The 110,000-nt window shown below is 40.1% G+C and overlaps 2 long non-coding RNA genes across 4 annotated transcripts; one reads left to right on the plus strand and one right to left on the minus strand.

The window, feature by feature from the left end:
• The first annotated feature begins 11,126 nt into the window (after window positions 1-11,126).
• On the plus strand, window positions 11,127-52,905 carry LOC137630080 (uncharacterized). 2 transcript variants are annotated; one of them, XR_011041640.1, is made up of 3 exons: window positions 11,127-11,253; window positions 40,392-40,504; window positions 51,981-52,905. It is a non-coding gene; the product is annotated as an uncharacterized lncRNA (long non-coding RNA). The 2 variants fall into 2 exon arrangements; XR_011041641.1 differs by lacking the exon at window positions 51,981-52,905 and adding an exon at window positions 40,798-41,544.
• Window positions 51,731-83,207, minus strand: LOC137630079 (uncharacterized). 2 transcript variants are annotated; one of them, XR_011041639.1, is made up of 4 exons: window positions 83,042-83,207; window positions 63,425-63,502; window positions 62,798-62,887; window positions 51,731-51,853 (listed from the first exon to the last, which is right to left on the minus strand). It is a non-coding gene; the product is annotated as an uncharacterized lncRNA (long non-coding RNA). The 2 variants fall into 2 exon arrangements; XR_011041638.1 differs by having other exon boundaries at window positions 63,382-63,502.
• Window positions 83,208-110,000: the final 26,793 nt, after the last annotated feature.

The raw sequence follows: 110,000 nt of genomic DNA on the forward strand, positions 1-110,000 counted from the left end.
GTTGAATCTGCAATGCTTCATGCAAGCTAGTATTTGGATTTCATACGCAAATTTACATCTATACAATGAAATGGTTTCGTATATATATTGGTGAAATTTCGAGCTCATTATTCGATGATTTGGTTTATTCAGACGTAAGCATCGTTAAATAGATAAGCAAAGAAGGTCAGAAATATTCCTACCTGGTTTTATATTGTTTTTTACCGTTTTGATTTTCATAACTTTCCATTATATATTGTTTTAGCAAATACCTAAATACGTTATTTTGAAATTATGTGGAATTTAAAGAACTACCAATAAATCATACATTAAATAAAAAATTATAATAATTCTCAGTCGAAGATGGTATAAAATCTTGCTTATTTTCGTAATACATCTGTTTTAAGGCTTCTTTATTCACTTCGTTTGAGCAGTATAAGATTTTGCATAACAGGAAATACTCTTATGAAGTGCAATATTGCGAAATGAAACTGGCCGTTGCCTTTGCAACAAGAAATATGTAATATTTTTCTATAGGATTGTATCACTCAAATGGAAGACGAGTCCTTTAACTAGAAATGTGGAAAGTCTTCGGTCGTCCCTGGCTAAAAATGCGATATTTTTACGCAAAGTTGTGCGTTGGATATCAACTGTATCATATTTTGTTATTCGTAGATATGTCTTCTTGTTATTCACAGAATGAACTTTCTCGTTATTCATAAGGTATTCATTTTTTATAGTTTTTCACTAGAGATCTTTTGTTATATTGCCACCACACCTTCGACCTCCGGAAAGTAAAAAAAATGCTATATATTATGTAACATAACTACTAATTAATTCCTCTTCATATTCACTATGCCCAGCTTATCGAGAGAGAGAGAGAGAGAGAGAGAGAGAGAGAGAGAGAGAGAGAGAGAGAGAGAGAGAGAGAGAGAGAGAGAGAGAGAGAGAGTCCTTTATAAGCATAATCAATCTGGCTTTTCATTGAAAACTAGAGTTCTCTCGAAATGTCTGACGTGAAACGAGTGTGAAATCTCGAGTAGCGTCAACTAATTTTAGAATCAAAAGATATTATTCCGACCAGAAATTTACGCTTCTTGAGTGGCTAAGATCAGAGCTCTCTCTCTCTCTCTCTCTCTCTCTCTCTCTCTCTCTCTCTCTCTCTCTCTCTCTCTCTCTCTCTCTCTCTCTCTCTCTCTCTCCTCTCTCTCCTCAATCTTTGGATTCCATATAAAATTTACGTCAATACAATGGAACGGGTTTCGTATAATGGTGAAATTTCGAGCTCATTATTCAGTGATTTGGTTTATTCAGACGTAAGCATCATTAAACAAATAACGTAAAGAAGGGCAGAAATATTTCTACCTGGTTTTATATTGTTTTTGACCATTTTGATTTTCAAGGATAGTTTTCATAACCTTCAATTATATTCTTTTATCAAATACCTAAATACTTTATTTTTTTATTACTATGGGGTGGGTGGGTTTAAAGAACTTCTTACAAATCATATATCAAATGAAAAATAATAATAATTCTCAGTTGAAGATGGTATAAAATCTTGCTTTTTTTTTCGTAATACATATGTTTTAGGCTTCTTTATTCACTTCGTTTGAGCAGTATAAGATTTTGCATAACAGGAACTACCCTTATGAAGTGCAATATTGCGAAATGAAACACGCCGTTGCCTTTGCAACCAGAAATATGTAATATTTTTCTATAGAATTGTATCACTCCAATGGAGGACGAGTCCTTTTCCTAGAAATGTGGAAGGAGTCTTCGGTCGTCCCTGGCTAAAAATGCGATATTTTTACGCAAAGTTGTGCGATGGATATCAACTGTATCATATTTTGTTATTCCTAGGATATGTCTTCTTGTTATTCACAGAATGAATCTTCTCGTCATTCATAAGGTAGCCATTTTTTACCGTTTTTCACTAGAGATCATTTATTATATTGCCACCACACCTTCGACCTCTGTAAAGAAAAAAAAAGAAAAAGCCATATATTATGTAACATAACTACTAATTAATTCCTCTTCATATTCACTAAGTCCGGCTTATCTAGAGAGAGAGAGAGAGAGAGAGAGAGAGAGAGAGAGAGAGAGAGAGAGAGAGAGAGAGAGAGAGAGAGAGAGAGAGAGAGAGAGTGTGTGTCCTTTATAAGCATAATCAATCTGGCTTTTCATTGAAAACTAGAGTTCTCTCGAAATGTCTGACGTGAAACGAGTGTGAAATCTCGAGTAGCGTCAACTAATTTTAGAATCAAAAGATATTATTCCGACCAGAAATTTACGCTTCTCGAGTCGCTGAGATCAGAGCTTTTTATCCAAACTCTCTCTCTCTCTCTCTCTCTCTCTCTCTCTCTCTCTCTCTCTCTCTCTCTCTCTCTCTCTCGTTTTTGTAAGTAGGAGGCATTATTTGTTAGCTTCATATTTCATGCATCGTGATTACGTCGATATAGGGTGAATTGTGTAAAATCTTTCATAGGTGTATCTTAGAGAGCACACACACATTATATATATATATATATATATATATATATATATATATATATATATATATATATATATATATATATATATAATATATATATATATATATATATATATATATATATATATATATATATATATATATATATATATATGTGTGTGTGTGTATATATATATATATATATATATTATATATATATATATACACACATATATATGTGTGTGCATTTGTATGTATGTATGTTAGTATGTAGATATACTGTACACCCTTTTTTTCTTAAAGATAAGTACTCCTGAATATATCAACCTTTCAGTACTTGGGAACTGTTGGGAAGGGAGTTTAGCTCCATTACCTTCCACCTTTGGAAGCGCCCTTCCACACTTGACTTACTACCTTGGCAATAATACGCTGTTTAAGAAAACAGGGACACAATGGCTATTTAGAAAAAACCTAAAAGTATTCCTTAGGGTTTCTCTCTGATACGTGTGTATGGATACAGGCTCATACGTAAGTGCTCATTGGTGAACTTGGAAAACAAGGTTCCCTGGCTAGAAGGTTCTTGGTCGATAAAAGTCTCGTACCATATTCAAGATTGTTATGCATTCAATTCAAAAACAATTATTATAAAAATAAAAACGGGTAAAAACAAGCTCTTGTAATGATTTACACGCAAAACCAAGCTAAACTGCATTTTTTAGGCCGTAATACTTACCAAAAATTAATATGGTTTATATCAAATCCTTAGCCATTTGTTCTCCTTTCATTTTATAATTTTAAATGAAATCCTTCCGTTTATTATAATTTTTTTTTTCGTAGACGAGGAAATGGATAAAGCTAAATTTAATACTTAGGAAAATGTCAGCTCTTAATCATCAACCGTGTTCAGGATTTATGTTGAGAAACGAATTCATTGCAATTTTAAGATGTTTAAAGTGTTGCCTATAGAATAAAAAAAAAAAAAAACATGTAGCTATAGTCCCGAAAGAGATCGCCAGCTAGATTTCCAAACTCTATTACTGGATATCATAAATTCCTTTAAAATAAGGAAAATTTCAGCTCTTAATCACCAACCGTGTTTAGGATTTATGTTGATAAACGAATTCATTGCAATTTTAAGATGCATAAAGTGTTGCCTATAGAATAATAATGAAAAAAACATGTGGCTATAGTCCCGAAAGAGATCGCCAGCTAGATTTCCAAACTCTATTACTGGAGATCATAAATTCCTTTATAGCCGAGAGCGCTCTCTCAGGTATTCCCCCTGGCGATCAAAGTGACGAGCCGTAACATGTTAAAGTGGCGTCTTAGAGGCCAAGTGGAGTGGGAGATTTGGGACAAGTGTCTCCCATGATGCTATTTATGGAAATACTCCGGGGCTTATCTGTGATCTTATTCTTTTTCACCTTTGATTCATGAGCTTGCCTGATCAAATTTATCTCTCGTATTTATATATATGGCTAAAGACATGTCTGAGGCATTTGTCCTGCAGTGAACTAGAAATGGTTGCATTTGTTATATATATGTATATATATATATATATATATATATATATAGTATTATATATATATATATATATATATATATGTATTTATATTTGTGTGTGTGACTAAATATATGCCTGAGGCCTTTGTCCTGCAGTGGACTAGAAATGGCTGCATTTGGTTTTATATATATATATATATATATATATATATATATATATATATATTGTGTATGTGTGTGTGTGTGTGTGTGTGGCGATGTATGTACTTGTGTGTAATGAAAACTAAAAATATTAGCCACTTCATACACCTACACAGAAACCTCATACACAGTTACACATCAAGAAATACCTGCTTACACATGGCAGCTTCCACAATCATCTATCTTGTATGGATGACACTTAATTAAGGTAGAGCCCCTTCTTTCCGGTATATGTTCCACACTATTTAATCAACCCTTTCTATATCTCCCTAGGTCTCCCTTCCTTCTTCCCTCTAAGCAATTCCCACCAACCTCCATTGCTCCATTTCCTCGTGATACAACTATCTCAAAATCTCTGATCCATCATTTCACTGACAATGATAACGTTTCTTTAAAGATCCCCATATTTCTCCCACATTCTTTTCTTCTTTATCCCAAAAGCTTCAATCAGAATCAAAATCTATGCGACACTTGTTTTCCATAAAAGAGAATCGATTCGACTTACTTTATGCATTTCATATTTGGATTCTATAGAAATTTTGTCTCTTTCAAATCTTCTGCACGCCCTCTCTTACTTTATATTCTTCACCTATTATATTGAATTGTTATTTATCATCCTGCTTTATGGTCACATTCTCCCCCACCATAATTAACATTCTTTTCACCATCTTCTCGGTTTCTATTTAATTTCATCAAGTCTTTTGTATTCGTTACTATTCTCAGTTTTCTCCTTTACAAAACAAAAATATTTCTACTTGGTTCTACAGCTTCTCTTCGGTATCTTCAATCAGTATTGATCTGATCCTAACTCATTTTCTCATCCCACATTATTCTTTTCTGTGGCATAAACATCAATGGAAACGTATCGAGTTACCACACCCTTGTCTTACATCAGATTTTAAACCAAGTCAGTTACTCCTTCGTTTACATATTCTCACGTGTACTTCACTTCCATCAAACAAAGTTTTGATGGTTTCTAACATTTCATCCTTTGATGCCATACATCCTTAGTACCCTCATTATTTCCTCACTTTAAATTCTATCTTAATTACGCTTATTAATAACCTCATGTATGGTTCATGCAGCTTTTCCTTTCACTTTCAAACTTCTCACGTAACTGTTCCATAAGAAACACTTATAGACAAACTCTTCAATGTCCTAACTCACTTTCTTATCAAATTACTTTCGCAGTCAGAATACTGCCACATACCTTCCTCCATGGAATATTAAGTAACAATTTGCCCCAGAGATCTTTATAGTCCCGTGTATAACCTGCTCTTATATGAAATGAGACATTCATTCATTTCAAGCATTCCTTTGGAACTTTCTCTCATCCGGACATAAATTATTAACCCTGGTCAGCTATCCAAACACACCATCACGGTATCTCACTTTTAAATCCTAATACTTCTATGTCTCCATTCCTTACATCTACAACAATCACTGCCACAGCCATTCTCAGCCATGCGCTATTCATCTTTGTCCCCTATGTATCCTCCATATTAAAAAAAAAATCTTCAAAGTATTCACTCCCTCGACAATATAGTAGACATTTTCAAGGAAGTTGTGCTGTAATAAAGGAAAATATTTGGCATTCGATGATGTTTGCATCCCTTTCCATGTCACGATCATATATATATATATATATATATATATATATATATATATATATATATATATATATATATATATATATAGCGTATGTGTGTATGTATGTAACCTATGTGTTTATGTATGTATAAATGCATATATGTATAAAGAAAGAGGTGTTGCTTAACAAAAGACTCCACGAAATATTTGTTCAACCAAAATGAATTCTTGTCATTAGCAAAAGCAAACCAAGAAAATGGCAAAGACGCTAATAAAAAGTAGTTTTTGAGCTCTGTTGGAAATGTCTTCCGTTATAATGAACTGCTGAGACCTGGAAGAAAGAAACTAGGGACAAACTGCTGCTTCTCAGCTAAATATTGTGAGTTCAGAAGTGGTGAAGTTTCTCAAATTTCGTTTAAATAATACATTTTTGTTTATTCATTTGACTTTTTTTGTCTCACATGGCACGTTTGTTAGTTTCTGATAAGTAAAATGCGTATATTTTAATGTATTATTATTATTATTATTATTATTATTATTATTATTATTAGCCAAGCTACAACCCTAGCTGGAAAAGCAAGATGCTATAATCCCAAGGAAATGAATAAATGATGAGAACAAATAAACAATAAATCATTCTGAAAACAGTAACAACGTTAAAACAGATATGTCATATATAAACTATAAAAAGACTCATGTCAGCCTGGTCAAAATAAAAATAGCTTTATGAAGATAAATATCTAATATTTATTCATCTTCTGGTAAGTATTTACCGATTTCAAGAAGTGATGCTTTTTCATTTATCGTGATGCGATGACAATTCTGTTTATTCATCATCATCATCATCTCCTCCTATGCCTATTGACGCAAAGGGCCTCGGTTAGATTTCGCCCGTCGTCCCTATCTTGAGCTTTTAATTCAATACTTCTCCATTCATCATCTCCTACTTCGCTCTTCATAATCCTCAGCCATGTAGGTCTGGTTCTTCCAACTCTTATAGTGCCTTGTGGAGCCCAGCTGAACGTTTGGTGAACTAATTTCCCTTGGGGAGTGCGAAGAGCATGCCCAAACCATCTCCATCTATCCCTCATCATGATCTCATCTACATATGGCACTCGAGTAACCTCTTTTATAGTTTCATTTCTAATCCTGTCCTGCCATTTAACTAATATTATTCTTGCGATAATTTGAGAATATTAGTAATTTAATAATAATTAATAATAATAGTTAATGATAATAATTATTGATAATAATGATAATAATAGTTTTATGAGCATAAGATGAGATCTTTCACATATAATTCTTGATGAAAATTAGATTACAGCGTACATTTATTTATAAATGTTCGCAATACATTATAGGCTACAAATGATAACTGTAAGCCACTTAATAACAGAAAGGTCATGAAAGTCGTGGAAGATTAAAAGACCAAACCATAATTGAAATTATTAAAACGAAATCAAAACGTGTAATGGGGGCACCCCCTCCCCCCTAATTTTCATATTACAGATGTTGGAAATTACTTAAGTATTTTCATACAAACGTGTTTTAAAGTTAAACCTTGCGAAATGGTAGATCTGCCATGTTCACCATGAACATCTTGTTACTTTTGAACAACAAGACATAGTTAATAAATTTGTAAACAAAGTGCCAGGCACACGGATAAATATTTCTGGCAATTTTTATTCCACCTTTATTATTTGGCTGTATCCTGAGTTAAGCACTCTTTTTTTTATCAATTGGAAAAATTCTTTAAACCTCGAAGGGATATTAAAAAATACTGTAAATGACCTCCATGCACCTCTATCCTTCGTCGATACTTCTCACCCTACTATGTTTTTGTTTGCAAAATCTTCGTTTCATATATTCAACAATCAATTCGTTCAGCATTACCCCATTGCTATACTTTCTCTTGTTTTTTATTCAGTAATACTGTCACAAGTAGTACAATTTCATTCTTGTCATTCCCGTATTTATTATTTCTTCTGCTACCAGATTTTAACCTAACCTAAATATTAAACCCCACATTAGAATTGTCGGCTTTCATTGTTGTTAGATGCCATTATCATGAACGCTCAATGGAGTCCTTTAAATCTTATAATAGACTGCACCATAGAATAATAAATTAAATTTTATCCTTATTACTTAAACTGTTAATTGAAAAGTTTCTAATTTAGATTCTGAGCGCATAGTTGAGTGGAACTACTGTATATATTAAGGATGTCATAGAAGATTCGTACCGAATTTTATCCAGTCTGCAAATTGTGGACTTGTCCCTTTCTCTTAATATCATCCATATATCTATATTCATGAGGAATTAGAAGACACAAAATCAGTTAATTTCTTTTAAAGATTTTGCCCCTAGGTCCCCCCCAGCTTCATTGACATGCTCCGTTTGCCAATATCAACAGTGTAATTTTAAAAATGGCCACATCTCTTACTTTTAGAGCACAGATGAAGCACTTGCTTAGGCGATTCCTGCTGGAGCCTTTCGTTCCTGGCTACGAGTCCTGCCTTTTAAGGTAATCTGTCAAGTTCAGCTTTCATCTCTATCTGAAATATATATATATATATATATATATATATATATATATATATATATATATATATATATATATATATATATATATATATATATGTGTGTGTGTGTGTGTGTGTGTGTATCATCAGCTGCTGCTATTACACTGCAAGACAAAAGCATCAGACGCCCTTCGACGCATGCCTGTTCATTATCTGTCTATGGCTCTATGCCAATACCCGGAAATTTTCTTAGCTTGTCAGTCCATCGTCTTCTCTTCCTTCCCCTACTTCGTTTGCAATCCCCAGGTCTAGGGGCGTATTCTGTTATTCTGCTCATCTGTCTAGTATCTGTCATTCTCATTATGTGTCCTGCCCATGTCCATTTCTTTCTTTTACGTGTTGTTAGAATATCCTCTACCCTAATTTGTTCTCGTATTCATTGTCTTCTTTTTTTCTGTCTCTTAAGTGTTATTCCCATCATTATTCTTTCCTTAAATCTTTAAGTTTTAACTAGATTAGTAAGGCTTCAAGTTTCTGAAGAACCATCTAATTAAATATTTTTCTTTTTAGAGATAGTGGCATATATATATATATATATATATATATATATATATATATATATATATATATATATATATATTTATATATATATATATATATATATATATATATATATCATCATCATCATCATCTTCTACGGCTATTGACGCATAGTGTCTCATTTAGATTTCGCCATTCGTCTCTATCTTGAACTTTTAATTCAGTATTTCTCCATTCATCATTTACTTCAGGTTTCATAGTCTTCATCCATGTAGGCGCGTGTCTTCCAACTCATCTAGTGCCTTGTGTATGTGTGCGTTGTCCATATTGTTTCTCCCACACACACGAGTTGGGAGATTTCTTACTTATTCGATAGCCATGTGTACCTAATTTGAATACAACTGTTTTATCATTATATCATTTCAGAGTTGCGTCAATACATATACAACACATTCTCAAAGGTTGGAATTATAGAAATGTGTTTATTATAGGATTTGAAACTTTAATTGGCCGGTTTGGGTGTCGTGATAACGGAACATTTTGGTTGGTTACTAATTGGGATGTTAATTCAAATGGGTCTTGCTACACTCATCGGTCTAAAGGAGAGAGGGGAGTTACTGTATCTCACTATCATCTAGCATCATGCCATTGCAGAGACACGATTTCCTCAAGCTGTAAATTCTATGGTTGTAGGGTTAAATGGAGCTGTCTATAATTAGAATAAAATTCCCAACAAAATATTCCTTTTCATGTTCTTTGATTGACATGGAGATAAAAATGATCTCTAATCGAAGCAAATTGGATTCAGAGAGAGAGAGAGAGAGAGAGAGAGAGAGAGAGAGAGAGAGAGAGAGAGAGAGAGAGAGAGAGAGAGAGAGAGAATATCTCACCAGAAGAAGTAATCTCTCTTGTTAGGAGAAAAGAGGAAATGAAAAGACGATACGAATTTATCTTTTTAATCTTAGAATAGACTCCATTCGAGTAAAGGAAAGATCTTTTGATCAATAGAAAAATAAGATAGAAATCAGTGAGAGGTTTAAGGGTATACCTCGATGTGTTTAAAAAGAAATGAGGGGAGACAACAGAAAAGATTTTTTTTTTTAATAAGGAAGTGTTGAAATATTTTCATTTCTACAATTCACATAGAAAAAAACATAACCTTTTGTGCTCTTGCTAAGTGTTCAAATAATCCCTTACTCATATACAGTATGAGATAAACCCTTGGAAAAAAATACCATGGGTATTAAAGAGATGATTCCCGAAGACCTCGCAATACTCACTAGTTGCCAACTCATAGGCCTATGCTGCCATATGGCTAAGTGATGGCGGTTCACTGTCAATAATTCCTGGTACTTTGACAATTAACAGATAATCAATTCTAGCATATTACTTTTGTTTATTTCTGGATATTTGACTTATTAAAGGTCTTTTATATTCCCAAATATAAATCTATACCCTTCATAATTGCATTAATATGGAAAAGCGTGTTATTTATGGTTATGCAATAGTTGAATAACTATTCACTATGCATAGTTTTTATCGCATGTATAGTATAGGCATCATTAAGCCTGATAAAAATATTTTGTGGCAGATTTCCAAGAAAAAAAAAACTCAATTTCAGTTAGAATGCATGTTTTAGTTAACTGATCAATCGTGTCTTTTAAACCAAATATGTTTGATGACAAGTATCGAATCTCCAATGTGTTAAATGTGCACAAACGTAGGCCTATATATTGAAAATCTGAATGCAAGTAGCCTAACGGTGCCGTTTAAAATAGGACATGCGTTTTTCATAACGCATTAACAATTTCAGTAGTCTATCATGTTACCAACTTTTTATTTTTTTGTACATTTACTGTCATGGTGGGTAGGTTTGACAATTGAAGTAAACTACGCAGCCTGTGGATGTGTCTTCCGGAGGACTTTGACTAATAAATTTTGTGGGTCCTACTGTGTCCTTATTGTAAGGTTGGCCCTCAATCAAGAGTTGTAATAGTTTGCCCATTAATCCCTCCGTTTTCTTTTATTTCGGCAATATGACGTCACCGCCCTCGACTCCCAAAGTGCACTGCGCATGGTCAGACTTCTCTTAATGAGAATTGGGATTAAAACTTGATTTTACGAGATTTCTACGGAAGGTGAACAGAATTCTCTTTTATTAAATTTTGGGGTTATTACAATAATCGTTTTCATCCTGTTAAAAATCACATAACGTCATCTCTATTGGTCAAACCTCAGCTCTATTCTTCTACCGAACTCTGTCATTCGGTTGCTGGATAGCAGTTGTCATTTGTCACCGGCTACTTAAGTTCACGGATTGCAGTTGTAATCAACTTCAACGTGTCACTGGTTACCAACCAACTTACCAAGGCGGCAAGTTACAATACATTGGTTGTCAACTTGTCACTATGAAGTGATTGAAGTCTATGGACTGTGATAGAGGATCGATGGTGAGTTGATGGCAATAGGCAAGTCATTCCTGCCTTCGTTGTGTACAGTGTGCACTACAGTATATGCAATTCAAGTATTCCTCTTCGGTGTTAATAGAAGTTTGCTTCCCTTACTTCTTGGGTAATAGTATTAAATATTTCAACTATCCAGTCGCCCAGTAGCTAATCCATGTGTTTTAGTAACTGACATTTTATGTGTTTTATAAATTTCGGACTACCAGGGGTGTGCAAACGACTGGGTTACATGGGCCACAACACCTTGTATAACAATTAAGGGTCTCTGCCGGAAACGGATTTTTGTGTTATAGAAGCCTTGGAGGTAATGTATTTTTCATTGACTGAAACGGCAGATATACAGTTTATAAGTATGCAAATAAAATATGATATGTCTAGGTGTTGCATTCGTGATGAAGGAGAGGGGGGGGGGGGTGTTTGATGTAAACCTTTACTTAACCTGATTCAAGAAAGTCAGGTCTTTGGAAATCCAACCTAACCTAACCCAACGAGGTGCAACAGGTCTGTTTTTTTTATATCTATCTGTGGAGGGATTCACTTTACCTGCATAATGCCTCATACTTAACCTGATCTAGAGTATAAAAATCTGCAGAGATTGGTAATTGTATGATTATTTAATTTCTTGCCAACACATGATTCACTACTAGAAATTGTAAAATGTTGGTCTGTTTGGTGTATTTCATTTGGAATTAAGAGGGAAAAGCAAATATTAAATTGGTAAATATATTCTTTAATATCTAGCAAAATGCATGAATCATATATTTTTCCCTATCATTATCCTGTGTTTTTAAATATAAAACTTACCCGCTGGTTATATAATGGCTAAAGTCCCTGACGCCTCGGCAGGAAATTCAAAATCTCGTGCGCGGCTTAGCGCAGATATGCCATGTGTACGCCAGCGCCCTCGCGGTGCTACAGGTAGAACTATACTCAACTAATTCAGATTTTTCCTGCCGGCCATAGCTGGCTGTTCTGTTGGAAAATCTCTCGTTTTCTTACTCTGGACGTTTTTTGGTGATGTATTAACGTTTTTGAGTTTTGGCTTTCACATATTTGTTTTATTTGATCTGTGATCACGTATTTATAACTTGAAGGTAGGGTTAGAAGGTTTTTCAACCTATTTTAAACCTCATGAAAGCATAAGGGCGAAATGTAAACATTTCGTCCATTGATGACATCACAGCCTCTTCCGTAGGCTAAAAGTCTGTCGTGCTTTTTACAAAGAATATAAGTGAATATGCTTTTGAAGTATTAAGTTATAAATTAGATTAAAAGAATTATTTTGAGAAAATTTTATCCTTTTAATATTTTTCTTTAGATAATCTTCGATCTGTTTGCAAAGATTAACTAGCGTTCAGTTTATTTTTGTTACGCAGTAGTCAGTATTGTTACGATATTACAATATATTGTAGCGATTTTATGAATAGTACATTCTTCTTACTTCTCAAGAGTTTTAAGTTGTACTATATAAAAGGAACATTTTATTTTGCAATTAATTGGTCCTTTCAGTATTTTTTCCTTAGTCAGAGATCAAAGGAAGTTACAGTTCAGTTTATTTTATACAATGCAGTATTGTTTACAATCGATGGAGCGCACGATTCTATGTATCGTTGTTGCCTTGGTGGTTTTTGGAATACTAAAATTGTTCGTATATTATTTATAGATGTCCCAATGGTACGAGTGATGATTCGTCTTTTATTGGAACTTCTTAATTTGAGTTTATTTTAATTTATAAATATTATATCTACAGTATTAAGGTAATATTTGATATTTAATATTTTGTTACATTAATATGGGATTCGGTACATTTGCATTCCCATTCAAACAGTATAAACAGTGACAAAATTATAAGTCTCTCTACGCAGTTCATTTCGTTTGAGAGAGCGTATACTTTGGTTTTCAGGTAATTATGAAACTATCTTTGTGCCAAAGAGTATAGTGCAAATTTTTTAGTGATAAATTGTGCAGTGAATTTTATTCAGTGGAGAGTGCTTCTATTCGGACCTGTCGTTATCCTAGCCTTAGACCTCTGTCGAGCTCCTGGACCCAGGGGCGAAGTTAAGTCGAACGACGAAAGGAATCGAGAGGGTAACCAGGCATTTCAGTCTTTTAAGACCCGAACTGAAGTCCTCTCGAGCGTTTTCTGTCGATCACCAGAGCGCTCACCCTCACTATAGATAAAGCGAGGTATTAGTGTTTTCAAAGGCGCTAAGCTGAAAACAAAGTTAGAGTCGTTCTGCGTGTGTTACCTTTCATTCGGCGCGGACGCAGTGCCGCCACCTCCACCTGATGGGTGTCGTTTATGCAGTCTTTTCAGCCTGCCGTTAACAGTGCGGTTGGTGCCGCCACCGCCACCTGATGGGTGTCGTTTATGAAGTCTTTTCAGCCTGCCGTTAACAGTGCGGTTGGGTGTCTCGATTCCGGTCTTTGACACTTCAGCATCAGTATGGAGGCTTCAGCGCCAGTGCGGACGCTTCAGCATCAGTGTGGACGCTTCGCAACCTATGACAATAGACTTTGATGTCTAACTGACCATGACCGTCTAGTGTTGAGTTATTGTTGCTCCAGGCGCTATATTAAGAAATAAATCTTAACTAGAAAGATATATTTTTGGACCAAGGCCTGCTGGGCTAACTCTTGGTTGGGAGAACTAGAATTAAAACCTCTAAGTATTGAGGTCTGAATTCAGAATCACAAGGAGTGGATTCCTAAGAATCAAGACTTCTCTTCCTAGGATAGATTGTAAAAGGAAGGGAATAACTTTCAGAAACTCATGAGAATTTTTCTAAAGTTTCCCTCAAATTTTTTTTTTTACCTGCTACTCTTCGTTCCGACTTCAGAGTTTTCGCTAGTTGAGTTGATGGTGTCGCTATTTATTTTATTTTACTTTTGTTACTAGCCAGCTACAACCCTAGTTGGGAAAGCAAGATACTTTAACCCAAAGGGCTCCTTTAGGGAACAATGGCCCAGTAAATTAATGGTAAAATAAATAAATAAATTAACATTAAATCATTCTGAGAAAAATAACGAACCTTACTGTAGAAATTGATGCAGTGCTTGCAGCTGCTACAACAGAAAGGACATTAAGGCCTTTATGAGAATAGAACGTAAAAGTATATCTCCCACCACGGGCAGATTTTTTATGATTTATTGTATTATGTTTTTAAACCCCTCTTGTTAGTGACTCGTAAACATAGCGCAGTGCTCTGGAGGAGGTGTTTGTTCGTGTTCACCTTGCTCCTAGTCCTGTACCTCATCCTTACGTTCCAACCCTTGGGAGAAGGAAAGTCGGTAGGCTGAGGTACTTCGCGGACCTAGTGCATTAAACGTTTGTTCCTCCGAGCGATATTGTTGATGCAGTACAAGATGTTCCTTCTCCACTTTGGAATGATGAAGTAATGCTCTTTTCTTCGTCTACGATTGTCGAGCTATGACATCACAACCATGTGACATAGTATCTTGAATAGAGCGAAGTTGGAATGTCTTGAAGCAATCAGTTCGTCATCGCTATGGTATTATGGATCTTGTAACTGTTTTCTGCGTATTAGAATGCAGTTCCCTGACAAGAATGAGGTTCTATGTTTTCCCTGTCTACCAGACTAGGAAGTTACTCGTCATGTATGCACGCGAACAGAACTTACCCTCGCAGCAGGTGCGTTTTGATGCTTAAACAGGAAGCAATTGAGTGTGTTTTTTCTTCCACGAGAGAAGCGAAAGTCAGATAAGTCACATACAATCCTAGCTCTTCCTCTGGAATCTGACGCACTTTCAGGGAGGAAAGACTTTGTCCTCATCGAAGGACGCAAAACCTAGACTTGGTAGTCACCAATCAATATGTCCAAGACCTTTCAGGTGTCGTACGTTTTCTAATAACTTATCCTGCAGTAACTAATGTTCGCCAGAAGTTTTTTCTTTTCGGAAGAAGGCGACGTGTCGGCACCAGAATCGTGTAAAACACATCGTTCTAAGGGGGAAAAGGTGCTCAGTTTGCTTCTGTTCACACTTCTTCTCCTCCCCCAGTTTGGGGAAATGTCTATCACTTTCTTCTGAGGTCTAGCGACTACTGTTGACGGTATCTCACAGCATTGGATACGTTCAAGGCGCGCTTGAAATGTCATAGGGACAGTCTCGGGTCGCTCACAGGACTGCGGTTGATGTTCTCTCCTGGCCTTCGCCCACGCTTGAGTTGGCGCACTCGATACCTTGTGAGTGTAGATTTGGTCTGAACTAAAAGAGATCTATTCCATCTGTGTTTAGCGTTTACGATTCTCGGGGTGGGGAAAAATTTTTCTCCTAAAAGAGTCTAAGGACTACCATAGATCAAAGAAATGGTTTTCCGATTAGTGTCAGAAGGCATAATTCTCCTATGCTTAGTAACGCTTCCTCGCAGAGATATGCTCGTGTTACGAGAAGCGTTAGAGCGGGTGCTTGTAGCAGTCTGGTCTCTCTCTTACGGCAGATGTCACGCAGACACAGACGCAAGTTCTGGTCTCTCCCTCACGCAGTCACAGACGCAGACGCCAGTCTAGTCTTATGTTGGACACTGACAGTCAAAGTTGATCCTTTCATTTTCGCGGTCTGCGGGACGCGCGACTATCACTCATGCGGACGCATGCTACACGCGGACTACTCTAGGCAAACTGTTACGTCTTTCCGTCAATGACCGGACGCTATGCTGTCGCCTCCACGCAGCACACTGTAGATTTACAACAAGTGGAATACACACAGAGTGCTGTATCCACACGACAAGGTGAATGCATACAGCACGCTGACACCTTACGGCAATGCAAGCACATGCAACATTATGGTCGAATGCTAGACGCATACAGTCAGTCTTTTTTCTCACAGAAGTAAAAACGGACTATGGTCTCTCCTTCGCGTCTCTTTGGCCTCGCAGCTAACGCTCCCTCGTGTCAAGCTTTGGCTTTAAGTTTGTTGAACACTCACTGATTACACACGATCAGGTCTTAACCTCACAGCATGAGGTTCACGTTGTTGATGCTTCTTTTTCAACAAGCCTAGCTTTAATATCGGTTTCTTACGACCGATATGGACGCATTTTGGGAGGCGGTTCTAGATCCTGATTCTCTCTCACGACATGTTGAGTGTAGGCAGCATGCCGGAATCATACTGGACTCATGCTGGGACCATGCTGGAAGCATGTCATTAGTCTTTTTTCCCGTGTCAGGATCACAAACGCTTTATTTTAAACCATCAAGCTTTAGATCTAGCTGCCTCCAGTATTTCGGAAAACCCCTACGATCTATAGGGTTGTTCGAAGGAGACAGCTGAGGCTATCGCTTATACAAAGGACATTTGCCTCAAGGTTTTCCAACCCAATTAGGGTTTGTTCCGTAACTGGAATACAAACCACGCTATTTAAAGTGGGTAATTACTTTCGGTGTAGCTGAAAAGACGAGCCATAAAAATTTAACGAGGGATTACTACCCCACCGCTAGTTAGGGGGGGTTAGGGAGGGTAGTTAGCTACCCTCCCCCCTCACACACCTGTGTTGTAAGCTCACTTTGCTTACGGCTCGGGTGCTAGACGGACATGTCCGCTGTCACCCTCGCCTACACGACAGCCATCTCTTTTCTAGAGTGTTGTGAAGTTGGCTTCTACATTGCGGAAGTGCCCTGTGTTACCTGACCGCCCTTGTGGGACCTTCATGTCTTCTATCGAAACGGATCCACGCACCTTGTGCCCTTATTGTAGGGGCCAGCGGTGTGAAAGTGATAACGTATGTATGGAATGTAGGGAGTGGCCTACCTCCCAGTGGGAGAGGTTTTCTCGGCGCCGGAAGAAGAAGTCCAAACGGGATATTTCTCCTTCAAAGGTTTCTTTGAAGAAGGAAAATCCTAAGGACTCTTCTTCCGTAGCCCAAACCTCCTGCGAAGCTCCCATTCGGTCGGCCTCCGGCCTCTCGCGAGAGGCCGTCGAGTGGTAGCGTAGGCCGTACTGTTGTTGACCGATCTCGGGGTTTGGGAGAGGGAGTTGCCTCCCATAGCGAGGCAGCTCCTCCTCCTCCCCCGGGGGAGGATTTAATTATTTCTCCTGATTTGAATTATGATGATCTTTTGCAGCTTTGGGCTTCCTTGGGGCTTCAGGGTTTGCCCTCCAAGGAAGGCCTGTTTGACATGATCAGGTTGGGAGCAGCTGTCAAACTGTCACCGGCGGTAGCAGAGGTTGACCCTCTGTCTATTGTTGAGGCTGTTGTGGCAGACGTTTCCAGTGAGAGTGTTCAAACCCCTGCTCCAGTTGTAGCTGAAGGCTTAGCTCCCCCCTCCGAACATCCTTTAAGGGAGGAACTAAGTTCAACAATCTCTCCTGTGGGTGATTCCCCCCCCCCCCCCCGGGGGGGGGGGGGGTGTTCACTGACAGAGACTCCTCTTGGGAGGACTGCCGGTGGTTTGCCTGCTGCTCCCAGAAGACGTATCCGACGTAAGGCTCGCCATCCTCTTCGTCGCCGAGGTCTTCCTTCTCCTCACAAGGGTGTTAGAAGGCGCCTCTTTGGATCTTCATCCTCGCAGTCCCCCGCAGAGGAACCTCGTCCTTCAGCTACCGTTCCTGCTACTTCTTTGGACCTGGACCTCTCCGCAGATCGTTCGCGATCTCCTACGCCTGCCAGACCTGCTGACCTGCCTTACACCTTTCCTGGCTGCTGACGCGCTGTGGGCGCCCACCCATCCCGTTTTCAAACGGGCACCGGTCCCTTCGGGGCAAAAGGGGCTTTCACACATTGTGTGTAAGTCCCTTAAGCGCCAGGTTTCCCCTGTGCGCCAACGTTCGCCTGCTCGCCAGTGCACTACTGTGCGCAAGCGCCCTCCAGTTGCTGTCTCATCTCGCCAGCGCTCTCCTGCATGCCCACGATCTCCTGTTCGTCCTGCAGTTCCAGCGACTACGCGCCCACGATCTCCTGCTCGCCACCGGACCTCTGCACGCCCTCGGCCTGATACACGCCATGGACGCCCTCGGTCTCCTGCTCGTCAGCGATCTACTGTGCGCCAGCGCTCTCCTGCTCGCCAGTGCTCTCCTGCTCCCCAACGCTTGCCTGCTCGCCTTCGATCTTCGGATCAGGGCTCCAAAGAGAAGTCTTCTTCCTCCCTCTCTTGCTCGCCAGCGCTCTCCTCCACGATCGCTAACTCGCCATCAGACCTCACCTGCTCGCCATCCCTAGCCTACGCGCCATCGCGCGCCCACTGCCAGAACTTCTGTTCCTGATGAGAGCCCTCCTGCGTGCCCGCACGCTAGGGATATTCGCCCTGCACGCACGCGCCCTACGGCTTCGCCCTTACGGGCCCTTCAACATCCTGTGGCTGCACTCCATCCGAGGTCTCCGGAACACGCGCCAACGCGCCCCGTCACCTACACCCCCTGACACATACGCGCCCTGTCGCCTGCGTGCCCACGAGCTCCTTCTCCTGCGCGCCATCGTTCGCCCACGCACGAACTCTCCTACGCGCCAACGCTCGCTTGCGATGCCCAGCGCGACCCACAGCGCGTTCCCACTCAGGATCCTGCAGTACGACGCGCAGTCAGGTCATATTCATCCCCCCCCCTCCCCCCCCCCCATAAGCGCAGGACAGCGCGGTCAACGGAGGGAAGAAAATCTCCGGACAGGTCCAGGAACTTTTCTTCTACAACTTCTTTCTTTCAGGCAGACCTTGTTGTAGTTTCCACTCCTAGGGATCTTATGACCCCCTTCCCTCCAGAGGGTGCCTCAGACAGCGCTGCTATCAGTCGGCTGCCCTGGTTTGGGACCTTGATCAGACCGGTTGCGCAGGCTTTCAAACGTGCTTTCTCTGAACTAGGCCTCAAATCAGCGGCTATCTCGGCCCCCCTTAAGAGGAAGAGAGGAGTGGACGACGTGGTTACTTCTCCAAGGGCGAAACTGGTTCCTCGGAAGCTGTCGAGGAAGGCTCCCTCCCCTCCCCAGACTTTCCCTCCATCCCCTGTGGATGAGGGTTTTCTGTCCTCAGGGTATTCTCGTGAGGTGAAGCGTTCTCTCATCGCACCAATGGGAGAAACCCACCTCGCGCCGAGAAGTCTCCTCGGGTGGAGGCGGAGAAGAGCCCCCCACCATCTTTGTTGGAATCCTGCATCCCTTCCAGGAGGGAGTCGAAGGACTCCAAGACGGTTCCGAAATCTTCTTAGAGGATCAGACCAGAACCAGCCAAGCCCGCGAAGAACGTCCACGAGTCCCCCAAGAAGAGCCTTTGGGGACTGGAGACCTTGCTGCTAGTCCATCAGGAGGAGAGCCACAGGAGTCGGAGCATGCCTTTTGGCAAGTTTTGACTGATGAGGAACCTTAACGGATTTTCGGATCCGGAGATTCCTCCTCGAGAAGGCAAGGACACGGTTCTGGACCGAGTCTTTGGTACTCAAAAGCCTCCTAAAACCAGCTTTGCCCTGGTCCCAGGGGGTCAAGAGTGCCAGAGATAAGGTCAAGAGCCAACTCTCCTAGCTAGCCTCCTCCAGCCGTTCGAGCGCCGGAAACAAACTCCTCCCACCTCCTCGTGTCCACCAGAGGAGGTACTTTGAAATTGTCGAGGAGTCCTGTTTAGCTCTTCCCCTCCACTACTCTGTGGAAGAGCTCTCCAGGGGAGTCCCTCTCGAGAGAGACTCCAACCGGCCAGTGTCGTTCTCGGCCTCGGAGATTCTCTGCCAGGAGAAGGTAGAGAAGTGTGCCATGCAGGCCCCTTCGTGGCTGGATATCTGGCTAGGATCTCTTGGCATCCTGATACGATCCGAAGACTTGTCTAAGGAGAGTACCAGGAAGGCCTTGGAGACCTTCCTTCTTTCAGGCACTCGTACCATCGAGTTTCTGGCCAACCAAGTCTCGAAATTGTGGGCTAACATTATCCTGAAATGCCGTGATACGGTGTCTGAAAGATTCAACTCGAAGATCCCGAACACCGAGGTCAGTAAGCTCAGACATTCCTCCCTTTAGGGGAGTAGTCTGTTTGAGCCGAAAGATGTAGAGCAGGCGGCTGAGAGGTGGAGGAAGTCCAACCAGGACTCCTTCCTCCAGAGGGCTTTAACATCAAAGCCCTATAAGCCTCCAGCACCTCAATAACCTCGCCCTGCAAAGACGACAAAGCCGGCAGTAGCAGCAAAGGTAGCGGTGTCCAAACAGCCCTTTCCCGTCAAGGACAGGAGAGGCAAGAAGTCCTCCAGGGGAGGCAAAAATGCTAGGGGGAGTGGCCGAGTCCGCAAATGCCAGGATTGGCAGTCTCCCCGCATGTCCACCAGTGGGGGGATGCCTTCAAAGTATCGCGAACAGGTGGCAGGAACTCGTGGCCGATTCCTGGATGATCTCCGAGATCAGCCAAAGATATCGCGTCCCGTTCATAACATCTCTTCCTCCCCTGACAGCGAATCCAGTGTCGTTGAGCTCTCTTGCCATGGGATCGACAAGAGGGCAAGCCCTTTGGGCAGAAGTCGAGACCATGTTGAAGAAGGACGCTCTCCAAAAGGTCGTCGACGGGTCCCCAGGCTTCTACAGTCGACTCTTTCTTGTAAAGAAGGCGTCTGGAGGCTGGAGACTGGTCATCGACCTCTCGGCTCTAAACAGGTTTGTCAAGCAGACCCCGTTCAGCATGGAGACGGCAGACACGGTCAGACTCGCAGTGAGACCGCAAGACTTCATGTGCACACTGGATCTGAAGGACTCGTACTTCCCGATCCCAATCCATCCGTCTTCAAGGAAGTGCCTAAGATTCAGCTTAGACAACAAGATCTACCAGTTCAAGGTGCTGTGTTTCGGTCTCTCAACAGCACCTCAGGTTTTCACCAGTGTGTTCAACCTGATATCTTCGTGGGCACACAAGATTGGCATCCGTCTCCTCCGTTATCTGGACGACTGTCTGATCTTAGCAGACTCGGAGTCAACCCTTCTTCGTCACCGAGACAAACTTCTGGGGATTTGCCAAGATCTAGGGATCATGGTAAATCCCGAGAAGTCTTCTCTGCTTCCTTCCCAAACACTGGTATATCTAGGCATGATATTGGACACCAATCTCCTCAAAGCCTTCCCATCAGACGACAGGATAGCAAGGCTGAGGAAGGTCGCAAGTCCTTTCCTCAGACGAGACGAACTCCCAGCCCAATCGTGGTTACGTCTCCGCGGCCATCTCTCTTCCTTGGTTCGTCTAGTTCCCAACGGTCGTCTCAGAATGAGATCCCTGCAGTGGCGACAAGTCCCGGTGGAGTCAAGGACACGATTCCCAGGACGTCTTGATCCCTATGGGTCTCGCGGAACGGACGGCCCTTCAGCTGTGGGTGGCAGACGAGAACCTACGAAAGGGAGTGGATCTTCTCGTCCTCCCCCTGGATTTGATGCCGTTTTCGGACGCCTCAAAGAAAGGGGGGGGGGGGGGAGCCCACGTTCTGAACCACAGGACCTCAGGCCTGTGATCAGAATCAGAAAAGTGCCTCCATATAAATCTGCTAGAAATGAAGCTGTTTTTCTGGCCCTTCAACAGTTCCAACAGCACCTGGCGGATCACTCTGTGGTGGTGATGAGCGACAACACCACAGTACTGGCTTACATCAACAAGCAGGGAGGTACCTTTTCAGAACAGCTATCCCATCTAGCAGTAGAGATACTGAGATGGACCGAACTCCACTCTATTTCACTTTTGGCTCGCTTCATTCCGGGCAAAAGAAATGTGCTTGCCGACAGTCTGAGCAGAGCGTCTCAGATAGTGAGTACCGAGTGGTCTTTGGATTGTCAAGTAGCCAACAAAGTCCTGACTTTGTGGGGTTCCCAGATTGTGGATCTGTTCACGACAGCGTTGAACTTCAAACTGCCGCTGTACTGTTCCCCAGTCCCGGACCCCAAGGCGCTCTGGCAAGATTCTTTCCAACAACGGTGGGATAACGTCGACGTATACGCCTTTCCCCCGTTCTGTCTGATGAGGAGGGTACTCAACAAGACCAGACTATCGGTCAACCTCTCGATGACTCTCATGACTCCGCTGTGGCATCAAGCAGAATGGTTCACGGAGCTTCTGAGGGAACTCCCTCCATGACACGAGCTACTCAAACAACCACACGCCAACATCTTTCACCAAGCCGTAGCTTCGCTTCGGCATTACGCCTGGAGACTATCCAACATCTCGCAGAGAGAGGATTTTCGCAACAAGTTGCGGAAAGGATGTCTGGACACCTGCGAAAGTCATCCGCAGGGGTGTACCAGGCAAAGTGGAGAGTTTTCTGTGGTTGGTGTCGTGGAAGGGGTATCTCTCCACCCGATGCCACTATTCCAGCAATAGCGGAGTTCTTCGTGTATTTGCGAGAAGAAATGCGCCTTTCAGTCTCGGCAGTGAAAGGCTATCGCTCAGCCTTAAGTCCAGCCTTCAGGCTCAAAGGAGTGGACATTTCTTCTTCGCTAGAACATTCCCTACTCATACGTAGTTATGAACTTACCTGCCCTCAGTCGGAAGCGAGACCTCCTCCATGGAACGTGGTTCGAGTTCTCAGGTCTCTTAAGAGACCTCCTTACGAACCATTACGCCAGGCTTCTGATCGCCACCTGACTTGGAAGACTGTGTTCCTACTAGCTTTGGCGTCAGCCAAGCGAGTTAGCGAACTTCATGGTCTCTCGAATGACATTGCCCATTCAAGGGGATGGGGGGAGGTAACGTTCAGCTTCGTCCCTGAGTTTATTGCTAAGACTCAGAATCCAGGTGTGCCGGACCCTCGCTTCGACTCCTTCCGGATTTAGAGTCTTCGTTCCGAAACAGATGACCCAGACCATCTCCTACTGTGCCCAGTAAGGAGTCTGAGGCTATACCTGAAGAGAACAGCTGCAGTTCGTCCCCAAGTGCGGGCTTTGTTTGTCAGCACTGGGAGATCGAAGAGGAGGGTTACCAAGAAAATCATCTCAGCATGGATTCGAAAGGCAATTCATCTGTCTCTGAATCCTGACCCTCCTCCATCACGTCGTCCTAGAGCTCATGATGTCAGGGGAGTAGCTACCTCCCTGGCCTTCAAGAAAAACTTCTCAGTGACGCAGGTTCTACAAGCAGGGGTGTAGAAGTGTCAAACGACCTTCACAGCCCACTACCTGCAAGATGTGACCCACAGGAGGCTCTATACGTTCTCTGTCGGTCCTGTGGTGGCTGCACAACAGCTGGTTTAAACCTCAGGCCCCTTAATGGACAAGTAGCAGAGGGTTGAGGGCATTGTTACCCGGTTTTAGTCTGCATGAATGAAAAGGTATGCCTGGCCCTTATTCTTTTCTTCATCCTCCCCTCTCTTGGGGAAAGCAGCATCCTGTGTTCTCTGCACAGCTGACCTCAAACCACTGCAGGTAAACCATGTTCCCTTGTGTTCCTAGTATTAAGTTAATACTGTCACGTCCCCATACCCTGACTAGATGGTATTGGGAGAGTCCTAGCCTAAAGTTTCCATCTAAAGAACTTCAGGTCAACTTCCTAGGACAAGTCACACTTTTCTCCTTCACACACAGCTTATGTAGGCTGCAGCCCTTGCATAGCAAGGTGCGAGCGAGGTGCAGGGACTCTTTATTGTTGAGTGCTGACACACTCAGATAATGAGTCCCTGGGCAAAGCCAAAAGTCAGTATGGCTGGGACTTATTCCACCCTTCCTAAGGGTTAAGTCACCCACTTTAAATAGTGTGGTTTGTATTCCAGTTACGGAACAAATGACAAATTCGTAGATAATTTGTATTTTTCCTAACTATACAAACCTTAGCTATTTAATCAAACTTGCCCGCCAGCCCTGTCCCCTATGAAGTCCTAGCTCTAAGCAAAGTGAGCTTACAACACAGGTGTGTGAGGGGGGAGGGTAGCTAACTACCCTCCCTACCCCCTACCCTCCCTACCCCCCGCTAACTAGCGGTGGGGTAGTAATCCCTCGTTAAATTTTTATGGCTCGTCCTTTCAGCTTCGCCGAAAGTAATTACCCACTTTAAATAGCTAAGGTTTGTATAGTTAGGAAAAATACAAATTATCTACGAATTTGTCATGTTTTATGGAGTGGTGTAGAGCTAAAGCCTATTTCTTCTTAGACCTTGGAAGAAAACACATTTTTTCTTCCTCGACCATCAAAGGGTACAGGAGTATGCGGGCAGCTGTCTTCAGACGCAGAAGATTGGATCTATCAAATAGAGACCTTATATATCTTCTCGGATCATTTGAGATGACTTAGAGGCGTCAGCAAGATGCGCCAGCCTGAAATTTAGGGTTCGTTTCTGGAGTTTCGCGGTAGTGACAGATCTGAGCCTTTACACTTGGTTTCATTTTAAGGCCTAACTTTGGAGACTTTCTGAGTAAGTCTACCATAGTTGAGGTCAGTGAAATTCCCTCTTTTTAGCAAGAACATGGATTTCACAATGGTTAAGCCATAGGTACCTTGCAATCTGGATTCTTGGTCATTAACAAACATCCTTCTCATCCATAGCCTAAATCTTTCGGGATCACTATCATCTCGAATTTGGTTTGTGATGGGCTGTGAAGAGTTTTTTGCCCGATTAAAACGATGAAGTTTTATCGGGACAGGAACAAAGAAATTAAGAGTATTCATGACTCTTGGGTGCACGGTCAAGAAGCCTGCGCTATCTATGTCTAAAACACTATCATCTCGTATAGACTTTAATTACTGTACAAAGGTTCTTTCACACGGTTGGGTGACAGATCATAAGATGTCGAAGAGTAAAGACTCACGAAGTTAGAGCTGTAGAAACTTCGGTAACTTTTAAACTAAACTGTTCTCTGCAAAGCATTGCGTATACAGCCTTGTGAAGGGGTAATCCTGTATTCGCCTTACATTACTTTTACCGTATCCAGTCTCTTTATGAAGACGTCTACGTTTTGGGATCACTCGTAACAACGAGTGCAGTAGTAGGTGAAACATCCTCCACTACATTTCCCTAAATTCCTAGTATCCCTTTTCTTCTCTTGGAACTGTTGTATATATTTTTTATGATTGTACGTGAAGATTGGTCAGCAATCTTCCGCAATCTTTGACCTAGTCAGGTGGTCTTTTTGTTCCCAGAGAGCGCCCGGAACAAGGGTATTAGTTGAGGTCCTGTCATGTTATAGGTGGTGGTACCGTTTGACAGCTCCTAGAGATCATCAGCCCCGAGTGGATCACTGGATCTCCTAAGGATAGCAGACAAAATGAGGCAGAGCATTACTGTCAGCTTACTTATCAGGTGAGAACCGCTTAAGTTGTTTATGTAACTCTTAAGTGAATTTCTAATTATGCAGCTGTCTCTGACCCGCCACCAATGGGTGTCAATCAGCTATTATATAACCAGCGGGTAAGTTTTATATTTAATAATGATATTTTCATAATAAAATAAATTTTTGAATATACTTACCCGCTGGTTATATAAGTTTTAGACCCACCCTCCTCCCCTCTAGAGACATTGGGGCATGGAAAATCTGAATTAGTTGAGCATAGTTCTACCTGTAGTACCGCGAGGGCGCTGGGGTACGCCTGGCATATCTGCGCTAAGCCGCGCACGAGATTTGAATTTCCTGCCGAGGCGTCAGGGACTTTAGCCATTATATAACCAGCGGGTAATTATATTCAAAAATTTATTTTAGTATGTAAATATCATTTTATCTTTCTGACCATGGATATTTGGACAAACGACCCATTCATAAGTTTTCGTAACCCGCCCCCTCTTTCCATAGAATAACAATTTTGGAGATGCAGAGGATCCCCGTAGAAACTATGTTTTGGGGTCAGTTTTTATAAAATGATAGCAGGTTATATGTACTGTACTTTTTCATTTTTATTATGCTTCGTATATCACTTTCTTCTTAAGGCCAAAATATGACCCTATGGCAAAAATAGTCATATGTTGTCACGTGGAACGTATTAATGGTGTTGAGTCGGGTATTACTTTATATAATGTACAGATACAAAATGTTGTAAACGCGTAAAAATGGAAACATTGCTATGTCTGACAACTTTGTCTGAAGCTCTGTTACCTTTGCCGCTTCAAGTCAACCCTTTATTACTTGAATGGTTGTTAACAGTATGATAAAATACGGTATCTGTCACTATTAAAGATGAAATAAGAAATAGCTAAAGTATCTTAATAATAACTTGATACCAAGATTATAATATAATAAAACTCACTATGATGCATCTCAAACATCTTCCTATTTGGTTTGGCTAGAAGAATACCTACTGCCTGTGAGCCTTAAGGCCTATCCTCACCATCTGTTATGCCTGACAGGCAAGCCATGATACTAATCCCATTGGGTAGTGAGAATGAGGATTTAATAAACTTCAGAAATGGGAAATTTACCGGCAAGGATCTGCCAACAACAGTGCAACCAGATGGTGTGTAACCCATAATCTCTACTCATTCAGCTGGCAGAGACTGGTAGGCAAAGAGAACACAGCGAACAAGTACATAATATAATAATTTCCCTACGATGCCCCCTTACAGACACCTTTTGTTCCAACACTAATACAAACCCTTGTTATGTATAGGGATATTACTTTCAGCGAAGCCTGTCTAGTGATTTGGAACGAATATTTCAAACATAATCCTTTAGTAATTTGCTTCTTTTCTCTCTATAAGTTTGAGAACGTGTTGGATCAATGTTGTGGTTCTTTGGTCAATTCCTTAGATCCTCTCCTCTGCCCTTCATTCTTGCATTGGGAAACATAACCCTGTGGGGTTATTCCCTTATTCTTTTCCTCTTTGAGGGGATTGAATTCAGCTCTTGCTTATGTTATGGCGATAGCAACTTAGTGGCAGTGATTCTTCCGACCAGTAAAGTTAAGTAATATTGGTTCTGGTCAGTACTTTACTTGGGTGGGTACCGCCTAGGAACACCTGATGCAGCCTACGCTCCCTCAGAACTTGTGCAAACAACTTTAGCCTTCCATCCACAGGATCTTCCTCCGGAGAGGCATATGCAACCAACCCTTAGCTTGACCTCAGTCTTGTTAGTCAACTCTGACAATGACACTCGCCCGTAGCTTGAGTTTGCCCATCGGCTGATGTTCACTTCTAGCAGTAACTCTTTTTCTTGTCCTCTGGTTAGGTTTGCCCCGTAGAGGGTAATCCGATCTTACTATTTCAGAGTAGGCCTATTCATCTCTTTTCGACAAGGACAGAGAATCTGCAGCTCAGCTACAAGAGCACACACACTTCTCTTCCACCCGCCTGTTGAGGTGTGAGAGTGGTTCTCTCTATAACTTATGCTACCCGAACATCCTGTCGGACGCCCAGATTCGTGCGTTACATCTTTTTGGCAGAACTACTGGTTTCATCAAGGTACCTCCGAGCTCCTACAGTCAGTTCTGCCTATAGAAGTCTCCAGTTTTGTCCTCTCCTCCTGGAACAAGTTAGTTCATCAAACTCTGTTCGGCGAGAAGACGACATATTGTACAGTCAAACAAGCAGTTAGTCCACAGGACTTCCTGTACAGTACACATTTGACCACTAGGATTCGTACTACTAGATTCCAGAACATCCGTCGTCAAGGAAGTATCGATCATAAAGACATGCTAAGGTGCGGTGCCTTGGTTTCGACAGGACCTCAAGTTTTCATGAGAGTTTTTATTATGGTGTCGACCTGGTCCGTCAGGATCGACTTCATTCACTGAAAACTTCAGGATAACTGGCTGATCCAAACAGACTTGATGGCTGACCTTCGTTACCACCGAGACAACTTCTCGAGTTTACAGCGATCTGAGGATTGAAGTAAATTTCCAGAGATATCCCGGCTTCCTGATCAGAGACGGGTACCCTTTGATAAGTTCTACATCAACTTACAGAAGGTTTTCTGTATATCGATAGGGTCCAAGGCAGAAGATGATGGTAATCTCTTCCTTCTACAAGACGCACTTTTAGTGGTTACATATCATAGATCTCGGTTTCACTTAGTTCATTAAGCCCGTTTGGACTCCTTCGAATCCAACCTCTTCAGGGGCTGCCAGATACCAGGTGTTTCACCACGAGGGGTCTCCCTTTTCTCTGCTTTCTTTGGGACCCTGGGCAGGAGACAGACCTGAGAAGACAGTTGACAAATAAGAATCGCTGCCGAGGAGTCGACCTCTTCAGCCCTTCACCGGATTTGACACTCCCTTTAGATGCATCAAAGGAGAGTTTGCCACATGCTGTGCCACTCGGCCTCCGGGCTCTGGTCAGAGTCCGACCGGTACCATTATTTAAATCTCCTAAAGATGAGGACAGCCTTCTTAATGGACAAGGGGTAATCCCCTTCAAGGGGGGGGGGGGGGGACGCTCGGATTCGAGCTTCAGCTACGTTTTTCAGGCAACTTGATGGAAAAACAGTGTGTGGCCAGGAGGTTCACCTCCAGGTGTTGGAACATTCCATTCTTAGGGAGAGTACCACCAACAACCTCTGCCCTATGGAGAGAATTGACAACTGTATCAGTAGTTGTTGGTTGTTTTTTCCCATCTGCGAGAACGGCTTCCTTCACCCACCAGTTGTCTCCCCTTTGGGGGATTCCTCCAGCGGGAGCTAGATTCATCCACTCCCCTTCCGAGGGAGAGTCCCTCCTCCAGCCAGTGTTCAGCAATCTTCCTGCTTGCAGTAAGAGTCGCTGATAGCAGCAGCAGGTGGTGGTTGCCTATTCCCATCCACAAGAAACTTTCTTCACCTGTATGGTCTTCCCTTCGGGGGATTCCTCTGGTGGCAATTGAATTCATCCATTCCCCGTCATTGCTCTTTGGAGCAGGCCGTGTCGTTGACAGTCTCGTCTTGCCCATTAAACTTTTCTCTCTAGCAAGACTTCTCGCCCAGCAGACTCGTCTGCAACTCCCAACGGAAATCCTTAGAGAACTTTCTCTGCGACACGATCTACTCTAACAGCCACATGTGAACATCGTTCACAAAGCTATATCTTCGCTGTTACTTCACATCTGGAGACTATTCAGCTCCTCCTCTCTCTGAGAATCCTTTCCGCAACCAAGTTGCGAAGAGGTCTGGATACCTGCGTAGATCTTCAGCTTCGGTCTACGAGGCCAAATGGACTGTACTGTAGTTGATATCGTGAAAGGGGGATCTCTCCCCTCGATGCCACTATTCCAGCAATAGTGGAATTCCTCATTTTACTTTCGCGAGGAAAGTTTCTCTCGGTCTCGGTGATGAAAGGCTACCGCTTGTCTTTGAACCTCATCTTCAGACGGAAAGGAATTAACCTTTCCTGTACGTCAGCCTTGCCTCTCTTCATACGGAAAGGAATTAACCTTTCCTCTACATCTGCATTGCCTCTCTTCATACGGAATTTTGAGCTTACCTGCCCTCAGTCGGAAGGGAGACCATCTCCATGGTGCATGGGTCGCGTCTTGTCTGTCCCCAAAGGGTGCCTTCTATGACTCAGGACTCCAGGCAAGTAGATCTTAACCTGATCTTGATAACAGGTCTCCCGCTCGTGATGCTTGATCCAAGAGAGTCTGTCGGCGAACTCCATGGGCCGCCCTCAATGTGTCTCATTCACAGTGATGGGTCATGTAATACTTGACTTTGTTCTTGTCAGCTCAGATCCCAGAATTCGAGCCCTTCAGATTGGGAGTCCTTTGTAGCATGACCAATGATCCAGATCAATGCCTACTATGCCAGGGAGAAATTGGAGGTGCTACCTGAAGGAGACTATAGGAGCTCTCCCTAGAGTCGCAGCACTCTTTGTCAGCTCCGGGAAAGTCAAGATAAGGATTGCTTAGAACACGTTCTCAGCTTTGAGTCATGAGGTCATAGACCGAGCGTTGAATCCCAATCCTTCTCATAAAGAAGACAAGAGAGCTTATAACATTAAGGGCAGGAGTAAGCCCTAGCAATTTATGAAAACTACTGTGATGTACACCTTGTCAGGGGGTGTGCTGAAGCATCAAATGACCTTCACCGCCCACTTCCTGCAAGACATGACCCATAGGGACTTGGAGACGTTCTCCATTGACCTTGTGGTGGCTACGTAATAAATTATTTCACCTCAACCTCCTTGATGGACAAGTAGCAGATGAAGTAGGGTTGAGTTTAACCATGGATAAGTCTGGGATGGACGACTGGCTCTTTCTTTCATCTTCCAACCTGTGGGGTAACAGCACATATGGTACTCTGCAAAGCTTGTCCCTGCTGTCTGCAGGTAGAACCTTTCCCTTTTTGTAAACTGGTATAGATAGATACTGTGTACTTGTTACGTCCCTTTGCCTCCTGGCAAGATGGGATTGTGTAACGTCTATGGTTGATTTTAAGATTCCCAAGTTTCTGAGAATTCTTACCCAGACTAGACACGTTGCTAGTATCACACACATTGCTCAGGGGGCTGACCGTGCTTTGCACGAATTGTTTAGTGAGGTGTCAGGGTTACTATGTTACTTGCAGAGCATGTACAGGAAAACCCCAGGTCCAAGACCAGCCAGTTGGTTCGGACTTCCACCCTCCCAAGGAATAAGTCAATCCCTATAAATAGCAAAGGTTTGTGTTAGTGTTGGAACAAATGACAAATTTTAAAGTAATTTGTATTTTTCCTAGTGATGAAAACCTGTAGCTATTTATACATATTGGCCCACCGTCACCTGTCCCCCGATAAGTCCTACCTGCAATAAAAAGTGACGATATAACACAGGTGTGTGTGTGTGTACCAGCGTGGTAGCTGGCTACCCCCCTTCCCTGCATCCAGCAGGAGGTTGGTTATATTGCGCTAAAAGTCTTATGGCTAGACTTCCAGCTTCGCGGAAAGTGATATCCCTATAAATAGCTACAGGTTTGTATCATTAGGAAAAATTCTAATCACTTTCAAATTTGTCATATTTTATAAAATTTCTTTAGCAACAATTCAAAATGTGAAATTATTTCTGCCAACCTTATTTTTATAAAATTTGTTTGTGTCATGAAACCCATTATGATATTTACGGTTTTTCTAACTCATATCCTAACACAAGGGTGCCGTCATATTCATTTTAATATGAATTTACAAAAATCAATTAATCCTAATTTGAACGATAAATCAAACCAACAAAGGTAAGGAGAGAGAAGAATTCTAGCCTACCAGTAATTAGGAGACTAAACTAATTCTTCAAACTACTAATGTTGGCAATGGGCGAAATTCTTTAAAAATTCTGAATTATAGGCATGCTTGGGAAACAATATAGTGAGGATTTTGGTAAGAAAATTAACAGGCAAAGTTATGAGTATGCCTCGAATTCAATGGGTTTTTAATTAGTAATCCTTCAGAATAGTTTATAAACAATTCAGAAACTTTATTTCTACCATCATCTCTTATGTGCTATCTTAATATAGTGTCACTATCCCTAAGGAAAGAAAGGTCACCAAAACATAATTGATGGTTCTAAACATCATCCCTCACAGCCTCTGACTCGCTTGAGTTTGCTAGTAGAGAGTTTCTGGTGTTTCATTCAAGCTCACTCACAGGCATCTGGCTGTTCATTTATGTCTGTCGATTCTTCGCTTTTGACGTACTTTCTTGCTTGCCACTCACCCTCCTAGTGTGTTAGTGTTACTGGATTTGGTATCACTTGCTTGTCTGTTGCGCATACCCAACAGTATGGACAGGTCTTTAGTTGTTTAAATGTTCTTGTGGTATATGAGCATTTTGAACTTATGTTGTTTGAGGACGTGTAAAGAGCATCCTGATGAAAAGTATGCTTCATTGACATAACTCATTGGGGTTTAATCAATTCTAAGTAACTTTATACCATGCTCAACATTAAAATTCAGTGAGAAGGTGATGCTACTAATACCGTTGCCACCAAAGAAATAACTTGATAAAGCACAAATTCCTCCAGAACTCCTCTTCAATGCCAACAAAACAGTTAGTTTTTAAGCAAATGCCTGATCGCTCCTTTATTTCAAACGAATAAAATACTGCCAGGGTACAATGTAGCCAATGATATGTTAATATTAATGTTAGGGGGTAACATAATTGGTGATTTCAAGCTGAAATAGCCTTGCCATTTATCCCTGGGCACTAGAGAAGATGCAGTTTTTGAGGACTAATTCAGTTGCCATTTTATACCAGTAGCCAAGAATTAATGCAAGAAGAAATTTCTCCTTTAAGGTTATGTTGAACTTGTGTGGGATGGACATCCCACACATCTGGATCTCATCCCCCCCCCCCCCCACCGAAAAAGGTCTCTTTCAACCTATGAACCAAGCAGTGCTATTTTTAACATACCTTACACCAGGCAGATAATGCTAGCATAAACATTCAGAAATATGGAAGGGCTACAGTATTTATCAGGCAGTGTCAAATATTGGTTCTTTAAAGACAAAAGTGAGTCAAACCACAATGAATGATGTATGGAAGAAACTGTGCCCTCAATTTGTTCATGTACAGTAAGGAACTTGATACATAGCTAAAAGAAAATTTTGACAAGTTAACTGAGGCCCAAAAGCAAACCACTGACCAACGAAGAATTTGTTGCAGTCAAAGGAACAACTGAAAAGTGAAGAAAGTTTCTCTGATCTACATCCAAGGAACTCCAGGCTTAAAGAAATGAAGCTTGTTTTTATAATCTATCAAAGTCTTGTATCTTCTCTACGAGCTGATGAAGCCGATGCACATCTGTGCGATGTTCCTCACAGTGGAGTTGCCAGCCCGGTATATTCTGGGCAAGAGGAATATACTAGCACACACACATGGTTACTAGGGCCAGGTTGTTGGGTTGGAGTGGTCCCTACATTATTGTATAGCAGACTGGAATGGGATTTTGCATGATCTTTTATGCTTGAATTGGTCACAATTATATAGTAATGTAGATCGTGTTGTCCCTTTGTATGAGAATATAGGCAACATAATTGATAAGCGTATCCCTTCTCGTGTGCTAAGGACAAACCGTGGTTCAATGATGATTGTAGACGTGCTTATTTGGAGAAGCAAGAGGCCTATCATCTTTGGAAGGGTAACAGATCAGATTTTACCTGGAATAACTATACTCGGCTTTGAGCTTTTGCTCAGAGTTTATGCCTCAACTGAAAAGGAGTACAATTTAACCATAAAAGAAACCCTTTCTGGTACAACTCAGGAACATAAATGGTGGTCTACCCTTAAATCTGCATTCTTTGGTGTAGATGCAACAGCTCCTCCTTTACTTGAACCAGATGGCTCAGTCACTCACTGAACATAGGAAAAGGCAACCCTTTTGGCTGATGTTTTTGACAGTAAACAGAGTAATGAAAAACTTGAACTTCCTCATTCATGTTTTCCTGAGGCTAAACTTAACTAGTTTAGCTTTTCGAACTCAGAAAATTAAAGCTCTGTTGATGGACCTTGATGCTTATGGAGGTGTAGACCCAAATGGTATTTTTCCTTTGTTTTTTTTATAAAGACAGCAGATTTCTTAGCTCCAAAGTTATGTTATTTTGCGCAAGTTGGCAAGAAGAGGAGCTTTTAGCACTTGTTGGAGAATTGGTAATGTTACTTCTCTATGTAAATGTGTTTGTGGTAGCTCGAGTCCCATTGATTACCGCCCAATTTCCATAACTCCCATATCTAAAGTTTTTGAGCATCTTCTGGCAAAACGTCTTAATAGGTTTGCTGAAGGTAATCATTTATTCCCTAGTTTGCAATTTGGTTTTCGTAAAGGCCTTGGAGCATGTGATGCCCTTCTTTCAATCTCCAATGTTGTACATAATCCCTTGATTGTGGTCAGGAAGTTTGTGTGATTGGCCTTGATTTTAGTGCTGCCTTTGACCGTGTTAATCATGAGGCCCTTGTTTTCAAACTGAAACAGTTGGGAGTGGGTGGGTCGTCTCTTAGCATTATTATTGATTTTTTAAGTAATAGATCTCAAATAGTAGTTGTTGATGGGCACCATAGTGAGTATAGGAATGTGATATCTGGTGTTCCACAGGGTAGTGTTCTTGGCCCATTACTTTTCATACTATATACACATGACATGTGGTTTGGCCTAGAAAACAAGCTTGTTGCATATGCAGAATGCTATTCTCTTTGCATTAATTCCATCCCCTGAATGTAGATCTGGGGTCGGTGGATCCCTTAATAGAGATTTAGATAAAATTAGTGCATGGTGAAAATTATGGGCTATGAAGTTGAATCCTAACAAAACTCAAAGTATGATTGTAAGTAGGTCAAGGACGGTGGCTCCTCAACATCCGGATCTCAGTATTGATAATGTTTCTTTAAATTTGTATGACTTGAAATTTTAGGTGTGATTCTCGACAGCAAATTTACTTTTGAGAAACACATTAGGTCTGTTTCTTCTTCAATTGCACAAAAAATTGGCTTATTGAGAAAGTCTCTTAAGATTTTCAGTGATCAATCTTTTCTGAAGAAGTGTTTTAATTCTTTCATTCTACTATGTTTTGAGTATTGTTCTCCTGTCTGGTGTTCAGCTGCTGACACTCATCTCAATTTGTTGGACAGAAACTTACGGTCTATTAAATTTCTTATCCCTAATTTAGATATTAATCTTTGGCACTGTCGTTCAATTAGTTCATTATGCATGTTGCATAAGATTTTTCATAACTCTGACCATCCTTTACATTCAGATCTCCCTGGACAATTCTATCCTGTTCGTAATACTAGGCAGGCAGTTAATTCTTATAGCCAGGCCTTACCATCATGAGGTTCAATACTACATAGTATTCTATAAGTTTTATTCCAGCTGTTACCAAGTTGTAGAATGATCTTCCTAATCGGGTAGTTGAATCGGTAGAACTTCAAAAGTTCAAAGTTGGAGCAAATGTTTTTATATTGACCAGGCTGACATGAGTCTTTTTATAGTTTATATATGACATATCTGTTTTTGACGTTGTTAATAGTTTACATAGGACATATCTGTTTTGACGCTGTTACTGTTTTTAGAATTATTTATTGTTAATTTATTCTCATCATTTATTTATTTCCTTATTTCCTTTCCTCACTGGGCTATTTTTCCCGATTGGAGCCCTTGGGCTTATAGCATCTTGCTTTTCCAACTAAGGTTGTAGCTTGGCTAGTAATAATAATAATAGCAGAGAGGATTCTTGGCCTGTGGGGTTTGGTTGGGATCAACTTTGTTTGCCATACGGCAAAACAGGAAACTCCCTGTGTTTTGCTTTCCTGTTCCAGACCCATGGGCTTGGTTGAAAGACTGCCTTCCAATACCCATTGGATCACCTGGATCCAAACACCTTTCCTCTGTTCAGCCCGATCCTGCCGTTAATCAATAAGGTGATGATACCAAGACTCAAGTTGACCCTGGTGGCTCTTAGATGGCCTCATGCTGATAGTATCCTGATCTGTGAAGTCATTGTACCTCTACTGTTGAGGCTATCCAGCATCTCTGAGCTTTTCACAAGGCACTTCACTGGTGTCTAGGTGGATACCTGCGGCAGTCTTTTGTAGCTGTCTACTAGTGGAAGTGGGCTGTCTTCTGTGATTGGTGTCATCGAAAGGATGCTTCCCTGATTGAAGCACAGATAGCGGGTGTTGCGCTACCTTAAGCTCCTGTAGTGGAATATTGCCCTCGTCCTCAAAGTTTTTATGCATACCCCGTATAAGTCTTTGAGGAGGTAGTCGGACAGAGATATGACTTAAGACTGTCTTCTTGCTAGCCTTAGCATTGGCAAAGTGAGTAGGCGAGTTGCATGGTCTCAATTACTTAGTCACCCAAAACTCAGAACCCGTCAGCACGTGACCACAGGATCGAGGCGTTATCCCTCAACTCTACATGAAATGTCAGATGGTGATTGAGACAAGATGCTTTTGTGCGAAGGTTCTACGGTGCTATCTTAAAGGACCCAACACCTCAAGCCTAAGTGTCAGCAACTTTTTGTTAGTACTGGCAGGACCAAGAAAGAGGTGTCGAGGATTATGATCTCTCTCTGGCTACGTGCGACGATCCATACAGCGTATGCTTCGACTGGTGAGAGGGTCAAGGTACCTGCTAGTACCTAGGCGCATGAAGTCATGGGTAGGCTACAGGCCCCACCTTAGTTTTCAGGAGAAACATGTCATTGGGTCAAGTACTGAAGACCAGAGTCTGGAAACAACATAACACCTTCACAGCCTTTTATTTATGGGAATATGTCCCTGTGGCTGCTGTAGTAGTAGTGTAACAAGCTCAGCTCCCACATGGGACAGGAAGCATTTTATGGTATTGTGTAGATGTAAGTCTGGAATCAAAGTCTGGACCCCCCCCCCTCTCTCTGGACAAAGCAGTCGAAACGTTACGTTGTGGATCAGAACTGATGCTGGTAAATTACACTTCTAAGCTCTTTTCTTTATCCCCAAATAAGTATGTCCCCCATCTTCCATAAACAAGGGGAATTTGGTGGCATCTATACGAACTATTGATTATCATATAGGTACTGTACTTTATATGGTTCTAATTCTGATATCCTCTTTCAGGGGAAGTTGTTGTTTTTTTTTTTTTTTTTTTTTTTTTTTTTTTCCTCTCGACTACTTCTCCATGTACAGACCAGGTTCTATCAGTCTTTGCATCCATATGAAAGGCAGGAGGTTGCTGAAATCACCACTCTGCTCTTGTATGAGACCAAGTGGTTGGACACTTCCAAGGAAGTAAAAGAACCAACCAAATTTGATTCTAAGAGGACTTCCACCCCACCAAGCACCTAGTCTCCTAATTAAAGGACGATGGTTGTATGTAGCGTATGAACAAATAACTAATTTTGAAATTTGTATTTTTTCTAGCGATATTAACTGGAGACCTTTAACCTAACTTCCTTCCTCACCCATCTCTCAGTTTTGGACTGAAAGGTCAAAAGTTTAGCTTTCAAGACTTGAGGGGGTCAGGGCTTCTCTCCTTGACCCTCCACCAGTAAGTCTTCACCTCATACTGTAACAGTCTCCCTATTAAAGGACCCAGGTTTTTATAACTAGGAAAAATACATATTAATTTAAAACTTTGATATTTTATTAAAATATTATACATACAGCATAGTATTCAAGTAGTATTTCACATGAAACCTCATTAATGTAGTTATCTGGTTTTCATTACATGGTAGCAGGTTTCAAGTACTGTACTTTTATTGTGTACAGTGTATGTATAGAGAACTTTGCAACATTATACAGTGGGTGAAATTCTGAACTTTGTTGAGAACAGACCTATATTACGGTGTGTTTCTGGGAACCAAGTAACAATGTAGGGCATGGTATTGCTTTATATTATAGCTTTGTATGAAGCTGTATTGTAATGATTTATTTAGTAATTGGGCTCTCAGGGTTCTTTTTTTTATTATATGCACAAAGGCAGAACTTTTTGGTATTTCTAGGTCATTGGTATTGTCCAGTGTTCTATTTTGTACATATTGATTTGGTCATCTGTACTTACAATCTGGGACTTTAGTTATTGGTTCACAGTATTAGTGTCAAGGTTTACATGTAATGGACACAATACCAATGCTTCCTTACTGCAGTCAGAGGTGCTTTGTATTAATAGATTAGGTCTTCTTGGAGCTTAGTACTTGAAACAAATAGTGTACTGTTCCTACATTGTTGCTCCGTATCAATACTTGGGCTGGTTCTGGTGCTAGATACAGATCCATTGGGGTTTTATTGATGGACAAGTGGCAGAGGGTTGAGGGCTTAGGTTACCTGGGTTAGTCTGGGGTGAATCAGTAAGAATGACTTGGCTCCTTTCTTCCTTTAACCTTCTTCTCCTCTAGGGAATCGACTCTGCGATACTCAGCACAGCTGACCTCACCTCTCTGCGGTTAAAATTCACTTCTCTTGTGTAACTTGCATATAGAATTAATATTTGTTGCGTCCCCAATAACCCTATTGGGTAAATTCTTAGGACTCATATCTTTATGACTTTTCTTATGTTAAAGACCAGCCGCATTGTTAGTATCACAAACACACAGCTTCTGCAGGCCGCTAATAGTGCACAGCACAAGATTTTAGCGAGGGCAGGGTTCCTACTCAATCACATATCGAAGTAGAGAGATTTTTGGGTCAAATACCAAGGCCAGTTCATGGGGACTTCCTCCCTCCTAAGAGTTAGTCACTCCTATAAATAGCAGAGTTTGTATTTGTGCTGGAACAAATGACAAATTTGTAAGTTATTTGTATATTTCCTAACATTCAAAACTCCAGCTATTTATATAAATTGGCCCATCAGCCCTGTCCCCCAAGAACTCCTGCCAGAAAGCAAAGTGGGTGCTCAGCCCAGGTGTGTAAGTGAGCGGGGTAGTTGACTACACCCCCACCCCCATCCACTAATAGTGGTTGGAGTAGTTATGCCTCGCTAAAATTATCTTGGCTCGTCTTTCAGCTTCGTTGAAACTAATAACCATGTAAATAGCTCCAGGTTTGTATGTTAGGAATATACAAATTACTTACAAATTTGTCATTTCACAGTCATTTTAGTGTCTACTCATTACCTGTGAGTTATGAATGAGTGCTTGTGACCAGTAAATCTCGGTATTTACGTTTTTTCCCAGGACGGGATAGCCAAGTGTGTGGCGTCATTTTGAGCCAGCCGGACAAGGACGCACTCCTTCTTTATCCTTCTTGCCTAGACAAGAGAGGTTCAAGAAAATCTTCTTGAAATTATTGTAAGGATTGGTCTCCCTCCCAATGAGGACTAGTCTTTGGAACAAGGGTCCTCTCTGCCCTACCTTGGTAGGGAGCCAATCCCAACCGGTGATGACCAGAAGTCTGGTCATCAGCCGACATCATTTGTCAGTTTCAAGCTAAATTATTCTATTCTGAACCAGGAGTGATGACAGAACCTTTAACCAGGGAAGATATTACCCTTCCTGAGAAACAAGGTCTACTTTGATATCTGTGGTACGAGTGGTGTTTATCATCAAAGATTTACGCTGAACCTCTTCCCGGTCAGAAGAAACTGGACTTGCAATGTCCCTGAGGGGACATAACAGCCTGATAATTTAACCATCGAGAAGTTGAAGTTACACTCCTGGTTTTGCTGTTCATGGGTTAAACAGGACATTGGTACTTCCTTCCTAATCTAGAAATGCTACAGAATTCTAGGAAAGAATCACTTGGGTATTCAGTAATGACCTTAGGGTATTAGTTATATCTACCTTATCTAGGAAGCCTGGAAAGGACTAGAACAACTATATCCTCCATTCCTGGCAACAAAGCTGGGCCTTGAATGATATCCTTACTATAAATCATTTATCATGCCAAACTGCTCATCAACTCAATCTCTGCCATTGACCAGTGTCTTCTTCCTCATCTCTAAAATAAGATCAGGAGATACAAGGGAGTCAGGTGGATATCTCTCTTTACTTTGATTAAGAGAGATCAACGGGCCTAGTCTCAAGATAAATCCGAAGACCATCGGACCGAGTAAAGGATCACTCACAGACCCAGTCACTTTCATGCATAGCTATCCTGTCCATACCTTCCTTACTGCTCACCATAGCTTCTGTCTTATCCACATTTCTCTCTAGCTACCCCTCTCCTAAGTATCTTGCCACTCTGACCTTTCTTAGCAATTTCCAAATCATCTGCCTATAGCAACTCCCACAACTCTTCATTTCTGATTGCATTACATCCATGACCACCATAAATAAAAATGCTGACCCCTGTTGTAATCCAACACTATCTTCAAAGGTTTGTTTCCCCAACAGCTGTTACGACTCTACAGTAGTCCTTGTTCTTTTTGTATATCATCTCAACCATTCTAACTAACTTCTCTGGGGCTTAACTCTTCCTGAAGTACCAAAACATCACTTTTCTTGGTATTCTATCATAAGCCTTTTCAAGATCTACAAAGGCATAGAAGAGCTTCTGGTTTCCCTCCAGTCTATTTTCCTGTAGCTGCCGTACTATAAAAATGGCATCCACATTCCCTCTCCCCATCATGAATGCATTCAGTGGCTGGTGCTAAATGAAATCTTGTGCTTTGTAATGATGTCTTACAGTTAGTCACTTTTCTATGACCAGTTTCTCACAGAAGAAATGTTTTAAGTCATAAATCAAATTAAAAGAGAAAAGTCAACTCAAAATAATGAAGGGCTGTAAATGTAACATTATCCAATGGAGAAATATTTAAATGTTTGTGCCATAATTGTGGTTGTCAAATTAAAATTTGGCATTAGAAATCTTTATTGCTAAGTTTCATAGAAAATGTATTTGTAAATTTTGAGCCGTGATCATTGTTTATCATACTAAATCTTATGTAAATCAAATTTCTTTTCAGCAGAGGTAAACAAATGAGTGTAGCTTTGAAGAGGAGTAAGACTTCTGTTAGGGTGATTTATGAAGAAAATTCCTGTGAAGCTTCTTGTGTTCCTGTGTGTTTCTAACTAAAAGGTAATTTATTTTTATTTTGCACCATTCTTTATCAAGTTCAATACAGTTTCTGCTACAACACTAAGAAAAGTATTCTTAAACTAAAAACACCATTAAAATTAAGTTTCTCTGGGCTGCCTTACCTCTATTTTGAACAGTTGGCTTGATTGAGAAATCTGAAAACCTGGTTGCTTTACCATTTATTTTTTTACTTCCACAATTAAAAACCAAATAATAATTTACAAGAAATGGGCATTTACTGTACAGTATTTCCATTTCCACTACTTTCATAACTGTTTTTATTTTAACTTCAGAGTATAATGGTGGTGATTCCCTACCCCCCTACCCCCTCCCAGTTTCACCTGGTCACTGCATGGCTTCTCAGACTGCAGTGGTGGGTCATTTGTCCCAAATTTGTAAATTCATCTGTCGATCAAAAGCAGCCTTTAAATTGAATTTGTGCATAATTACTGTATACTGGGTTATTCATTTCTCAAAAGAAAAAAAAACATTTAATCAGATTGTCCTACCAGTTTTAACTTAGGCATCAGAAACTTGGAGTCTTAGAGCATAAGCTAGTTAGAACATAGAACTGTGGAAAGAATAATGATAGGAATAACACCGAGACAGAAAAAGAGCAACATGGATAAGAGAGTAAACTAAAGTAGAGAATATTCTAACAACACGCAAGAAAAATAAATGGACATACTGTACAGTATAATGAATTACAGATAATAGACAGACATTAAGAATAATAGAAATGGGTCCCTAGAGATTGCAAAAGAAGTAGGGTAAAGCAGAGAAGACGAACTGAGAAAGTTTGCAGGTGTGGACTGACAGGAAAAAACTTGAGGCCTTTGTTCTGCCTGCAGTAGACTAGTAATGGCTAACGATGATGACTGTATACGGGATGCATTGGATTGTACTTTTTCTAAGATGAGACTTTAGTGGGGGTCAATACTTAATGGGATTCTAGGGTTTGTTTTCTAGTGGTTTCAATTCTTAATTCAAGAGAAAGGAGCTACTTCAAAAGGGCCAGGAAAATTCCATCTTTTACAGTATGTAGGAAGAGACTCTTATATAAATAGATTTTGGACTTAGAATAACCCAGTTAAAGGGATATACAGTATTGAATTATTTTGAACCATAAGGAAATGTTACCTAGTGGTTCGGACTAGAAATTGAAAGAAAATGTTAACCGGTTATTTGTTGAAATATCTAGATGACTATATTTGTCATCATTGGTGTTGATCAGTCATCGTAATGCTCAGACTAGATACTTTAATTAAAATTGTTAAATATTTCTTTTTCAGAATGATAAAATCTTGTTTCAGATACTTCAGAATGTTGGTAATTAATTTTCTTTTGATCTATAGATTGTATTTAGTTTAGATTTGTGAATTTAGGATATAAAGTTATCTACTGTAGACTCAAAAACTCTATTACATATTAAAAAAGTTATAATTGTTAATATACCATGATCAATTAATACACTTCTTTGCTACTGCTATGTTGAAGAAATGTTGATTACCGTATTTGACGGCCTACAAGATGCACGAGCCTAAAAGATGTAGCCTCATTTCAGCAGGTCAGATTCAGGAAAACAGTTCTTAGTTTAAGCATATATTTTTTGGGCTCGGTCATGTCGTCCTGATGGAAGGTTCCTTTAGGTAGCCTTTCTAAGGGATATTGGCTACAGTGATACTCCCAGAGAAATAAACCGAAGGTTTCCAGAATTCTAATTCCTGGCGCGATTCATCCGTAATATAACTTTAAGGATGTCACATAATATCAGGGGACGTATTTTTAGATACGACACATAGCAATCTTCACCCTGAATTGATTCAACTCTTTGAGGGGGAAGAGTGGCGAACGAAAGGGGAGCTGTTATCTAGGTACCCGGTGGACCCCCTCCCCGTATTATTATGGCTCGTCATTCCTTTGATCATAGCATTTAAGCACGGTGCTCTCCCACGTTTCTCTTGGTGTTGTTACTGTTTTCAAGGAATATTATCATGCAATCTCCAGCCTTTGGAAAGTTGAGTATTTAATCTTTCCTGTGTATAATTTACAGCTCCTTTCTCACAGTTAAATTAACATAATTTAGGTGCGTTAAGCCGAGCACTGCCATCTCCGGAGGTGGCCATTTTGAGACTGCTGTCGCACGTCATAAATACAATTATTTAGTTAGTTGTGCGATTTTCCCGATATTTAGCTATAAAGAATTTTCTAGCTAGTTAGGCAAAATTATACGTTTGAAGATCGCATTTACATATATAATATTTCCTCTTCCAAAATATAACGTTTCTTTCGTATACGATAGGGTCTCAGTGGTATCACTCATAGCCGTGGTCCCCACTCGAGTTAGGCTAACCTAACCCGTTTGGTATACGTTAGTAGTGTTAATCTCATTGTTTAATCTCTAGTATTGTTTCTATTAATTCGGTCGGGGATATATATATCCCCTAGAATTATTGGTATAATTTGATATGCTTCTCTTTTAGAGAAAAGAGGATAAACCCTTCTTCCCCCCCTGAGCGCTGCCATCCGAGGCGGCAACCCTATCTTCCGTCATCGCCAACGAATAGTTAACTCCGGCTTGACTTGGATAGTGTTTTACCGTCGAGTATCCCGGCTTTGAAGTATGACAGTAACTCGGGGTGTATTGTCTTGCTGCCGACAATGTCGTTGATAAGGGAATCGAGATTCTTCTGCCGGCTATGACTTTGTCGGCAAAGGAAGCAAGGCTTCCCTAGTTTATAACCGAAAGTAGGCGGCATAATTGCCACCACCTTTCTCCCTTGTAGACTGTAAGACATGTCTTATAACCGACAATGTCGCCAACAGGGAAATTCTTATTCCCCTGCCGCCCACAACGGCGTCGACACAGGAAGCCATGCTTCCTTGATTTACATCCGAAAGCGGACGGCATACTTGCCGTTGCCTTTCTCCCCTGTAAACTATAACACCCTTTTCCCTCCCCCTTCTGTCCTTTAGTGTCAGCCTAGCCGTCACAAAATCCCTTTGGCCGGTATTCTACAATCATCCCCGCTTGCCGGGCTGACTGAGTTACTGGCCGGGTTCCTACAAGTGGCGGTTAGGTTACCGCCTCGACCAGCTCCCTAACGGAAGCGAATGCTCCGGGGAAAAGGCTGAGCCATCCACAAACCTTGCAACCGGCAGCAGAAATTGTGGCTGGATGGAAGCTAGAATTAAATGCACTCCTCCCCTTCGATTAGAACTCATTCTGGGAAGGAGGCTGTAGAAGGCAGTAGCCCCCTACACTTCCAATTATTGTACTAAACTATAATACGGAATCCTCCTTTCCATTCTTTCTCAGCACTAGCCTAACCCCGGTAGTATACCGGTAAAACTACAGTATATGACAATACAGTAGCCAGTATTCCTGCAGTATAACAATACAGCAGTTAGGAAACTACAGTATACAATGATACAGTAGTACAAGTATTTCTAACATACTCTGTGTATCCTTTCACAGTCTATTGTTGAGACCGAATAAAATGTTGAGGTGAAGTATTCCTTCAACTTCCTGATGAATCCTAGATCATTGGGACTCTTATAAATCACCGATTCAGTATTAATATTCTACAAGTGGAGGAGTTAGTGTAGGTATTCACTGATTCCAGCTCTAAGTAAAGAAGTTATTCCACTCTGTATTTTCCATCATAGGGAAGTTAAAATATTAATATTGACGGAGATCACAGCAATTGCCTGGAGAGGAAACAGATATATGTCTTTCTTACTTCCTTTCTAGCTAACTATCCTAAGCTATTAAAAATAGTAAGCAATACTATTGTTAAGTATATGGATTTATATCCATGATATAAATAACCCTATTCAGTACTCATTTCACCTTTTCTTTCCTTACAGGGGGAGCCAACGGTGAAGTGTGCAGTCTTGTTCTGCAACCGCAAGAGTAAGGACTTTTGTGGGCGTACGATGTGCAGGTCTCATGCCCCTTGCTCCATCGTAACTGTACCCTGAAATAGTGGGACCTGAAGGGTTGCGCCATCTGCTCGGCTCTGATGACCGAGGGATATGGAGAAGATATCTCTGAGACTACAGAGTCAAGGGATACAGCAAGAGAAACTCTTTGGAGGTGGGTAAGAGGGTTCCAGGAGAACTCTCCGGGACCTTACCTACCTAAAGAAGCTATGAGGTGCTTTCTGTTCCCTAAGGCCCAATCCAGCGCGGTTGTGCCCCAGGTACAGGTCAAGCCTTCCTTCATCCAACTGATGGTGGATGCAGATATTAACAAGGCACTTGAAGGCATGGACATCCATCAGGAACGGATGTCGGAGGTGTCTACCGACATTGAAAAGGACTTTCTACAAGAAGACCAAGAAGACCCTGAAGAAGATGTGGTTCGACCACCTACGGAGGAAGAAGGATCCGTGTCGACGGTAACTGAAGACCCTCAGTTTTCCGTGACGGCATATCAACCTGTGCCGTCAACCTCTTCAGCCCCAACTTCCCATCCTGATCTGCTAATATCCAGGAGCGAAGCTCTCCTAGAGTCGATTCAGCAGATGATGGCAGTGTTCCGCAAGGAACAACTGGAGATTAAGCAAGATCTCAAAGAGACGAAGAAAGAGGTAAGAGAAGTGAAATGCTCGTTCGTTCTCAGAGGCTTTCCTAAGCCTCTTAAGAGGTCTGATTTACCTCAGTGCTCCGAAACCAACCCCTGGAGGTACACGGAGCATATGCTCATGATGGATGGGAAGCTCTATATCTTCGAGAAGTTGGGGGCCAAACCCCTTGAAGATCTTCAATTCTGGCCTAGCCTTCTGGTATACCCAGACTGTTATGTGAGACTGCGGGATGAACCAGCATCCCATGAGGAGACGGAACTGAAGGAAGCCATTGTCTTCAAGCATGACAAGGCACAGGCTCTCCCTAAAGGGAGCCGGTTACACCAACTCCAAAGTCCCAGCATTGAGCAAGAGGCATCCTACCTTCATTGCTCCCTCCTTCAGAGCCTTCCCCTTCTTGGTGAAAGCTCTTAACTGTGTCATAAAAGCAGTCGTTGTGGGCAAACCATGCCCAGCATTAGAAGAATGCAGACTATTATCTCTAGCCATGCCTACCTGCAAGGAGAAGTGGAACGAGGTTCATCTAACCTTCTCTGTCTCTAAACTGGATCCAGAGATAGCAGGTCAGCAGTTCAATGAGAATCTTCCAAAACTGCCAGAGCATCTTTTGAGAAGGGAACAGGAGACAAAAGAGAGACTAGCCACTTCTTTATCTCTTCAGAACTGCATGGAAATGTGTGCAGGCCTTTCCAATGTCCCAGACATGTACATGGTCCTAGCCAAGGCTCACATGGGTACCCTTGTGAAGGACTTGTATGCCTTCATCAAGTCCAGGAGGGCCTGTAGAGAGCACATGTTTGCCGCAGCAACGGTCAAACATGAACCCAGAAAACTGATCTCATCATGTATCGGGGCAAAGTCCTTTTCCTACTGGAAGTGGTCCAAGAAGTCATTGCCAAAGCCACCACAGAGAATAGGAACCTTCTCCAATATTGGGGTATATCTGCAAATAGGAAATCTTCATCAGACGGAGGTCCCCAGCCTAAGAACAAAAAGGGAAGAAGACCACATAGACCTGCACAACTTCCGACCATGACCATAGTGCCTCAAATGGTAGCCCAGCCGCAAACCACTTTTCAGATGTTCCCTCAACAGCTGGTAACCCATTCACCTGTTTTTAACCCAGGCTCTGAGAGGCACCCGACCACCTTTCGGCACTACAAAGGTAGAGGCCCAAAAAGAGGTTCTCCAGAAAACCCCCAAGGGGCAGAGAAGGTCGCGGTCACGGATATAAGTCCTCAGGAACCCCCAAACAATGAGGGGCTCCAGGTAGGAGGCAGACTGTTTTACTTTCGGGATTGTTGGACCTTCGATCCCTGGGCCCACAGCTTCATCACAAATGGACTCGGGTGGTGATGGAACAAGTTCCACCCCCTTTTCCGAAATTCTTCCAACACTCCACCCCCTTATTGGAAGGATATACCTCAGAACTCTTGGAGAAGAAGGTAATAAAGAAAGAAGTCCATCAAATTCCCCGGAAGGCTGTTTTGTGTTCCCAAGAAAGACACTGACAAACTCAGTCATTTTAGACTTGTCTCCACTCAACAAGTTCATCGAGAACAAGAAGTTCCGAATGCTTACCTTGCAACACATAAGGACCCTTCTACCCAAAGGGGCGTACACAGTCTCAATAAACCTGGCAGATGCTTACTGGCCCTCTCTCCTCCCACTTAGGATTCAAGCTACAGGACACAAAATTTGTCTTCAGAGCGATGCCCTTTGGGCTAAACAAAGCGCCAAGGGTATTCATGAAGCTAGCAGACACAATCGTCCAGCAACTACACTCCGATGGAGTTCAAGTAGTAGCATATCTAGACGATTGGCTGGTGTCGGCAGCATCCAAGACGACTCGTCTGCAAGCTGTTGAAAAGGTGATCCAGTTCCTGGAGCACCTTGGCTTCAAGGTCAATTACAAGAAGTCTCTCCTTTCTCCAGCTCAAAAGTTCCAATGGTTAGGAATCCAATGGAACTCTAAGTCACACCATCTCTCCATTCCATTCAAGAAGAGGAGAGAAATAGTGGGAGTTGTCAAGAGACTAATCCGATACAAGAGGGTTTCAAGACGCCAACAAGAAAGAGTATTGGGCTCTCTCCAGTTTGCAGCAGTGACAGACCCAGTACTAAAAGCACAACTAAAGGGTGCGTCAGGAGTCTGGAGAAGATACGCATCAAACGCTCAAAGAGACCAACTAGGGTTGACCCCAACCCGTTTGCGCACGCTACTAAGGCCGTGGTCGACATCCAAGAGCCTAACGCGGACAATTCCCCTACAACCACCACATCCATCACTGGTGATACACACGGACACCTCCCTGGAAGGATGGGGATGCCATTCTCACAAGAGAAAAGTACAAGGGAATTGGTCGCACCAGTTCAAAACCTTTCACATCAACATTTTGGAGGCCATGGCAGTCTTCCTAACATTAAAGAAACTATCCCCTCGCATAGCAATCCACATAAGATTGGTCCTGGACAACGAAATGATAGTAAAATGTCTAAATCGACAAGGCTCGAGATCACCTCACATCAATCATGTGATGTTAGCCATCTCCCCCCTGCCAAGGAAGAGAAGATGGCACTTATCAGCAGTTCACCTGCAAGGGTTCCGCAATGTGACAGCGGACGCTCTATCCAGGCGAAAGCCGATAGAGACAGAATGGTCCCTAGATGCAGACTCATTCTCCTTCATCTTGAAAAAAGTCCCGGAACTGCAGATCGATATCTTTGCGACGAGCGACAAGCAAGAAACTACCTCGTTACGTGGCCACTTACATGGACCCTCAAGCAGAAGCGATAGACGCCATGTCTCTCGCCTGGAACAGATGGAATCTGATTTACCTGTTTCCACCAACCAATCTCCTGCTAAAAGTCCTCGACAAGCTAAGATCCTTCAGAGGATTAGCTGCAGTAGTGGCCCCCAAAATGGCCCAAAAGCAATTGGTTCCCTCTAGTTCTAGAATTGAAACTGAAGCTGTTTCCTCTGCCAAACCCAGTTTTATCCCAACTGGTTCAGAAGTAGACTGTTTACGCTTCATCCCCGATAACCAACAACCTACATCTCATGATTTTTTCGCCCTAGCAGCGAACAAAAAGTTTGTGATCTCGAAGGCAAGGTCGACTTCATTGGAGAGTTCAAGTCAAGTTCAACCAGGAGACAATGTGAATCATCTTGGAAGAAATGGATATCCTTTGTGAAAACAAGGAGACCAACAGAAATTTCAATGGATTTCTGTGTCTCTTTCTTCAGCTACCTACTTGAACAAGGCCTGACTTCCATTAAGATAACTGCGTGTAAGTCGGCCCTGACTAGACCTCTTCTATACGCCTTTGAGGTGGACATCACAAGTGAAACCTTCAATAAGGTGCCAAAAGCATGTACTAGACCCAAGCCAGCAACCCTTCCAAAGCCCATCACATGGTCGTTGGTCAAAGTCTTGCACTATGCTTCGAACCTAAACAATGAGGATTATACTCTAAAGGAGCTAACACAAAGTTATTTTTCTGTTTGCAATAGTCTCAGGGGCTAGAGTTAGTTAAATATTGCCCTTATCAGGGAAGTAGGCCATATTCAGTTCCTAGACACAGGAGAATTGAACCCCTTTCCTGACCCTGCCTTTTTTTGCCAAGAACAAGCTATCCACCAAGAGGTGGGGTCCTTTGAGAAACTGCCCACTGAAGGAAGATCTCTCTCTATGTCCAGTAGAGTGTCTTAAGGTCTATCTTCGTAGAACTTCAGACTTCAAGGAAGGACAGCTCTTCAGAAGCGAAACCTCAGGATCAAAATCTTTCCCTAAGACAACTGAGAGCAAAGCTCACCTACTTATTCGCAGAGCAGATCCTGACAGCTCACCCGCAGGTCACGATCCAAGGAAAATTGCTTCTTCATGGAACTTCTTCCAACACGGGCTTTGGTAGACTGCTCTCATACACTGGGTGGGGATCACCCAGATCTTTTACAGACACTATACGAAGCAAGTACATGAAATAAAACATGTTGTGGTGGCGGCGGGTAGTGTTATAAAACCCAGTCGTCTAGCGCTACGATGAGCAGTGAACTGCTTTGGGACTTTCCATTGCATTGTGTGCATGGGTACATTTACCCTGGAGTGCAAATCACAATGATGATTAACACACTGTTCCATATAGGGGCATATCTGAGCAATAATACCAGTGCCGAGTGAACATTGCGTCACGGTGTTCATGCATTTCCAAAATCTGTACAAATCAGTCAGATTTGGTTTCACATCTCCATTGAGTGGCATCATTTCGATGAAATTACATATTTTTTCAACAAGAGAAAATATGGACCCTAATGTGTTTTCAATGCTGGATCAGATTCATACCCTATTGTAACTACATTTCATAATCTAGTTGCAAGGTAAAATACTAAACGTATTTGGGTCTTATTGCTGCTATCTCAGTTACAGACGATAAAACATACTAGAGTTTTAATTAAACCCTAGAAGGGCCCACCTTGAAATCAGAGTACAGGTTTCCAAGTTGTGAGAAGGGTAATCTCTAAGTAATACATTCCGTCCTTATGGGGATACAAACTTTGAATCCTTATAGTCGAAGTTGGCACTTTCCCTGCAGGGGCAGGAAGCCCTAAGCTAGTTCCAAGCTTGGTGGATATGACAAATAATAGTAATGTCGTATATACGTGACTAGTAGACCATACAGTATAAGGAACTCATTCAAAGTAAAGGCACTTATACAAACCCACAGATATAGTACTTTCAAGTTAATTCTTTGGTATGCTTCCATGAGGACGACATAGCCGAGCCCAAAAAACGGATTTTGAGCAAAGCGAAAAATCTAATTTCGAGTGAGATAGCCATGTTGCCCTGATGGACCCACCCTTCTTTCTTTCTTAAATGACCCCATCCGAAACTACTCTATCTGCGGCTATTCCAGCTTAAATGCAAATTCGGAATGATGAGCCGTAGTAATACGGGGAGGGGGTCCACTGGGTACCTAGATAACGGCTCCCCTTTCGTTCGCCACTCTTCCCCCCCCCTCAAAGAGTTAAATCTATTTGGGGTGAAGATTGCTATGTGTCGTATCTAAAAATACGTCCCCTCATATTATGCGACATCCTTAAACTTATATTACGGATGAATCGCGCCAGGAGTTAGAATTTTGGAAACCTTCGGTTTATTTCTCTAGGAGTATCACTGTAGCAAATATCCCTTAGAAAGGCTACCTAAATGAACCTTCCATCAGGATGACATGGCTATCTATCCCAAAAATAGATTTTTTGCTTTGCTTAAAGTCCGTTTTTTAAAACATTGTAGCTGTACATTGCTTTTGTTGTATACTTAAAAATCCAAAATAAATTAAATGAAGATCATATTATATCATGCTTTTTTGCTAAACATGCAACATAAAACCGGAACCATTGCTTTGTATACGGTTCATCACCGATCATAACGAACAAACGAACGCATTTACACGTCTGTGTATTACAGTAGTTAGCTTTATGAAATAATGATGTTATTAATTTTGTTTTGCATACATTATTCTTAGTAATTCTAAGTAATTGAAATTAAAGATTCAATAAAGTGTTTATTTGGCAAAGCTCTCCAGAACAGAAAACATTTCAAGTTTCATCGCCAATCATAATGAACAAATAAACGCATTTACACATTCAAGCGATAAATAACAGTGCTTTTATTAGTAAAGATGTTATTTCAAATATTTTAAATGCCATATCCCTAAAAATTTCTACACGCCACATATGTAATAGAAAAGCCATTTTGTTTCTGTTTAGTCAGCAATAACAAAGTACCGCCAATAACCGTATGATGTGACATAAGATAGTGCTTGATTGGAAAAAGTGAGGATAATTTGTATCATGGTGGATTTTTATTAAATATGCTAACCTAAGTTTGATCTCTACCGTTATTAACGATGCCATTAAAATTATCAAAGGCTAAGGAAAGAGAAAGTTAAAAGATTGCTGAGAATGCAACCATAAATCGGTGTTTACATTTTGTCAGCTGATGTGTTTCATTTATGTCACAGCATTTCAGTGTAGATTGCTTTCATTTGAATAAATTCATTTTCAAAGCACTGGTAATAATACAATAGTACTAGCAATAAAAATAAAATGAGGATGCATGGAGTAAAGTGCAGGTGAAAGTACCTAGCATAAACTGGGTTAAATTAGCCTAATCCTATATGGAAGGTCTCAAAGTTATCTACTAGATAAGACTCGTGGCATTTTTTTTTCTTTAGCCAAAATTTTTGGAAAAAAAGCAAGTTCTATAGGCCATCAAATATGGTATATAATATGAAGTTAGCTGTAAGGATATAGCAATTGTATGCTGATTTTAAAGTTAAATTGGAGTGGGTAGTGTAAATGAACAGTAGTAATGATTATTTTGGTCAGCCATATAAAAGATTATTTCCACTATACAAATATTTGATGCAGGAAGTTGAGGGTTTAAGCAACTTGAGTGAAACATAATGCTTATTAAAACATTTGCCATATTTGGGAAGATTGTGTAAAAACTTCCGGTAACATAACTTTTGTAAAACCTTCCGGTAACATAACTTTTGTAAAAACCTTCCGGTAACATAACTAATTGAAAAAACAATTTCTAAATTAAATTTTTAGGTAAAGAAACTAGTATTTTTTTTAAAATTTATATAATTCAGAAAAAATTATTTACATTACATTGGCATATTGAAGCTCATTTGGGTACTACAATAAGTAACAACGCCTACTTCAGGCCATCTAGTTCTTATTTCTGATCTGGAAGAAAGATTAATTAATAAAATTAAACAATTCTGTATGGTCTTGCACTATTTTTAGGCAACTAAGATTATATACAACTTGATTTAATTAAAATCTTAATTTTATTTTCTATTCTATCTTACAGGTTATATGGTAAACAAACAATGGTTTTGTACAATTATAGAAGAAATAATGAAAAATTAAGTCTCTGCCAGTTTACCATGTTGGGCAAAACCAGCAACACCTTCGTCATTTCTTGACTGAAAAGCTTCAACAAAATGTTGTACGGCCCAACCAACTGTTCATCTCCAAGATGCTGTATGGGTCTACTGGCTGAAGTGTTCCAACAAGATGCTACACCACTAGTGAGACAAAGTTCCCTTAACTGAAAAGCTCCAAGATTATGCTGTATGCCTCCAAGTACTGAACAGCTCCAAGAAGATGTGATTAAACACTATTGACTGGAGGCCAAATACCTCTGGAGAAATACTGCATAGCTTACACTGGCTGAAAAGCTCCTAAACAAAATTCTACATCCCCATGGGTTGAAAGAAATCACCATAAGGGAACTGTACTGCCTTACCAGATTAAGAGCTCTATAATTTCCATAGTTCCACTAGCTGAACAACAAAAAACAGAAACTAGGTATCTCACCAACAAAAGTGTAAGGATGCTCTATAACATTCCCAGCCACCTGTATGGCCACAAACCTCAACACCAATGGCTGAAAATTTCTTTTTCGATATTGTGTGCCATGACCCCAGCAGTGTTTAAGTTCTATGCTAAAAAATGGCCACCCACCGGCTGCCAACCTCTAACAGATAGTGAATGGTGTTAGATAATGGTTCCCAGTCAATGGAAAGCTCAAAAATAACAAGATGGTGCAAGTGGCTAGTTTCAAACGCTAGAATTTTATAGTGTCCCACTTGCCTTGGCTGTAAAGCTCCAGTACAAAGGAGTTGAGCTAAAACATTTATCTAGGCCCCTTCAGTGAGAAGCTCCAATAAGAAAATGTACAACTCTACCAACTAAATAGCTCCAAAAATACAATGTGTAGCCAATTGGCTGAAGACCACCAACAGGCTGCTGAAAGACCCCACCAGCTGAATAGCTCCAACAAGATGCAGTAGTACATCATCATGTGCTGAGGAACTCCAGTAAGATATCTTCTCAACAAAGTGAGAAGCTGTCAGTCCAAGCTGCTGAGATGAAGACCACCAACAGGCTGCTGTAAGACCCCACCAGCTGAATATCTCCAACAAGATGCAGCAGTACATCATCATGTGCTGAGGAACTCAAGTAAGATATCTTCTCAACAAAGTGAGAAGCTGTCACAGTCCAAGCTGCTGAGATGAAGACCACCAACAGGCTGCTGAAAGACCCCACCAGCTGAATAGCTCCAACAAGATGCAGTAGTACATCATCATGTGCTGAGGAACTCCAGTAAGACATCTTCTCAACAAAGTGAGAAGCTGTCAGTCCAAGCTGCTGAGATGAAGACCACCAACAGGCTGCTGTAAGACCCCACCAGCTGAATAGCTTCAACAAGATGCAGCAGTACATCATCATGTGCTGAGGAACTCCAGTAAGATATCTTCTCAACAAAGTGAGAAGCTGTCACAGTCCAAGCTGCTGAGATGAAGACCACCAACAGGCTGCTGAAAGTCCCCACCAGCTGAAGCTCCAACAAGATGCAGCAGTACATCATCATGTGCTGAGGAATTCCAGTAAGATATCTTCTCAACAAAGTGAGAAGCTGTCACATTCCAAGCTGTTGAGATGAACCAACAGGCTGCTGAAAGACCCCACCAGCTGAATAGCTCCAACAAGATGCAGCAGTACATCGTTATGTGCTGAGGAACTCTAGTAAGATATCTTCTCAACAAAGTGAGAAGCTGTCACAGTCCAAGCTGCTGAGACGAAGACCACCAACAGGCTGCTGAAAGACCCCACCAGCTGAATAGCTCCAACAAGATGCAGCAGTACATCATCATGTGCTGAGGAACTCCAGTAAGATATCTTCTCAACAAAATGAGAAGCTGTCAGTCCAAGCTGCTGAGATGAAGACCACCAACAGGCTGCTGAAAGACCCCACCAGCTAAATAGCTCCAACAAGATGCAGCAGTACATCATCATGTGCTGAGGAACTCCAGTAAGATATCTTCTCAAAGTGAGAAGCTGTCACAGTCCAAGCTGCTGAGATGAAGACCACCAACAGGCTGCTGAAAGACTCCACCAGCTGAATAGCTCCAACAAGATGCAGCAGTACATCATCATGTGCTGAGGAACTCCAGTAAGATATCTTCTCAAAGTGAGAAGCTGTCACGGTCCAAGCTGCTGAGATGAAGACCACCAACAGGCTGCTGAAAGACTCCACCAGCTGAATAGCTCCAACAAGATGCAGCAGTACATCATCATGTGCTGAGGAACTCCAGTAAGATATCTTCTCAACAAAATGAGAAGCTGTCAGTCCAAGCTGCTGAGATGAAGACCACCAACAGGCTGCTGTAAGACCCCACCAGCTGAATAGCTCCAACAAGATGCAGCAGTACATCATCATGTGCTGAGGAACTCCAGTAAGATATCTTCTCAACAAAGTGAGAAGCTGTCACAGTCCAAGCTGCTGAGATGAAGACCACCAACAGGCTGCTGAAAGACCCCACCAGCTGAATAGCTCCAACAAGATGCAGCAGTACATCATCATGTGCTGAGGAACTCCAGTAAGATATCTTCTCAAAGTGAGAAGCTGTCACAGTCCAAGCTGCTGAGATGAAGACCACCAACAGGCTGCTGAAAGACTCCACCAGCTGAATAGCTCCAACAAGATGCAGCAGTACATCATCATGTGCTGAGGAACTCCAGTAAGATATCTTCTCAAAGTGAGAAGCTGTCACAGTCCAAGCTGCTGAGATGAAGACCACCAACAGGCTGCTGAAAGACTCCACCAGCTGAATAGCTCCAACAAGATGCAGCAGTACATCATCATGTGCTGAGGAACTCCAGTAAGATATCTTCTCAACAAAATGAGAAGCTGTCAGTCCAAGCTGCTGAGATGAAGACCACCAACAGGCTGCTGTAAGACCCCACCAGCTGAATAGCTCCAACAAGATGCAGCAGTACATCATCATGTGCTGAGGAACTCCAGTAAGATATCGTCTCAACAAAGTGAGAAGCTGTCACAGTCCAAGCTGCTGAGATGATGACCACCAACAGGCTGCTGAAAGACCCCACCAGCTGAATAGCTCCAACAAGATGCAGCAGTACATCATCATGTGCTGAGGAACTCCAGTAAGATATCTTCTCAACAAAGTGGGAAGCTGTCACAGTCCAAGCTGCTGAGATGAAGACCATCAACAGGCTGCTGAAAGTCCCCACCAGCTGAAGCTCCAACAAGATGCAGCAGTACATCATCATGTGCTGAGGAATTCCAGTAAGATATCTTCTCAACAAAGTGAGAAGCTGTCACATACCAAGCTGTTGAGATGAAGACCAACAGGCTGCTGAAAGACCCCACCAGTTGAATAGCTCCAACAAGATGCAGCAGTACATCATCATGTGCTGAGGTACTCCAGTAAGATATCTTCTCAAAGTGAGAAGCTGTCAGTCCAAGCTGCTGAGATGAAGACCACCAACAGGCTGCTGTAAGACCCCACCAGCTGAATAGCTCCAACAAGATGCAGCAGTACATCATTATGTGCTGAGGAATTCCAGTAAGATCACTGAGAAGCTGTCACAGTCCAAGCTGCTGATATGAAGACCACCAACAGGTTGCTGAAAGTCCCCACCAGCTGAATAGCTCCAACAAGATGCAGCAGTACATCATCATGTGCTGAGGAATTCCAGTAAGATCACTGAGAAGCTGTCACAGTCCAAGCTGCTGATATGAAGACCACCAACAGGTTGCTGAAAGTCCCCACCAGCTGAAGCTCCAACAAGATGCAGCAGTACATCATCATGTGCTGAGGAACTCCAGTAAGATATCTTCTCAACAAAGTGAGAAGCTGTCACAGTCCAAGCTGCTGAGATGAAGACCACCAACAGGTTGCTGAAAGTCCCCACCAGCTGAAGCTCCAACAAGATGCAGCAGTACATCATCATGTGCTGAGGAACTCCAGTAAGATATCTTCTCAACAAAGTGAGAAGCTGTCACAGTCCAAGCTGGTGAGATGAAGACCACCAACAGGCTGCTGAAAGACCCCACCAGCTGAATAGCTCCAACAAGATGCAGCAGTACATCATCATGTGCTGAGGAACTCCAGTAAGATATCTTCTCAAAGTGAGAAGCTGTCACAGTCCAAGCTGGTGAGATGAAGACCACCAACAGGCTGCTGAAAGACCCCACCAGCTGAATAGCTCCAACAAGATGCAGCAGTACATCATCATGTGCTGAGGAATTCCAGTAAGATAGCTTCTCAAAGTGAGAAGCTGTCACAGTCCAAGCTGGTGAGATAAAGACCACCAACAGGCTGCTGAAAGACCCCACCAGCTGAATAGCTCCAACAAGATGCAGCAGTACATCATCATGTGCTGAGGAACTCAAGTAAGATATCTTCTCAACAAAGCTGTCACAGTCCAAGCTGCTGAGATGAAGACCACCAACAGGCTGCTGAAAGACCCCACCAGCTAAATAGCTCCAACAAGATGCAGCAGTACATCATCATGTGCTGAGGAACTCCAGTAAGATATCTTCTCAGCAAAGTGAGAATCTGTCACAGTCCAAGCTGCTGAGATGAAGACCACCAACAAGATGCAGCAGTACATCATCATGTGCTGAGGAATTCCAGTAAGATATCTTCTCAACAAAGTGAGAAGCTGTCACAGTCCAAGCTGCTGAGATGAAGACCAACAACAGGCTGCTGTATAGCTCCAACAAGATGCAGCAGTACATCATCATGTGCTGAGGAACTCCAGTAAGATACCTTCTCAACAAAGTGAGAAGCTGTCACAGTCCAAGCTGCTGAGATGAAGACCAACAACAGGCTGCTGTATAGCTCCAACAAGATGCAGCAGTACATCATCATGTGCTGAGGAACTCCAGTAAGATATCTTCTCAACAAAGTGAGAAGCTGTTAAGGGCAAAAGGTACACAAAAAAGGTCCATTAGATGCCACAGTTCTGAGAGCTTATTAGCTTCAAGATTTGAAAAGCTCCAACCAAATTTCACACATCAATGGGTTTAAAAACCAAAGTTGAGTCAAGCTCCACCATCTGTAAAATCCAACAAGAAGTTGCATAACTCCACCAATTGAAAAAGCTTCAATAAAAAAGTAGACGGCTGTAATAACTGAAAGGGTCCATCAACGCTGTTACTAGTCTTGGTGGGTGAGAAACTTCAGCAACAAGATGCTGCATGGGTTAAAGACCAAAATACTCAAACAAGATGAAGTATTGTATAGCCCCAGCAGCTGATTTGTGGTTCCCACTCGACAGCTCCAATACTATAATGAATAGCCCTATAAACATACCCCCACAAGCCTTGAAGATTCAATAAGATGTTACAGTGTCATGCAGTGATTAGCTCGAATATGCTGTGCAGCCAACCAGCTGGAAAGCTCAACAAGATGGGATTTGGCTCACTGCGGGAACTGCTCCTACAAGATGCTATATGGGTCTCGCTAACTAAAAAGCACTGACAGAAAAGCTCCCAAAGATACTGGTGAAAAGGTTCAACACGATGCTATACAGTGCAGCAGGTTGATGAGCTCCAACAGAATTCTGTATGGCTCCCACAGGCTGTGAAACTCCTATGAGCAGCCCTACAGGTTAAGGAACTTCAAAACAACAAAATCACATTTCCACAAACTGATAACCGCCAAGATGCTATACGACACGCCAGCGGAAAGACTTGACAGGATTGGGTATGGCTCTCACTGGGTGAAGTGCTTCAACTCCTAAGTTGATGAAAAGTTCCAACAAGATACTGTACAACCCCACAGCTCTTCTGCTCCTAACTGGTGAAAAGGTATAATTCAGCAATGAGCAGGCTAAGAAACTACAACAAGATGTTGAGTCCAAGCTGCTGCAGAGAAGCTCAAACTAAATGTCAGTCCTGAAGAATAAAAGGCTCCAACAAGAGGTCACAGTTCCCTAGGCTGATTACCTGTAACAGATTGAAAAGCTTCGACAAATTGTCACAATTCAGTAGGCTATTTCTGTGGGGTTGAAAAGCTTCGAAGCAGATTTCTCAATTCTATGGGCTTTGAGAGCTCCAACAAGATGTGACATCCAAAAGTGAAGAAGCTTCATGTTGCATTCCTACAGTCTGAAGAGCTTTAAGAGGTTGATAATCTCACAAGAAATAACTATAAGCTATCATAGTACTTTAAGCTCAATCCTACTCACTTGCTGAAAAAAAAAAATCCAGAGATAATATACTCAATTACATCCTACCAATGGGAAAGAATAGCTGTTAATGTATTAACAAAATTCAACTGATCCACACATTAATAAGGAAACCATTCAAATATGTTACAAACTTTGCAATTTTCTAATCTAAGTTTTCAGTTTTCTAAATTGGTCAAGATGATATGATTTTTAATCTGCAATAATTATTACTTGTATATCAAACAAATAAATTGTGTTAAAGGATTTATACCTTTTATTTCATTCAATTGGTCCTGTACTTTTCTCATTCACTTTTAATTATCCATTTAACCATGCAAATAAATTCTCTTATTCATCAATTGCATTATGTATATTATTACTGTAAGCAAAATTTCTAAAAAGGTAATGAAAAACACCTAAGAGATACATAAAAAAATCAACAAAAAATTAATTTTATCGCAAAAGTTCTCAAAGCTAAAATTCATAATATACAGTATATAGAACCTTGCACTGTATAATATACTTAAATATTTGTACTGTACCTTAAAAAAATTTGGGTGGCATTAATGTTTTATTGTGAACAAATATTAGATTTCTTAGATCAATACTTATCTAAAGAATGAGAGAACCTTGACAAAGTGTGTATACTGTACATATATAAAAACTGGTTGGCCAACTGTGTGTATACATAAATACAAACTCGTTCAGGGTAGAGATTAATGACTGTTTTCCAGGACCTAGTTGATTTTTCTACATAGACAAGCCGACTGTAGAAGCCTGGAGCCAAGTTGCAAATATCTTGCGTCTGCAAAATAGGGGAGGTCAGCAGATTTTGTCACTAAGGACATAAAATAGGGGAGGTCGGCAGTCCAGGAAAGGTTATAATTTTGTCTCTAAGGACATAAAATACCAAAGTTACCCAATGGCATGCCAGGCATTGCCCTAGTTGTGGCAGCAAGAAAGGGTGAATTCCAACATACCTCATTCCCCCTGCCTCCCTTCCTGAACGGGTCAGGTTAGGGTCCTCAAAATTGCTGTGCATACACAGAATTCTTACAAGTGGAAGAAGTTACAGATGGTCCTGATTGGGATCTAGAGAAGGACATGGAACCTTCCCACTCATCCCAAAGGCATGGCTGCACCTGATGATTTATCCACAATAGCCCTACTAGAGTCTGATCCCTTGAAGGAGAGTGGGCTGTGGATCAGAGTCCAAGAGAGCTTCCTGCACTTGCAAACCCTCTGGGGTAATCAAATCAGCCACGTAGGCCTTGGGAGTTTGTGGGCTGCCTGGCCAATGAAAAGAAAGTGGGGTCCAGCATGAGGTTGTGCATCTCTGGACAGCCAAAGTCCTTGGCTCAGGTCTGCGGGCAGCAACCAGGGAACCGTGGCTCAAGTCTGCGGACAACCACCTGGGAACCATATATCTCCCCAGGAAAAGAGGGGTGTGTCGTTAAAAGTCCTACTGGCCTTCCTGGACTACTACTACTTGTTATAAGTAAAAGAATTGCAATAAAAAGGAAACCGGGAAAAAGCAGGCAAAGTGAACTCGTTCTTACGATCGGCATTCCTGGATTACTACTACTAGTTAAAAAACAACAGAAATGAGGATGAGGAAAAGCAGGACAAGTGAAATTGCTTCTTCCTCTTTCTAACTTTCTCAGGCTCTGCAAGCACAAGTCGTAGGCTGGCTAGCAACCATCGACGAAGGGAGAAACCACACGTTTGCTTTGACAAGAACCACAGCACAGGGGGGTCACTTCCAGTTTAAAGGGTGTGCACTATCACTGGCAAAGGTAAAACAAAAAGCGCCTGGAGTTACTGGAACAAGGATCATAGGAGCTATAGGACCTGAGGTCATACAAACATGAGTGACAGACAGAGGGGTGATGGGCACTAGTGCGACAGAGATGAAGGGAACTAGTGGGACAAGCACGGGGATGGGATGAAGGGAACCAGTAAGACAAGCACGGGGATGAAGGGAACCACTAAGACAAGCACATGGATGAGTCAAACCAGTGGGACAAGCATATGTACAATGGGCACAGTTCCCATTGGTATCAGACTTTTCTTATGCCCTTCACCGAGGTGGAAGCCTTCTTTGGCTTCGTACACACTACAAGAATCGTCACTGGCTCTTGAGATCACCACTGGAATTACTGGCACTGAGGACATCATGGGCAAAGAAGCCTTAGCTATCAGCTTCCTCAAATAATGACTGACAGCCTACCTGCAAGACATAAGGAAAGGCTCGTCGTCAATAGTCTGCATAGGAAGAGCTTCCAGCACAAAACTGGTGAGTCAATCCCCTCACATTCCTCCAACCCTGAAAAAACTTGCCAATATTTGGACTAAACCAGAGGAGTTTACCCATAAGCTTCTGCTATCAGTAAACTTGAGAAAAGCAAAGTGCTATTACTACTGGCCTTCCTGGATTACTACTTGTTAGAAGGAACAGAATTTAAATAGAAAGTTGACTGATGAAAAGCAGGGCAAGTGAACTCGCTTCATCTTACTAACTTTCTCTCAGGCTCTGCAAGCACAAGTCGTAGGTCTAGCAACCATAAACGACGACACTCCCTAATGGGAGAAATCACACGACTTGCTACAGTTTAAAGGGTGTGCACTATTACTGGCCCAGGTAACACAAAAAGCCTGGAGTTACCGGAACAAGGATCATAGGAGCTATAGGACCCAAGGTCACACAAACATGAATGATAGATACAGAGGGGTGATGGGCATCAGTGCAACAAGCACAGAGATGAAGGGAACCAGTGAGACAAGCACAGGAATGAAAGGAGCCAGTGGGATAAGCACAGGAATGAAAGGAACCAGTGGGACAAGCACATGAATGAAAGGAGCCAGTGGGACAAGCACATGAATGAAGGGAACCAGTGGGACAAGCACAGGAATGAAGGGAACTAGTGGGATAAGCACAGGAATGAAAGGAACCAGTGGCACAAGCACTGAATGACGGGAACCAGTGGGACAACGACATGAATGAAGGGAACCAGTGGGACAAGCACATGAATGAAGGAAACCAGTGGGACAACCACATGAATGAACCGAACCAGTGGGACAAGCACATGAATGCAGTGGGACAACCACATGAATGAAGGGAACCAGTGGGACAAGCACAGGAATGAAGGGAACCAGTGGGACAAGCACAGGAATGAAGGGAACCAGTGGGACAAGGACAGGGTTGAAGGGAATCAGTGGTACAAGCATAGGTATAAAGGGCATAGTTTTCACTGGTACTCGAATTTCCTTATGCCTTTCACTATGGTGGAGGCCTTCTTTGGCTTCAGATGAACTACTGGAATCTCCACTGAGGTCGCTGACTCTAGAGATCACCGCTGGAAATACTGGCACAGGGGACATCATGGGCAAAGAAATCTTAGATAACAGCTCCCTCAAATAATGACAGAGGCCCTACCTGCAAGACCTAAGGAAAGCTTATTGTCAATAGTCTGCATAGGAAGAACTTCCAGCACAAAACTTGATTGTCAATCACCTCACATTCCTCCAACCCTGAAAAAACTTAACAATATTAGGACTAGTCCACAGGAGTTTACCAATAAGCTTCTGCGATCTGTGAATTTGATGAGAAAAGCAAAGAGCTATACAGAGTCAATAGAATCGTTTTGGGCATCACAAAGAAAGATGCTTTAAAAACTTGAGACTTTATTTCCTCATTAACGATCTACACCCTGCACGTAGGGATAACTTAATTGGGAACAATCGTACTCCTACTAAATATCAGAGCATGTGGGAATCTAGTGCCTGTCTAGCCATAAACTGATGGTAGTGGCCACCCTTGCACCAGTATGCAAAGTAAATTTCAGCTTCGTTACATCATTAACACGAGTCCAACATAAATCATCAAGTAAAAAAGTATGAGAAAAAGATTAAAGAGCTTAGGATTCTGTCTCTTTACTCATTAAGGCCAAAGACTAAAGTGAAGGGTCTTTGGCAGGAGAGAGGCTGGTGAGTCACCCACCTGTTATTACATGTCTCATTAACAATTTCAACTGACCTAACAATTCCAATGAAAGGAAGACATTCCTTATTTTAAAAAAGAAAAGTTTGTATAAGTGTAGGAGCAAATACCAATGAACTGGCAAACATTCGGGGAGTGCCACTATAAGATACCATAGATGACAAAAATATTCCTTTCTCTTTTGGTCCAAATTAAAATTTTCAGAACATCAAATTCAGTTACAGTAATTCATCTATCCCTATAGTCCTATCTGCTACTACTACTACTACTACTACAAAAAAAAAAAAAAAAAAAAAAAAAAAAAAAAAAAAAAAAACAATTCTATACAGTAGTCATTTTCTATGAAAAAAAATTCTCATCGTGTATTGAAACTGATAACTGCTTCCAACCAATAGATTAATATGTGTAAAATGTCCGACTGAATTTGAACATGAAATTTTTCAGACTAAATCACTTTCCCTAAGAAGAATCATTATGGTAATAATGTCAAGCATAAAAAGAATGACCTTCTACTAGAGATCCTCAAATATAACCTAGCTCATAATTCCAAAAATTCATGGGAGTGATTATTCAACACATGAATACATACACAAAACAGAATAGGTTTAAGGGAAATGGATGGTAAAAAATGTTCTTACTAATGTTCAAATGCCAGATGGTAGAAAGACTCTTCGAGAGGCCTCCAGACAAGTAATGATGCTTCTTTGTCGCCATGGTTGAAATTCGTCCTGGAAAATTTAAAACAGAAAACAGCAACTAGCTAGTGTTAAGCATTTCTTCACCAAACAACTGCACTGGATTTGTGGTGTTCTTTACTCTGCCATAACAACAATAACTGTACTGTTGCTTTTCAAACCTTCATACCAATTAGACAATCTTCACTGCTGATGCATTCAAGTACTGTACAGTAACTATGTCTTACTACTACTGTCATAAACAATATAAAAAATATTTCCTTCTTCTATCTTTAAAATGGATATATACATTATAAATTAATGTCTTTTAGGGAAATTTCTGCATACCAACCTAGGTTAAAAATAAGAGTTTAGTGCCTATATCATCATCTACTCTACTTGCAATAACCAATCTTAATAAAACTTTCAAATTTGTCAAATTAAAATTACATCAGTTGAACCCAACAAATGCACAATGATAGCCCACCTACTAAATCAGAATAATAAGTACACTCATTCTAACAACTTGTAAGATGAATAATTCATACCAATGAACTTTCATTAGAGGATATTGTACGTAGCGTATAGTACCTAATTCCGAGGTTGTTAGAAGAAAGCTGGCAGATCGTGCTTTTACCAGGACACCCAATTCCTATTACCCCATGCAACCTGAAATGAAATTAAAGTTACTTTTATCCAAGTTATGAATTTTTTTTTTAATTGCCACTAAAATCAAGTAATTTGTACTTTTCCTAATGATACAAACCTCGGTCCCTTAATAGGTGTATGTTTTCAGTGTAACTCCAACTTGGCAGCTAAAATTTAACCAAAATATGTGATTTGCTCCTTCATTATTTACAAACCCTCATCCGCCTTCCTTAGGATAAGACTTATCCTGAGGAGGGATAAAATATCTCTGAACACTTTGATTTGAGAAGGTAATGAAATGTTGACTTTCATTCACCTCTCAGCACCTGAGAGAAGATTCTCGGTTGAAGTCTAGCATATGACAGACACAGAAGAACCTCTATTCTAAAAGGGTATGATGTCTGACAAAGCAGTCAAATAAGTCATGGGATTATCCACATTCTTGTCCATCTTCCCCTTGTAAGGAGAGTAGGGGATATACTTTATACAAATATAAACTCATTGAAAAACTGCTTAAAACGGAAGCTTACCTGCATCAACATCCGATCCAGCAAATAATGGGACGACCGTTGCATCCTACAGGGAAAAGAAAAAAGGCCATACTTTCTTACTCATCATCTTAGACTTCTGTTGCAACTGCTATCTTAGATAAGATGCTTCTTGACCTATGAAGGATGTAGCTTCACTACACAAGCTGCTGAACAGCTCCGACATGTACCAGTGAGAATGTATTCAAGGACTTGTGGGTATACTCTTGCAGAAAGGGGGTCCTAGAAGGTTGTCTGGTCTGGTTTTCCAAACTCCAGCCTTCAACATTTAACTACTGTCAGGTCTTTCTAGAAGGCCATTATAGAACTAATCCCTCTGCCTTCATGAGCTTGAGCTGGTTCTTCCTGATCCTCAACTGGAGGAGGATACATTTTTCTTTTTTCAAAGTCAGAAAGATATGGTACTTTTAGAGATCTTCAATCTACTGTATCTGCACTAACAAAAATGACATAATCGGAGGTAATTTGTATTTTTCCCTTAACTAATACAAACCTGGAGTTATTTAAGTGGATATTTTTTAGGTGGCAGATGGAGGTAGCCATTAGACTTTCAAGTGCTAGGTGGCAACCCTACCTAACCGCTTAGTGGGTGGGCAGGGGTGGCTGGGGGGTACCCAGCCGCCTCTATATATACTCTCACAGCTGTGAAACGTCACTTTTTCTTTTGGCTAAGTAGTGATCGGACGTGTCCGCTCTCCTCCTGAATGAATGTCATTGGACTCATTAATTCGTTTGCTTTCTCTTTTCAGGAGTGCGTGTACTCCTACAATCGCCTGCATCATACAAACGTATCTAGGGTAAGAGTGCTGCGTGCGAGACCATGTCGTCGTTGGAGACCAATCCGCATTCTCTGTGTCCTGCGTGTCGAGGGCATCGTTGCGAGCAGGGCTCGCCCTGCGCAGAGTGTTGGAAGTACTAGTTTGCCTCCCAATGGAAGACGTTCGGAAGGCACAGGAAGAAGGCTAAGTGCGATTGTTCTCACTCAAGGGCGAGCGGGACGTGTTCTTCTTCTTCCGGCAACCCCCAAATCGCTTTCTAAAGCTCCGTCTCGGGCGCACTCTCTCGAGGGACACGCAAGTAGAAAGCAAATCGCTCATCTTCCAGGGAACCCCAAGGTACTGGGGGACTTGTTGCTTCCCTTAGAGCACCACCATTTCCTCCAGCTGCTGGCAAGCTTTTTTTCCCTTAAATTTTTACTTGCGCTCTAAACGGTTGCATTTACTGAAATGCCACAAGTTCACGTGCGTGCTTCTCCAAGGCTGATTCAAGGAGGAAGACTGTCTTTGAGGGCTTTCTGATAATTAATGCTCAGGCGACGTCCAACGATGATGATCAAAGCTTCTTCAAGGACCAAATTGCTGGATGCTCCTCATGAGCAAAGAGGAAAGATTTTAAGCTATTTAGTCTAAAAGACCTGACTCAAGTCTAAGCAATAGCCTTTTACCACCGAGACATAGACAAGAAATTCAAGACAAGAAATTCCAACAGGTGCAAAAAAGTACCGACCATACAAGTACTTCTTCTATAGCACCAATCAAAGAAAATGGCCCATTTTCCCTGGCTTACATCAACAGAGGCACTACCGAGATATCAAAACATCTCTTGTGTTGTGCATCGTGAAAAGCCTTTCGCTTGGAGAAGCTGGATAATCTCCAACCGTAAAGTGATGTTGTAGCACCTCTGAAGGTGGAGCTGGCTCAATAGTTTGGGCTGTCAGGGGTAGTTCTCTAGGTACCTTGACTAACAGTATCAGCAGGACTAGTTGCCATGCAGTCTGTGGCCATTTGGAAGCCACAAAGTATCTCTTAGAATAGGTGTAATCAGCACTTACTGATCACCCTTCAAATCAGACAGAATGGTGGAAATCATAGACGTCAGCATTGTTCCACGTTGATGAATGGCATCCTCTAGGGCTGCTGCTAGGTACTGTACCATAGTTAATTTCTTTTAATGAGGCGCACTTGCACCGACTCGCAGCGGTGCCCTTTTAGCTCGGAAAAGTTTCCTGTTCGCCGATTGGTTAGAATTATCTTGTCCACACAATCAGCGATCAGGAAACTTTTCCAAACTAAAAGGACACCCCTGCGAGTTGGTGCAAATCTGCCTCGCAAAAAAAAATTTACAATAGGGAACAAGCAAAGGAACTTTCTTGTTGAGGTGAATGGTGAATAAGTTGATTAACAGAGAATCCAACAAAGTCAGAATTTTCTTTGCCACCAGAGGATGATAGGACCGCTCATATGCTATGACTTATCCCTGGTGCCGGAGCTTGTCAGTGATAACATTCCTTGCTGCCCAGTTCATGGCGTTGTGTTGAGCCCAGTACAGTATTGTTACCACTCGGTAATATTACCAAGTGGCCTATTAGACACGGTTAGAATGACTGCAATGTCAGTGCCTTAACTTCCACTCCTGGTAAGAGACGTGACTTTTCCAAATTTGCCACAAACCTCAGATTATGACAAAAAGCAAGGGTTCGGTCTCTTTGCTGTAGCAGTAGTTGCCTCCAAAAGAAAAAGCTCAATAAATCAAGATCATTCCGGTATCAAAGGAGCCGGATTCCATTGGAATGAGCCCAAGCTGACAAGAGAACAAATACCCAAGAGAACACTTGGGGGGCTTTGGGTAGTCTAAAGTCGAGGACTTTGAACTGGAAGGCCTTCCTTCCGAGGTAATTACCTGGAGACTTGAAACTCACAATAGTCTGAAGAATGAGCGCAAGTTCCGATTATGTGGTTACCAATGAAATGGGTCTCTATCGTGGGATTTCCGATCGTATGGTTTCCTATCGAGTGGTTTCCGATCATGTGGTTTACAATCATATGGTTCATAATCATGCAGTTCTTATTGGATGGTTACCCGATCGTGTGATTCCTTATCATGTGGTCTCGATCACAGTTTCCGATCAGGTGATTGCTGTTTGGGGAACATGTAGAAAAACCACAAAGAAATTTTCAGAAAAAGCACAAGGAAATTTGTCTTGAGAGGAGAGAAAACCTAATTGGAGCATTCCCATGAAGATGAACCCTAAAGGGAAGACCACAAGGAAACCTCAGCACTTGTGATGGGATGACCTCATAGTCTGTGCCAGCAATGTGGATGATCACAAGTTATTCTTTCATCAAAATCATGCACTAGATAAAACAGAATGGTGAAAATCGTAGAGGTAAGCATTGCCTCTAGGGATGCTGCTAGTTCCTGTACTACGGAACAAGCACAGGATATTTCAAGTTGAGGTAAGTGGTAATCAAGTTGATTGATGGGGAATCTTACAGTCAAGATATTTTTAGCCAATGAAGGATGTTGGGACCACTCTGCACCTATGACTGATCCCTGGTGCACAAGCATTTTGGAAAATACATCCTTTAGTCTGGAATGGACTTTACTGACCAGTTCACTGCACTGTCTGGCAGCCAAAAGTGCACCTGCTTTGAGTTATGTTGTTACACAGTACCTCCTTGGTGGTTGTTGTATGCAATTCAGTAAAGTTGTCCCTTGCCCCTCTTTAACATTACTGAGTGGCCTTTCAGACACTGTTTGAATGATTGAAGTATAAGAAGTGCTGCCTTTATTTCCAGCTGGTTGATGTGCAAGCGTTTAATTGGACAAATGATTCTTCTGGTATGCATCCTATCCCTCCTTCAACATGCTTGTAAAGAGAGCATTTCTACAGGATTATCCTCCTTGACAAGGTTCTCATCATTTAGCCAATAAACTAGATAATTCTGTGGCCTTAGTTTTACAGGAACCAAATGGTGTAGAAGAATATTGGCAGGCAACCAGTGACGCTTCTGATGCCACTGGGGAATCTCTGATGAAGACACCCTAAAAAACAAGCTTCTCTAATGACAAGAGATGTCTGAGCAACTTTTGCCACAGTCGTGCTGGCAGTTTTACTTGGAGAGAAAATGTAGAGATACCTTTACGAGTCTGCTGAAGAAGTCGTTTGAAGGTAGAGCTGCTGTTGTATTTATCAGTATTCCGGGAAACTCATCCTCCGTCTGGGTGCGAGACGTGACTTCTCCCAGTTTGTCACATTCTTAAAACAAGGAGCCTGTCTCAGTATTGGTGTTTGTCAGTTCAAAGCCTAGGACCTTAAATTGGGAGACCTCCCTGCTCCATTGAGACTCGAAAGTCACAATTGTCTGAAGAACAAGAGTAAGTTCCAACCATAGGGTTTCTAATCATGGTTCCGATCATGTAGTTCCAATTACATGGTTCCCGATTATGTGGTTCCAACAGCCATTTTTTTTTTTTTTCCACCCTCCCCTTCAGTTTGAGTTCCACCACCATCACATAAAGATGTCTCCAATAGGGAACTTAAGGAAAGTATAGTCTATTTCAAAATTTGGTATTATTATAGAAATACACTGGACATACTTTACTAACACAACGCTTCAATTCCTTTGTAGCTGTTCCATGTCGGATGTCCATAATGGAGCTCAAAGTAACAAAGTGTAATGGCTGCTCTTTTCGCTATTTCGATTCTACAGCCAAGTTTCATGGTACTCCTGGTGTAGTAAATAATTTTCGAAAAGCTCATTGTGTTATCCCTCAAAGGTTTAAGTGTCTCAAGTGCAATTCGGACTTAGTTTTTAGGGAAAACCGGCACATTTTCTACTGCAACACTTCTGTAAAGATTACGAAGACAAATTAAAGAGAAGTAGAAGTAGGTGTCAATCATAATGTAAGGATTTATTTGTGATTTACTTTTAGTTCGTGACCTGGTAAGAGGGATCCAGCATCCAAGGGTCTTGCCCCCGGCTAGGGGCTGACCTGGGAACCACATTGTTAGGTTAGGTGGGTTTGTTAGGTTCTGTGCCCTTTTAGAAACCTCAAAAGTATTAAATAATCACATTTTGTCCTGTTTTCAGCCACTTACATGAACCATACATTTTCCCCACTAGTTATTTTGTATTTATTTTGCATTTCAGACCATCATTATTGCTGCAAATCACTCATTTATGACATTTCCTCACCCCCCAAAAAACCTGGTTTCCCACTGGAGGCCCTCAGTGGGGTCCAAAATCCCATAAACAGGTGTTTGCCCCAATAATCAAGGTCAGAAATGCATAAAACACAAGATAGCTAGTAGGTAAAATATATGGTTCATGTATTTGGCTAGAAATTAAAGTATCATATATCTACCAAAAAAAAAAAAAAAAAAAAAAAAGCGGATGGTAATTAATTCTCATAAAAACCTTAAAAGGCTGGTTTCAGCTATCGCTGAAATACATCTCCACAGTAAAGACAGTAATGGTTTGTATATAGCGTCGGAACAATTCACTATTTCCTACAATGCTCTCACTACTTAATGCTAATGAATCATGATACACATGAACTTTGTATTTTTCCAATTGATCTGGTGTGATTTAGGCATACAGATTCCAAGCTACCATTAGTTTGGTTTCTCTACCAAAAACTGCCATGCTCCCACAAGGAGCCCCTAAAAATTGTTGGTAAAATAGAATATGTAATCAATAACGGTTCTGGAAAAATAATGTGTAATCCTTGCAGTTTTTAATTTGACAATGCTAACAGTTGGAAATCCGTATTTTTGTAATAAGCTTTCTCACTAAATACTATAAATGCACTTCACAAGAAAAACAAAAATGGATGCAACTTAACTTGAGGCTTCCCGCCTAACCTAACCTAAGAAACCTCCTCCTACCAAGGGTGGGTACCCTCTGCAATCCTTCCCCAACAAGCTGGGTAAAATTGCATTAGTACTCAATAATCCCTTAAGCGTACGTAAGGCGTTTTAGGTGTATTTGTAGGCGCTATGAACAATGTCAGAAACACCTTTTGGTAATTGTTTACAACACCACGCTCTCCATTTACTCCAAAATAATGCAATCCTGCAGTTCACATCTTCTTGCACAATAATTAGGGGGTTATCTAAATTCTGTGCAAGCAATAATTAGCAAGATATGTTGAGGAAGGCGGAAGGGGTTATAAAAAGAAAATAGCTCGGTTTCCTCTCTAAACGACTTGGAACTGACATGTCAACATAGTCAAGCAAACAGAATTTGTGATGCCAGCGTACATAAACAAAAGTTCGTGATGCCAGTATACATTTGATATACTGTATATTCAAAATATGACAAATTCGGAGATAATTTGTATTTTTCCTAACCATACAAACCTTAGCTATTTACATAGGGTTTACTTTCGGCGTAGCAGAAATTGACAAGCCATTAGATTTCAACGAGGGTTTACTACCCCCGCGCTAGTTAGCAGGGCTAGGGGAGGGGTAGCTTGCTACCCCTCCCCCCTCACACACCGGTGAAATGTCTCACTTCACTTAGAGGTAGGACTTGACTTGGGGGACAGGGCTGGCGGGCAAATATGTGTAAATAGCTAAGGTTTGTATGGTTAGGAAAAATACAAATTATCTCCGAATTTGTCATTTGTTCCGTAACCGAAATACAAACCACGCTATTTACATAGGGTGACTTACCCCTTAGGAAGGGTGGAAAGTCCCTGCACCTCACAAGTTCCTTGCTCCGCAAGGAAACGTGTGGCCTACATAAGCTTGTGTGTGAAGGAAGAGTGTGACTTGTCCTAGGCAGTTGACCTGGAGTTCTTAGACGGAACTCTGGGTTAGGATGTTCCCAATACCACCTCGTCAGGGTATGGGGGACGCGACAGTATTATCTCAATACTTGGAACACAAGGAAGCATGGTTTACCTGCAGAGGTTTGAGGTCAGCTATGCAGAGACCAGGATGCTGCTTTCCCCAGGAGAGGGGAGGATGAAGAAAGAAGTAAGGGCCAGACATACTTCTTCCATTCATGCAGTCTAAAACCTGTTAACAATGCCCTCAACCTTCTGCTACCTGTCCAAAAAGGAGCCTGAGGTTAGACCAGCTGTTGTGTAGCCACCACAGGGCGATAGAAACGTATCGATACCCCTGTGGGTCACGTCCTGCAGGAAGTGGGCTGCGAAGGTCGCTAGACGCTTCCAGACTCCAGCTTGTAGCACCTGCGTCACAGAGTAGTCCCTCTTGAAGGCCAGGGACGTTGCAATGTATCAGACATCGTGGGCTGTAGGGCGATGACGGGGGAGGGTCTGGATTCAGGTCAAGATGAATGCCCTTGAATCCGGGCTGAAAAGGCATACTTGGTGACCCTCCCCTGCGTCCTTCCTGTGCTCCCAAACCGGGCTTGCACGTGAGGACAAACTGCAGCTGTTCTTAAAGATAGCCCCTCGGTTCCTTACTGGCAAGTAGGAGAAGGTCTGGGTCATCTGTTACAGAACGGAGACTCGAAATCTTGAAGGTAGTAGGTTGGCCAGGGCACCAGCCGCCCGTTGAGATACTACCACTAGAGAGGTATTGGATCCTTTGACTGGCCAGACAGTAATGCATTGGATCCCTCTCTCTGGTCACGGATTATTTTTTCTTTACCTACACTTACACAGAATAGTTTGGCCTATTCTTTACATATTCTCGTCTTTCCTCATACACCTGACAACAATGAGATACTTAACACTTCTTCACCCAAGGGGTTAATTACTGTACTGCAATTTGTTCAGTGTACTTTCTTCTTGGTAAGGGTAGAAGAGACTCTTTAGCTGTGGTAAGCAGCTCTTCTAGGAGAAGGACACTCCAATATTAAACCACTGTTCTCTAGTCTTGGGTAGTGCCATAGCCTCTGTACCATGGTCTTCCACTGTCTTGGGTTGGAGTTCTCTTGCTTGAGGGTACACTCAGGCACACTATTCTATCTTATTTTTTTTTCTTCCTCTTGTTTTTTTGAAATGGTGTGTTGGGCAGGCTTAATAGAAGGGCCATGGATGCCTGGTGGTTTATCAAGAGGTTGTCTTTTCCTTTTTCCGATTCTTTTTCTTCTCAAAACCATCCTTACTGTCCTCCCTTCAGTTGAAGTGGCTATCCTGGAGGGTATTTAGCCTTGCATGGTGTATCGGCTCCTCCATGTTGACCAGTTTTTCCGACTTTTTACTATAGTCTATGGATATCATCAATCACTTTGTTTATAATTTTGTACGTACAGTATTGTTTTTGTTATAATTCTTGTTAATCTAGTTTTTAAGTATGATGTCTCTTTTTTATTTCTATTAATTCTTATGCTGTCTGGAGACATTGAGCGAAATCCGGGACCAGTATGTCCTAGATTTCGTCAATGTCGTCTTCTGTATTGCAATATTCGTGGTCTTCATGCAAATATCCAAGACCTTACAGTTGCGTCCAGACAGTATGATATTCTTTTGTGCTCAGAAACTTTGGTTTCTAATATGAGGCACTCATCTGAGCTCCTTATAACTGGTTTTAAGAAGCCAATAATGTTGAAACGTGATGCCATCCCTAGGGCCAGGGGAATGGCGGTGTATATTAGGACCGAGTACCCTGCTTCTCATAAGTCCTGCTATCAATGTGGATGTCATGAGATTCAGGTAATAAAAGTTTGTGGCAGGCATAACAACTTTTATTTATGTTCGATCTACCGGAATCCAGACATGGATGATTCTATCTTCGATTGTCTTCTTACCATTATGGCTAAGATACAAGAAGATGATAGAAAGGCTTCTTTTGTCTTTGTTGGTGATTTTAATGCTCACCATAGGGAGTGGTTAAGTTCTATCTCTCCTACCGATCGCCATGGCTTAAGAGCTTTAGACTTTGCCTCTGAATCAGGCTGTGAGCAAATCATAAATGAAGCTACTCACAGGTCTGGTAATTGCTTGGACCTCGTATACACTGACTCCCCTGGCGTTATAACTGGTAAGGTTGGTTCTCCAGTCGGGACATCTGATCATGCCTTGATTTCATTATTAGTGAAGACTGAGCAGCCTGTCCCTGACAATCATATTCTTGTAAAATTTATATGAAATCCCAAGCAGACTGGAATGGGATTTTACATGATCTTTTGTGCTTGAATTGGTCACAATTATATAATAGTGTAGATCCTGTTGTCCCTTTGAATGAGAATCTAGTCAACATAATTGATAGGCGTATCCCTTCTCGTGTGCTAAGGTACCGAGTGAAGGACAAACCGTGGTTCAATGATGATTGTAGACGTGCTTTTTTGGAGAAGCAGGAGGCCTATCAACTTTGGAAGGGTAACAGATCAGATTTGACCTGGAACAACTATACTCAGCTTCGAGCTTTTGCTCAGAGAGTTTATGCCTCAACTGAAAAGGAGTACAATTTAACCATAAAAGAAACACTTTCTGGTACAACTCAGGAACATAAATGGTGGTCTACCCTTAAATCTGCACTCTTTGGTGTAGATGCAACAGTTCCTCCTTTACTTAAACCAGATGGCTCAGTCACTCACTGTCCAAAGGAAAAGGCAACCCTTTTGGCTGATGTTTTTGACAGTAAACAGAGTAATGAAAAACTTGAACTTCCTCATTCCTGTTTTCCTGAGGCTAAACTAACTAGTTTAGCTTTTTGATCTCGTGAGATTAAAGCTCTGTTGATGGACCTTGATGCTTATGGAGGTGTAGACCCAAATGGTATTTTTCCTTTGTTTTTTATAAAGACAGCAGATTTCTTAGCTCCAAAGTTATGTTATTTTGCGCAAGTTAGCAAGAAGAGGAGCTTTTAGCACTAGTTGGAGAATTGGTAATGTTACTCCTCTATGTAAATGTGTTTGTGGTAGCTCAAGTCCCACTGATTACCGCCCAATTTCCATAACTCCCATACTATCTAAAGTTTTTGAACGTCTTCTGGCAAAACGTCTTAATAGGTTTGCTGAAGGTAATCATCTACTCCCTAGTTTGCAATTTGGTTTTCGTAAAGGCCTTGGAGCATGTGATGCCCTTCTTACAATCTCCAATGCTGTACAGAAATCCCTTGATTGTGGTCGGGAAGTTCGTATGATTGGCCTTGATTTTAGTGCTGCCTTTGACCGTGTTAATCATGAGGCCCTTGTTTTCAAACTGAAACAGTTGGGAGTGGGTGGGTCGTTTCTTAGCATTATTATTGATTTTTTAAGTAATAGATCTCAAAGAGTTGTTGTTGATGGGCACCATAGTGATTATAGGAATGTGATATCCGGTGTTCCACAGGGTAGTGTTCTTGGCCCATTACTTTTTATACTATATACACATGACATGTGGTTTGGCCTAGAAAACAAGCTTGTTGCATATGCAGATGATGCTACTCTCTTTGCATCAATTCCATCCCCTGAATGTAGATCTAGGGTTGGTGAATCCCTTAATAGAGATTTAGCTAGAATTAGTGCATGGTGCAAATTATGGGGTATGAAGTTGAATCCTAACAAAACTCAAAGTATGATTGTAAGTAGGTCAAGGACGGTGGTTCCTCAACATCCGGATCTCAGTATTGATAATGTTTCTTTAAATATGTATGACTCTTTCAAAATTTTAGGTGTGATTCTCGACAGTAAATTTACTTTTGAGAAACATATAAGGTCTGTGTCTTCTTCAATTTCACAAAAAATAGGCTTATTGAGAAAGTCTTTCAAGATTTTCGGCGATCAATCTATTCTGAAGAAGTGTTTTAATTCTTTCATTCTACCTTGTTTTGAGTATTGTTCTCCTGTCTGGTCTTCAGCTGCTGATTCTCATCTTAATTTGTTGGACAGAAACTTACGGTCTATTAAATTTCTTATTCCTGATCTAGATATTAATCTCTGGCACCGTCGTTCAATTAGTTCATTATGCATGTTGCATAAGATTTTTCACAACTCTGACCATCCTTTACATTCAGATCTCCCTGGACAATTCTATCTTGTTCGTAATACTAGGCAGGCAGTTAATTCTAATAGCCAGGCCTTCTCCATCACGAGTCTCAATACTACGCAGTACTCTAGAAGTTTTATTCCAGCTGTGACCAAGTTGTGGAATGATCTTCCTAATCGGGTGGTTGAATCAGTAGAACTTCAAAAGTTCAAAGTTGGAGCAAATGCTTTTTTGTTGACCAGGCGGACATAGTCTTTTTATAGTTTATTTATGATATATTTGTTTTTGATGTTGTTGATAGTTTATTATATGACATGTCTGTTTTGACGTTGATTCTTATTTTAGAATGATTTATTGTTAATTTGTTCTCTTCATTTATTTATTTCCTTATTTCCTTTCCTCACTGGGCTATTTTTCCCTGTTGGAGCCCCTGGGCTTATAGCATCTTGCTTTTCCAACTAGGGTTGTAGCTTGGATAGTAATAATAATAATAATAATAACCGAAGGTCCGGGACTCCAAGATTCTGAGTCTAGAAATCAACTCAGGAACGAACCTGAATGTTACCTCCCCCTATCCTCTTGAAAGGGCGGAGTCGTACGAGACCATGAAGATTGCTTACACACTTGGCCGAGGCCAGAGCGAGCAGGAGCACAGTCTTCCAAGACGGGCGACGATTAGAGGCCTGACGTAATGGTCCGCAAGAAGATCTCTTAAGGGTCTTAAGAGCCCGAACCATGCTCCATGGAGGAGGTCTCACTCCGACTGGGGGCAGGTACATTCGTAGCTTCCCATGAGCGAAGAAAGATCCAGCGGGGAGGAAAAAGTCTATTCCTTTCAGCCTGAAGGCCAGGGTAAGACTGAGCGATAGGCTTCACTGCCGAGAGCGGAAAACGAGTTTCCTCCTGCCGATAAACAATAACTCCGTTATTGCTGGAGAAGAGGCATCAGGGGGAGAGGTACCTCTCCCACGACACCAACCACAGAAGACTCTCCACTTCGCCTGGTAGACCCCTGCGGATGACAATCGCAGGTGACGTGACCTCCGCTCCGCGACTATTGCGGGGTGCCTCTTTGTGAGGAGGTGGCGTATAGTCTCCAAGCGTGAAGCCGAAGCGATGCTACGGCTTGTGATAGATGTTGCAGTGTGGTCGTTTGAGTAGCCTGTGTCGTGGAAGAAGCTCTCCCGGGAGTTCCGCCAGGGGATGCAGAAGGTCCGGAAACCGTTCTGCGTAAAGTCGCAGCGGAGCTCTCAGGGTCATCGATAGATTGACCGACAATCTGGTCTCGTTGAGACCCCTTCTCAACAGACAAAAATGGTGGGAAGACGTAGGCGTCGATGCTGTCCCACCGTCACCGGAAAGCATCTTGCCAAAGAGTCTTGGGGTCTGAGACTGGGGGGTAGTACAGCGGCAGCTTAAAGTTCCAGGCTGTCGTGATCAGGTCCCCCAGGCCAGGACTTTGCTGGTTACTAGAGGCCAAAGACCCCCAGGTACTCTCTATCTATGAGTCTCTGCTCAGATTGTCGGAGAGAACATTCCTCTGCCCGGAATGAGCGAGCCGACAGTGGTATTGAGTGGATTTCGGATCATCTCAGTATCTCTACTGCAAGATGCGAAAGTATGAAAATGTACCTCCCTGCTAGTTGGAATACGCCAGTATCATGGAGTTGTCGCGCACGGAGCGACTCGGCAGGATCTGTTGCATCTGTTGAAGGGCCAGACTACGGCCTCTAAGCCTAGCTGAATGATGTGGAGGTACCCTTCAGGCTCTGACCATAAGCCTGAACCAGAACATGCACCCCCCCCCCCCCTTTCTCTTTGACGAGTCCGAGAACAGCATCAAATGCGGGGGAAGGACGAGAAGATCCACTCCCATGCAAGAGGTTTCCGTAGGTCAACCCCCATTGCAGGTCTAATCGTTCCGCTGGTCCCATAGGGGCCAGAAAGTCTAGTTAATCGTTGCTTTGAGTCCACCGGAACTTGGGCCCCCTAACAGGGAACTTATCCTGAGGCGACCGTTCGGGACTTAGACGGGTCAAGGAGGAAAGGAGACCCAGGAAACGTCCCAAGATAAGGCTGAAAGCTCTCCTTGTCTGAGGAAAGGTTCTGCGACTCTCCTCAGCCTTGCCACAGTCAACTAAAGGGAAGGCTTGGAGAAGGAGTCAATATCTTGGCTAGATATCCCAGATGTTGAGGTAGAAGCAGAGAAGGCTCCTTGCGAATTACCATGATCCCTCGATCTTGGTAAAGTCCCGGAAGCTTGTCTCGGTGTCGAACAAGGTCGAATCCGAGACTACCGGAGTTAGCCAGACCTCCAAAAAGCGAGCGAGGCGGAAGCCTGCTCCTGAGTGGCCATGAGGATAGCAGGGAGAGTTCTCTGGTGAAAACCTGCGATACTGCGGTGGGATCGCAACAGAGCATCTTAAACAGGTAAATCTGTAGTCTAGGCTTAATTCCAAGTGCTTCCTGGAAGACGGATGGAATGGGACCTGGAAGTACCCGTCCTTCCGATCCAGGGCATATGGAGTCTTGTGGTCTCGCTACCAGTCTGATCGACTCTGCTGTTCCACGCTGTTTGTTCGACAAACTTGATCAGAGCTGAGTGGTCGATGACGGAACTCCCGTCTCAGATGCTTTCCTTACAAGAAAGGATCGACCGAAGAAGCCGGGGGGGGAAGCCGTCGACGACCCTATGGAGGACATTCTTCTAAAGCATGGCTCCTTCTGCCCGACGGGCAAACCTCTCGCCGATCCCATGGCAGCGACACTGGAGAGATGTTAAGAGCGAGGAGCGATATCCTTGGCTGATCACGGAGATCGTGCAGGAATCGGCACCAGGAAGCTGTTATCTGGCAGAGTAACCTTAGGCATCCCCCCAGCAGGAGGCCTGCAAGGGGGTTGCCAATCCTAGAGTTTGTGAACTCGGCCGCTCCCTCTAGGATCATTGCCTCCCCGGGAGGACTTCCCGTCCTACATGTCCCTGACAGGAGGGGACTGCTATTGTACACCTTGTCTTAGCAGCCGGAGCCGGTTCCGATAACCTAGGCTGACAAGGCTGTATGAAGAGGCGTCGGAGGCTTGCAGGGTCTGGAAGTAAGCGCCTTTTGGAGGAGTGAAACGAGATTCGACTTCCTCCGCACACCAGCTGTCCATTTCTCCGTCCTTGGGCTCAAACAAGCTCTTCCCAAGGATGGAAGAGTGTCTGAGCATGTCGACATCCACAGATGGGACTCCCGAGAGGAAGCCCTTGGTCACTGCGTCTAGATGCTTCAACATCGAGTTTCCCCGCAAGTTCGAAACTTGGCGACGGAACGCAAAGGTTCTTGAGCCCGAGAGAAGGAAAGTTCCCATGATCTTCCTGGAGCTTCCTTGTACAAATCCTCGGGTCGCAATCGGAGAGGGAAAGGCCTGGTAAGCCCCTTCCATGAAATGGTGAAGAGGAAGGGCTAACCAGTTACCCCTTGCCCGGCGGAGAATTCTCGAAAGAAAACTCCCTGGCAAGACCCTTCCATGGAACGGTGGGGTGGAAGGGCTAAACCAGGTTCTGAAAAGGAGAAGAATGTTGCTCAGACTTCCCTGAAGATTCTTCCTGCTCTTGCACGTGCCATGCTCTGCGTTTACGGGGTGAAGATCGTGTTCTGGAAGTACGCGCTCCAGAAGACTCGCCAGGTTGCCCGTGTTCCGAAACCCCGACGGGAATCGCGGTCGAAATCGCCCTGGCACTCGCGCGATGGTAAATCGATGGTTCCCGCGTGGGCGAACGTGGGTGCGCCCGTGCGCGGGCGCGCAGATGAAAGTGCGCGAGGGAGCGCAGGTGTGGGCGAGCGCGGTTGGAAGGGCGAGCGCGGTTGGAAGGGCGAGCGCGGTTGGAAGGGCGAGCGCGGTTGGAAGGGCGAGCGCGGTTGGAAGGGCGAGCGCGGTTGGAAGGGCGAGCGCGGTTGGAAGGGCGAGCGCGGTTGGAAGGGCGAGCGCTGGCGGCCGGAATCCGATGGTGCGCAGGCGAGCGATGGCGCGTAGACGAGCGACAGCGCGTTGGCGAGCTATGGCTTACTGGCGGGAATCGCGCTGGCACGATGGAAAATCGTTGGTTCGCGCGCGGGCGAACATGGGTGCGCAGGCGGCCGGGAGACCGATGGCGCGTAGGCGGGCGATGGCGCGTCCTGGCGAGCGAAGGCGCGTTGGCAAGCGAAAAAAACGCTTGCACGCAAGCGAAGAATCGCGCGGGCGCGTAGGAGATCGCCGACGCGTAAGAGACTACAGAAGATCGTCGGCGAGAAGGCGAAGGAAATCTCCTTGCCTGCGCCCAGATCTGGTAGATCGTGGGCGTGAGGGCGAACGTTAGCGCACATCGCGCTAATCAGAAGGCGCGCAGGAGCATCAGGAAGGGGAGCGCCGAAGCGCGCTGGCAAGCAGGCGATCGTGGGCGTTCAGGAAGCCGTTGGCGCCCATGGCACGTAGCAGGAAAGGGCGCGCAGATGTGCGCTGGCGCACAGAAGGACAGAAGCACAGGTGAGCGCTGGCGCGCAGGAAGAAAATCTACGGCGAGAATCAACTACCGGAGATCATGGTCCACAGCAGGCGAGCGCTAAAGCGCCCGCGCGCAGGAAAAACCTGGCACTTAAGGGACTTACCCACACTGTGGAATAAGCCCCTTAGCCCCGAAGGGACCGGTGCCAGTTGTAAACGGGGTGTGTTGGCGCCCACTGCGCATCTGCGTCCAGGAACGGAGATGAAGACTAGAAGGTCTGGCAGGAGTAGAGCAGCTGCAACGGTCGGTACTCGTCGAGGAGGGTCCTCTGCGGAGAACGTCGAATAAAGATGAAGACGACCTCGGACAGGCGCAACACCCTCCGACCTCTGAAGAGGAGTCTGATCGTGAACTCCCCCGAGGGGAAGAGTCACTGGCAGAAGAGACCGTTGGCATCAGCTGTCCCCGAAGGGAACCGAGCCCTCAGCAACAACAGCAACAACAACAGGAGAAGTCCTCCGATGAGGAGTCTCTGTGGTGAACTCCCCCCTGGGGGAGAAGCACTCGCAGGAGAGACCGTAGGGCTCAACTGCCCCCCGAAGGGAACTGAGCCTTCAGCAACAACAGCAGACGGAGTCCTCCGAAGAGGAGTCTCTGTGGTGAACTTCCCCCCGGGGGAGAAGCACTCGCAGGAGAGACCGTAGGGCTCAGCTGCCCCCCAAAGGGGACTGAGCCTTCAGCAACAGTAACAACAGCAGACGGAGTCCTCCGAAGAGGAGTCTCTGTGGTGAACTCCTCCCCGGGGAAGAAGCATTCGTAGGAGAGACCGTAGGGCTCAGATGCCCGCCGAAGGGGACTGAGCCTTCAGCAACAACAACAGCAGAAGAGTCCTCCGAAGAGGAGTCTCTATGAGTGTCCTCCCTCGCGAACGAAAGAGGAACACTTCGTAGAAGAGACGGGTCAGCAAGTGACCTAAAAGGAGCAATCCTCCGAAGAGGGGTTCCTGCAGTTGCTCAGCCCCTTGAGCGTAGCTGCAGGTGCGACCGCTCAGCACCAAGAGCATAGTCGCACGAATTCCATGGTCCGAGCTTGCAACCGCTCAGCCCCTTGAGCAAGGTTACAAAAACAGTCGCTCAGCACCAAGAGCATAACCGCCGGAGGACCAGGAACAAAAATAAGGTAAGAGGAGTTCCCCCCGAAGGGAAAAACTCAAGCCTGGACAGGGAACCTTCCCTCGGAAGGGAAGTTACCCACCCAAGGAGGCGAGCCTCCTGAGAGTTCTAAGATGAACTGAAGAGCTGTCAGTCGTCACGGGAGCACTTCCAGGAGAAGGAGACACGCCCCTGACGAAGTTCTATAGGGGAGGCAACAACAGCAGGCTCCCCAGGCCCCAACAAGACAGCTCGCTTCGTTGTCACGTTATATAAACGAAACTAGATCGTTAACTGTGACAAAAATAAAAAAGTAATTAGTTAACATTCATTCCCCCGGGAAGACTCCGAAGAGTAATCCCGAGGGAAAAGAACACAAGAATTACACAACAGGCACGTGCCCTCAACTCCACTTACACTCACGGGAGAGCTGTAACAAACACAGAATTATAACAATTATAATTATGTAATTCAAATATGAATGTTCACTAAAGAAAGAATGAAAACCCCGAAAGGAAGCGTTCCACAAAAAGCTGAAAAGTTAACAAATACAATTAGATTCATAAACTAATTGAGATATGTACGGCGTAGCAACCCCATCCGACACGGGAAGGAAGCTACCCGGGACGTAGTAAAGGTAAAACGTAGTAAAGGGTGAACGACCTCAAGAGAGAGAGAGAGAGACTGTAGTCAAACTCGATCGCGACCCATGAAATTACACAGTGGTGGCCTAACTGCCGCTCCACGGAGGTATCATAAACTACACACACAAGCATGAACTCTGAAAAGGAAACTTACTGATTTCTATACTCAAATATATGCATAAACAAAAATATGTTTACATATATACAGAGTATAAGAAAAGTAAGTGATTAAGTAAAGACAAAACATATAATAGCTGCCAAGCGAGGACGAAGACAGGCACGTCTGTACATCGTCCGAGCCAAAAGTGAAGCCAGACATTTCATCGGTGTGTGAGGGGGGAGGGGTAGCAAGCTACCCCTCCCCTACCCCTGCTAACTAGCGGGGGGGTAGTAAACCCTCGTTAAAATCTAATGGCTCGTCAATTTCAGCTACGCCGAAAGTAAACCCTATGTAAATACAGTAGCGTGGTTTGTATTTCGGTTACGGAACAAATACTTAATTAAAAATGGATTTATTACTCAAAAGTGTCCATAAAATATGCAATTTACAAATAGTGACACTTTTGAGTAATCACTCAATTTTTGATTAAGTATATTTTGAATATACAGTACATCAAATGTACGCTGGCATCACAAACTTCTGTTTATGTACGCTGGCATCACGAATTCTGTTTGGTTGACTATGTTGACAAGTCAGTTCCAAGTCGTTTGGTGAGGAAACTGAGCTATTTTCTTTTTATAACCCCTGACCCTTCCTCAACATATCTTGCTAATTACAGTGGAACCTCTACACACGAACGTATCTACATCCGAATTTTCCAACACCCGAAGTAAAATTCGAGCAATTTTTCGACTCTACACCCGAATTTTATTTCGACACACGAAGTAAGCAATTTTCGTCGTACCGGTTGTATCCGAATTTTTCGACACGCAATGTAGAGGTACCACTGTATTGCTTTCCCAGAATTTAAATAACCACCTAATTACTGAGCAAGAAGATGAGAACTGCAGGATTGCATTACAGGTATTTTGAAGTAAATGGAGAGCGTGGTGTTGTAAACAATTAGCCACCTTTTCAAGTTAAAAAGATGCCATCTTACAAATATTGCCCTATGATGCACCAATACCTAATTGTTTAATATTAGGAAGGTAAAAATGGGTTTGCACCAGGAATAATAGTCAGAGGAGCATAATAATAGCCAAAACTAGTTATAAAATGCAGGTGAGTCATGTACCGTATATGGCAGGAAATTAAATTATGATAGGCTACCATTACCAAATATCTTCAAATTCCCTCAGAAGTTTAAATGTGTTCAAGTACGGAATATTGAAATCAGTAATATTAGCCTAAACTATGAGCTACATTTGCCTAAACTATGAGCTACATTTCCCTAAACTGTCCCAGTATACACAAAAAGTACCACTAGTAAACAAAACCTCCATACAAGTGTTTCGCATTTATACATGGCATACAAGGGGGCCACGAATTACTGGAATCCCCTTGAAAATTACCGAAATCCCCTACAATCTCACTGCAAACCCTTAGAAATCGATAAATAATGTTTTTATTAATATACATTATTTTTTAGTAAATTTATCTAATAAAATGTGTATTTAAAAGCATTTTTATATATACACAATATATAAAAGGGTACAGACCCTAACAAACCCACCTAACCTAACCTAGTAGTTCCCAGGTCACAACCCCTAGTGGATCCCCTTCCCAGGTCACAACCCCTAGCCAAGGTTCCACGTGCAAATATATAAAAAATATAAATGCTAAAAACATAAAAATAACGTACAGTATTTTAATAAAAACACATATTTATCGATTTCTAATGGTTTGCAGTGATATTGTGGGGGATTTCGGCAATTTTCAAGGGGATTTCAGTATTTACCTGAGAATTCCAGGTACCGGGCGTACAAAACATACTCACACCCCATAAGCCTTGAGGATCCAGAGCAATTTCGACATTAAACAACAAAAGTGCACACCCAATACAATCAACAAACAGTAAAACTTGCAGCCAAATAGTACATAACTTTCACAAACTTCCTATCAATCTATTTTCTATTACCTTATTAGATGACTGCGGCAGATGAAAGGGAAACAAGGAAGAAGGATGTCAGGCGTGCCACACTTAACTAAGAGGGCACTCGGGGTGATCGCTAGTGCCTGCCTGGTGGTACGGATGTCGGAGTGTGGAACTGTGGATTCGTTCTTTCTCGATGAAAATTGGCGTCACCTGAAATTACGTTATCAACAGTATAGCAAATTCTAAAGAAGACAAAGTTTTCAGCAAAATTCTTTGTATGAAACAATTTCACCTTAAACGAATTATTATGTTTTACCAAATATCTGTGATAAGGTCAGATACTTATACACTTTATTACTCGTATAGCCTACCAATGCTTTAGCAGTAGGCATATTGTAGGCTACAATAGTAATTTCACTTTACACAATGAAAACACTGTTAATTATTACCGTCGTCATTCACGTAAATACTGTATCAAGCTACTGTATTGCGACATATTCATAAAGGACTATTCCAGATTCAATTATTTAGTTTATTCATGATCGAGGTTTCATAATCTACATGATAAATATAAAATAACTATCCATTATATCTTCAACGTTCTAGCAGTATGCTAAAGCCTAATTCGTATACTAAATTTATAAAAATCGGATTCTCAATAACGAAACTGAACCAGTTTCACAGAGTTATTAGTTTTATAACAAAGAAGCAATAGATGGCAAAATGGAGGTATATCAGAATTTCAGAAACAGGAAACAGTTGTTTGACTGAATGTTAAGAAATAAATTATGAGTAGCTAGAGACAATAACCGGTTTTGAGGTCAGTTCCGTTTTTAGTAAATTTTGGCTCCTTTTTGCAGCATGGGAACCCAAATTATAGGCTATGGATTATCAAATCTAAAGCTTGAAATTATATAGCAGGTAGGAAACAAAAGAATTGATTATGAGGGAAATTTCATATGAACTGAGCTCTAAAACTATACCACATCGTTTCACTGTTTGGGATAATGACTCTCTCATAATCTCATTAATCAAGACACCTTTCCAATCACTTTGAAAAGAGAGAAAAAAAAATAACGTTATATAATCTCAAAAAACCAATAAAGGGGTTGTGACGTCACTACATCACACGGGCCATTGTAGGCATGGATGTTTACAGGGTCCTATCAAGTAATAGCTGCCCATTTCTTGATCCTATTGCTTTACTTTGTATTGCTCCATTTCTTGCACCTTGCTATACAATGCCTTGCAACTACTGTTAAGAGTGGAACTACGGAACTCCTTGTTGCAACTCAACGATTTAACATTAACCCCCATAACTCACATGAAGATTGTAATTTAAGTACTTTGTGAAATCCACAGTAATTTGCCTCTTAACAGTTCCTACCTCAATGCCTAACTGCTATCGGATGAACGTTACAAAACACACAACTAGATGTCGTTTATGGATGGCTTTACATAATGCCGAAGGTTCCATTCATACCCCTTGAATTCACACATTTAATATCCACACAGTTTAATTTGCATACCTAGATGGCAAAATAATTTTCCCTCGTTTTCTAAATCTTTAGTCTTGAAATTATAGGCAACAAAACACATTTGTAACGCTGTGTATATATATATATATATATATATGTATATATATATATATATATACATATATATATATATATACATATATATATACATATATATATATATATATATATACAAATATATATATATATATATATATATACATATACATATATATATATATATGTATATATAAATATATATATATATATATATATGTATATATATATATAAATATATATATATATATATATATATATCAAAGCTATTATTTTGACCTAGGCATTTCTGCTAAGTCTTACTATAGGCATTTGCATTAATCATCCATTAGGCAGTGACGAATGGAAACCATTTGCATCTTGACAATTCAATCTATCCTTTTCATATGAACTCCAACCACAGTTAAATGGAAAGCCTCAAATACACCTTAAATTGGAAGGATGTAACGGTTTGAGAGAAAATTTGCACACTTAACGGGGGAAGAAACGAGAGAGAGAGAGAGAGAGAGAGAGAGAGAGAGAGAGAGAGAGAGAGAGAGACTTTAATAAACCAGGAAACTAGGAAAACCCAAGAATGGGGATGTTATAGTAAGGAAAAGTTGGGATGTAGTAGACGTGAGTTTTCCCTCCCTTCAACTTGTTCAAGGGACACCCTCGGATATGCAAATACGGTACGTTACGGACAAGGGGATGCCGCTCCTTGGGTGGCCTCTTCTGGAGTAGCGGGGGTTCCGGGGAAGATGGAAGGGGTTATTTTTAGAGGAAAGAGCCCCGTGAATTATTCTCTGGCATGTGAGAATATCTTCTGTATGCGAGTGTATGTTTTCCTGAGAATGGTTGGGGTTTACGACCTAGCTAATACATAAAGGTATATGGATAAATTATTATTATTATTATTTCCTGAGAATAGTTGGGGTTTACGACCTAGCTAATAAATAGAGAAAGATATACAAATAAATTTATTATTATTATTATCATCCACGCTACAACCCTAATTGGAAAAACAGGATACTATAAGTCAAGGGCTCCAAAAGGTAGAAATATACCAGAGAAGAGAGGAAATAAAAATTAAATAAACTAAATGAGAAGTAATTAATAATTAATAAACAATATTTAAGATGGGAAATTTATAGCTAATGATAGAGTATAGAAGTTGATGCAAAAGGACGTGCCAATAATTAATGTTGATCTTTCATCCCTTTTTTCATCATAATCATTTACTATAACAATAGTGTTTATATTTTCTCCCCAAAGAGATAATTCACTGTAAAAGGATTTGGTTATTTCCGTGAATGGGTGCCTGAGATCCTCTAATAAATTTAGGTGAGATTTTACTGCTTTCCTTCCACTCTCTTTATAAGGACATACTTTTAAAGGTTTTTACCAAGATCTCTTTTGTAATTTACACGATGAAGCTTTGGTCATTCTTATTATTAAACATTAGGTCTAAATCATTGCAGGCAAAGGAAATTAATTAGGAAAGTTACCCTCCTGAATTACATGTAAACACTTCTGCATTTTTTTTTTCTCTTGGTATCTCTCACTCTGCAATTCAGCCTAATAATTTCATAATTGAAGCAACTGACTTACAAGCTAATTCATTTTGTCATTACATTTATACGCTAAAGCCCGTACGAATTTCTATGTTTATGAATAAGGAGCATGTTGGCGAAGGAAACCTTCGTCTCTTGGGAACCTTCTGTGACTTGTCACAAGACTAATGAATGATTCCTCCTCCTTATTTCAACTAAATTGTCCTGAAATGAAGGACCTAAATGGAGAAATTGAATTTAAGAAGAAACTAAACACATTACTTTTCACAAGATCATATGATTTGGAAGATGCTACAATCAAAGAATTGTATAAGTTATAATGAAAATGTTTCGTTAGATGATTAATATGGACCCGTCCGAGAAGTAGTTCACTCGACTTCAGTGGAGGGTTGGATTTAAACCCAAAACAAGTAAGTAAACAAGTAAGTAACACCTCCTCTCTCCCCATACACGTCTTCTCGAGTAACTATCGTCAACATTTGTGAAGGAATGATAGAATTCTACCAAAGGTAAGAGGATGGACATGCTGTGGTAGTGCTTTGAAATATAATAGGCACTAAGTCTTTAATATTCCACAGCAACTACAACCGGAAGTCATTTTTATACTTATATCAAAGCCTTATTTTGGCTTTAAATAACTTGGTAATGATATAGCCGCAGCAGGGGGATTCATCTCGGTTTCTTCGTCAATAAGACTGACAGATTATTTGAGCGATCCATTATACTTCTCTCTCTCTCTCTCTCTCTCTCTCTCTCTCTCTCTCTATCTCTCTCTCTCTCTCTCTCTCTCTCTCTCTCTCTGTAACCACACATGTACTACACACACACACATATATATATATATATATACATATACATATATATATATATATATATACATATATATATATATATATATATATACATATATATATATATATAGTTACAACTCTCTCTCTCTCTCTCTCTCTCTCTCTCTCTCTCTCTGTAACCACACATGTACTACACACACACACACACACACACATATATATATATATATATATATAGTATATATACATATATATATACATATATATACACACATATACACACACACACACACACACACCATATATATATATATATATATATATCTAGTTACAACTCAAAGAATTATGAAAAGAATAATGATGGGCATAACACTAAGAGACAAAACGAGCAACATGGATACGAGAGCAAGCTAAAGTAGATATATATATATATATATATGTTGTGTGTGTGTGTGTGTGTGTGTGTGTGTGTTATACAGCCTTTCGCCTTGAAAAAGGGGAGCTCTAAAAAGTATTTTTCGCTACCTTGGAAGTACCTTGGGATGGCATTGCAAGGCATACGACTCTCTACTGTACACCTTGGATGCATCCGGCCAGAACCGAGTACCAAAAAGGTACCTAGATCCATTCTATGGTCTGACCAACGAGGTACAATAGATGTTTTTTTAAGGAACGGATCTAAATCGCCATATTATTTCGCCCGGGTTTATCTTTAGATCAGTCAGTACAGAGAAGACTGCATAGACTAGTGGTAACACAGGGCAACGGGAACCTAACATAATAAAAATGATTGTGACTTATAGTATATTTTGCATTATAATGCAATATGATTAGGAATAAACCTTCCCCCCTAAATCTTCAAGTACTGGCCACTCTCCTTCCCTACCCTTTAAGGTGAAAACTTATGTTAGTTAAATGTACGGCATCGTTCGCATGGGCTTAAGAATTATCCAGCTCGAGGCACAAAATTAGTAAATATCCCCTTTAGTTCTCCAATCGACTTTTACGAAAATGGAGACATCGAGTTCATTGTGCTGGATGCTTATTGATGACAAGCTAAAAGAGCACAAAGCGATCAGCGTGCGGCTCAAGACAAGAATCGCTATTACATGACGTTAATCGCAGATAGCTGTAGAGAGGGATATAGGGGTTATATGTCCTCTACACACCATATCTTAAAAAAAATCAAGTAATAAGAAGAATCAAATTAAATCTATCTATTTTCACCAAAGGCAAACATCAATTTCAATTTCCGCAATGCATACCAGAAGTCAAATTCATTACACAATTGCAAGTTCAAAGAAATGTATTTCCAACCATTTCATTTTCTTCCAAACATTTGTTGGTTTAAATAGTATTAACTCGAGATTTTTCATCATTCAACCACTAAACGGCATTAAACTGGATTTTTTTTTACATTCATTCCATATCTAAAGCTCTTATCAAGAACCAAAACTTTTCGTAAACATGGTTCCTTGAACTACCTCTCAACTACTGTATTTGAAGTATGCTTCTAGCAAGGTAGCGACCAATTCTTATGAGCCGGAAGTAATACAATACGTTATTAACACTATTGTGAGAAAATTCTTCATTGACCGTGAAATAGTGAGAGGTTGCAATTTTCTCTCTAGTTCCAAAGTTTAAACAGTTATTTTTTCATCAGTGAGTTAATAATTTTTTTTTTTCATTTACCCATAATAATAGCAATTTCTCAACTTCCTTGAAGATCTTACTACTTTGTTTAGATAGAGAGGTCAATCTTTTAGCTACAATTACATCTTTAATGACTTTTTTATCTTTTAAAATCTTTCTTTGAACAGTATATATATATATATATATATATATAACACCCCTTCTAGGCATACATATATACCTTATCATGGTGAAAGAGTTTGCGTATCGCCATGATCAGCAAAGTTGTACTAAATAGGGTCACCCTTACTAGGTTGGTTTGCTTTGAGTGATCAGGCGAAAATCTGCCACCATCACCAATCCCCACTGGCTTGCGTGGCGATGAAAATTGGCCTAAACCAAGACATGAAATGACATCTCTGAGGCCTTTCTCCTGCAGTGGATTAAAAGCGACGGAACATGGTGTTGTATATAGTATAATAACCCATTTTAACCAGAATGTAACTTTAACAAAGCAGTTTGATTTACATTTTATTAGGTACGTCCTGACGACCTTAGACTTTGTACGTTTTAAAGACTTTGGACTTTACAATGTTCATTGGTATTTTAGTTTATGGCATAAAATTATTTTTGTTTTATAAGAGTAAGGTGAATAAATGGAGTTAACTCGGTAGTGAATGTACACACTCGCATGCAAATACTATTCATGTACAAACAGAGAGAGAGAGAGAGAGAGAGAGAGAGAGAGAGAGAGAGAGAGAGAGTAGTTCATCAATATTTTTAACATATAGTTAAACTTAGATGTACGTGTGCTTATATGAGTGATGTATAATCCTGTTCTAAAGTTTAATATAGACCATTTTCGGACGAGTATACAGTCAAATTGTTCTTCATATTTTACATGAATGAATAACCCAGACATTAAGGAAACAATTTAAATGCAAATGAGTCCGGTGTATTGCTCGATCAAAGTCATATACACCATTATACGTTGTTGGCGAGTCATAAATGCGTTTACTTTATGATAGCTTTTACTTTTATTTCACTGAAGGCTTATTACTGATAGCAAAGTAATGGGAGGTACTTAAGCCAATGAATAAGTATTTGATAAAGAAAAAGATAAGATTTTCTAAGTAAACTTTCTTTCTCTTATGTATATATGTCGCTCGAATATGGTATATGTAATTTTATTGTGTTTACTTTTGTCACTGAAATTTTATATGCCAAAGTATGGTCTTACTAAAATATAATTCATTACTTGTAGTTTTCAAAGCAACCAAATTACCCATTCTAATACTGTCATATAAGGCAATACTAATGAAAGAAATATTTATTCAAATTACAAATGATTTGTTTCATTTCATTGAATTAATTTTTTACGTTACTAAAATTTTGTCTTTCTAATTATGTTCGTAATTTAGAATAATGCAGTATTTGTATTTATTTAAGCAGTTGAATTACCCATTGAAAGGTAGTAGGTTGGCCAGGGCACCAGCCACCCGTTGAGATACTACCGCTAGGGAGTTATGAGGTCTCTGACAAGCCAAGCAATAGTACATTGGATCCTTCTCTCTGGTTACGGTTTATTTTCCCTTTGTCTACACACACCGAATAGCCTGGTCTATTCAATACACATTCTCCTCTGTTCTCATACACCCGAGAACACTGTAATTACCAAGAAATTCTTCTTCGCTCAAGGGGTTAACTACTGCACTGTAAATGCTCAGTGGGTAGAAGAGAATCTTCAGCTATGGCAAGCAGCTCTTGTAGGAGGACACTCCAAAAATCAAACCATTCTTCCCTAGTATTTGATAGTGCCATAGCCTCTGCACCATGGTCTTCCATTGTCATGGGTTAGAGTTCTCTTTCATGACGGTACATTCGGGCTCACTATTCTATCTTATTTCTCTTCCTCTTGTTTTGTTGAAGTTTTTATAGTTTATATAGGAAATATTCATTCTAATATTGTTACTGTTCTTAAAATGTTTTTTTTTCCCTTGTTTCCTTTCCTCACTGGGCTATTTTCCCTATTGGGGCCATTGGGCTTGTAGCATCCTGCTTTTCCAAATAGGGTTGTAGCTTAGCATGTAATAATAATAATAATAATAATAATAATAATAATAATAATAATAATAATAATAATAATAAATTATGTCAGATACAGCAATAACAATGAAAGCAATATTCAAACCAATGAACTGTCGCACCCATATATTTTGTGGTCAATTCTTAAAAGAATAATGTATCTATGCGTATGTATGTATGTATGTATAGGGAAGACAAGGCTACTGACCTGAGCAATGTTTTAATTTTCACTGAGTAAATGAAAAAAGTATGGAATAGTAACCTAAACAGTATCAACAACAAAGCTATGACAAAGTTACCTTGCAGTAGCAAGAAAGAGGGACAAAATAAACAACGGTGTGACGGTTAATCATAAAATTGGCGTTTTAAATTATTCGTAAAAAATTAAAACATTAGTTGTTTATTTATTTGCTTACTTCCTTTCCTCACTGGGCTATTATTTTCCTGTTGGAGCCCTTGAGCTTATGGCATCTTGGCTGTCGTTGTCTGATTCCTCTATTTAAAACAACTTTACAAGATTTACAATTATTATACAACGGTTATAATAAATAATACGGCGGATAAAAAACGTTTGATTGAAACACTAATTCTTAGAAATATAGGAATCTAGAATGTGATCTGTTCAAGATAAGTCCGAAGTAGAGAAAATAGGCAACCAACAGAAAAGAAAGGATTATCTTTTTTCATCGAACGGAATATATGGATACGACAGCAGTTCGAGAAATAAGTAGAATACGCGATTAGACTAATTGAACTTCACCGTATTACGTATTTCATATTTATTAAACACTCAACATCGGTCTACATATTTGGAAACATTTCGAACGTTAGTAGTTGTCCCGGATGGGGAAGAATAAGAGGAAGCAGAGGTTAACTCATGTCTAAATAATAACTTACGAAAAGATGGCACGAAAAAAGGCGTCGATGCAGAGAAAGAAACGAGTAGGCATTAGAATATAATCTTAAGTGAATGTAGAAACTTTGTGCCATCAATATTCTATTTACAACAATTAGGTAAATGCTAGGTCAAGGTTCTCAGAACCTTAGGCAATATTTTATTGTATGATACATTCCCATCAGGAAAATGACCAAATACAAATAGGAAAGAAAGAAGGGCTCAAGCAGATCTTGCATCTCGGGACCCACTCTAAAATCACAAAGTAGTTAACATGATTTTCAAGAAACAGCCAAGTTCCGTGTACTTTAGCAATAGGAGAAGTCAATTTATTATGCTGCAATTTGAAGAACTAGAAGGGGATTTTTTTTTTTTTTTTTTTTTTAAGACGGGCCTAATAAAGAATTAACCATTTGACGAGACATAGGTCATAGAAAAGTAGCCATTTGCTCTGTTGTCTCCATAAAGGATTGCTTTGGACATCAGGAGTAATGCACAAGTAGGAAGGTACAGGTTTAGAAGTAGACATGATAAGGAAATAAGGAACCTTTGGGAACAATTCTAGGAGAAATAATGGCAGAGACAATTAGGCTAATTTTACTACAACCTCAAATGGTAATAAACACCTTGGGGTCTTAAGAAATAGCCAGGCAAATTCGTATTTACTGACTGATTCAATATCGGCGTTCCAACACCTAAAAACATAACAGACACCTCACACGTCTCGAACTATCGACCTAACTACGCAATGACTCCTCGCTGTTGGGAGGAAGGGCGATGGTGGCTGGTACAAACAAAAAAACATACGCTACTGGGGTCTAGGCGATGTCAGGCAGGGCAGCCGGTCGGGACTCACGGTCCACCCCAAAAGCCAAAGCAAAGTCTTCCAAAAGAAGGCAACAGTGTTACCCCCATACGAATGGGAAAAAAGCACGATAATAGAAGATTCAATATCAGGGGAGACTTGTCTATTCAGTAAATGTTTTAGACAAACTCAGGAAGCCTGAAGAAGATGAAGATAATAACGAGACTCCAGTTCGGTGAAAGGTCAGTAGGACAGAGTTAATCAACTGTTGTCAACAAATATGTAACTATAAAGAAGAACGAATTAAATTTTCTGCACTGTAATCAACGAGTTATCTAATAATTTTAATGTGAGGATGAACAACGTACTTACACTATTGATTTTTCAGTGTTAAGTTTTATATGTACTGTTGTACACAAGAATAGCTGGCACACCTCACTCTGAGAAAGTGCACCCTGTCACACCATTACTGAGTGGAGAGTTCCAGTGTGGAGACCCAGCGACCACTGATGCCATCTCTCCCTACATTTTTCTGTTTGGTAACTCGCCGCACAGTAAGGGTGGGAAAGGGTGCCCTTCCTCTTAGCTTGGTATACCAGGATTGCCAATGTCCAACCGTACAGTACATACATACAGAATTCCACTGGGTAGGCATTAAGAGTAGAATTAAGGTTCTTTCCCGAACACGTTTCCTAGATTACCCCCATTATGGTGTTTTATTCCCAAAGAGAATTTTCTTGTCCCACCGAAGTAATTACATTCTTTCGGGCCTAAAATTTCCAAATAATTTTTTGTTTCTGACCAAACCTTTTCCGAAGATGGCTAATTCGGGTCCTCTTTCCAATTTAAAGGGAAGTCAATTTAGATAACTACTTTACCACTTAAGTGGCACATTACGAAAACTACCGATTAGACTATTTATGTAAACTCTTTAATGAGAAGCAATTATACTTACATAATTTTTACTTATTCAGTAAAACTATATCAGAAATTTGAAAACAAAAAATGAAGTCTCTAAAATGATTACTAATTAATGACTTTGCAACACGTGGCTATTTATGACGATCATTCACCACTAACACACATGATATTTAATTGATGTAAATACCAACCAAAAATGGTATTTATTATATAATTCAACCTAGAAATTTATATAATTCAACCTAGAAATTTATATCCATTAAAAATTCTTTTCTGGTGAATGTGTCTGGTTGGGGAAGGATCCAAGAGGACTTGGAATTAACATAATTCTCTCTTGATGACTCACTGATAGAGTCTGCTGCTGGCATTGTTTCGACACAGTTGCATAGGTTCGAGTCCTTCCCTAGCCACAAGAATTTATCTTAAAAGAAGTTTTAGTGGATATATACTTACAAGATCGAATTCAATACTAAATGCCATGCAGCCGTTTCAAGTCCACAGCAGTACAAAGACCTTAGACATATCAATTCACGTCTGAGATCTGGCCAGTTTTCCTGGCCACGCTGGCCATTGCGGATTAGTGTGGTGATAGTGGGAAATTTTTGTTTGATCGCTCACAGCAAACCAACATAGTATGGGTGGACCTCACTAGTAGAGCTTTGATAATCATGTTACTACCCAAACTCCTTCACCACGATAAGGTATCCCAAATAAAAAAAGGATATATATATATATATATATATATATATATATATATATATATATATATATATATATATTATATACATATATATATATATTATATACATATATATATATATATATATATATATATATATATATATATATATATATATATATATATATATATTACACGTGCGCCTGCAATATCGTATTTACTTTAAAAAAATAATACATTGCATGATTGCTATTGAAATCAGAAATCACAGAGAGTTAATTTCTCATACAATAATCAAACCAATAAGTATGTTTGTACAACATTCTTTCACACCATAAAACATCAGAATCACTTGTCCACTTGTCACGAAAATTAATTTTAGCTTTTTTTTTTATCAAAATTATCTGGAATTGAGATATGAAAGCAATCTACTAATGGAGTTCTAGATTAATATATAAAGATGCCATTTCACAGCTGTTGCATGTGAGTGAATTATCATAGAATAGATAATGGTGACGTAAATATAAAAGAAATTTATGACCTATAATATAAAATATAACGATGACCTAAGATGAGATGGATAATAAAATAGAATATAAAAGAGATAATTATAAACGACAAAATAGAATATAACGAAAACCTAAAACTTGATAATAAACTAGAATATAAAAGATATAATTATGAACTACAAAATAGAATATAACGAAATCCTAAAACTTAAATATACTGATGAAATAAAATGTAAAAGATAACCATAACCTAGTATGAACGGTGATGATAACCTACAATATAAAATTTAATGATGAACTACAAAATAAAAGATTACGATAACAAAACAAAAAATACCGATGACCGAAAATATGAATGGTAAAGATAACGTAAACTATAAAAGATAATGATAACCAAAATATAAAAAGTAACGATACCTAAAACCAAAAAGATCATCATAACATAGAATATAAAATGTAACAATGAAATGAAATATAAAAGACATACAGGTTCTCGTGAGATAAAATGTTCAGAAAGATAAGACGAAATTGAATAGAAAAAAAGAATAGTAAGGAAGAAGGCCCAGGAAATTGAAAGGTGACACTCATATGGTTCGGATTAGATCTCTTCCCGAAAAAAATCCCTTTTTATGTGCCTGAGGGGAAAAGTCATAGCATCTTGAGGACAGAGAGAGAGAGAGAGAGAGAGAGAGAGAGAGAGAGAGAGAGAGAGAGAGAGAGAGAGAGAGAGAGAGAGAGAATTCCTTGTTGTGAATTATTTGGAAGCCCTGAAATCATTGGGAGGATTTGATGAAATTTTTTATTTATGTAAACCAGTTTCTGGTGGACACATAATTCAGAAATCAGAAGCTCATAATTATTACACGAGATTAATGACGGAATTTAATGCCCACCAAATAGGAAAATTACTTTTAATTGGTCTCTTAGTTATTTAACAAATTTGTTTGGTGAAATTAACCTCACCGAAACTCCTATATCATTACTATATACAGTATATATATGTGTGTGTTTGTGTGTTACAAGTCTTTCATTCTGCCTTGTTTCGAGGTCTTCAGCTGTTGACTCTCATCTTAACTTATCTGACGGAAACTGGCGGACTAATAAATTCATTCCTGATCCAGATATCAATCTCTGGGAACGTTGTTTAGGCAATTCTTTATGCAGGTTGCATAAGATTTTTCATAATTCTGACCATCCTATGCATTCAGATCTTTCCAAACTGTACCATCCTTTACGCAGTACTATGTATGCATGCAGCTAATTCTAACAGCATTGCCTCCTACAAAATCAATACTACATAGCATTCTAGAAGTTTTAATCCAGCTGTGACCAAGTTAATGGCAGTTGAATCGTTGAAACTTCCGAAGTTCTAACTCGCAGCGAAGGTTTCTATGTTGAACAGACTGATATAAGCCGTCATCATAGTTTGTATATGACTGATTTGTTTTAAAGTAGTTACTGATATTAAGATATATCACATTCTTTATTTATTACTTCTCATATAGTTTTATTCCCTCATTTCCTTTCTTCACAAGGCAATTTTTTTTCTGTTGGAGCCCTTGGGTTTGCAGCTTCCTTCTTTTTTAAACTAGAGTTGTAGCTAAGCTACTACTAATAAAAATAGCTTTAATGATAAGTGGCTATTCTAGGAAAGAGAATTTGTGGGTTTATAGTTTACGGATAAACGCCATAGCGAGTTGGATATGCAAAGAGAAGGACAGCCCTGTCCGCAATAATTTTTTTTCCACAAAGAGATTACGGACACAACTGCTTTTTAATCACGCAACCTCTGACTTCTAGGATCTATTGTTGAAGCTCTACCTAAATTAATCTATGAGAATGGGAACTGGCTTCTACCTAAAATATTTATTGTCCCTACAAATAAAATGTGGAAGTTTTATTCTTCCTATTCAAGAGTGTTTTTCACATACCGGTATAGATAAAAGTATTTTGTTTACTGTTTCTCTTCGGTATAATAACATCGCTACTCCAAACAACAAGTATACTTTTGTGATGGTGCTTCAACTGTTATGGAAAACAGAAACTGGCATCCTTTTGTATTTGAGTTTCTTTTCAATGCTAAAGTCAACGCACAATAAAAGAGAAAAACTACGTAAATATTAACGATAAAACAAAGACTTCGCTCTACACAATTTTTTCTCTCCTTTGTCTCCAAACATCGATATCACGCTATTTAAGCAGTTTGCCTTAATGGAGATGACTACAGAGGAACAAGAACCACTATCATTATTATTATTATCACAAGTTTAGCTATAGCCCTAGTTGGAAAAGCAGGACCCTATAAGCCCATGGGCTCCAATAGGAAAAAATAGCCCAGTAAGGCAAGGAAATAAGGATATGAATAAACAATATGAGGAATAATGAACAATTAAAATAAAATATTTAAAAAACAATACAACGCCAAAACATATACAGTATTTCGTATACAAACTATAAAAAGACTTTTTTTTCAGACTTTTCAACATCAAAACATTGGCTGCAAGTTTGAACTTTTGAAGTTCTACCGATTTAGCTACCTGATTAGGAAGATTATTCCACAACTTGGTCAGAGCTGGAATAAAACTTCTAAAATACTGTGTAGTATTGAGCCTTATGATGGAGAAGGCCTGACTATTAGAATTAACTGCATATTTACGAACAGGACGGATCTGTCAGGGAAGATGCATACATAACGAACTAATTCAATTTTTTTACCATTTGACTTCATTTTGAAAGATTTGATTTTACGATCACACTAAGCAAACCTTAAATATCAACCCAATTATATTTCGCCATGCGACTACCCATTTTTTACGCACGTATATAAAAATAACTTTTAACTGATCAAATAGGGATCTGACTTCCGATCTGTACATATTTGATTTAATTAATAATAAATTCTTTTAACAATAAACACTTTTGAAGTTTTTTACAGATAAGAGTTACTAATGATTCTGAGTAAAACACTTTCTTTTCAAAACAATTTTAAAATTATTCCACAGTTTTTAATACCCGCACTTATAATTACTTAAAATCTTAAAATGAAATAAACGAAAGATTTAGAATCATACACGTCCAGAAGAAAAACCAAACATAGATTAACCCAGCAAAAGCGACGAAAAGCAAACGAAGGTCACAAAGCTCAATGTACTTTGTGACAAACAGAGAAAACTGCAATCTACTCGTAAGAATATCTTTCAGTATCCGCTGAAAATCTGCTGTGGATTCATGGTAGACGTCATCTACTTGTATTCAAGTCGGTCTATATTCGCAGACATGTTATTGAGGTTTTGCAGCGAGTGTGTGTGTATTCACAAGGCGTTACGCATTCGTCCTATAGATGTGAATTAACAGTAAAGTCGTCGTCAGTTCAGGAAGTCTTTCGCATCCAGCAAACCACCTAGGGGCTAGACGCACCGTCAAAAAGCCCCTGTCCGGAGAGAAGCTCCGGGCAATCTAAAGAAGAAGAAGAAGCATCCAGCAAAACACAACGAAAATCGATGTATTGTGTCACCGATACACTATCATGTCATCACAGGTATCTTACGAAAGACCGATGTTTAATACACCGTAAATTTTTAGTGAGAAGTTAGGCGAGTATTTCGAAGCAAGTTGAACGCGTTCTTAAAAGGAAGATTTCTGTCCTACATATTACCATGTTAAGAACCCATGAAAATAAGAAGTTTTGGCATGTGGCAATGAACTGAAACTAAAGTTTATATAAAACTTCACTCAAGTTTTATATAGTAAACATTGTTAACAGGTAATCCAGAAGAGTAACAACATGACCATACATAAACTTAGACAAAAGACAATCATAATATTAACCAAGAAAAAAGCTTGAGATCTATCTTTGCGTAAACACACTGTTCCTTACATAACTCAAAATCGGATCACCAACATTTTTACTTTTCATGAGTCTCTAAGCGGAGGGATTAAGGTGATTTGTGAAAATTGTATATTTACATCATGATAATGCATAGGAACTTTTCACCTTTTTACAAGTTTTAGTAGACTTCACAATTGTTAAATGCCTGTAGATGAGATTGTATTTTTCTTATAAAACAAGTACTTTGGCCAAACATCAAATATGCATGGACGTAATAATAAAATAAAACTATTTCAAGCCATTATCGAATCAAAGGTCTAAAAGATCTACCGATATTTCGAACATCATACCTTAAAGGAGAGAGAGAGAGAGAGAGAGAGAGAGAGAGGAGAGAGAGAGAGAGAGAGAGAGGAGGAGAGAGAGAGAGAGAGAGAGAGAGAGACTGACGTTTTCCAAGCATCGAAGATAATGATGGACATTTACACCTTTTGATTCGGGATAAGAACTCGAAATTATGTTCTTGGGCGAATCCTTCCCGAAGCACTAATGAGAACTCTTCAGTCCTCTAACTCCTTTTAGAAGGACAGGTGATTTTGCATTCACGGCGTCATGCCCTTTTCAAAGTCGAAAGACCCCTTTACGAAACATGATCTCGGTATAATGATCCGCTTCAGCGTACACAATTCCTTTGGTTTTATTTTATAATACGTTATTCTTGCGCATATAAATCTTTACGCATTGTGTAGTTACTAAGTTAGTCAAAGCTTTTCTTCTATACCATCTCTCTCTCTCTCTCTCTCTCTCTCTCTCTCTCTCTTCTCTCCTCTCTCTCTCTCTCCCTCTCTCTCTCTCCTCTCTCTCTCTCTCTCTGTTAATAATAACCTAAGTATAAAAAATTAAACTAAATAGTAATTCCATAGATCAATATATATATCTATTTTAATGCTACTGTTCTTAAAATAATTAATTTTTCTGTTTCCTTTCCTCACTGGGCTATTTTCCCTGTTGGAGCCCCTAGGCTTATAGCATCCTCCTTTTCCACCTGGGGTTGTAGTTTAGCAAGTAATAATAATAATAAAAAAAAAAAAAATAATAATAATAATAATAGAATCATCATATTTACAAATACATTTAGGGATATTTTTATGTATGGTTATTTGTATTCTTATACACATAAGGATGCAAGTTCGTTCCCTTTGAATCTTACACGTCCCTGCGTTACGGATATCTACTCTTGGCCACTGACTCTCCACACATGACATCCTGTCACTCTTAATGAGTTAAGCAAGCTGTCCACGCGCCCACTCGATACCTGATACCCGCTTCTGCATTTGGCAACAGCAAGAATATTCTTATAGCTTCGCTTCCGTCGCCCACTCACGCTTCCAAACCGTCTTGCCTTTGATAATATTTCAAGTTTCCTCGTCAACTTAATATTCTTCTGACGTATCTCCCTCGGCAGACGTTATTAAGCCGTTGCGCATTACATTTAAAGTTTTTTCTTTCTAATTCTTTCTTTCTTTTTATTCGGATGTATTAAAAAATTATTTTCTCTCCTTGTAAGAAGTCTAAGATGAATTTAAGATCGTATAGGCGTAAGAGCAACCAAAAAAGATATATATCTTTGGTACTGAGAGAAAGTTCAAGACATCATTTTGGAACATTCATAGAAAATCAATTTCCAAAAACTTTAGATAAATCCTTAGACTCTAAAGCGTGAGCTACGTTGACAGCTTTATTTACAAGAGCGCAAAGTGATGCAAATAAATCGATAACTAATTTTAGCTCGTCGCACTGAATTAACGAGCGGGAACATACGAAACTTAAAAATAACTCGTTGAAAGTTTATTTATGCATTAGCATTACTAAAAACAGAATGCATAGAGTCTAGGAATACTAACCCTATTCAACTTTTTTAGAAATTAAAAAAAAATTAATGTATTCTAAAACGCAAAAATAAATGGAAACCTAGTAAAAAAAATATACAAAATATATTATGGGTTATAATGGCAGCTTTCAATATATATATATATATATATATATATATATATATATATATATATATATATATATATATATATATATATATCTGTATATGCATATATATATACATATATATACATATATATACATATATATATCATGTACATATGTGTGTGTATATATGTTTGTGTTTATAAACTTAAAGAATAGCAAAGAAAAAGAACCGCCATTCCATCTAAAAGATTCTAAATGAGAAAAAATATTACAATGATATATTGTGAAAATATCCTAGACTTTCAAGACATGAGCATTTGATATGCCATTCCGGGAGTGTTCATTCTCATGATAAAAGTCTAGTTATGGAAGAAAAGCGAGGTGAAGTTGACTAGGTAATTAAGAGGATGTTGATAGATGAGATCGTGTCTTTTCAAGGAAAAAGAAATCGCACTAAATGCCTATAAATTAAATCGCATAATAGTATAACAACCGGTAACTAATATAAAGGATCTCAAAGAGAAAGTTTTTATTTTACAGGATACGTCCCATCCTACTCCTAAGCACATTCAATGTCGCCCTAAATTATTATTATTATTATTATTATTAATTGCTAAGCTACAACCCTAGTTGGAAAAGCAGAATGCTATAAGCCCAGGGGCTCCAACAGGGAAAATAGCCAAGTGAGGAAAGGAAACAAGGAAAAATAAATATTTTAAGAATAATAATAAAATAAATATCTTTTATGTAAACTATAAAAACTTTCACAAAACATGAGGAAGAGAAATTAAATAGAATAGTGTGCCCGAGTGCACCCTCAAGCAAGAGAACTCTAACCCAAGATAGTGGAAGACCATGGTACAGAGGCTATGGCACTACCCAAGACTACAGAACAATGCTGTTACTAGAGAGATGAGAACTATCAGCTATAGCGCTTACACAAATAGCAATGAAAAAAAATCACACAATATACCGGGAAATACAGTGCTATCAAGGGTCAATACTAGCATGAGAATTGTCCTAAGAATAATAAAATAACCAACATTAAAACAAAGAAAATATATATTTTCCAATAATAGGCAATGCAGCATGGTAGCGTAAAGTTCTCAAATGCAATTGCATGGGATTGAAGATGACATGATCTTCAGAAAAAAATATAAAATCTAATATATAAACAAACTCAAGGCGGGAGATAAACTAATTTTTCTCAACTTGATTAGTTTACCGAGATATCCAGAATCTTTAGAAATGAAGAGAAAAATAGACAGACGAATGAAGACATGAATCAAGTACTCGCGAATTCTTATAAACGAAAAAAAGTTCAAAAACTAATTATAGCGATACACAGAGGTCATAGCCAAAGGACATTATAAATATTTATCTTTAGAAACAATTAAAATTATTTCATAACGACAAATAACGAAGCTATAACTATCCCCATTTGATCCATAGTTACAAGGCATTGAATAACGAGCTGTTTTCGAGGTCACATCAAATCATCAACATGATAGTAGCAAAAGCTACGGTTTCATAATTCATAACATCACACTTCTACAAAGAGACCAACATCCAATCATCCCTGCTCACAAGCAGGCGTCTATTTGTCTCCAGTTATCCTGGTTTTATCTGCTGCAGTACAGCTTTAGGCAACAATAGCGAGAGAGGATAATTGCATTTAGCCTCCCTAAATGTCGTTAGCCCTTGAAAGCTCCTGGAGACAGATGGGGTTCCTTCAATTAGGGAAGTATGAACAAACAAGCTTAGTTAATCAAATTTTGCGTTATTTGGATCGATTATATAGTGATGTTACCAAATAGAGTATTACATGCAATAGGTAAAACCTTCAGACATATATACGGAAATAATCAGTTATCTTATAAATAATAAAGTCATCAGATAAACCAAATTGAGTTCTCGGCTAAATTGCCTGATATTGATGTCAATCGAATATGGAAACAACGTATTTCAATATGGTTTAGCAATGCAATGAACTCAACAGTTATAAGGGCCTTGTAATTGCCTTCTGGTAAAAATACAGTATATCAGTTTGTATGCCATGAGGAATTTCTTTTTGTTATGGAGCATACAAAGGTAAGACCCAATTTTCTTTTGATCCGAGTTATTCTTAATTTGAAAAAAAAAAAAAAATCGGAAGTCTTATGCCTTCAATTGTTGCTTTTAGAAAACTGGCATTTTACCATTTTCGTTGTCAATAGCGACTATTATTATTATTATTATTATTATTACTTGCTAAGCTACAACCCTAGTTGGAAAAGCAGGATGCTATAAGCCTAGGGGCTCCAACAGGGAAAATAGCTCAGTGAGGAAAGGAAACAAGGAAAAATAAAATATTTTAAGAAGAGCAACAATATTAGGATAAATATCACTTTATAAACTATAAAAACTTTGACAAAACAAGTAGAAGACTATATCTAATCTTTGTCTCTGTCTTATGCCCGTTTCCCTCTTTTCGTGTTCTATCTTAAAATTGTTATAATTTTCTATTAGGGGATAATCTCTCTCTCTCTCTCTCTCTCTCTCTCTCTCTCTCTCTCTCTCTCTCTCTCTCTCTATATATATATATATATATATATATATATATATATATATGTATACACACACACACATATATATATATATATATATATATATATATATATATATATATATATATATATATATATATACATATATATATATATATATATATATATATATATATATATATATATATATATATATATATAATACTAACCATTTACCTGGTTTAGACTATAACAACAACACTCAAGTCTCTCTCTCTCTCTCTCTCTCTCTCTCTCTCTCTCTCTCTCTCTCTCTCTCTCCTACTCTTGTTAGCTATTTCTTCAAAAAAGACGAGGAAGTCATCAATCTCTTAGCTGTATGTTACATCACTCATGTATGCTACCTTTTTCAATTTATTACGTTGAGAAGGTTTAGCTTAGCAAAATTTCCCATCTACAATCTGGAAACTATTAATTTTGAAAGTGAACGTTTTAGGAGAGTTGCATATTAAAGACGAAGTCTAAACTTTTAAATAAGGGATAATTGATCAAACCTTTTAAACTAACGACAACTATAATCATCAATAAAAATGGTTCTGAACAGTAAACATATTAAAAAAATTCTCACAGAGAAGTATTCCTGCTTACACATACTCTTAGTTATATGAATTATGAATTGCTAGCAGGAAACAAGAAAATTAATATTCAGACATTATGATACCTCTTGAAGATAATGTACTTGTTTGTGTATATCTGAAAGCACTATCGGTTTTAAAGCAACCTATTTTCCCCCAAGACCCTGAAGTTAAAAAAAAAAAAAAAGTCGCCATATCATTACGACATTAGGTAAGGAAACGTGCTCTCAAGTCCCATAGACTGGATACAGTAATCATTGTTAACGGAGCAAAAGTACAATCACAGAACGGTAGAATCGATGAGTTACCAACCGGGTGTATTAAACGAACGTTGTCTTGGTAAGTGCCACTTAAATGGAATAACACATTTCCGTTGGAAAGTCGACCTGGTTATTTCCAGCGTTATTAATAAACGCCAGATAGATTCACCCATGAAATCTAGCAAATCCTCCTCAATGTTTCAGAGCTATATTTTCTTTCGTCAGAGCTATCTGGTGAAAAAAAAAATATCAAAACCCTGTAAAGCCAAGTATTTGGTATGAATTCTGCCTGAAAATTGCGGTGAACTTTGGGAATAAGGAAGAATCTCAAGATTTCTCTCTTGTCAAGTTCAAAATGATCTAATTAAGCACTATTCAAGTGGTAGTCACCTTCTCAAAAATCGAGGTGGAGACAAACTTACGAATCATCTAACATTCAGAAAAATTAACCGAAAACCATAGCCAGTACCAGACTTGCATCAGCGAATATGCAGTTACTAAATTCACTGGGTTGAAAGTTGTGCAAATGTAATCTGTAATCGATATTTTTACCATAAGGTTGAAACGTTGAATTTTCTATAGAACGCAAGAAACAATAAAAAATCTTCCCAAATCAGGATGAATATGTTTTCTTGCATTTTGTTGTTTAAAATACATAAACGTTACAAAAAGGAAAAAAGTAAAAGAAAACCAGGAGCCAAGGACACCCAATTTACCGTAGGAATTCTATTAATATATGACACGGAAGCTGTCAATTGAGCATGTGACTATTTACACATGGAAATATACAAGCACACACACAAACAAACACACACATATATAAATATATACATATATATAAGTATATGTATATATATGTGTATATATATATATATATATATATATATATATATATATATATATATATATATATATGTGTGTGTGTGTGTGTGTGTGTGTGTGTGTGTGTGTTTAAGTACTTTTGCAAAAATATATAATGTGTTTTCGTTTTATTTAGTTCTGACTAAATTTCATCCTTTGGTCTCCAAATCTCGATTAAAGTAAAACAAGTAATTAAATTTTTATTCCTAAAACAATGTTAGAGTTGGATCGTAAAAATATGATATTCAACAAAAAAAAAAAAAAAAATCCTAAACATCCCAGTTCTAACGAGATCATATAACGAGGTTATATTCCCTTTCACGCAATCTGCCGACAATAAAACCATGAATTTGAAGCCCCTTGCACGTCTGAAAGAAGACTAGACAGCTGAAGAGCCCTCATTACCTGGCTTGGAAGGATCCACCCGAGAAAGTAATTTCAAGTTTCTTTTTCACAAACCGCGAAGTTAAAAGCGAACTTCGTTATTTCTCCGGTAATATTTCTCCTTTTTATCATTACATTTTGGTATATTTCGGAATCTTTTCCTTGTATTTGATCGAGTTTTGCAATATATTTTTTTATTCTTTTACCATTTTCGAAGTCAGTGTTTTAAATCTTAATCATGACACATTACCATTTTTTTCCTGTAAACTTAGTAATTAATTAGCCTTTATTTTCCTATCAACGCAACATTTAACTACTTCGTAACATTTACAAACAAGTTTATTTTACCGTCAAAATGAAGTTTTATGTAACTCTTCCAAAAGGATGGACTCCCAACAAACCTTGAAATATAAAATGAAACGGAAATGTCACTTCTTGTGAAATTCTCATCATACGCAGCCGACCGTTGTCTGCCTTTAATACTGTAGTTTGAGATACGGATGAGGATATATGGATCAAAATTGATTGATTGATTTTGTATTACAAACGATGCCAAGTCTACCATGATCACTGACGCCGAAAAAATCTATATTTTAAAATGATCTCTTGGACAAATTTGGATGAGAATTCTCACTTCATTAAAATCATAAAATTAATTGTTTATGTTATGATGTCCAGAGTTCTACTGGAATGATTTTTGTACTGATCTGAATTAATTTAACTTTTCTTAAGAGTACAAATCGACTTTACTGCGGATACACAACTTTAAAATAAATATACCATGAGATTACAAATATATATATATATATATATATATATATATATATATATATATATATATATATATATATATATATATATTATATACATATATATATAGTATATATATATATATATATATATATATATATATATATATATATATATATATATATATATATATATATAAATGACGTACAAAAACACGGAGGTATTCTGTTGCAGAGAGAACGACTCTGCTAAATCTTTTATGAGACTCAGATGATTTGTGGGAATGACAATATTATAAAGTAAGAATAACATTCTATCTTTATCTCCCGGTTGTGAGAGTTGTCTGAAGGGTTTTATGCTAAATTTAGATTAAAAATACTAGAGAGAGAGAGAGAGAGAGAGAGAGAGAGAGAGAGAGAGAGAGAGAGAGAGAGAGAGAGAGAGAGAGAGAGAGAGAGAGAGAGAGTAATGTAGCCAAGAGCTTCCATCATTTCGTTTCCTATGTACATTAAATCAGTAATTAATGTACTGTACTTGAAATTTCGTTGTCAAACACAGAGTAACTATATAATCTGATTTGAGATCTCATCACATTATTTCCTGCCTACAGTACATTAAACTTGTAATGATTATGTTCAAAGTTTCAATGTTGGGCAAGGGGTAATATATAAGACCGCTCAGTTAAAGAGCTTAAAATCTTAATCAAATGAATTCACTATAAAATAGAATGGTGATATATTCAAAGAAAACCTTTTTGTTTGCCTCCAATAAATTCTCCTGCATTCCCTTATATAATTAAAAGGTAGGTAAGTGCACAGAATAATTGTTTCATTGAAGGAAGTGGCATATGCAATTTAAAAGGAGTTTTGGACAAACAATAATTTGTTGGTCGAACTACTGTTCGGTAAAGATAAATCTGTTTGTATAAGTAAGATTGCTATTCAAAACAACAAGGTCTTATATGATGTGTTAGTAGGAAGGGAAACTATTCTTCCATCAGTAACAAAAAAAAATATTGAACGTAATTTTGATTGACACACCTTAAATATTTTTTGTTGAAGCTCCTTATGTCCATCAGAAATTCTAAACAAACAATTTCTGTGGCCAGAATTCGTATCTCAATTTTCCCATAAACTTACGTCGCTTGAAATATCTTTAGAAAAAAGGACTTTTTTTCGAAGATGTCTTAAGACTTAAATAGTTCAGAACAAAAAGAAGTAGAATGAGAATTAAAGTTACTATAAAGACATTTGCAGGAATGTGCTTCTGATACAAATGAGAAAAAAAAATTGAATGTTGAAAAGTCATTTCCACAAAGTTCAAATTTATCTCAGTTTAGATATAAGCTCCAAACTCATGTTTACGTTTTTTCTTTCATTATATTACAGAGGTGCCTTCCATCATGCTCGAGTACACATGGTCCGAATCAATTTGAAACTTTCAAAGTTGAGAGGGATTTCATAGAACTCATTTACCGCAGAATCTATCTTTGAAAAAAAAAATCTATATTAGAAGTAGTAATAAGAATTCTAAAACAGACTGGCTCTACGGAAGATTCTATCTTAAATCATAATTCATCACTAGTTGGACCAGGCCTCAAAATGTCAACCATTTTGAGATAATGTGAGAGAAAAGTCTGCCATACGCGGACCTGTACGGGAAGTTTTTAAATAAATCTGTCTTGATCTGATTCACTTAGCAATCAACTTTAAGCTCTTGGACTCTTTCCCATTTCGTGTTAAACGGCATAATGATTTCTAATTAAGAGAAAAGTTTCTTCAAAACTTAAAAAGGGAAGTTTCTTCACAGAATTCTTTTCACACTCAGTCAAGTCAGTTATATATATATATATATATATATATATATATATATATATATATATATATATATATATATATATATATATATAAATATATATATATATATATATAAATATATATATATATATATATATATATATATATATATGTATGTATATATATATATATATATATATATATATATATATATATATATATATATATATACTTGAAATAGAGCTTTTGATGTAATACTTCCGCGTCTATGATTTTCACACTGGTTTTTAAATACTCTCATCAAATTGAATAAACCATCAAATGGTAATCATTGTATATTGAAACATTCTGACCAGTGAAATGGTTGACTATACCATATTCATCCTAATAAATAAGTATTTTAGCATAGTCATTAATTTGTAAGAATACAATGTAGGATCATGAAATAATATCTTAAAACCATATCAGAAACTGAATAATGAACTATAATAAATGCAAGGACACCAAGGAATAGAAGAATGATGATATATAGTCTACCAACAATTTTGAAACATCACATTTATACGCTGAAGAGTGGGCAGAATTGACGATATGTGTGAGAGAGAGAGAGAGAGAGAGAGAGAGAGAGAGAGAGAGAGAGAGAGAGAGAGAGAGAGAGCTGAGTCCGGAAGTCCTAATCCTATGGAGGATTACACTTTCCCCAAACTAATATAAAGTTACTTCTGCATACCTACAGTATATAAAAGCCATTGGCAACATGTTAGCTCAGAGCTGGAAGAAAGGGGGTCTATATGAGGAATTAATACATTTCTTCTTTGGCAGTTTTTTTTTCTTATATAGAAATTCCTACCTACCACCAACTGACCACCATAAATAGGAACCAGCATCTGACAGCTAGAACTCATGCCTATTCTCTTGCAGAAATCTCTCCAAAGAACAAAAAGGTGAATGGTAAACAATACAGACAGACACACACGGAAGATACATACATATATACAAACTATTATGTGAGCAAAGTAACAACACATTCTATTGATATAAAGAGAAGTAGGTATTACTGAAAATCTCATAAGGACAAGATCCCATGGAAACGTATTCTTCCATCAATAAATAGGGATCTCCTCATTAAAACTTTTATATTAAAGTGATCTTTTACATAACTATTCTTTTAATGCTTCAATGCCTTTATTTCCCAGAAAATTGTTGTACCCAGATTGTTTTTATTTCGTTAAGATAAACATTGCAATCCATCTACTAACAAAATCCTTAACGTAGAAATTTCCATTCAATTCAACAATGAACTAATGAATACACTCAGAAATTTTTATTTTCTTGATAGCCAACCATTCCCCCACCCTCTCTCTCTCTCTCTCTCTCTCTCTCTCTCTCTCTCTCTCTCTCTCTCTCTCTCTCTCTCTCTCTCTCTCTCTTTCCTCAACGTGGCATGACTTTGGCCCTTCCGGGAGGAAAAATATTCTTTGGAAAGGAGACGGTTAATCCGCGTTATATGAGAACCACCTTCCCTTTTCCTGATGCCTAATATTGGCCATCTGTTGGCTTTTCTTCTTTTTTTTTCGTTCTCTAAGAGTCTATAACAGGGAGAACTGCTAGATTATGGCAACATTCATAGAACGGAAAAATCTGACCAATCTAGAGAGAAGGCATCTTTGAGAAGTGGATATTCAACAAGTGACCATATACATGTAATTAACCGGTTTATGGAAAAATAAAGAGAATGCGAAATCAATATGATACTATGAGAAAACTTTTGATTCTGTCAAGACTGTAGCAGTAATCAAAGCCATTCAAAATCAAAGAATAGATGAATCTTAAGTTAGAACGCTTGAAGTAGAGCACTCTAAAACTACATAAAGACTGAGAAAATTCCAATTAAGAAAGTTATATACATATATATATATATATATATATATATATATATATATATATATATATATATATATATATATATATATATCTTTATATAACAAGTATATAAGAATTCATGGTTGTATTGTATAATAGAACAGCATATTCAGATTAAAAGCTATTCTTGTGCTATATGCATTCTCAATTACCCAATCGAAATATCGCTTCTATTAAACACTTCTATTCAAGGGACTAGAATCGAGATGCAATAACGTTTTATTACTTCTGCAATGGTTTCGTCCTGCACTGAAATAGAAACTCGTTTCCTCCCCCCGACGTCCAAGATAATAAAGTCTTCTATTATGCACTGTGTTTGCCATTTAATACTCGTGTAATTCAGTTTGGAAAGGAGTGCTTGACCATAAATTGCTTGTAATTCTAGAAGCATGGAGGAACATTTGCACTCGGATACATGCATGCACACAAACAAACAAACGCAGACGCATATATACATATAAATATATACATGTCTGTGTGTATGTGTGTCTGTGTATATACAACAATAACAACAATTGCAGCCGTTTCTAGTCCACTATATAACAAAGGCTTCATAATGAAAATTCATGTTCAGGGTTTGGCCAGTTTCATCACCAAATTGGCCAGTGCGGATTGGT

This window comes from Palaemon carinicauda, chromosome 38, assembly GCF_036898095.1.
Source record: "Palaemon carinicauda isolate YSFRI2023 chromosome 38, ASM3689809v2, whole genome shotgun sequence".
Classification (NCBI taxonomy): Eukaryota; Metazoa; Arthropoda; class Malacostraca; order Decapoda; family Palaemonidae; genus Palaemon; species Palaemon carinicauda.